A 144179-nucleotide genomic window follows, 5' to 3' on the forward strand; every position below is an offset into this window, starting at 1 on the left:
TTTAAACTAGACACCAAGAGCAATGGGAGGTTTAAATTGAGAATCAGAGGACAGAATGCCAATTTTAGACATGAAATGAGGTTGACGTTCTAAAATATAAAACTGGTGTTTTAAAAGTTTTTTTAAAAATCAAACATTTAAGTATAATTTACAGGTATTAAAATTCACGGGTGGGGAGGGAGGTGGGAAGGAGGTTTAAGAGGGAGGGGACATAGGTATACTTGTGGCTGATTTATGTTGATGTATGGCAGAAACCACCCACTCCAGTGTTCTTGCCTGAAGAATCCCAGGGACGGGGGAGCCTGGTGGGCTGCCGTCTATGGGGTCGCACAGAGTCGGACACGACTGAAGCGACTTAGCAGCAGCAGCAGCAGCATGGCAGAAACCATCACAATATTATAAAGCAATTATCCGACAATTAAAAATAAAATAAAATTTAAAAACTTTTATTATTTTACTGAAGTATAGTTGATTCACAATGTTTTGGGTGTTCAGTTCAGTTCAGTTCAGTCGCTCAGTTGTGTCTGACTCTTTGCGACCCCATGAATTACAGCACTCCAGGCCTCCCTGTCCATCACTAACTCCCAGGGTCTACCCAAACCCACGTCCATTGAGTCGATGATGCCATCCAACCATCTCATCCTCTGTTGTCCCTTTCTTCTCCTGCCCCCAATCCTTCCCAACATTAGGGTCTTTTCCAATGAGTCAACTCTTCGCATGAGGTGGCCATAGTACTGGAGTTTCAGCTTCAACATCAGTCCTTCCAATGAACACCCAGGACTGATCTCCTTTAGGATGGACTGGTTGGATCTCCTTGCAGTCCAAGGGACTCTCAAGAGTCTTCTCCAACACCACAGTTCAAAAGCATCAATTCTTTGGCGCTCAGCTTTCTTCACAGTCCAACTCTCACATCCATACATGACTACAGGAAAAACCATAGTCTTGACTAGACGGACCTTTGTTGGCAAAGTAATGTCTCTCCTTTTAAATATGCTATCCAGGTTGGTTATAACTTTCCTTCCAAGGAGTAAGCGTCTTTTAATTTCATGGCTGCGATCACCATCTGCAGTGATTTCTGAGCCCCCCAAAATAAAGTCTGACACTGTTTCCACTGTTTCCCCGTCTCTTTCCCATGAAGTGATGGGACCAGATGCCATGATCTTCGTTTTCTGAATGTTGAGCTTTAAGCCAACTTTTTCACTCTCCTCTTTCACTTTCCTCAAGAGGCTTTTTAGTTCCTCTTCACTTTCTGCCATAAGGGTGGTGTCATCTGCATATCTGAGGTTATTGATATAAAAATATAATTTGGGTGTTCAGCAAAGTGATTTGAATATGTATAGATTCATATATTCTTTTCCATTATAGATTATTATAAGATAACATAGTTCCCTATGGTATACAGTAGGTCCTTGTTATATGTGTGTATGTGTATATATATACATATATTTAATGGAATATTACCCAGCCATAAAAAGAATCAAATAATGCCATTTGCAGTAACATGGATGGGCCTAAATTTTACCAGTTTTAAGTGTACAAGTCAATCTTTTGAACAAGGATATGCAATTTTACGGGCTTCCCTGGTAGCTCAGCTGGTAAAGAATCCACCTGCAATGCAAGAGACCCCAGTTTGATTCCTGGGTTGGGAAGATTCCCTAGAAAATGAACAGGCTACCCACTTCAGTATTCTTGGGCTTCCCTGGTGGCTCAGATGGTAAAAAATCCGCCTGCAATGTGGGAGACCTGGGCTTAATTCCTGGATTGGGAAGATCTCCTGGAGGAGAGCATGGCAACCCACCCCAGTGTTCTTGCCTGGAGAATCCCCATGGACAGAGGAGCCTGGCGGGCTGCAGTCCATGGGGTTGCAAAAAGTCAAACATGACTGAGTGACTAAGCACAGCACAGCACATATAGTTGTATAATTAGCACCACAATCAAGACAGAATATTTCATCAGCCCCCAACATTCCCCTCCTGACCCTCTGCAATTGATCCCCTCCCCTGTATGCCACCAGCCCAGGCAAACATGAAATGAACTAATTTCAAATCTATAGGTTTACCTTACTTACAGTTTCTTATGAATGAAGTCACACAATACATAACCTTCTGTGTCTGGCCTCTCTCACTTAGTGCAATGCTTTTGAGCTTTCCATTTGTGTCTCAGGGGAAATCTCTTTCACTGCTGAGTAATATTCCATAGTATGTCTGTACCACAATCTGGTTATCCTTTCACAAGTTGATGGACAGTTAAACTGCGAGAAGGTTGCTTTTAATTCTCCCCTCCTCCCACCCTAAAGCATGTTGCTCTGGAGCCTTTCATGAAGAGAAGTCCAGGAGGCTTCCCAGGAGAAGAGAAATCTAGTATTCTTTAGAACAAAGAGGCCAGACTGGCTTTCTGAAGTCTGCAGTGAGATAATGATTTTGAAAGCCAGCCCTATGGAGAGAAAAAAATTTTTTTTAAAAGATACCCCAAACTCCTTGTATTCACAAGGCAGGCCTGATCAGTTTGGACCAGAGACTTTTGCTGAGATTCTTATGTAGGAGGAATGCAGATAGGATGAAAGAGAAGCACTCACCTGGAGACAGGAGCAGAGAGTCCTTCCTATGGGGGCAGGGGTGGGGAACCAGTCTGGGGTAGAAACTCTGCCCAGGATGTTGGGGGAGGGGAGGAGATAGAAGGTCTCTTGGGCACTTCATGAGAGTGATGGGGGAACTGAGAACACTGGGCTAATGCCCAGTTCTGGCCAGCCCTCCTGGCTCAGGCAGATACCAAGAGAGTCAGACTAGCAAGCCTGAAGGAGCCCTTCTGGTTCCCTGGCTCGTGGGTGATGGACACGAGTCCTGGAGGTGCCTGTGTGCCTCCCACAGCAGAGGGGTTTAGAGGGGCCGAGAAGAGCAGGACAAGAGGCCACAGAGAGGAGACTGGCGGTGGCAGGACCCACTAGCAGCAGCAGTGGCTTGGGCACACAGCTGCAGGCGGGAGGGACCAAGGACAGCACCAGCAGGTCAGAGGAGACAGAGGCCAAAGCTCAGCGGTAAGGGAGCCAGTGAGGCTGGTGAGGCAGGCCAGAGGCCACGCAAGGACAGCACCAGCAGGTCAGAGGAGACAGAGGCCAAAGCTCAGCGGTAAGGGAGTCAGTGAGGCTGGTGAGGCAGGCCAGAGGCCACGCCTGGGCCAGCAGCAACACCTCCTGCCGCCCTCAGAACACACATGATGACGTGTGCACCTCTTGAATGCACACATCATCTTAGGAAGGAAAGATAGAGTGGGAATTGGAAAGAACCCCAGAAAGACAGAAAGTGTTAGTCGCTCAGTCGTGTCTGACTCTCTGCAATCCCATGGACTATAGCCCACCAGGCTCCTCTGCCCATGGACTTCTCCTGGCAAGAATACTGGGGTGGGCAGCCATTCCCTTCTCCAGGGAATCTTCCCAACCCAGATATCGAACCCAGGTCTCCTGCACTGCAGCCAGATTCTGAGCCACCAGGAAAACAGAGCATATTCCACAAAAAAAGGACCAAGGTAACCCAAAAGAGACAGCATCACCTTGAATTGGTAAAATTAAGATCGTGTATTTATTTATTTCTTTTTCGTATTTATTCGTCAGCAGAATAAGGACACTCATGAGGAAGCTGGGGTCAGTTAGAGAAAGTAAGTTTGATTTCTATGCATTTGGGTCATCTCTGTTAGAGTGGGTAGACTTTTTTCCTGCTATGAAAGGCCACTCTGGCTGATGTGTGTAGGATGGACCGGAACAGGGCTACTCTGGAGACTGAGCAGCAGACTGCCTCGATTGTCCTTGAAGGAGGCCCGGCAGAGGGTGGGGACCACGGGGAGGCTGAGAGGGACAGTGGCGAGGGCAGCAGGTCTCAACCCCAGCTGCACAATAGCACTGCAACATCCAGATGCTCAGACCACATCGAGACCAATTCAACCAGGATCTCTGGAGAAGGGACCCAGGCAATAGTATTTCTAAAGACCCTCGGATGCTGTCAATATACAGCCAATGTTGAGAAAAATGAAATGTTGGAGAGCAGCGCATCTCAAACTTTAATATTCATAGCAATCATCTGCAATGCTGTTAAAGTGCAGATTTTAGTCTGTAGGTCTGAGCTGGGGTGAGAGTTTGATGCTGCTTGCGGCGGGTCCATGCAGCACACTCTGAGCAGCAAGTATCTGGGGATAGTATTGGAAGAGGTAGAATCAACCAGACTTGGTGATGCCTGGTTGTAGAGAAAGCCAGGGGATTCCAGGAAGATTTCCCGGTTTCTGGCATGAGCAACTAAGGGGATGTGGGGCCTTTAACTGAGTGTTGGAGACACATGCTGAGTGGGAGTAGAACTGAGGGTTGGGAGCATGGCAATGCAGCCTGGGGTCATTGATCAGAGCTGTCTATCGGCCTAGAGCTCAGAAGACAGTATGCATTTGAGATGTGGATTCGGTGATTCTCGCCCGTAGCTGACTTGCTGTCACATCTTTCTGTGGCTCTTCCCCTCCCTCCTTCATTCTTCTTTCCCTACGCTTCTGTTTCCTGGGTGTATCAGTCAGGGCTCTCCAGAGGAACAGAACCAGCGGGAGATTACATCTATCCCAACACTGATCAAGTGAAGTCGCTCAGTCGTGTCCGACTCTTTGTGACCCCACGGACTGTAGCTTACCAGGCTCCTCCACCCATGGAATTTTCCAGGCAAGAACACTGGAGTGCGTTGCCATTTCCTTCTCCAGGGTATCTCCCTGACCCAGGGATTGAACCTGGGTCTCCCGCATTGCAGGCAGACAGATGCTTTACCGTCTGAGCCACCAGGGAAGCTCAAATACTGATCAAGAGATTTAATAATGAGATGTATTATGAGGAATTGGCTCTCACCATTATGGAGGCTGAGAAAACTATCTTCCATCTGCAAGCCAGAAGCCCAAGAAAGCTGGTGGTGTAATTCCAGCCCGAGTCCAAAGGCCTGAGAACCGGGGTGTCCGTAGTATAAGTCCAAATCCAGGGACAGAAGAAGCCCGATGTCTGAGCTCAAGCAGTCAGGTAGAGAGAGAGAAAATTCAATTTTCTTCTCCTTTTTGTTCAAGTCAGGCCCTCAACAGATTGGATGATGCCCACCCACTTTGGGGAGGGTGATCTGCCCTAATCACTCCACTGACTCAAACACTGATCTCTTCCAGAAACCCCCTCACAGACACACCCAGAGATGTTCAACCAGATATCTGAGCTCCCCACAACCCTGTCAGGTTGGCACATAAAATGAGCCATCATGCTGGGATTCCATCTCCTAATAAAGTAATAACACGTGAGCCCTGTGCCTCAGGCTCGGCTTTAGAGGAGCCTGGGCTGGTAGAGAATTCGCCTCTCCTCAGTACTCCCATAACTCCTGGGTTTTACTTCTCCTGTGGTTCAAGCTAGGTTCATAGTCGTTTTATACTTGGTGCTGCCTTAGACTCACCAGGCTGTTTTACTTCTCCTGTGGTTCAAGCTAGGTTCATAGTTCTTTATCCTTGGTGCTCTTCATCTGCTGCCTTAGACTCACCAGGCTGTAGAACACGACGGGTCCAAGGAACTGGGCTCTTTGCAGTACTTAGGGAGATGCTTCCTAGCGAGAGGCCTGGGTTAATGCATGGGATGCCTCGGGTGCTATTGAATGGGTATTTAATATCAGTATAGCAAGAAAACTATTCCTTTTTCTCCCCAGTTTTATTTGAAGTGGCTCAGACGGTAAAGAATCCGCCTGCAATGCAGGAGACCCTGGGCCGGGAAGATAGATCCCTTGGAGAAGGAACAGCTACCCGTTCCAGTATTCTTGCCTGGAGAGTTTCATGGATAGAGAATTCCAAGGACTGGCAGACTACGGTCCATGGGGTTGCCAGGAGTCGGACACGACTGAGCGACAATCACTTTCATTTTCAACCTATTCATATTTCAGTTGTACAATTTTAGTCGGTTTTGACATACATTTTGGAGAAGGCAATGGCACCCCACTCCAGTACTCTTGCCTGGAAAATCCCATGGATGGAGGAGCCTGGTAGGCTGCAGTCCATGGGGTCGAGAAGAGTCAGACACGACTGAGCAACTTCACTTTCACTTTTCACTTTCATGCCTTGGAGAAGGAAATGGCAACCCACTCCAGTGTTCTTGCCTGGAGAATCCCAGGGATGGGGGAGCTTGGTGGGCTGCCGTCTATGGGGTCGCACAGAGTCGGACACGACTAAAGCGACTTAGCAGCAGCAGCAGCAGACATACATTTACAATTATCACTAAAATTGGGATGAGAAACCTTTTCCCTGATCCCAGAGTCACAGATGGGCATCTGTCACTATAAATTATTTACATTTTCTAGAATTTTATATATACAGAGTCACACAGTATGTGCTCTTTCTCTGTCGGGCTTCTCTCGCTCAGCTTAATTACTGTGATTTATCCACATTGTTGCATGTACCAGTACACTCTGTTCCCTTGGATTCCTGAGTAGTGGTCTTTACACAGTTTGTTTGTCCATCCGTCCGTTGAACATTTGGTTTGGTCCTGGTTTTTAGCTATTATGAATAAAGCTGCTATGAACATTCACCCTGAAGTTTTTGTGAACACCTGTATTTCCTTTTCTCTTGGGTAAGTACCTCAGAATGAAATGGCTAGATCATAGGGCAGGTATATGTTTAACTACTTGAAAACTGCTATTTTTCAAAGCGGTTAGGCTATTTTCTGTTCCTACTGGAAGTATATGAGTTTCCTTCTCCCCAATACTTGATACGGTCAGCCTGTTAAATTTTAGCTCTTCTAGTAGGCGTGAATGGTATTACATTGCAGGTTTAATTATCTGTTCTCACGTGATTAGTTATTTTGAGCATCTTTCATGTGCTTTTTCTCTCTCCCTAAGTCTTCCTTGGTGAAGTGTCTGTTCAAATCTTTTGCCCATTTTGGGGTGATTGGGCTGTTTGCTTTCTTATTATTTTTCAGAGTTCTTTATAGATTGCAGATGCAAGTCTCAGCAGATATGTGGTTTGCAAATGGTTTTTCTCAGTCCGTGCCTTATCTTTTCATTTCCTTAATAGAGTCTTTCAAAGAGCATAAACTCAATTTTGATGATTCACCCATCTCTTCCTTTATGGGGAGTGTTAACTGGTGCTGAATCCAAGAAATCTTTGCCTGACCTGAGATCCCAAAGATTTCCTCCTATGTTTTCTTCTAAAATTTTTGTGTTTTTATGATTTATATGTAGGTGATATAGGTGTATGATCCATTTTTATTTCATTGTTATACACAGCTCATGATATATCTCATAGGAGGAAGCATTCAATCTTTCACCATTAAGTATGTTGTTAGTTCTAGACTTTTCATAGATGTCTATGAAAGTTCTAGACTTTTATGCGGTTAAGGGCCTTCATATCTTCATGAGTCTTTCTATGCTGATAATTTGGGATTGCACCCTGGATGTTGTGAATGTCATGTCATGTAGATTCTGGGTTGTTATTGTCTTAAGAGAATCTTGAGATTTTGCTTGGAGCAGCCAAGCAACCTGGCTGGATGCAGGCTCTACGTTCTGTATGATCCCTGTGGGCGGTGGTTTGAAGTCTCAGTTCAGTCCTCTGAGCCTTTGCCTTGTAGGCTTGGGTCTGACCAGGGTTCATGTAGTTCCAGATTAGGCCGGGACTTGTCTGGGTCGTTCGAGTCTTGGTTATGTTCTCTGAGCCCTGTCCTGATTTGAGCTGTATAACAAACTTTTGTGACGCACAAGGCAAAAATCAACCTTCTCTTCTGGGAGAGGAGGCACCAGGGGCCCATAACCACACAAGTGCACGGGGAAAAGGCTATGGGTAGGGCACACCTTCCTTGCCAGCTCTGAGGGCTGAGGGTGCCCTAGATCAGTGACCTTGAGGTACGAGGCTGCCACACAGCCAAGATGGGAGCCGAGGACTGGCCTCTCCAGCCACACCCTGCCTGCTCTCCCCCCGCGACTCCCCCCACCCCGATGACGAGCACTCTGACTCAGATGGCCTGCCCTCATCCTTCCATCCCCAGCCCCAGAGCATGCGGTGGGAGTGGGAGGAGGGAAGGAGATGTGCAGGCAAGGGGTGATCCCATTTCTCTGGGCGTCTCTGGGGCTCACCATGAAGTCAGCAGAGTCCTAGCTGGTGATGTCAGAAAATCACCATAAGAGCCCAGGCTTACTGAGTGTGTGCAGTGCACCAGGCAGGCTGCAAAGTGCATTGCAAACCTGCTCTCCTCGATTCCTGGTAACAACCCTGTGATTCGGGAGCTGAGACAACACCCATTTCACAGATGGGGAAACCGAGGCTCAGAAAGGTGAACTCCCTTGCCCCAGGTCACACAGCGGGTAAAGCCGCCAAGAGGTGGACCTCAGGGTTGGATCTTTCTCTCTGTAACCTGGCCGGCTCCAGCAACTGAACCAGCTCCCCAAATGCCCTGTCATGCTCCCCAGAAACCTCCTACCCACCTAATGCCACCCACAGGTGCAACAGCCCTTCCACGGGATGCCCCAACCCCAACCCCCAAAAAGAAGAGGCAGATTCCCAGGGGCTCGCAGGCTGAGCAGGGCCCTGCCTCCAACCGGAAATTAACTCAAAGGGAGAAGGGAGCCGGCTCTGGACTCAGCAGTCGGGCTGATTGTTTTCTGTTCTTCATTAAGTAACAAAGAAGAAAACCAACTGGGCACGAGCTCCCCCACCAGCACCACCCCGGACTCCTGGGGAACATCTTTATCCACTTACCCGGGATTCAGGAAATTCTCCTCCAAGTCAGTTTTATTGGAGATTTTGGAAGCAAAGCTCATAGCCTCTCAATCAATAACAGATGAACAATGCTCACATCACATTTTTTCGGGAGGACGTTTGGCCCAGGCTTGTCCCATTTGAAGGGCCTGGGCTCGGACATTCCCGTTCGATTGGACACTGCCGGGAAATGAGGTTCAGGACAATTCTAGAAACCAGAGTCATTGGCATGGGGGTGCAGCGGGAAGGGGTGTCCTTGTCTGGGCCGGGGCGGGGAGCCCTGTGTCTTGAGGGGTTGGGGTCTGGCCCACACAGCTCCCCCTTGCTTCTCCTCTCCCTCTCCCCCTGCCCCTGGTTTGTCTTCCACATGTACTCAGCGCAGGCATTGAATCCTCAGGCTATAAAGAATCAATCAAATCCAGTCCTGGCTGAGCCAGGGCACAAGGCGCCAAGGCACTGATGGAGAAAAGGGCAGGTCGGGCAGGGGAGGGGGTGTGACGGCACGCCCAGCTGCCCACAGGCAACTGAAGCCGACCCTTCTCCCCACCCACCCTCCATCCCATGGATACATGATGCTGGAGAAGATGGTCCAAGATGGGCACCCGGAGCATCCGGTGGGCCTCCACGCCCCCAACCCCATAGGTGGAAGGGTGGGACAGGGGACAGAGGTGGTGATGTTACAGGGATGGTACGTTCTTGTTGCGATCAGAACATCACTAGTACAAGAAATTAACTAAGAATGGGAAGCAGGGTCGAGGCTTCCATTTTCCTCTCTCACCACTTGAACACCTACAGTACCTCAAGCAGGGAGAATGTAAAATACAGGTGAGCACGGCAGATTCGGGCTGCAGCGCCGGAGTTGACAGTCTGGCAGGTTCACAGCAGCTCCATCAACATCCCAACTCTCGGGACGTCCCTGGTGGTTCAGTGGTTAAGACTTTGCCTTCCAATTCAGGGGATGCACGTTCGATCCCTGGTCAAGGAGTTAAGATCCCGCATGCCTCGCTGCCAAAAAACAAAACAGAACAAAACCTAGAAACAACAGAATATCATCCATCTCCTTTGCTGAAGAAACTGCTAAGCGTGGCAGGGATAAATGAGGGGCTTGGGATGAACACTTACACACTGCAGGACATCAAATAGACAACCAACAAGGACCTACCGTAGAGCACAGGGAACGATGCTCCATCATTTTGTAATAACCTATAAGGGGAAAGAAATAGATACTTATATTCCTGGGGATAACTGAATCACTTTGCTGTGCACAACATTGTAAACCAACTACACTTCCATTTTTTAACTATACTTCCACTTTATTTTAAAAAAAGAAAAAAAATTCCTTTTAACACAAGGTTAAAATCTGAACTCCTTAAAAAAATTACATTATGGAATTTGCACTCCAAAGTTTTATGTGTTATGTAAATGCAATAATCACATATCTTTATGTCTTACCTCTAAAACATTTGGTATACCCTCAGGTTTCCTGAGAAACCTGTATGCAGGTCAAGAAGCAACAGTTAGAACTGGACATGGAACAACAGACTGGTTCCAAATAGGAAAAGGAGTACGTCAAGGCTGTACATTGTCACCCTGCTTATTTAACTTATATGCAGAGTACATCATGAGAAACGCTGGGCTGGAAGAAGCACAAGCTGGAATCAAGATTACTAGAAATATCAATAACCTCAGATATGCAGATGACACCACCCTTATGGCAGAAAGTGAAGAGGAACTAAAAAGCCACTTGATGAAAGTGAAAGAGGAGAGTGAAAAAGCTGGCTTAAAACACAACATCCAAAAAATGAAGATCATGGTATCCGATTCCATCACTTCACAGCAAATAGATGGAGAAACAATGGATACAGTGACTGACTATTTTCTTGGGCTCCAAAATCACTGCAGATGGTGACAGCCATGAAATTAAAAGATGCTTGTCCTTGGAAGAAAAGCTGTGACAAACCTAGACACCATATTAAAAAGCAGACATTATGTTGCTGACAAAGGTCCATCTAGTCACAACTATGGTTTTCCCAGTAGTCATGTATAGATGTGAGAGTCGGACCATAAGGAAGGCTGAGCACCGAAGCATTTATGCTTTTGAGTTGTGGCGTTGGAGAATACTGTTGAGAGTCCCTTGGACTGCAAGAAGATCAAGCCATTCTGTTCTAAAGGAAATCGGTCCTTAATATTCATTGGAAGGACTGATGCTGAAGCTGAAACTCCAATACTTTGGACACCTGATGTGAAGAACTGACTTATTTGAAAAGACCCTGATGCTGGGAAAGATTGAAGGCAGGAAGAGAAGAGGAACACAGAGGATGAGGTGGTTGGATAGCATCACCCACTCAAAGGACATGAGTTTGAGCAAGATCCAGGAGATGGTGAAGGACAGGGAGACCTGGTGTGCTGCAGTCCATGGGGTCACAAAGAGTCGGACATGACTGAGTGACTGAACAGCAACAATAGGTGGGGGGAAAGGGCGTCCCAGCTGCTGCCAGTGATCAAAAACCCACCTGCCAATGCAGAAGACGTAAGAGACAAGGGTTCAATCCCTGGGTCGGGAAGATCTGCAGGAGGGTATGGCAACGCACTCCAGTATTCCTGCCTGGAGAAGCCCATGGACAGAGGAGCCTGGTGGGCTACAGTCCACAGGATCGCAGAGAGTCAGACACGGCTAAAGTGACAGCACACACACATGCAGGTGAAAAGAAAGGGTGATAAGCTATTTAAAAAGAAAAAGAAACTGCCAAATATTTTGGTCCTGCTACAATTCCAAATATCCCCTCGTCGGTCAGGTGTTCTTTCCGAACCAGCAGGTTCAGGGCCCTGAGTGGACATATTCTCTGGAGGCAGGAGCCAGCTCAGTGATGGGAGAAACCGAGGCCGGGAAACAGACGTGAAAGGTGAGAAATTCAGTCCTCAGAGCGGAGCCCCAGGCAGCAGGGGGAAGCGAGCCCAGGCCTACAGGGCACAGTTCCGGTTCAGTCTGGCTGTGCCGGGGAATTCCTGTGTGGCTTTCGGACAATCTCCGACCCCCAGGGACCTTAGCTTTCACACCCGTATTAATCAAATGGGATAGTGGGGAGGTGGGTGTTTTCCTGAGCATAGTCTATGGACCACCTGCTTCAGAATCATCTCAGGGGTAGGAACTTGGTGAAAGTGCAAATTCCTGGGCCCCACCGTAGCCTTCTGGCAAGGATCCTCAGCAGGCAGGGCTGGGAACATGCATTCGTAATCCACCTACCTTGAGGATTCTGATACGCCAAGGTTTCAGCAAAACAGCATCTGAGTGTGTGGCAAGCTTGCCCACTTGAATTCTGCCCTAGGGGAAGTAAGCTGACGGGGGCTCAGTTGCTCAGAGGGGACTTCGTGGACATGGCTATGAGCCGAGCCTGAAAGCATCAGGACAATAATGGTCATCGCTGCTGAGTATCCAGTGCCATTGCTTCACCAGGCCCCCCTGCCAGTGTTTTAAATGCATTATCACGTTTAACCACTGTGACAGCTCTGTGAGATAAGACACAGTGGGGAAATTCAGGCTCATCCAGAAGTTAAGGCAGGTTTGCCTAAGAAGGATGTTTGGACGTGCTCTGAGAGGGAACGTAAAATCCTGCCTGAGAAAGTATTAATATCGCGGGCTGAGTCCTCCTGATACCTGGAACCACAGAGGAGCCTATTCAGGAACAGAAAGTGTTAGCATCTGAGAACAAAAATGGATTGTTTCCTGGAATATTTCACTCACTCATTTGTTTCCTTGCTCCTTCATCCATTAACTCATGTACTTATCTCTCTCTGTCTGTTTGTTCAGTTCAGTTCAGTTCAGTTGCTCAGTCATGTCTGACTCTTTGTGACCCCATGGACTGCAGCACACCAGGCTTCCCTGTTCATCACCAACTCCCAGAGCTTGCTCAAACTCATGTCCGTAGAGTCGGTGATGCCATCTAACTATCTTGTCCTTTGTCGTCCCCTTCTCCTCCCGCCTTCAATCTTTCCCAGTATCAGGGTCTTTTCAAATGAGTCATTTCTTCACATCAGATGGCCAAAATATTGGAGCTTCAGCTTCAGCATCAGTCCTTCCAATGAATATTCAAGACCGATTTCCTTTAGGATGGACTGGTTGGATCTCGTTGCAGTCCAAGGAACTCTCAAGAGTCTTCTCCAACACCACAGTTCAAAAGCATCAATTCCTTGGTGCTCAGCTTTGTAGCAGACTTTATTTCTGGACTGTGTTAGGACACTTGCATTGCAAGTTATAGGAACGTGACTCAAATTGGCTCAAGTCGAAAAAGGAGTGTACTGACTCACGTCTCTGAAACGTGCAAAGGTGAGGACGCACACAGCTCCAGTCATGACTTGACCCAGGTTCTGGAGCTGTTGTCAGGAATTCTTCTTATGCGCTTCGGTTCTGCTTTCCTCTGTTGGCCTCTCTCTCAGGCAGGTTGGTTTCTTTTCTCTCTGTTTGTAATGCCCACCAGCAGTTGCAGGCTGATGTCTTATCAGCTTAACCACTCCAGCTGAAAGAAGATGCCTCTTTTTCCAAAGAGTTTAGCAAAAATCCCAGAGAGGCCTCTCATTGGCCTAGCCTGAGGTCTCTGAACCAATCACTGCAGTTGGAGGAGTCAGGGCTCTGATTGGCCAGGCCTGGTTCTGGGGAGATGGTATCAACCTCAAAAATCCCATAGACTGAGCATGGAGGAGGGGTCATTTCCCCAAGGAAAGGTGGGTTGCTAGAAGAGAAATATGGATGCTAGGTGGGAAAGAACTATGAGGGATCCTCTATTGGGGTTGTCCCCGCCCAATTCCAGTTTGACTTCAGGCACATTCACTAATTTCTTCTTGATTCCATGATGGAGTTGTGGACATAGCCCCTTCTGGTTTGGGAATGACAAGCCATGATATCCCTCTGTGACCTAGACCATGATGCCAATAGCTGCCAGTCCCTGGGCATTCATTACCTGGCTGGCTAAGTTCTTTAAGGACAGATCCCTCTAATCCTATCAAACCCTCCCTCTAGGTTGGGTAGGGGAGGTGCCATTTCCATTTCACACTGGAGGAACCTGAACATCAGAGAAGTTAAGGACTTTGGCCACCGTGCTGTGCTTTAGTTGCTCAGTCGTGTCTGACTCTTTGTGACCCCATGGACTGTAGCCCACCAGGCTCCTCTGTCCATGGGAATTCTCCAGGCAAGTGTACTGGAGTGGGTTGCCACACCCTCCTCCAAGGGAATCTTCCCAACCCAGGGATCAAACCCAGGTTTCCCACATTGCAGACAGATTCTTTACCATCTGAGCCACCACAGAAGCCCAAGAATACTGGAGTAGGTACAGGTAGCCTATCCCTTCTCCAGCAGATCTTTCTGACCCAGGAATTGAACTGGGGTCTCCTGCATTGAAGGTGGATTCTTTACCAGCTGAGCTATCAGGGAAGCCTGGGCTAAGAGACGCCCAGATAACTGGTAAAACATTATTCCTGGAGGTTTCTAGAAAAGATGAGCATTTGCATCAGTAGACTGAATAAGGCAGTGGGCACCATCCAATTCTTTGGGGGCCTGGAGAGAACAGAGAGTCAGAGGAAGGGTGAATTCTCTCCCTCTTCTTAATCTGGAACATCCGTCTTCTCCTGCTCTTGGACATCAGCGCTCCTGGTCCTTGGCCCTTTCCAACTCAGCCTTGGGTTTACACCATTGGTCCCCTAGATGGCCAGGCCTTCAGACTCAGACAAATGACATCACCAGCTTTCCCTCTCCTGGGTCTCCAGCCAGCAGAGGGCAGGTTGTAGAGCTTCTCAGCCTCCATGTCACATGAATCAACAATAAATCTCCTCTTCTATATCTCTGCCCTGGAGAAGGACATGGCAACTGCTCCAGTATTCTTGCCTGGAAAATCCCATGGACAGAGGAGCCCGGCGGGCTACAGTCCAAGGGGGTCACAAAGAGCTGGACACGACTGAGCACATCTCTCTATATACCCTAGTGATGCTGTTTGTGTGAAAAACCCAGGCTGATATGACTGCAGTCACAGCTGCCAAGTGACGGAGCTTGGGTTTCAAACACGTCTGTAACGGAAGGGTCCATGTCCTCCGTCTCTCTGTGTCGTGAGCAAATGCCTGCCCACAGGTGAAGTTCAATTCTGTCTAGGGTGAGACTGCAGGAGAGGGCAGAGTTGCCAATTTGGAACCAGTCGGATAGATGCTTCTGCAGTTCCCCGGGGGGTTTCTGAGACTCACTGCAGCTCAACAAGGTCCTGATTTCAGTTGCCCTGGCTGCGTGGATGCAGGCTCAGGAGGGGCGTGCCCTGCAGGATGCATCTCAAACCTCCTGGGTTGGAGGGTAACTGAGGTCACCAGGCAGCCGGGGAGGGGTGGGAACCAAATGTTTGCCGGGCATCCATTGTGTTCCCAGAACTGTGCCGGCTGACCAAGATACCAGGAAGCAGAACTGTCATAATAATCGCAGGCAGGGATTCTTAGGAAGTTAGCACAACAAGTGGCCCCCAGAGGCTATCTCGTGTGGGGCTGGCAAGCTCCGGTGGCTCTCAGGGCTGCGCCAGCGACATTCCTGGAGAACAGCAGGAGGGTCGAGAGGCCTGGAGTGGGCGGGGAGGCATGAGGAATAGAAGAGCAGAAGCCCCCTCAAAGGGGACGCCACCCCTCAGCATCCACCAGGTGGACGTGTGGCCCTGTGTTCTGATTTTTCAGAGAGAACCTAGAAATCTTTTTTTTTCCCCTGACTTTTCAACTTTAAATTTTTACTATATATATTTTTTTAAATTATTTATTTTAATTGGAGGCTAATTACATCAGTTTTTATGTGAACGCCTCCAAGTCTTTAACAAATAGGTTTGAATTTTTAGAGGTTACTATGTGGGTGAAACCTACCTGTCTGTAGGTATTTTTGTGACTTTATCTCACTTTACCTTGGGGAACAGTGAGGCCCAGAGAGGGGAGGCAACGTGCCCAAGGTCACACAGCCAGAACAGGAACCAGCTCTTTCCTACTGCCTTCCAGGCCCGTGGTCTGACCCTGGGCCAGTGTGTCCCTGACCTGTACGTGTCATGCACAAGCCAGTTTACACAGCACTTCTACACCCAGTATCTCGTTTATCTTCACCTTGCCCCAGGAGAAGGCCGAGCCCCGGGGGCAATCACCATCTCAGAAGAGCTGAGCAGGGTGCCCAGACCCCACAGCCCGTGGAAGGAATGCAGACATCTGGCTCCCAGTGCAGTGTCTGCTCTCCTTGTTGGTGCTAAATCTTGTGGTCTGTGTTTCAGCCTGAGTCAGTCCTTCCAGAAGCCTGAAGCCTATCAGGAGAGAGAGTTTAAACTCAAATTAAATATGCTCAATGGAGCACAAGTGTGTGAGACAGGAAATGAGGGCAATTAAGAGCAGCGGCTGACGTGGGTCAGGCCCAGGATTGTTTATCTGAGTTGTCTCATTAAGTCTGAACAACCACCCCCATGAGAGATGTACTCTTACTTAACTGACAGGAAACCGAGGCAAACAGAGGTGAAGAGATCCATCCAGGGTCACACCTAGGAGGTGACAGAGCCAGAATTGGCACAGGTGGGGTGGGTCCAGGAAGCCTGCGCTCTGGAAACGTTACTGAGAAATGCACAGGTGGTTGGCACCATCAGGGAGGGTGCATGAGGACCCCCCTGGCATGCTGCAATGGATCGCCCAGTGGGGGGTGGTCAGCATGAGGTGATGTTTAAAGGCAGGAATATGTAGGTGATTAAAGATCAGCCAAGAACCCAGTCAGCCACGGATGGCAGAGCTAGAAGAGTGCTCTGAGACCAAGGGACTTGAGGTCTTCTATGTCACACTGATATCTAGAGAGAAGTATAGGTGTAAGTATAGGTGGCTCAGTCAGTAAAGAATCTGCCTGCAACGAGGAAGACCCAGGTTTGATTCCTGGGTCGGGAAGATCCCCTGGAGAAGGAAATGGCAACCCACTCCAGTATTCTTGCCTGGAAAATCCCATGGACAGAGGAGCCTGGCGGGCTACAGTCCATGGGGTCCAAGTGGGGTCGCAAGGGTCGGACACAACTGAGCGACTAAACCACCCCTACCACAGGTCCCCAGCCACACAGCAGCCTTGTGGAAGAAGCCAGAACCCACATAGCTCATCTCCCAGTTGCTCTTCCAGCTGTCCTAAGCTTTTCTCATATATCGGTGTGTTTGAATTCCTATTTATGGGACTTTCCTAAGACAAGACCCACAAGTGTCTGAATCCTGCCTGTCTCACCTCTCTGTTGCTTCATGACACACCCTCCCGAAACGTGGTGGCTGAAAACAACAGTTTTATGACCTCTCTCCTGTGCCTGTGGATTGGCTGGGCTCAGCTGGAGGCTCTTCTGCTCCATGTGATGCTGACTGAGGCTGCAGCCATCCCTGGGCTGGAATATCGAAGATGGTGCCCTCACACAGACAGTGGCTAATGCTGGTGGCAAGCAGGGCTGAGCTGGAGCTGTGAAACACAGAGCCTGCCTGCCTCTCCCCTCGCCCTCTGAGACATGGGCTTCTCACAGCATAGCAGCTGGATTCTGTGATATGATAAAACTATATATATTGATCTTCATCCTTAGCTCCTGGCCAGAGTTCCTAAAAACCTCTGTGGTTTGCTAAGAAATAAAAAGGGGGACTTCCCTGGTGGCCCAGAGACTAAGATTCTGCACTCTGAATGCAGGGGACGCTGTCACAGAACTAGAACCCACGCACGGCAACTAAAAAACCCTCATGCCTCAGTGAAGATTGAAGATCCTGTGTGCTGCAACTAAGATCTGGTATGGCCAAATAAAATCAATAAATATTTTTTTAAGAGCATAAAAAATAAATACTTTTTATAAAGCATCTTTTGTTGTAATATTTGAGTTTTTTCCCCAGCTTCCCTTTAAATCACGCATGTTCTTATGTTAATGAGGTGACTTTTGTTGTTGTTATTGAGTCTCTAAGTCGTGTCCAACTCTTTGCAAACCCGTGGATATAGCACACCAGGCTCTTCTGTCCTCCACTGTCTCCTGGAGTTTGCTCCAGTTCATGTTCCCTGAGTTAGGGATGCCATCTAACCATCCCATCCTCTGCCACCCCCCTTCCTTTTGCCTTCAATCTTTCTCAGCATCAGGATCTTTTCCAATGAGGCAGCTCTTCATTCGAGCTTTAGCTTCAGCAACAGTCCTTCCAAAGAATATTTAGGGCTGATTTCCTTTAGGATGGACTTTTGCAAAGCCCCTAAGGTCTGGGGATGTTTTCTGAAGAAACCAAGGTATAATCAGAGGGTTGGAACCTTCAGCCTCACCCCCCTGACCTCCCAGCAAGAGAGAGGGGCTGAAGGTTGAGTCAATCACTCATGGCCGATGAGTTAATCATCCACGCCGCTGATGTAATGGAACCTCCACAAAAACCCTAACGGAGAGGTTTGGAGAGCTTCTGGGTTAGAGAATGTATATGGAGGCCGTGGGGCGGGGGAGCGCACCCACCTGGAGAGAATGCGGGAATGCTGCACCCCTTCCCTGTACCTTGTACCTCATCATCTGGCTGCTTGTCTGTGTCCTTGTGATATCCTTTAACATAAACCAGTGACTACAAATTAACATTCCCTGAGTTTTGTGAGCCACTGTAGCAAGTTATCCAGACTGAGGAGGAGGTTATGGGAACCCCTGGTGGATAGCCAGTTGATCAGAAGTACAGGGCACCACCTGAGACTTGAGGTTGGCATCTGAAATGGGAGGGGGCAGTCTATGGGGATTGAGTTGTTAACCTGTGAGGTCTGTGCTCCCTCTGGGCAGTGAATGTCTGAACTGAGTTAGACTGTAAGACACCTGTTGGTTTTCTCCAAGAACTGGAGCATGGCTTGGTGTGGAAAAACCCCACACGTCCGGTGTCAGAAGTGCTGTGCCTAGAAGAAACAGGAGGAGTTTGCCCCTTTAGGTCCCAAGAGAGGGTGTCCCAGGAGTGAGCCTTCTAAGAGGTGAGAACCACAGGCTTCTGACTCAGCCTGAATGTTGCCGGCATCACTTCCACAGCACTCTGCCGGCCAAAGCCAAGTCACAGGCCAGCGCGAGGCTGGGGTCGGGCCAGGCGCTGCACAGGGTGTGAGTACTGGGAGGGGTAGCTCATCTCTGGAGACCAGGTCCTGCCCTTCCATTCTCACACCCACTCTGTCTCTCCTGTCCCAGTTTCAAGGACTCTCTGCCCTTCAGCTTCCCCTCTGTTGACCAGTGAGTCAGTCCAGCTCATCTGGGTGCTTTGCAAGGGACCAATATCTACTACAGGGCATGGCAACAAGTAGGTACTTACTAAGTACTTGCTGAAGGAAGGGAGAGAGGAAGAAAAAGGGAGAGAAGATGGGAAGAAAGGGGGGATAGAGGAAAGCTTCTTAAAACCAGGGTCATAATCTCGCCCTCACAAAACCTCCAACATATCAAGTTTCTGCCCACGTGAGATCTTTGCACTGGCTGTTCCCTTTACCTGGAATCTTCTTCTCCCCATGCATTCCATGATCAGGTAGGTCCCTCTTACCATCCAGGTCTTAGCTCAAAAGTCACCTCCTCAGAGGGACTTCCCTGTTGGCCCAGTGTCTAAGACTCTGGACTCCCAATGCAGGGGGCACAGGTTTGATCCCTCGGTCAGGGAACTAAGATCCTGCATACCACACAGTGTGGCAAATAATCCTAATAAAAAGATTTTTTAAAAGTCACTTCCTTAGAGAGACCCCCCCTCTGGTCACCCAGTGTCACCATCCTTACCAGCGACTCTCTTACTACCTTAAATCAGTTGCTTCAAGAGCACTTACCGTCTGAAACAATCCTGTTTATTCATTTATGTAAGTGTGCGTTGTCTGTCTCCCTCCCTCTAGACCAAGGTTTGCTGATGTTGGTGCTATTGACAGTTTGGGTCGGATAAGTCTTTGGGGTGGAGTTACCCTGTGCATACTAGAATGTCTAGCAGCATCTCTAGTCTCCATCCACTCCCTTGCAAACTGTGACTACTAACAGTAACTCGAGACATTGCCAAATATCTTGAGGTAAGTGTGCGTGTGTGTGCATGCATGCATGAAAAATTATGCCTGGTTGAGTACTACTATTCTAGACCATTGCATCTCACATTTTAACATGAGTTATTATCAACTGGAAAACGTAACACAGATTGCCAGGCCCTACTGCAAAATTTCTGATTCGATAGGTCTGGGGTGGGACTGAGGGTTTGCGTTCCTCGCAAGTTCCCGGGTGGTGCTGGTTCTGCACGTCTGAGGAACACACTTTGAGAACCAGTGGTCTCAATGCTCCCTGAGAGGAGGGAGATTGTTCTGTACTCCGAGTGCCTGCACAATTGGCCGCACATGGTCAGTACTCATAAATACTTCTCGAATAAACCACCTTAACATCTCAGCAGGAAGGAGACAGCTCCTGAAGCTTTACAATGAAAACTTACCTGCTGGGGGAAGGAGGGAGATTTATGTGTTTGAAGGGAGGGTGTGAGAGTACTTGAAATTCCTAACGGTGCCGTGTCTTAGCAGGCGGATCGCCACCGCCTGGAGTGGGGTAGGAAAGGCTAACAGACAGAGGACACTCAGCAAGTCCACGCTGGCTTCGACCTGGAGGGGCTTGGCCATTCTTCTTGCATTTCTCCTGCATTCTCCCTGATTCACTTCTCCTCATCCAGAGGCCAGCAGCAGGATTCCCGGGAGGCATGCTCCCTTCCTCTGGGTCCCTGGCCTCTACGGGAACCAAGGTTCACCTCCAGCCCTTGCTGCCTCACACCTGGAGGATTCAGAAGGGGACTGAGAATATGATGGATCCACCAGGGGTGAGACGACTCCTCCTGTAGCCAATAATAATAATCACAGCAACGAGAGCCGACATTTACAGGGACTGGGCCCTAGGGCTTCCCTTGTGGCTCAACTGGCAAAGAATCTGCCTGCAGTGTGGGAGACCTGGGTTCGATCCCTGGGTTGGGAAGATCCCCTGGATGAAAGGAAAGGCTATCCACTCTGGTATTCTGGCCTGGAGAGTTCCAAGGACCGTATAGTCCATGGGGTTGAAAAGAGTCGGACACGACTGAGCGCCTTTCACTTTCACTTCCTACGGGCCAGGTGGAGTGAAGTCGTGGGCACATGTACTTTCACTGGTACCTCCCAGGGGCTCTGTGGAGTAGGTCTATGTTGTTACCCCTCTTTGCCACGTGAGGAAGCTGAGACTCTAACAGGTGTCCTCATTTGCCTAAAGATTCATAGACTAGTAGAAGAGAGGGGCTTCCCTGGCGCTAGTGGTAAAGAACCCGCCTGCCGATGCAGGAGACATAAGAGACGCAGGTTCAATCCCCGAGTTGGGACGATCCCCTGGAGGAGGGCATGGTGACCCACTCCAGTGTTCTTGCCTGCAGAATCCCATGGACAGAGGAGCCTGACAGGTTATAGTCCACAGGGTCACAAAGAGTGGGACATGACTATTGGGACATAACACAGATGATGCGATAGAAGAGATGACGTGGGATAAATGCATGGGTCTTGCTGACCAAAGCCTTGTTCTTAAGCTTTCTACCTGTTTCTCTAACTGCTCTGGTAGATGCTAAGGTATGTCCTGGATGGTGGAGGGGAGGCAAATGTTGGTGACCTCCCTCTGCCCCAGGACCTTCTCACTTGCAGGTCCTTCTGCCTGAAATGCTCTCCACCCCCTACCTCCCGCCCCTCAGCCTGGGCTTCCTCACCCCCTGTAGGTCTTAGATCAATATCACCTTCTCGACTAGGGCTTCCCCACCAACATACCTGCAAAGTGCTCCCCGTCCTCCTCGCCCACCGCCTCCTGCTCCATCGCACCCGCCTCCAGGGCACCGAACGTTCCCTGTTTTACTTGTTTATGTTCACTGTCTCCCTCAACTGGAATGTCAGCCCCGCAGCGACGAGACTTTTTTTTTTGCCCACTGCTGTATCCCAGCACACGGGACGGTCCTTGCTGGATATTAGGAACTTAATCTCTGTTGAACAAAGGAGAGAGAGGGAAGGAGGAAGGAAGGATGGAAGGGAGGGAGGGAGAAAAGGAAGACAAAAACATGGAAATTCTCAGCTAAAAGCCAACAAAACTTCCTTCCTGCAGGACTTCTCGGGGCCTTCATCGCACTAATGTATTAACATATACTATAAATTTAAAGAAAGAGATAAAACTTTTGGCATTTCTCAAGCTCCTTTGACGCACTTTTTGGAGGAGCTGGAGGCAAACTTGGCTGTCTCGAAGCACAGACTCTGACCTGCGTCCCCCCGGCCCCCGCTGTCTCTTCTCCTGCTTTAAGGGCACACGTAGCGTCCAGGGCGCACGGACAGCCACCTGCACATCCACTTGCCGGCTGTGATGGAGATCTGCCTGTGAGACGACACTGCCCCCCGTGTGGACATGCAGGCCCACCTTTGAGTGGGTTGATTGTCAAAGGTGGAGAAAAGCCAGCTCATCTTCAAAGGAGGCCACTCACCAGGCAGAAGTAGGGTGGCCTGAGCCTGGGACGACAAGACGGGGCGGACGATGAACCCATTAGAAGAAGCTGGGGGCTGTGAGAGCTTGGCCTTCCTGGGCCAGGAGAACCACAAGGAGTCTGGGCACACGGGGACAGCAGTTTTCACGCCTTCGTCTGCAGGCAGAACCAACAGCTCCAGGGGCTGAAAGACTCTGGAAATCAACGACGCCTCACCCAACTAACTGACCTCACCTCCTGCACCCAGGGGAACCCTCAAGGCAGTCAGAAGCCACCTTGGAGCCCTGGCACTTTTCTGCACCTGTAAAACCACTCTTCTGTGTGACTCCATCAGCTAAAGAGAAACGGACTTAATATTATACACTGTGAAATCGACAGGCTTTGGTTTAAATCCTGGCTCAGGCAATGACTGCCAGGGGACCTCAGGCAAGTCACTCCACCACCCTGAGCCTCAGTTTCCTCCTCTGTAAAATGGGGCGATCATATCTGACTTATTTCCTCCCTCTTTGTTCTCCCTACAATCTGATTCCTTCATCCACACTATACATGCCATTCTGGGCTCTTCTGATCTGCCGTGATCGTCTTTGGACTCCAACATTCCTCAGCATCCACCCTCCCATGTGTGGTCCAGAGGATGAATCAGTGGGCTCAGCGTGTGGGGGCTATCAGCTAGCAGCTTTCAGCCCTGGTTCTCCTGTCCTGCCGGGGTGCCCACTGTGTCACACACAGTCGAATTAGGGGTGACATTTTTCTTTCCTTTTCCATAACTTTCTGTTTCCCCTGATTTCCAAAGTAATAAGAAGTAAAAGTGAAAGTGTTAGTTGCTCAGCCGTGTCTGACTCTTTGTGACCCCATGGTCTGTGGCCTACCAGGCTCTGCCCTCCATGGAATTCTCCAGGCAAGAGTACTGGAGTGGTTTACCATTTCTTTTTCCAGGGGATTTTCCCAACCCAGGAATCAAACCTAAGTCTCTGGCATTATAAGCAGATTCTCTACTGTCTGAGCCACCAGGGAAGTTGCAATAAGAAATGAGAAACCAAAAATCTTAAGAGACGCACTTTTAATATTTTATGTATATCCCACCAGTTTACATATATATATCTCTGTGTGTCTGTATAAGTGTGTGTGTGTGTGTGTGTGCATGTACATTGCTGTTGTTTAGTCGCTACGTTGCGCTTGGTTTTTTGCAATCCCATGGACTACAGCACACCAGGCTCCTCTGTCCTCACTGTCTCCCAGAGTTTGCTCAAATTCACGTCCACTGAGTCTGGGGTGCTATGTACGCAAACATGTATATACAGATATATGATATGCTTTTCCAAATTCTTGCAACATGCTGGGCTTTGCGCTGAGCAAATTACATACATCATATTCTTTAATTCCTCTGTTGACCTTATGATGTATGTACTATGACCATGCTCCTTTTCTGGATGGGGAAGCTATGGCTCAGAGAGATTACACAGCTGCTAAGCGGTAGAAGCGCCCACAGGCAGGCAGAGGCAGGGTGGCAGAACGACCTGGGTGGGCAGGGAGCGCAGAACAAGTTGCCTAGACCAGGTGACGCAGCCTGGAGTCTATTTAAAGCGTGGAGCACGGTGAGTGGGTCGCGCTGTCTTATATAAGTGATGTATGCTCTCTGTGCAAAATAAAGAAAAGCAGATAAACACAAAGAAAGGAATCAAAACGAATGCCAAACCCACCCACCATCCCGAAATAACCAGAGTTAAAATGCTGGTGAGTTTTTTTCACTCCACCTAATTTTTTTCACTCCCATTTAATTCTAGAATCTGTGCCTTTCACCTCCATGCTGTGGCACCTCTTGGAGCTGCTTTATAATAAGCTCTTAAAAACCTTTTTTTCATCGGAGTGTAATTGATTTCCCATGTTGCGTTAGTTTCGGGTGTGCGGCAAAGGGAATCAGTTCTACATACGGCCGTTCTTTTTCAGATTTTTCCCCCATATAGGCCATTAGAGAGTACTGAGTAGAGTTCTGTGTGCTATGTGGATTCTTATTACTTATCTATTTTATATAAAGTATGTGTGTATGTCAATCCCAATCTCCCAACTTATCCCCTGCCTCCTGTGTCCCCTGGTAACCACAAATCTGTTTTCTACACCTTTGACTCTGCTTAACAAAGCAGGTTCTTTTTACTTCATAAGACACCATAGTCATTTCCACATGTAATTAAACATTCTTCAGGAAATAAATGATTGTGAAAGTTTCATGGTATTCTGACCGTGGGATAATTAATCCCCAATAGGTGGATTTATCTCAAATTTTACTTAATTACACTGAATCTAGATTTTAGCAGTTATATCGCTGATACTAGGATGAACATTCTTGTAGCTAAACCTTTCCACATATCCTCAATTATTTCCCAAAAATTTCCTAAGAGAGAAATTTGCCCAAAGGGAGAGCAAAATAGAGCTCAATGCCCACTGCCAGGACAGGAGGCACCTCTGGTTCAGGAGACCTCTCACCTGCCCACTTCAGTCGGAGAGGCGGCCCATCATCTGGAGTGACCACTGAGCTCACAGCAGCATGTGACATGTGCAACACTCCTGAGGTCTTTTTCTCCACAACTCCAGCAGACTGTAGAGATTTTGTCTATAGTGTTGAATTCATTCTAAAACAAAAGGGAAAGTAAGATATCATTAATAATACATCTAAAGGGGCTTCCCTGGTGGCTCAGTTGGTAAAGAATCTGCCTGCCAAGGAGGAGACGTGAGTTCGATCCCTGGGTTGGGGAGATCCCCTGGAGAAGGAAATGGAAACCCACTGCAGCATTCTTGCCTGAGAAATCCCATGGATAGAGGAGCCTGGCGGGCTACAGTCCATGACCCAGGGATCGAACCCACATTTCCTGCATCTCCTGCGTTGCAGGCGGATTCTTCACCACCTGAGCCATCAGATAAAATCCAGCTCAGGTTGGGAGATCTGCGCTCTAGTGCTGATCTGCACGGTCTCTCTACGGGACCTTGAAAAAGTCACTCCACCGCAGTGTCCCCCCCTTTCATAGGGAGGGCAGTGGTCTAGACCACCCAGGAAGCTTCCAGGTCTAAAGTCCTTCAGTTTACCCAGCCCCTTGCTCTGCAGATGCTTACTTATTAAATATATTGGAAAGACTACATTTTAAAACTTTGAAACTAGAGGTCTAGCTTGGAAAGTATCTTGATAAAGGTCACACCACACACTGGCAGGCAGACCCAGGGGCCAGAACCCAAGTGCCCAAGGTTCTCTAGGTCCTGTGGTTTCTTCTCTGCCACCCAGCTTCCGACCAACCCATGCCTGTGACTCTCGGGAGGGGTGTGTCTGTGTGCATGTGTGCATGTGTCTGTGGGCACGCATAGCTGTGAGGGTCTGCAGTTCTGTGCACATCCTTGTGTCTTCATGTCCAGGTATGCGTGTTATTATTTCACTATCCTGGAAGACAGAGTGAGAGGAGCCATCATAGAATGACCTCGCTGTCCCCAGGGGGATCACACATGGGTTCAGGTGGACTGAGTCCCCCGAGGGATCGAGGTTTGGCAGCTGCCTCTCCACTCGCCTCTTCATCCCCAGGCTCCGATCACAGCAACGGCATCTGGTCCTGGAGAACGAGCCTCCCGGGCTCTCTCCCTCCTGCCTTCTCTCCCCACAGGCCCTTTCAACTCCTCCCCTTCCTGACACTAACACTCCCATCCCTTCATCTCTATTTACCTACCCCTTCACTCTTCTCTGTGGATTCCGATCCTGAGCGTGTAGGGTAGGGTGACCTTCAAGGCTTGGTCTGGGGTCTCACTGGGGAATTTAAAATGGGCAGAGACACAGTACGGTCTTCTGCCCTAGACAGAGTAGCTTCCCTCATGATGCCTCCTCTGCCGGGCCACGCAAAGAACACATCTTCTTCCCTAGGTGGAGCTACGTTGAAAAGTCTCCATCTATTGCCTTAGCCTGGGAGACACCAGGCTTCTGGAAGGGACTAACATTGACACTTCTGGGTGACCACGTGCTTTCTGCCCACTCTGCACTGATTTCTCTCTGCAGCCCTGTAAAGGGAGAGCTGCCGTCCCCACTCACAGAGCAGGGAGGTGACCCACTCAAGGCATCCTCCAGCTAGCGACAACTCAGCTGCCTGGGCTGCAGACAGAAGGGCCTGGCCTCCCCTCCAGCCCGCCCAGCCCCACCCAGGCCCTGCTGGGTGTGGGGAGCTGAGATAGAGGGAGAGATGCCGGCCAGGGCTCAGCCGATAGGGCCCGAGGTGAGGTCAGCGCTGGGAGGCCCCATGGAAGAAGTGAGTAGTCAGGATGCATTGACGAGAGGGGAGGGGAGTTCGCCGCTGGTGCGGGAAGCCGGGGCTGGTGATATGAATGTCCTGAGTGCTAGGGAGAGACTACCTTGAATGTGGGAGGCAGGAGAGGGCTGTGTTCTCAGGACCAGATGGCCACGTACGTGCCGTGACCATAGCATCGGTGACCATGACAACTTGCTAAGAGCCTGCTCATACCAAGCACTGTACCTCGTCCTCGTTCAACTTCCTCCTCTTTCGTACGGGCAGGTATTCTTGTCTGTATCTTTTCAGATGAGAAAACAGGCTCAGAGGGGTGAAGAGACTTGCCCAAGGCCACACAGCTAGCGCCTGGCAGAACCGGACTCACTCCCAGGACTGCACAACTCCAAACAGACTTCTCACTGCAGAATTATTTCAGGATCCAGGAGAAAGAGGGTGCACATTATTAATGGTTTGCAGACCTGCCTGGCTGTAGATTCATCTTTAAAATACGGAAGCCCAGATCCATCCCAGAACTACTGACTCAGCCTGCACTCCTGGTGAGAGTCCCATCACAGAAAGGGCACACCCAGAAGCAAACCTTTCCACCTGCAGGGGGCGTGAGAGAGCCTCGAGACTGAATCAAGGGCCGTGAGGCAGAGGAGAGCACTCACACTGGCAACCTGGACAACCCTGGTTGCAATGTCACTCCCCTCCTCCCTTCCGTCCTTCCCTGCAAACAGGGAGAAAAAACTATCTGTCTTGTAATATGAAGGGCCAAAGAGACTATCTAGGGAGCCCCTGGAAGACGGGGAAGCTCCAGGCGGCTCAATGAGATCTCTTTTGCTTGGGTTCCAGTCCCAAGGGCAGGGCTTGACCTTCCTTCTCTCGGAATCTTTCATAATAGCACCCGGCATAAGTCTTAGCACATTTATTGCTGCTCAGTATAGAGTTACTAAACAAGTTTTAAGTGCATGTTTAAATATGTGCTGTGCTTAGTCAGTCGTGTCTGCTCTTCATGACCCCATGGACGGTATCCTGCCAGGCTCCTCTATCCATGGGGATTCTCCAAGCAAGAAGACTGGAGTGGGCTGCCATGCCTTCCTCCAGGGTATCTTCCCAATGCAGGGATCGAGCCCAAGTCTCCCGCATTGCAGGCAAATCTTTACCTTCTGAGCCACGAGGGAAGCCCATATTTAAATATAAGCCCACGTTTTATTGGGCTTCCCAATTGGTGCTAGTGGTAAAGAACCCACTTGCCAATGCAGGAGATGTAAGAGATGTGGGTTTGATCCTTGGGTCAGGAAGATCCCCTGAAGGAGATCTTTATTAGTCATTAACACTTTAGTGTGAATTAGTATATAGACCGCCCCCCTAACTCAGGGAGTTGGGAGAAAGCCCAAGCCAAACTGTGTGGGAACCGGCTCAGAAGGTGAGGGAAAGGGATCCTCAAGGAGAAGGCAGGGCTTGGGGGGAGGTGTCAGAACTAGAAGAATCACTCCAGTTCTCACAGGTAGAGGAACTGAGGACTAGAAGCAGAAATGAAATTGTCCATAGTGGCCATCCGTTTGTGCCAAAGGCAGAATTTTCTCCCACAATCAGGAAGCACTTGCTCTGTTCCATTGTCCACCTAAGCGCCCCCCCTATTCAAGCTCCCCACCTCCATTCACCCACCGCCTGCTTTATACCTTCCTTCCAATGATACCACAGAATCAGAGCTTATATTTAATGGAGCCTTCCCACTTTCCCATTCCAAATAGCTTCTTGACATCTTTTAGCAAGCATCTAAAACTTAACGTGTCCAAAATCAAACTCTTCATCTTCTAGACAGACCTCTTCTAGTCTCCCCATCTCAAACAGCATCTGTGTTCACCCAGGTGATCAAGCTGAGAGCATGGATGCAGTCTTAGATCGGCTTTCCTGGGAGCAGAGCCTGAGGCAGGGCTCCTTGGGCAAGGGTTTCTTGGGGAAGAGCTCTCAGGAGGAAGGGAGCGAGGGGAGCAGGTTAGGGCAGATCAGTCAGGGCTGGGGTCTCAGCTGGAGACAGCATTAGCCACATCCCACAGGGAGCTCTGTGTCCTCTGCATTGCAGGCAGACTCTTTAACCATCTGAGCCACCAGGGAAGCCCGACGAACCCACAGGGAGCTCTGGAGGGCGAATTGCGACTCAGTTAGTCTCACCTTGAAATGGAGAGGAAGCCTGCCTTTCATAACCCTCTATCCGTTACTGCTGGGGCTGTCACCGGTGGCCTCCTAGTGCATCAGGTCCTTTTGGCTGAGAACGATCGCCCACACAAGGGAGTGACCTATACTCACAGGAGTGGGGGCCCCAGAGAGGCTGAGTGCTGGGTGGAGACCAACAGAACCCACTGCACAGTCTCCCTTTGCTCCCCCCCGCCATCTCTTCTCACACCCAGCCCATCAGCAGACATGCGCAGACCCGCCTCCCCAGGGTACCCCGGTCATAACGGGGGCATCTCACCACAGCAGCCCCGTATCTTAGTCCAGGCGCACCACTACCGTTGCCTAAACTAGCCTCCTTCCAAGCTGGTCTCCTGGTTTCCACGTTTGCCTCCACCAGCCATTCTGCATCTCACCACCAGAACAGGACTTTCCTGGTGGCCCAGTGGTTAAGACTCCACACTTCCAATGCAGAGGGCAGGGGTTTGCTCCCTGATTGGGAAGCTGAGATCCCACTCGCTGTGCAGCATGGCCAAAAAATATAAAAACAAACAAACAAAAAAACCCTGCCGGGGTGATCTTTTAAAACCATAAACCACATTAGGTCACTGTCTTACTTTTGAAACTCCCCAGAAGCTGTCCATTGCACTTGGAATAATACCCCAAACACTGAACTTGGTCTACAAGCTTCAAACAGATCTGACATCTCCCTGCTTCATTGACTTAATTTCTTACCATCTTCTTCCTTATTTATTACACTCCTACCTACCACCCCCTTCAATCCAGCTAATTCCGCCTTTATAATACTCCACTTTAGGTACCAATTTCTGAATACATTGATATTTTCTTAGATGTTGCTAATGACCAAAAACACAGCCCAGTGAGCTTAAGCATAAAGGGAACACTGGCTCCCATAATTAAGAATACTGGGGGTGGGACAGTGTCAGGCATGCCTAGACCCAGGGATACAAGTGATGTCACCAAGACTCTGGCTGTCCTTGTCTATCCCTCTCTCTACAGTTTCAGCTCTGTTTCCTTCAGCTCTGAGAAATGAGTGTTAGCTTATATCTCAGAGAAGCTTTTCTCCACAGGGTGAGGAAGATGGCTCCAAAAAGTTTATGATATACTAGGCTGCTCTTAACAGAGTCCATAGATCTGACCTCTCAGTAGGAATCTGATTGGCTGTGTTTGGAACAACTACCCACCCCTTGGGCCCATTGCTATGTCCGGGGAAGGTGGCAGGGGGGCGGGGTCGATCCCAAAGTTGGCAAGGTGGCAGGCACAGAAGTCACTATGATTGATGTTTCCACAGGAACCACGTGGTCTGGAAATCTGGGAGACAAAGCAAAAACTGTCTCTTGCACCTTTCCCCCCAAAGTTATCCTTGGTTCCAAATGAAAAGGAAATAGCAATTACTATAAAAATAGCAGTTCATAAGGACTGTAATTGTTTTCACACAGGTCATGATGCCAATAATATGTCCTTGCTAAGGCACAAAGAGGTCATGAGTCATGGGTGATTTCCAGGGCTAACATGATAACTCCATACCTTCGTCTCTCACTCCAGAAACTGCCCAAGAGTGAATGAGAGCCACAACCTTGAATCCCTTTTGAATCTCAGTGACTTTGATGTTTACACCATTGAAAGTATAAAGTTAGTTGAGACACCTCCCACAGATCATCAAACGCCAGTGCAAGGACCAGGAAGCTGTTGTTATAATGAATGGACACAGTAGTTTGGGGGCATAATACAGCAGTTCCCAGAGTGTGTTGCATAAGACATAGTTATCTTGGAGAGGAAGAAGAGTTACATGGTCAATAAATTCAGGCAAAAACTGGATTCAACAAAATCAATCCAGTTTCTTTCATGTAGTGCTTCTCAAAGGCTTTAACATGCCAAGGACTACTATGACTTTCCAAGAGGGAGAAATAGTTTGCAACATTTCCCCAACTGGTGGTTCTTACATCCCTTGGGAAACACTTGGGCATGGAAAGATTGTAAGATTTAGAGTTAGAACACCTGGGTTTAGAGCCCAACTCTGCCATTTGGCATCTGTGTGACCTCTCTATTTTGAGCCTCAGTTTCCTCATCTGTAAAATGGGATCATTATAATTATTGCCTTATGTGCTTTATTTTTGCCTTATTGTAAGTGTTGTGCATATGAAGTCATCCATCAGAGTCCCTGTAACAATTAGCTCTTCTCTGACTTAAATTCAGCTCTTGCAGCGGAATTATCAAAGGATACAAATATTGCCAACCTACTGAATTCCCCAGGTACAGAAATCTGATTGCCTGGGGAACTCAATGGCTTACTTATGTCAGACCTGTGGCTGTCATCCAGGTAGCTGATCCCTCCCGCCTCTGTCACTGGGAGCTTCAGGAACGGTAAACGTCAATGTCAAACAGTTCTGGCCAGCAGGTTGGGGTAGAACAGAAACCTTCGGGGAATTTCTTTGTCCAGTAGCCATTGCTGTCTAATTATCCTGGGGACCACCTGACCTTTCACTTTAGAAATTCTTAAGTTACTGAAACGTCTGTTCCAAGCTTTACAAATCCTATCCTATGAAAAGAGGGTGTGCAAAAAAAAAAAAAAATTTTTTTTTAAGATGCTGGATTTGGCAGAGTTGAAGTTTTGCATAATACTGGGCCTACCCAGGAGCTGTCCTTTGAGAAACAAGTGGGGCTAGGAGGAAGTGGTTCAGGAGCTGTCAGTGGCCATCTTCATGCTGAAACTGGGCAAGCCAAGTGCGGATCGGAGGCAGACGCTTTGACCCTGCTCCCCAAAACTGTTCCTTCAAAACCAGGAGTCTCACCTGTCAATAAAACGCATTTCCTTTTTCCCTTAAACTGAGTTATGCTTTTGTCTCTTCAGCCAAAAGAATTTTGATTAATAAAAGGAGTGCTTGAACTAATTATTCATAAGCAGTTTTTCAACAAATGTTTGTTGAACACCTTCTACTCGCCAGGCCCTGCTGTGAGCGCTAGGAATGTAACAGGGAATGAACCGGGCATATTCCCTGTTCTTCTACACCTTCTAAAGTATAGGTTTATAAGACGAATTTACTTAAAATATTATTTTATATGTTAATTACATCTCAATCAAAAATAGAAAAGAAATCTAATTCCTAATACAAATCTAATTCATTGGAATTAAAATAGAATGAAAGTAGAAAGTAGATATATGCAAAAAAAGTAAAAGGAAGAAAAAAGTCCACTCATATTTCCATCATCCAGGGACAATCATCATTAGCATTTTCCGGTGTTACAGTTTTTTCAAAACAAATCTGTTTTTGAAAAATGAAATGGCGTGGGATATACAGCTTTCATTGTGGGTTTCCACAAAAGGCATCTTGAATATTTTCCCATGTCATTAAATATTCTTCAAAAACATCGTTTTGAAAAAAACATGATTCAAAACAGCTGCATGACATTTTTCCACATGGATAAACAGAGTTTTTAAACAAATCGCCTATGGTTGGGCAACCAGGTTATTTCCAACTTTACACTATTATAAATAACAAGGAGATGAACATCTTGGTCCAAAAGACTTTGTATCTCTTGAATTCTTGAGATTAATCTCCAGAGATGGAATTAGGATTGGCCAACGGAAAGGAACCTTTAAATGTTTTCTTGATGCGTATCAGTTTCCCCTGCAGGTAAGCTGTATCTGCTTCCCTGGTGGCTCAGAGAGTAAAGAATCTGCCTGCAATACAGGAGACCCAGTTTCAATCCCTGGGTTGGGAAGATCCTCTGAAGAAGGGAATGGCTACCCACTCCAGTATTCTTGCCTGGAGAATTCCATGGGCAGAGGAGCCTGGTGGGCTATGGCCTATAGGGTCACAAAGAGTCACTGGGTGTGCATAAATTGTAAGGGAACACCAAGAAAAACTCAGTAATCGAGGTAAATAGTATTTTAATATATGATGTCAAAATTCAAAATTAATGCAAAAAAAATCCATGATGAACAAAATATCATTTTAAATAAAAACACACTGCTGTGAGCTTATAGAAAAATGTGTGCCCCATTCGAGTAGTTCTGCTTTTAGAAAACATCTTTCCCAAAATGTTAAAGTAGTTGAAACATGAAAAAAACTGAAAAGCAGATATCTTTAAATTCTCAATATTAAGTTTAAATATTTGAGAAGCATATTCATATCTTCTGATATGGCTTTATATTCATCAAACACACTTTCAAAAAGTATTCTCTTATTTGTTGTAACTTATGATCCTTCAATGGAAAGTAAAACAAGTGAAGTAGATTTTGAATTTTGATTTGTATTGATGAGTTTGCTTCCATTCAAGCTGAGAAGGCAATAGCATAATAAATTCAGGTTTGGGTATAAGTAAAAATATCTAAACTTAAATAACATGAGTTTTAGTAACCTGTTTTTCGTTTTTCAATATTCTTTAATAATCGAGAAAAATTAACTAATAAATTTATGTAACTGGATACATAGAGAGAAAAAGAGAGAGTATGTATATACTTTCCTCTTTTTGTTTCAGGTTCTTCTGTGCCATGGCAAACCACTGGAATTTAGCTCACTGGTTGTTGACTTAAAAAACAAAGCAAATGTCATTTTGTCAACGAATGTCATTCAGATTTCATTCACTGCCATTCTGTTCTGTGCACCTATTATGCTGGGCCCTGAGGACACGTCCAGAGGTGAATACAACATAGTACCTGCCCCAGAAGAGACTATAATTTAGAAAAGAGAACTGATACAGCTGTAATAGGTCACTAGGTGGACCTGGGTCCAAATGTTTACCAGCTCTTTGATCTTGAACTAACCTTCAGACTTCCCAGGCTCAATCTTTTCCTCTTGTGAAACGGTCCTCTCAGGGTTATGCTAGGTGAGGCATTAAGCCCTCAGTGAGTGTTCAACACTCTTTATCTGTAACTGGGATGATCAAGGCTGTTTGTACACCCAATTAATTTGAGCCATTCATTCTGCAGATGATTATGGAGCATTGTTTAAGCCATGTGCCAGCCATGGGGCTTGCCTCTAAGAATCGTACCAACAAAATTTAACTTTGCCTTCAAGGAGCTTATAATCCAGTTGCGGGGCGGGGGGGGGGGGGGGGGCAGCAGACACACAAATGGCTAAATCCCAACATAATGCAGTAAGTCCTTGACAGAAGTTGGATCTTGCAGGATGAATAGGAGTTTGCTAGGCAGAGTTCAGGGGAGGGGGCCTTATGGCAAAGGGGACAGCAGGAGACAAGACATGGGGTCAAAAAGAGCCTGGGAAAGAGTGTAAAGTCCATGTGTCTCCAAGTGATGGGTGGAGGGGCTCCAGCAGGCTCTTCTCACCCTTGGAAGAGATTCCTCAGTGATTCCAGCAGCCAGGGCATGAGCTCATCCCTTCCTGTCTGCCTGTGGTCAATGGCGCTTGAGGTGCTGAGTGGCTGAGGGATTTGATCCAGGTCACAGAGCAAAGGACTCTGGGACAATTGGTTCAAAGAAGGCCAAACTTCGTATTTGTTCTTTGGGAAAAGCTCGGAAAACCATAACACTTGTATTTGTTTTTCCTTTTCAAAAATTCCATCTATTGATTCACCCTTCCTTCCGCCACCGCGCACGTGGACTGTCCCTGACATCTGGCGATAGATGTGCTCAGGAGTCCTTGCCTGTAAACCGCATTGAGTCGATCTGGAAGCAGGGTGAATCTGATCGATGTTAATTTTCTCACCCACCCGTACCCTGGAAACTCGATGAGGACCCAGGCGGTTCCTGTCTGGTTGCCACCCCTGTGTTGGGACTGTACCTGGCGCAGAATAGGTGCTGGGCAAGCATGCGTCACATCAACACAACCCAGATGACTCTGATGCCCTTTCAGGGATTTTTTCCCGCCCCCCCTCCACCCCGCCAGGCTGGTTAAGAAGGGGCGCGCTCTCTTCTTCTCTGCATCTTCCCAGTTTCCCTTGCCCTTCGTGGGGCCTCCCAGCCTCTCAGTCTGGAAGTTACTGAGCTATAAACAGACACTTAAATGAAGGAGCGCAGCCTTTAAAGAGTCCTTTGAAGAAAGGCTGCAACGTGACTAATCATCCTGTAATTTATTGGCCTGTAAATTTGCATTTTCCTATAATACATTTTTCTTAATGGAGGGCCCTCCCACACTGTGGACAAAGGCGGTTTTAGCTGGGGTTGAGCTTCTCCATTTAGAAGAGTCATCATTGTTTTCACGTCTGTAAGACCATACGCAGGCTGGGACCACAAGAGGGTGGGCGAAGGAAGGGGATGGCAGAGAACGGAGCTGGGCAGACCGCTTGGACCCTGTCTTTGTCCCACCCTTCATCAAGAGCCCCTAGTCAGCTCCAAGTCATTCAGTACCTGGAACGGCTTCCCCTCCTCCTTCTCCCCTCCCCCATCCCTTGGCCAGGGGACAGGCTCGGGCAGGATTTATGGGGCTGGCCCCTGCGGAGAGGATCCGGGGATAAATCTCAGCTTATTTAGGAGCGTGATCTACATTTATTGCACTTAATGTGATCTTTAACGTGTCCAAGAGGGGCCCATAAATCCCAGCCTGGCCAGTTCAGCCAGCAGGGCCCCTGGGCCAGGCCCCTCCCCTCGCTGGGGTGAGCTAGTGGGAGTCCCTGGGTCTGTTGATTCCCTCTGCTTGAGCCTCCTGCTCTGGCTCCACAGCTAAGAGCCAGTGACCTTCCCAGGCTGTCTGAAGCCACAGGGTTGAAGCTACATGCTCCTCAGTGGGTAGGGCTGGTGTGCACCCTGCTGTTGAGGCTGGGCCCTTCTCTGGGATACAAATCCTTCATGCCTCTTTGACCAGGTGACTTCTAGGAGCCTTTCCTGAACTAGATTTGAAAGATGCTAAGATTTTCCAATGAGCCTGACACGGGTGCAGAGGAGGGAAGTGGCAGAGCAGAGGTGTCCAGTCACAGCATCCTTCCAGGCAGGGGGAGAGGAGAAGCAGACTCCCTGACTGTTAGTATTTACCATCATTCTAATAAATACCAGCATGTGCATACATAGGAATCACAAGCCTTTCAACGTGGATAGCATTTTGCAATTTATAAATCACGTCCACACCCATCCCTCCCACATCCCAGAAGAAATCAATGGCTTGTAGAGGCCGCGACTCGCCCAAATTCACAAGGTTGGTGGACAGCAATGCAGGACCTGGGAGCTGAACGTCTGGCTCTTTTCGCGGCTCCACGCTGCCCACATGTATGGGCACATGGACCGCCGAGCACGCATGCGTACTAAGAACACAGATGCCGCGTACTGGGACGCACACCTTTCAGATGAGCAGATGTTGGACTGCTCCCAGGGGTGATTCTGCAGACATACGAGGTCATCACAGATATCTTTTAATCCTTCTGCCTCTGGTTTTCTGCCAGCAAAGAGAAGCCCTGCCTTGCTGTTAGGAGTACGTGCTGGCGTGCGTGTCTCTTGGATGCGCGAGCATGCATCTGGGGTGGGGTGGGGAAGGGGTGGGGAGGTAGGCCGAGTGAGCCCAAGCTCCTGGAAATGATGAGAGCAAGTCTAAGAGCTGACGCCAATAGTCAGAGATCATTCTCGGGCTTCCCTGGTGGGTCCAGTGATTAAGAAGCCGCCTGCCAATGCAGGGGACGCAGGTTTGATCCCACATGGTCCGGGAAGATCCCACATGCCTCAGAGCAACTAAGCCTGCGTGTCAGAACTAAAGAGCCCCTGTGCTGCAACTACTGAAACCCGAGTGCCTAGAACCCACGCTCCGAAGCAAGAAAGGCCACTGCCATGAGAAACACCACAACACAGAGTAGCCCCTACTCGCTACAACTAGAAAAAGCCCTCGAGCAGAATCGAAGACCCAGTGCAGCCAAAAATAAATAATCTTTTTTAAAAAAATTAAAAAGATGATTCTCGCCTCTGGGTTTGAGAAGACCGTCCCAGGCCCTATTTTGCTACCCACTGGCCCCATGCCCGGCCCCAAGAAACACATCTGTGTGTAGATTCGTCTGCACAGCCATACGCAGGTACACATAACACACAGGAGTATGAAGCCCCCGACCCAGCAGGGCAGATGTGGTCATCAGGACCACCTCTTGGGGTTGAGGGTCATATGTTTTCCTTGGGCGAGTGTCTGGAAATGGTGTCACATCTGTACTAAAGGTTTGCAGCTGAGCACAGGGGAAGGCTTAACAGTGACTGTTCCACGGAATTTAATGGAGAAATTATATTTCTGTGCATTATTTTCTAACTATACGACTAATGCGTGTTCAGTACAGAAAATGTAGAAAACCAGGAGCACATAATTAACAAAAAATTTTTTTTAATTATTTGTAATGCTGCATACAGAGATGATTCATTTTTATTTTCTCCAAAGTACATCCTATCAGACATTTTTCTGTGTGTGTGTGTGTGTATGTATATATGTATAAATAATTTTGTTTTAAACTTGGTTTGTCCCATGAATCCTACGTTGACAACTTTTTTCCTTAATATCTTGGGAGATGTCTTGCCTGCCATTTCACATCTTCTCGCCCACTCTTGTCACAGGATGCCTCGCTTTGTCAGGCCTAAGATGGGCCATGATTTTCCTCCCCAAGCAGACTTTTATGATCTTCGCTCTTTTATGGTGAAGGACAGGGAAGCCTGGCGTGCTGCATCCCATGGGGTTGCAAAGAGTCGGACTCGACTGAGCGACTGAACAACAACAAACAATCCTTAAGGCTAAACCTCGGAGCATCCCATGATGGGTTCCTTAGATTAAATTCCTAGAAGTGGAATTGCTGGCTCGAGGTTTCGCTCATCAGAGAGATTTTCAGTAACTCTTGCTAGGCTGCCCTCTAGAAAGCAGGGTATGCTCATGTTGGCCAGGAACCAGCAGGTCCACTCAGTTTTGTGCAGTTGTTTTCTTTTTTTATGTATTTATTTATTTATTTGGCTGTGCTGAGTCTTAGTTGCAGCATGAGGGCTCTTCAGTCTTCACTGGGGCATGTGGGACCTTCAGCTGCAGCACACAGGATCTAGTTCCCGGACCAGGGATCGAACCCCAACTCCCTGCAGTGAGAACACGGAGGCTTAGCCACTGGACAACCAGGGAAGTCCCTGGAGGATTTCCTGTATAAAGGAGGAGTTTGGGAGCGAGCTCTTGGGAGCAGGGGGCTGGGGTGGTCCCGTCCCTTCTGCTGTGGTACAGGGCAGCAGAGGCAGGGACAGAGAGGTGGGAGGAGAGAGTCTGCCACTCTGAGTCCTTTGCGGGGGGCTGGCCTGGCCCCCTGGTGCTTGGTGTCCCTGTTGCTAATGCCAGATCCCCGCCCTCGGTAGGCACAGGGCAGGAATTGAGTCAACATGCACAAGTGAACAAATATTTGTCAAACGGACCAATGTTTGTTGAATGTTCAAAAGTTTACGGATAGAACAAATGTTTGTTAAAAGAACACTATTGTTCTTGGAAAAGCTCCGGCCGGTTCACAGGCTGCCTTCCCTCCTCTGAGGTCCCCAGACCAGGATGGAGGCTCAGAACCCACCTCAATAGAACTGCACGGGGGACGTGCCAGCTGGGCAGCTTCTCGAAGACGAGCCTGGCATCTATCATCTCTGTGACTCTGGGGTGCAGCACAGCCCCCTCCCACTGCTGTGTTCCAGAAACGTCGGTTAAATGAGTAATTGGTTTCAGATCCCTGCTTGACTGCCCGCTAAATCCCACTGTGGCCCAGAGCAGCCGGCTTACCCCCTCTAAAGCTCCTGCTCTCGAATATAAGATGAAAAGACGGGCCTCTCCGTGGTTTTCCACCTTTTTTCTTTAAAGTAGAATTTTCTCTTCAAACAAACCCCACTCCAAAGAGTTGCCTTCCCTTCGTCAGCGGAACCCCTAGGGCACATGATTTGAGAAGCGCCAGCATCGGTCGTGTCTGAAGTCCAGACGAACCGAGGGGAGCCGTGCCTGGGACACGCATTGCTCAGCACCAGGAATTTACCCCCAAATGCAGCCGAACTGTCCAAGAAACTGGGGAGGAAAGTGACTTTCAAACCCCCAGGGAGTGCTATGGATTAGATGAAAGCTTTGTATCAATGTTAAATTTCCTGGATTGTGTAACTGTGTGTTCTGTGGTTATGTAACAGGAGATCTTTATTCTTAGAAAATATACACAGGAATATGAAGGCGAAGAGCAGCATCACACAGCCTACTTTCAAATGGTTCAGAAAAAAAAGTATGAATACGGATATATATGTATGAGAGAGTGATAAAGCAAATCTGGCAAAATGTGATAAATGATGAATATGGATGATGGGTACCCAGGAGCTTGTGGTGCTATCTTTGAAACTTTTCTGTAGGCTTCAATGATCTCAGAATAAGAGAAAAAAAAAAACTGTTAGTCTTTTTCAAAATGCTGGGCAAAAAATACCATTAAACATTTTTAAATGCTTCACCAAAAATAATAATAATAGTAGAAAAGAAAGGACTGCAAGGGAAGGAGAGGGTAGATGTGTATACAGGCCTCGTTAGATTCGTCTCTTCCTAAGGGGGACAGAAGGCAAGGAAGCCTTGCGTGTTAAGGAAACTCACTGGCCAGAACTGCATATACATTGAAGCTGGGGCTTGGCTCCTTCTATTAAAACCGGAAGTGGCTGAAGTTCACAGAATGCCAGCAGTTTCCACTGAGGAAATTTGCTGATGAATAAGAGCTTTGGGTTGGTACCACTCTGAGCCTCTCAAGAATGAGGTGGAAGAGTGAGAGGGAGAAGCGGGAGGAAGAGGAAGGTTGTGGGAAGGTGATGCTGGGATAGAAGGAGGGGGTGGCGGGAAAGAAGGGGGTCAGGGAGGACTCAGCAGCTGGGTACCCACTTGGTGGGCATGTTGTCAGGAGGATTCAAGAGATGCCTCTGAGGCCCCTTCCAGCACCCAGAGAGAGAGAGAGAGACACAAGGACTCAGAGGGTCAAGACATGCACACCCCTGGTGTATGTACCTGCCTGCACACACGCACACATGCACACCCATCCCACCTGAGCCCACGAGGAGACCAGCGCTCCCGACATCCGTCACAAATGAGCACAGTGTGGGTCCCCATGTGTGAGGGCAGACCCGCCCACCCTGCTGGGGGCCTTCCAAGGGGTCCCCTGCCGCTCACCCGTAGTCCTGAAATCCAAGAAGCTCCAAAAGCCAAGTTTTCACTTAAGTTCTGAGTCTGTAAAACACAACTTGAACTGTCAGGAGGCTATTTATGGCCTTTATTTTTCCCACTTACTGCGAATATTCATACATTCACTGCAGAAATATTAATGTGTTTACATACAGAGTGCTGCTCAGGCCCCTCGGGGGTTATTACATCTGTGGTATGTGCACCGAATTACCCTTCCAGAATGTGAAATGTTCCGAAGTCTGAAACTCATGTGGTCCCCAGGGTTTCAGAGAAGGGACTGGGGACTCGTACTATAGTGAAGTCGTAGTTTCCAGAAGAGGGTAGGGGTGTGTGTGTGTGTGTGTGTGTGTGTATAAAGGCTTGATGTGGGTGCCAATGTCCAGCCAAGAGCAAAGTTGACCTCTGCAACAGGCATCCAGATGTTGGCTTTAGGTTTGACTCCTAAATAGCAGAAGAGGATTCATTCATTTATTTTGGAGCTTCAACATGATTAGTTGCAAACAGCAAAGCTCACTCTACACATTCGGCAAATTATAAGTAACGCACAGAGGAAGTAGGCTGCTGTGGGGGCCGGGGTAGCCCACCCACCACCTGGCCGGTCCTCCTGCCTGACCCCTCCTGACTGCCTGCCTTTACCTGCTCGTTTCCTGTCGGACTGTGCTCCACAGCGCCCACCTGACACCCTCCAAGTCCCAGAGCTAGTGTACCAGGAGTGGACAGGGCTGTTGTACCAGGAGGGGTCAGCTTTGGTGCACCAGGGTAGACAGGGCTGGTACGCCAGGGTTGAGAGCTTTTAGTGTTTTGTGTTCCCAGCCCTGCCCTTGCTGGCTTGCCATCTGGAATTCCCAGAACACACCAGCTACAATGGAGAAACAGAGTCACAGCTCTGGTTCTGAAGTCAAGCCCCGTGAGGCTCCACCTCTGACACTGCCTGGCCTCAGGGAAGTCTTTGCTCCTTTCTGAGCCCCTCTCCTCCGCCACTCCACATGCCCCAGGGGCTGTTTTTCTCTTGGGGGATGGGGTTCCAAAATGAGATTATAAGTGGAGGCGGTCGTAAGCAGGGAGCATCATTTACCCTCGAGGGGCCATGCTTGTTTCTGTCCTCCAGCCCCCAGGGGCAGCCAGATCAGTGTGACCCCTTGTGTCCTTTGTTCCTGTTAGCAGATCACTTCAATGACCATCACACCTCACCCACCTGCTTCACCAGTCCCCTCCCCTCTGCTGGGCCCTTCCCATTAGCTCTCACACAGGCAGGATGCCCCCACGTTTTACAAAAGAAAAAGGCAAAAAGACCCTCTCTACCAAATGCAACTTGGTATCCTGGGGATCGGACTGGATCCTAGAACAGAAAAAGAACGTTCATGGAAAGCCTGGTGAAATCTGAGTAACGCCTGTAGTCTGGTTACTAGTCTGGTACAAGATCAGTGTCTTTGTCTTGACAAATGAAGTGTGACTTTTTTTTTTTGGCCCCACCCCATGGCATTCGGGATCTTACTTCCCCGACCAGAGATCGAACTCACGCCTCCTGCAATAGAAGCAAGGAATGCAAGCCACTGGGCTGCCGGAGTTGGGTGCACAGGTGTCTCTGAAGTGTGCTTATGGGGAACCTTAGCACTAAAGGGAGCTGTATAAAGGGGATATGGGGACCCTCTGTAGTATCTTTGCAACTTCCCTATGAATTTAAGACTATTCCAAAATCAAAAGGTTATTGAAAAAGAAACCTCTCTCGATTCCACACTCCATCCCATTTTTCTGCTATTTTATCGAAACTCCCCATAACAGTCTCACCGTCTACGGTTCCACTCCCCTCATTCTTTCGTGAACTCATGTGCCAGTCAGGTCTCTCCGCCACCCACACCCCCTACAGCCCCTAAACTGCTTGGTCAAGGTGTCCAGGGGCCTCCCTGGGGACGAACCCAGTCTCTGATTCTCCTCCAGCCTCACCTTTCCTGGCCTCTTGGCAGGACCTCCAATCAGGCCTCTCTTCTTGGGTGGCTTCCCCAACGGCGGGGCTGGGAGATGCACTGCTTCTTTTTTCTCTGCTCACCTCGCGGGCTCTTCCTGCCCCATCACCTTCACCGCACTCCCCTCTACTCTCAAACCTCTAAGGGTGGCCTGAGGCCCCAGACCCAGCCTTTGGACTGTTTTCACTCTCTCCCCAGGCAGCCTCCTCCAGCTTCACAGCTTTAAACACCACCTGCCTGCTGACAGCTCCCAAGTCCACGTCCTCAGCTGGGATGGCGCCCCACCCCCCAGTGCCCACTCAACACCTCTCCTCTGACTGCAACAGGCCCTCACCCTGAATGCTCCCTAAACCCACCCCACCCATGCCTACTCCCACTCATCTCTGCCATCGGCCTAACTAGCAGCTCCATCGTTCCTGTTGTTTTGGCCCCACACCTGGAATCTGCCCTTGATTTCCCTTTCTCGCACATCCCGTCTATCAGCAAATCCCCTCTCTCTGTCTTCACGACACGTCCGCTGCTGCTCACCATCCAAGCCGCATCATCTCTCATGTGGATGAATTCAAGAACCTGCCCCCGCTCCCAGGTCTCCCCACCTTGCCCCACTTTAGCCTGTCCTCAAAACAACAGCCAGAGGACATTTTGAGAATGGGTCTGATCAGATCAACCTCAACTCCAAACTCTTCCATTTCCCGCACAGTAAGAGTCCTGAATGTTCACTGGAAGGACGGATGCCGAAGCTGAAACTCCAATACTTTGTCCACCTGACGCGAAGAGCTAACTCATTGGGAAAGACCCTGATGCTGGGAAAGATTGAAGGCAGGAGGAGAAGGGAACGACAGAGGATGAGATGGTTGGATGGCATCATCAACTCAATGGGCATGAGTTTGAGTAAACTCCAGGAGTTGGTGATGGACAGGGAGGCCTGGAATGCTGCAGTACATGGTGTTGCAAAGAGTCAGACACGACTGAGCGACTGGACTGAGCTGAACTGAAGAGTCCTTTCAATGGCCATCACGATCCTACTCCACCTGATGGCCCATTTCTCGTCCCTCACCTCCCAGCGCCCTTCCCCTTGCCCACTCTGCTGCAGCCGCACTGGCCTTCTTCCTGACCTTCAAATACAGTGGGTATGTTCCTGCCTCGGGCTTCCCAGGTGGCTCAGAGGGTAAAGAATCCACCTGCAATGCAAGAGACTTGGGTTTGATCCCTGGGTCGGGACGATGCCCTGGAGAAGGAAATGGCAACCCACTCCAGTATTCTTGCCTGGGAAATTCCATGGACAGAAGAGCCTGGCGGGCTACAGCCCATGAGATTGCAAAGAGTCAGACTTCACTTTCTGCAGGGGAAGCTGGGGGACCCTGCTGAGCCGCGATGGGGCAGCCCCCAGTTAATGGTCTGGACCGGCTGCCCCGTGCTTGGACCCTTGCCCTGGTTCCTAGCTGAGCGCTCTGTCTGACATGTGCCGCTCCGTCTGCCTCTCCTTCCTGCACCCTTTGTCTCTCTGTTCTGCTCTCTGCTTTTTCTTCTTTCCTCCGCTCTTTTCCCTGCTGTTTCCTGCCTCTTCTCACAGCCTCACTCCCAGCCTTTCCCTCTGTCTCCATCTCCTTCTCCCTCTGTGCGTCCCATCGCATGAGCCTCCCTTTGTTTCTGTCTTCCTGCCTCCTTTCTAGCCCCCATCACCCTGCCTCTCCCCCTCCCCTCCCTCTCTTCCCCCAGCCTTTCTGCCTGCTGTGTCTGTCTGTCCCTGGCCGCAGGTCCCTCCGTGGTGCCTAGCCCCACTGCCTCCCTCTCTCTCCGCGGGCCTGTCCGCGTCGTCTCTTCCTCGCCCAGCCTCGTCTGTCTCCCCGTCACCCTGTCTGTCTCTCGCCCTGTTTTCCGGGAAGGCAGCCGTGATTTACGAGCTGCGGACAGGGCCAGCTGCGGGTGCGGGAGGCCCTGATTACAGTTTCCCGGAGGAAGCTGCCTGCTCGGGGATGGCAGGGTGACAGCGTTTACACAGAGCAGCCCCGGGCTCGGAGCACGGCTGTCAGTCCTAGACGGATGGCGTGCCGGAGAAGGCCCATTACTTCATTCACACCTCTTCGGGCAAACAATAAAACACTTACACACGGCCTTGACGCGGGCGGGCCGGCGGGCTGCCCCCCACCCCGCCCCCCAGAAACGTTCCCAGCCTGGCCCAGGGTCTGGGCCTTTCTGATGGGAAGGATTGCGGCAGGGAGACAGGGGTGGTCCCTGAGGAGGCCCACCAGGCCCAGGCCCCAGAGAAGGCCCCACACCTGGCTCCCAAGCCTGGGCTTTGGCAATGCCCCAGGCCAACTGGTCTCTCTGAGCCTCAGTTTCCTCATCTGTGAAAGGGGTTGTAATGCTCACGCAGGATAATGGAACTAAAAGCATGAATAAACTGGAGAGTGCTGCCCAATGTCAGCAAGATTATTAATATTCACTTAAAATAATATTCGTATTATCCCGGGTAGAAAGCAAAGTACCCAGGATCCTAAATTTGGCCCTGCAGAGGAAAGTTTCCAAATGGGGCTTGATGTGTAATCCAAGGCTGACCCTTGATGGGCAGGAAACGAAAAGGTTGGCAATTGCCCCCTTTGTGACTGTTTCTTGAGGAACCCCTTTACCCAGGCACCCAGTTCTGGATTCTTCATTTATGTGGAAGTGAAAGTGATTACCAGCAGCTACTGTGTAGCCCTCTCCCTGCCCCTAACCCCTGCCCCAAACCCCTGCCCATGGGAAGCTGCATTTTCTGAGAGCAAAGCTTTCCATTTGAAGGAAAGCTGCCCCAGTGAACTTCAGGCACCAACCATGATGTGGAGAAAGGACTGGAGCCTGACATGGGATGGTGGCTGGATTTGTGACTGACTCCATATTTCTAGACAATGAAGAAAGTGAAAGAAAGTGAAGTCGCTCCGTCGTGTCCGACTTTTTGCGACCCCATGGACTGTAGCCCACCAGGCTCCTCCGTCCATGGAATTTTTCAGGCAAGAGTACTGGAGTGGGTTGCCATTTCCTTTTCAGGGGATCTTCCTGACCCAGGGATCAAACCTGGGTCTCCCAGATTGCAGGCAGACGCTTTACCATCTGAGCCACCAAATATCAATTATAGTACCCTCACTGTGAGCCAGGCATGTGAAGCCCAACAGCCATGCCATTTGTGACACCCCTACGTTGTGCCAGGCACAAGCCACCTTCTCTCCTCCTTGAGTGCCTCCAGAAACGCTGCCAGGTGGGAACCGTAGCCCACATCTCCGAGCAGAGGAAGCTGAGGCTCAGAGAGACGGAGCAGGTGGCCCAAGCGGAACCGCGGGACTGGAATCCAGCTCCAAATTCCATCTTGTCCTCTGGGTGTGCAAGAGCTGTCGGTGGGTGGGGTCCGGGGCTTGGGGCCCACTGCTGGCTCACCACTTCCAAGCTGTGTGCCTTTGGACAGGTGGCTCAGCCTCTCCTGGGCTCGGCTTCCTCATCCACACAGTGGGGGAGAGGGGCAGGAACATCCCCTGGGATGGCCTGAGGATTCACCAGGATGATGCTGGGCCAGGGCTGAGAGCAGGGCCAGGCGCACACAAGCCGCATCCAAAAAGTGCTAGGCCAAGATTAGGACACAAAGGGCCCATGAGCCTCAGGCTAGCCCCTGTGTCCTGCCCTTCCCCGCTCCCGGGATCCCACTGCTGGCCTCAAAAAAGGTCTCCATTTAACACCTGGCCCTGTAAAGGGTGAGGCAGGAGCCCCACGCTGGAACATAAGGGGTTTCCCACAAATAGACTTAATTCATGAAATAAAGTCCTCACCAACCCTCTCCCCAGTCTCGTCCTGTGCTCCACCCCCACCCCCCACCACCACCAAAAAAAACCCAAAACCCTGCACAGACCTGCCTGGGGAAGGAGGGGGTAGCAGAAGCCCACAAACCGAAGTGTTAATCTGTTTCTTTCCTTATATTAAAGTGATCACTGGACATCATCACGCCCAGCCAGGCCTGCAGTCAAGAGCGGAGAGAAGTGGGCTGGAATCAGGGTCCACACTGGGCTTGTAAATTAACCAACTCCTTTCACTTCTTGGAGCCTCAGTTTCCCACTTCCAAAATGAGACTGATTCTAGCTACTGGGAAAGTGGTTTAAAGATTAAATGAGATGACGCAGTCCCGGGGCCACTAATCAGTGATATTTATGGAGCGCTTACCGCTTGCCAGGCAGTGCCCTGGGTCCTGAGGATAGAGTGATGAGTCCATGATGAAGTGTCTGTCTTCCAGGAACTCCCATTCTGGTGGGAGAAATTGCAGATCAAGGAGTAGGGGGAGGGTGGAAGTTGTGGAGAAGATAAAATGAAGAAGCAGGACATGGGGGTAGGAGAGGGTCTATGCCCGGAGTGGTCAGGGAAGGCTCCTAGGTTACTCAACAAAAGCCTTAAAGAAGCTTCTAGTCTCTTCCTGTTCATAGACACCCTGGCTACTCTAACTGCATGTCCCTTGTGGGGCGCTTGCGTGCCAGTGCTCATGGTCACAGGTCTGCCTGGATGCTTTCGTCTACCTGGGAACACCTACCTCTCCTGCAAGGGTATCAGAGATGCATCCTCTTCCATAGCTTCCACATCCTCCCTGACTTCCTTTGGCAGAATCTGTGGCTCCACCATCTGAGGTCTAATGATCACAGCTTATGTAAATTCCCCCTCTCTCTTACATGGCAGATATCATGTCAGTTGCGTGCGTACTAAGTCACTTCACTCATGTCCGACTCTTTGTGACCCCACGGACTGCAGACTTCCAGACTCCTCTGTCCATGGGATTCTCCAGGCAAGAATACTGGAGCGGGTTGCCATGCCCTCCTCCAAGGGATCTTCCCGACCCAGGGATCGAACCCACATCTCTCATGTCTCCTGCACTGGCAGGCGGGTTCTTCACCATGTACGTTAGGAGTCAGTAAACAGTGGACGTGAAGTGCTTACTCGGCACAGGGCCTGGCGCACAGCAGGACTGCAGTAACTGCTTTGCTGCCAATGCTGTCGATGGGCACTCGGACCATCTTTCAGTTAAGTGGAACTCGAACAGGAAGAAGCGTGTACCTCGGGGCAGGGGAGAGAGTCTGGGTGAGTGGGGCGAGGGCTGGAAGCCTGCCCAAGGGCCGCCAGGACGGAGCAGGGAGGCGGCAGTCAGGGGGGCCTGGAGTGGTGTGAAGATCTGTGGACGTGGAGGCCTGATGGGGGAACCGAGTGGGCGGAGGGCGGAGGGAGGCTGTGTGATCCTTCATCCAGATGGATGGTTCCAGCAACAGTCCAGACAGGTAAACACTGGGGCTGGGGCCAGACAGCCCCCCGCCACCCCCCACTCGCTGACTCTGCTGGTGACAACTCCTGTCAAGCCTTGACGAGAGGCTGCTGGCTGCTTCTGCCCCCTTGGCCCAGCTTTTGGGAGCTTTTCCCAAAGTTGGGGGGCCAGGGGCTATTCCAGTGACTCAGCTTCGTAAGAAAGCTCAAACAGAGAGAGAAGGACGCTTGCTTTCTCTCCACCTCCATGGAAACTCAGGAGGACACTACCCGGCCAGGTCCTTGGGGTTGGTTAATGCCTCCCTCCTTCTGGAAGCCCCCCTGACCGGTCTCTTTCATCTCCCCCTCAAATCACTCCCACCACCCCCAAAGGAATGGATCCATCCATCGAAGCCCCCAGCATCCACGGTCCATCTTATTTACTTGCCACTTGCCGTACCCAGCTCTACCCTCGCTGGCTGCGTGGCCTGGGCTGCTCTGAACGGCAGTTTCTTCATCTGCTTCATGGGGACCTGAGACAGACGCTCTGAAAAGCAGATTCTGATTTTTGGATCTGCCGATTTCTGGATTTGAGCCTCGGTTTCTGCGTCTGGGAACTGAGAGTCAGCATAACGCCTCCCTCATGGTGTGTGTGTGCGTGTGTGAGGACACAGTGAAGTGCTGGTGGGCAGGGCTCAGCCCAGGGCACAGACAGGAGAGGGCTACAGTCACCTCTTCATGGACAGATGAGCTCAGGGGCTCACAGAGGACTCCCCGGCACAGCCCGCTGGGCAGGGGCTCAGGACTCAGGGTCTTGTTCCCACCTCTCAGAGTCAGGGAAGGGACTCAGAAGGGAGGGATTCAGGGGTCTGGCACAGCTCCCTAAAGTCCTATTGACCCAAAGACCTGTTCCCCCTCGTCCCTACTCTCTTCACTGTATTTCATGTTGCTTGCTCCATTTTATTCTTCAAGTGTTGAGGATTGTGTAGCTAATTCGTCTAAAGACATTCTGGCTGAATTAGGGGCTAATTAACAAGCACGGTATTTCTTAACTATCTAGTGTTTTGGTTTGGGGGGGAGTTCCTTTGAAAATTTATTTTAATTACTTTGAAGCTCTTTAAGACAACACGTCTAGTTCTTTTACAAAGATCTAGTCATCAAAATTTTGGGGTAGAATTGAATGTAAGTCACATTGTTGAGATACATCTTCTGTTTTGTTTTATTTCAAGACAACTGAAGACATAAAAAGCACCCCTCCATCCCCAAAGCTGGAGCCACTGTCAGAGTTCCAGAGGGGCTGGGACTGTCTGGGCATTTTACACAGAGGACATAGCTGACTCCCACCCTCCGGAGGTTGATCTGTTTCATTCCTAAAGGGAGCTGTCAGGACATCCCTGAGGAGAAGGGAGACTGGGACCAAAGGGAAGGGTTGCTGCAGGCTTCCACTGTCCCCCTGCATCCTCGTGGGGCTGGGAGTGAAAATTAGACATCCAGGTCACATAGGTGGTACGGGGAGGATGGAGTCTCAGCAGAACTGAAGCAGCATCCCTCCATCTCATCCCTCCAAACACCCATCCGTCCATCCACCTGCCTACCCATCAGGGTCCTTTGTCCACTTGCTCACCTTGCCATCTGTCCACCTATACGACACCGCCTGCCTTCCCGATCACCTCTTCACTCGCCCACCCACTGAGCATCTATCCACCTATACGACACCGCCTGCCTTCCCGATCACCTCTTCACTCGCCCACCCACTGAGCATCTATCCACCTATACGACACTGCCTGCCTTCCCGATCACCTCTTCACTCACCCACCCACTGAGCATCTATCCATGTACCCACCTGACCTAGTCACCCATTAGTCATCTCTCCATCCAGCCATCTATCCCTCTACCCACTCATCCACCCTTCCAACCACCCACTCACCCATCTATCCAGTGAATAAACATTTTAAAAGAGGAAAATAGGAGTAGCAGCAAGATCCCTCGGGTGGGAAAGAAGAGGGAGTCTGCGGATACAAAAGAAGAAACACGGGGCTGAAGGGCGTGGAGAAAAAGGTAAGAAGAGAGATGCCTGAGGAAGCAGGCGGGCTATGCTGGTCCCTATGGGCACCATTGGTGTGAGCTTGGGGCCCGAGACTGAGCCGGTCGTGGAGCAGAGGTGGCAGGAAGGCAAAGGCCAACAGGAACCCCCGATTCTGGGGGTCTCTCTGCCATAGCCCTGGTACTGTCACCCCTGGTGACAGCAGCCTCAGCAGAAGCAGGAGCTGGGGCCAGAAGAAAAGAGTCGGACTTGGAAGAAAGCAGCAAACCTGAGTCTAGATTGGGGTCTGCTTCCCATGGCTCCCATGACCTCCCTGGGCCTCTGGCTCCTCGCTGGCAAAATGAGTTTTTCTATCTCCTGGGTCACTAGAGGAACAAATGAAATAATGCTAGTAAAGAGCCGCGCACAGGTGAGGTTGCTGGAAGCGGAAGAAATCCAGGTGGGCCGGAAGCGGCTAGAGCCAGTGGGGGTGGGGGTCCAGCTCTGGGGCTAGAGGTTTACAACAGCAAGAGGTGAGCTGTCAGTCACACTCAGAAGGGATATAGTCAACTGATCGAATGGCAGATCACAGGATGCTTTTATAAAGGCTTTCATCTGTCCTTCTGGAAGGAAAGTTATGACCAACCTAGACAGCATATTAAAAAGCAGAGACATTACTTTGTCAACAAAGGTCCGTCTAGTCAAGGGTATGGTTTTTCCAGTGGTCATGTATGGATGTGAGAGTTGGACTATAAAGAAAGCTGAGCACTGAAGAACTGATGCTTTTGAACTGTGGTGCTGGAGAAGACTCTTGAGAGTCCCTTGGACAGCAAGGAGATCCAACCAGTCCATCCTAAAGGAGATCAGTCCTGGGGGTTCATTAGAAGACTGATGTTGAAGCCAAAACTCCAATACTTTGGCCACCTGATGCAAAGAGCTGACTCATTTGAAAAGACACTGATGCTGGGAAAGATTGAGGGCAGGAGAAAAAGGGGACGACAGAGGATGAGATGGTTGGATGGCATCACTGACTCAATGGACATGGGTTTGGGTGGACTCTGGGAGTTGGTGATGGACAGGGAGGCCTGGCGTGCTGCAGTTCACGGGGTCCCAAAGAGTTGGACACGACTGAGCGACTGAACTGAACTGAATCTGTCCTCCTGGCCCGCAGGCGGGGGCCAGCGCCCAGGCACCCTCTTCTCTTGGATCCACTTGTCAGGGAACGTGAAGGTTGGATGAAGAGCCAGGATTCAGATCACACCCAGCTGCCTCTGAGCGTGTGGCGCTGAACCAACAACTGCTAACCTCACAGCAAACCAAGGACGGCTGGGCGGTTGAGAGCGAGTAAAAAGACGTCCCTTCTCTCCCCGCGCCGTCCTCACTTGGTTCCAAAAAAAGACTCGAGTCTGGTGTAGAACACCCGGCACACCGCGAGGACTCATTTAATCTAAATCACGTTTGCAGCGGCCCCTCCATGGCCAGACCTGTGCCCTGCCCTGCAGGGTCCAGCCAGAGAAGCCACCCCACTCTCCCCTGGGACCCCGTGGGCTTCGGGGCGAGCAGGAGCAGCAGTCTGGGAGGAGAACCAGGGGCGCGGGGGCAGTGCCGGGGATGGCCTGTAGGGCACGGGCTGGGCCATGGAGGTGCACTGGCTCAGGGCACCCTGGCATTTACACTGTTTCTTTCTGGGCATTCAGTCCCTCATCCATGCTGCTGATCACAGAGTCTGGCTTCCAGAGGGCTGGGGGGGCCTCCAACAGGCTTGGACCCAGGGTCCCCTGAGCCCAGGGAGGGGAAGACGAGGTGGAGCTGGGTGGGGGTGCGGGTGGGTGGGAGGTGTTGTCACAAATAGACGGACAGACAGACAGACCAAGCCCCTAGAGTGTAGTCACCGTTTCAACTTTTGACGTTTGAACCCAAGACAGCCGATGTCAAACTCAGGCCTGGGCCCAGACTCCCACACTCTCCCTCCCGCTTCCAGAGGGGCCCCTACTCCCCCGCCCCCACCCCCACCCAGCGTTTACGGATGGCTCCCAACCTCGCCCTGACACTGCGGGCTCCTCACTTCCTGTGTTTATCTTGCAGATGGATGGGGCTCTCTCCTCTCACCCCCTGGGCGGCTCACAGGCCGCCCCAGCCCCACGCAGGTTACAGGGTGTGTGTGTGTGTGTGTGTGTGTGTGTGTGTGTGTGTGCGCGCGCGTGCACAGGTCTGTGTGAATGCACACACATGGGCACCTGGGTGCTGGTGTCTGGGGCAGTGTGTGCCTGGCTGTCCTGCCGGGACCTGATGTCCCCTGAGCAGGTCTGCGGGTGTGCAAGGGCTTAGTGCGTCATCTCAGGGGACTTGAGTGTGTTTGGGGGGCAGGCAGGCCCCCAAGCGACCCCAGGCACAGCTCTCTCTGGCCTCACCTCATCCTGTGTCTCCCCCCAGGTAGCCAGGAGAGGTGAGGCTCAGTGAGGGACGTGGGGGAACAGTCACAGGGTGGCCGAGTGGGTGGAGGGGAGTTAGAACTCAAGCATCCCATTTTTTTTCTTTCCTTAATAGCCCTGGGGTTTTTCACCCCAGTTGGAAACATAAAAAGTATAATGGAGAAAAAGAAAATAATCCGTAATTTGATGGGAGAGAACCGTTGTTAACATTTTGTATGTAGGCTCCTAGACTCTCTTTATGTGTACACATATGTATGAAAGTGAAAGTGAAGTCGCTTAGTCGTGTCCGACTCTTTGCAACCCCATGGACTGTAGTCTACCAGGCTCTCCGTCTGTGGGATTTTCCAGGCAAGAGTGTGCTAGTGTGGGTTGCCATTTCCTTCTCCAGGGGATCTTCCCGACCCAGGGATCGAACCCAGGTCTCCGGGACTGTAGGTAGACGCTTTACCATCTAAGCCACCAGTGAAGTCCACACGCACATGTATAGAACTTGCTTAATTTAAAAATGGGATTGTGTGAAGCATACGGCTTCCTTCCCTCCTTCACTCCCACCTTCCTTGTTTCCTTTTTCCTTTTTCTTATTAAAAATTCAGTGTATACTAAAGTAGAGAGAACAGCACAAACACCCCCATGGTGCAGGTACAGGGCTTAGGTAGTAAGTGTGGATGAGCCGCTTGTCCAGACACCGCTGTGGTTGGCCCGGATCATTTTCTCAGAGAATTGTCTGGACCAAGGGAGCCCGAAGGGTGTGGAAGATCCGGCTCCTAACGCCCAGCAGCATCCCCCCAGAGCAAGGTTAACCATCCACCACCCTCCGCCTACCTGCACCCCTAGGGAGGGTCTGGTTCCTTCCTCCTGGGGACACCAGAGGTCCTGCCCCACAGCCCAGGAAGGGGTCCTCGGGTCCCTGAGGGGGGGACCTGCACAGGGAGAACCCAGACCTCCCCCACCTCCCCTTATACATCCCTTTCCCCATAGTTGCTCCAGCCTCCCTAACGCTTGGGCTCCCTCTCCTCCCATCCAGAGGGAAATGCCAGTGCACAGACCTCTGAAGACCAGTTTGATTTCCTGCACTGTGGTGCTCACACACGGAGCGCCCAAGGGTCCCATAGGTGAGCAAGGCCCACCGGGGACAGAGTAGCCAAGGAGGGCTTGTGTGCATAGAGGATGGTGTTAGCCAAGGCACAGCATTCACCTTGCCCAGCCTCAGTCTCCTCATCTGTGAGCTGGGGACGATACTCATCCCAGCCTGGTTCAATTGCTATGAGCACTAAATGGGTTCACGTGTGGCAAGCACTTTTACAAGCGACAAGAGCCAAATCTTGTTTGCTGTTACTGTCAAGGGAGCTGATGCCTACTGCCAAGGCAGCGAGTTGATGCCAGAGTGGGCCTCCTTACCTAGAGGAGTAACTCATAGGAGGGGAGCATCCTCAAGGAGCTTACAGCTAAATCATTAAATAAATAAGTAAATAAATTCTGCCAAGTACCATTAGGAAGACAGGGGACTGGACTGGGCCGGAGAACAGATTAGGTTACCAGTTGGAGGCCGCACAGAGGAGGTGACATTTAATCAAAGACCCGAAAGATAAGAGGCCTTGGGAGCAGTGGGGAGAAGAGTGTTCCACGCAGAGGGAGTTGCACGTGCAAAGGCCCTGAGGTGGAGGGTGGGGGGTGAGCTCATGAGTTTCAAGAAATGGAAAGGAAGCCAGAGTGGCTGGAGCAGAGTAAGCAGCAGAGACCGGCCAGACAGGGCTGGGGCGGGGGAGGGCAAGGCGCCTAGGGTCATGCATCCCCATCCTGGGTGATGCTGTGCTGGTGTCTGACTCTGTGTGTTGGTCACCTGCTCGAGTCCACCAGGCTCCTCTGTCCATGAGATCCTCCAGGCAAGAAAGCTGGAGTGGGTTGCCATTGCCTTCTCCAGGGAATTTTCCCAACCCAGGGATCAAACCTGTGTCTGCTGCCTTGCAGGCAGATTTTGTACCATCCAAGCCACCAGGGTTGTCTGATTAGGGCCCCCCCCACAAATCCAACTTTCCAGCATGCGAGTCCACTTGCCCCTGGACAGGCCTTAGGTCTCTGTTTTCTTTTGCCTTCCCCCAGTACTTCTTCCGAGGCTTAGTGTCCAGGGCCCCTCAAGGCCGCAGACCCCTGGATGGGCGGGGCCTCCTCCAGGCCTCTCCAGACTGCGCAGCTCTGACGTGGCCTTGACCAGAGTGTGTGGCGGGCCCAGGGCCAGGCCAGGGCTGTGGGACGGCCGGTCTCCCTCCTGCTTTCATCTGCGGGTGAGATCTTTTTCTTCCGATCTGTTGTTTTTAGACCATGTGCTGGACTGTGGACAGAGAGTGAAAGTTCAGGATCACACGCCTATAAATCTGCACAGAATAGGAGAAGGGTCCAAGCATCGGGGCGTGCAATGCTCCCCGGGCCCTCTCCTACCCCGGTTCCACCAAGGACTCTTTGGGGCCTGCCGTCTGGGGAAAAACTAAGAAAATCGAGGAACTGGGTAGGTAGCAGACAGATTGGAACTAGAGGGGAATCAACACATGGAACCGGTACACGGGACCGGAGCTGGACTAGAACCCAGGACCTGCCTGAGCACCTAGCGGGGGCCAGACACCGCAAGAGAGATGAACAACTGCTGCCAGAAGTGCCAGGTGTGGGATGGCACGCCAGGCCAGGGTCGGAGCCTCTGGACCAGCTGGGTGACCTCGGGTGACCTTGACCAAGTTCGTAGCCCTCTGAGTCTGTTTTCCTCCTCTATAAAGGGTTTCTGCCTATAATGTTTGGGAGGCACAGGAAATCACATCAAACCAGACTAACGGATTCTGCGAGCTGTGAACTGCTCTATCTATGTAGGGCTGTTTATCTTTGTTTTATAGTTGCTTGTTATTTTTTTAACCAATCAGGACCTCACTCCATCCTGGCTGGTACGTTCTCTTACTGTCCAGCTTGGATTAAAGGTGGACATCGAGGGCTGGAAATCAGACTCACACACGCTATTATTTAGCAAACAGCGCAGTGGTGACCCAGCATCTGGCACCAACTCGCATATCTCCACTGACAGGCAGCTCACTACTGAACAAAGCTGCCGTGTTTCTTGGTGGAACAGCTCTACTTGGTGCTTCTTACACTGAGTTGAAATCTGCTCCCCACGCTGATGTCCCTGGCTCTGGAATAATCCCATTTACTCACCCTTTTCCGTGGAGATCTTTTCAGAATCCCATGGCCCTGGGTAGGCTTCCCTGCCAGCTCCAAGAGGCCAGTCTGACTCTGATTTCTGGGGTCTTTCTCTTCTCTTTCCTGACTTCGCTACAATGAGGATGTGCTGCTTTTTCTATTTTCAAAATTAATTTTAAATTATATTATTGTGGGAACCAAATAATACAGGATATAAGAAGAGGAAATAGAAGTCTTCCCATTCCTCTCCCTCCAAACCCACATTCTACTTAAGGTCTAGAGGAGCATCCTCCCCAGCTTTCCTGTGCCTTGGGCCATGTGCGTACATAAACCTGGAACTGCGCAGAGAACACAGAGCAGGCTGCATGGGGGAGGCTGCCCTCACCCACAGCCTGCGCTTGAATCCCACTTCTTAACCTCAGTTTGCCCATCTGTAAAATGGGGCAACGGCGGTACCTATAGAGTGGGATCATTAAGAAAACTGAATGAGTTAATGCATACATAGCTCTTAGACCAGCCTGGGAGCTGGTGGAGGTGTTTATTTTTCCAAGTGGGATCATATGTGCATTTCTTCCCACAACTTGCCTTTCCATGGTGGACAGCTTTCCATACAGGCACAGATAACACTGCTTCATCTTGTTAACAGCTGCACGGTGGCGTGTGTGTGACTATACCCATGATCTGTTCATTTTTAATATCAGAAAAGGTCACTTTTTAGCAGAAGCCCCAGGGTGAGGCCCTTAGGCAGCCAGTTGCCACCGTGGGTGTCATTTTCCCCCCTTGGAAACCCTTTAGTTCTCTCCTGTGGGGAGTGGGAACCAGGCTCTGAACGAGAAGGCAGCTAGGCACACCCAGGATTTGGCCCTAGTGGTGACAGTGGTCTGGAAAGGGTGGGTGCAAAAGAGAAGTGACCCCACGATGCTTGTGATGTGGCCAGGGCCCCTCAGAGAGCAGCAGGTCTAGTCACGGAAGGCTTCCTGGAGGAGGCAGAATCTCAGTTGGGCCTTGAGAAGTAAGAGGGAGTTGGATAGAGATATCTAGCAGATATAGATGAGGTTGAAGGAGGTTTCCTTGTGGCCGAGATGAGCCCATCTGGGACAGTGAGGATTTGGGGTATCTAGAACTAAAGGGTCACACATAGGAAGAGGAAGACCGTGAAGGCCAGGCTACATGTGGGCATCCCCTGCCAGCAGTGGGGAGCCACTGAAGGTTCTGGAGAGGGAGAGTCTCCACTCTGAGTGCCTGAGAAAAGCTCTAAGCCTGTCTAGGCCCCAGCGTCCTGTGGGTCTGGAATAGACTTGGGGAAAGTATAAGGAGCTCCTTAGGGGCTGAAATTTGGGATATGGCCTTGCTTGCTCTAATCGAGGGGACCCAGAGAAGTGGGGGCCATGCCAGAGGTCAATCCCTGCCTTCTGATCCCTGCTTCAGAGAATTCAAACCGTTTCCTATCCTTTCAACCTGCCGGCTTTGCAGAGAAATCTGATTTTGCAAACATGTTTTCTTAGCCGAGGGGAAACGAGCGCTATGCAAACAATGAAGATAGCTGTGTGTGATAAGGGCCTCCGGGCTGTTCTGGCGGCCTGGCCAGAATGGAAAAGAGGGACCGGTCGTGTGGCCCTGGCGCCACTGGCTGCCAGAGGCTTGGAGAAGGCCCCGGGCTTCAGACTCTCCAAGCTGGAGGGGACCTTGGGCACTATCCTCCAGGGGAGGTGGGGACTGGCCCAGGGCACGCAGCAGGCGGGCCGGACCCTCAGCCGTGCTGCTCCCCACACTCGGCGGGAGGGCTGGCCAGACTCCCTTTGTCTGGAGCAGACTGTGCTGCTTGACCCGTGCTTGGATCCAGGGTCTGGCTGATGGTGGCCCTGGAAGGTCTGCTCCAGGCAGGGACTCATAAAGGGGCATGGGTACTTGGGATTAAGGCAGGGGCGTTGGGATAAAGGTGTGGCTTCTGCCTGAGCAGTGGGTTTAAGCCTTGGTAGAAAAATGGCAAGAGAAACTGCTCAAGCTATTGTCATGGAGACCACAAAAGACCAGGGCCCCGTTCTTGTATGACACAGTGACAAATCCTGAGCTAGATTTGGCCTCAACCCATCCCGTGGCCACCTCACTGTGAGCTTCCCAGCAGCTCTGGCACCTGAACACTCAGGGTGCCCAGGATGGGCAGTGGGCACACCTGGAGAGGCTTTTTCGCAGGAGCACCTGTAGCTGTGGCAAGAAAGAGTCTGAGCAGACCCGTTACAGAACGCGATGCTCAGAGCACCTTGTTGGAAAGTGCTGGAAGTAAGTGGCCTTCCAGGTGGAGGTGGGGAGGGGGTGGATGGGGAGATGAGGTCTAAGAACCTTCTTCATCTGGGTATTGATGTCACGGTGATCTCATGGGTACCTGCAGGCCTGAGAGGCCCGGAGACAGTTGGCTCCCATGAATGGTCACCCTCCTTTGCTCTCCACCGAGCCAAGGTGCTTGGGGTCTATTGGGTTGACCGTCCGTTCAGAATGAACAAGTCTCTTTTGCCCCCTGGGATGCCAGGCACTGTGCTGAGAGCTTTCACACCCAGTGGGGGTGGTATTTGTTCCATTTCCCAGAAAAGGAAAGTGAAGTTCCTCAACTGTCCTGCAAGTCCCCCACCTCCCACCCCACCGCAGCATGTGCTTTTCCTAGGAGAAGCCGTAAACGGTGGAATTTCCGGCACTGCAATAGACTATAGGTGGGGGACATCTCTGGGCTATTTGCTCCTCTGGGGGCACCCGCAGCTTCAGCTAGCACTGGGAGAGAGAACCAACTTCTGCAACCATCCTACCTCTGCATCAGCACCTCCTGGTTCCGCTTGGGGAACCTGGCATGTGAGATGCATCATTTCATCTTCCCGAGGACCCCTCCACTCAGAACCTGCTGCCCCGCAGTGAGGCACAGCCGCGTCCACTGTCTTTGTTGGCCCGTTAGACGCCAAATTCAGTTCAGCCTCTGTCTCACACACGTGACCAACTTTGGACAACAACACAAGCAGAGGGGCGGATGGTCCCCAAATCTCCTGTCCTTTCCTGCAGCCAGTATCTTTTGTGCACAATCTCTCTGGGCCTCAGTTTTCCCACCTGTAAAATGGGGAGAAACCTTGCTTCATAGACCTGCCGTCTCTCTCCGATGCCTAACAAGGACACTGAACAAACTCAGAGGCCAAACTCCACCCACTCTCTATCCCACCCAGGGCTAGGCTCCCTGTTGGCTTTCCATCAAGCCAGGGCCCCCAGCAGCCCACAGGAGGTCACGCTGGCTCCATATCTGGGCACCTCTACTTCTCAGCCTTCTCTCCAGAGTCTTTAGGCAAGTCCCCAAGCCTCTCTGAGCCTCTGTTTCCTCCTGTCTAGAATGGGGACTACAGCAGCACCTCATTCACTGAGTTGTTTTGAAGATTAAACAAAACTTATCCCAGGGCTTAGGATGTAGTTTATACTCAGAAAGCATGAGAAGCGCAGTAAACAGGGGACTAGAAAGTGTTTCATCCCTAGAGAGGCCACATCCATCTCGCTTTATTAGATCATGAGCGCTTTTAACAAGGCAAACAGCAGACGGCAGGCAGCCCGCCAGCAAGGGCCAAGAACCCAAGTCTAGTCCTTCAAGCCCCGGGACATCAAAAACAACAACAGAAAAAGGCCAAACATCAAAGAATGAACAAGCAAGTCCAAACATTTCACCGCACTCTTATCTTAATTAAAGCAAGTCATACGCAGGGATTTTGATGACACAAGTCAAAAAGCCAGGGTCTGGTTTTATTGGCTCTTGCTGATACCCACAGAGAAGTCTGTGACTTGCCCAAGTTCACCCAGCACCCTGGGGTCAGAGTCGGGGCCCAAACCCAGGCCTCAGATGCTAAAGCCAGGGCCCCTTCCATGACCCCTGTCCCCCGACTCCAGCTTGAGCAACCGGGATACAGGGTTGGAGTGTCAGGGGAGGTGCATTAGTTCATTCATTCATCAATATATTTAATAATATTAAATATATTTATTAACTTTAATAAATCTTCTATCTTGCAGGCACTGTTCTAGGCCCTGAGAAAACAGCAATGAACAAGATAATGTGCTGGAGGAAGGAGAAGGGTCAGTAACAAATAACTATTTCATTGCAATTGTGTAAATGCTATTCCCTACGTCCCTTCTCTGGGCTCTGGGATTGCTTGCTCAAAGGAATACAATAGAAGTGTTACTGCAACTCTTTCCAGGCCCAAGCCAACTTCCCAGTTCTTGGAACCAGGCCGGTCTGGGGAAGCCCAGGCTGCCCCATGGAGAGGTCCCCATGAGGAGAAACCGACTATCGATCATGTGAGGGCCCCGTCTTGGAAGCAGATCCCCCAGACCCAGTCAACCAGCTCCAGCGGCCCCTGCCCAGCCCTGCTCATATTGTGCGTTCACAAGCAAAACAAAAGCCTGCCGTTGCGTTTCAAGCCATGAAGTTGCAGGGTGGTTTGCTACATGGCTACAGGCAACTAGAACATTACATCTCACCTTCATGGGGTGGGGTAGATTCAGTGGTGATGCTGCTTTATAGATGAAGAAACTGAGGCTCACAGGTAAAATGGCTTGCTCAACATCGCACAGGCAATGAGTGGCAAACCCAGATTCAGTGACTTCAAATCCTGTATTTTTCCATCTAATCCCATTACTGTCAGTTCAGCAGCATGGACACCAGAACCACCTCCATTAATGCCTTCCTGACCCCAAAGCAGTAAATTACAAAGGTGGGCTTTAGGCATGATAGAAAATGAATGAGGAAGACCGTTTTCTGAGCAAGGAGGTTTCCAGCAATCTTAGAGGCCTTCTAAATGTGCCATGTAGATGGCTGTCTGCTGGCTGTTTTGTAAAGAGACTGTAGGGCGGCGTTTGAGACAGCAGAGGCTCATTTCCCTGTTCTGGACCTTTCTTTCGCCATCTCCTGAAAGGGAATGAGAAAACCATCCCTTTTCTGTTCAAGCTGGAGCCGGAGATGAGCTTACAGATAACATACGCCGTCTTCCCCAGAGGCTCCTTGTCAGATGCGAGCATTCCATCTGGATAGAAATGAATAATAGCTAAGACTCCCACGATGAGAATTTTAATGCAAGGAAGTCCACGGTAGAGAGGGCAAAACCCACCCCTGAAAGCTTTGTAAGTAAAGCCCCCTGCAACATGTGTTGCTTCTGAGGCTGGAAGGAGCCTAGAAAGCTACAGGCTGGGAAACAGGAGCCCTGGGTTCTGATCCGGCGTTGCCCCTGCTGTGCTGTGCGGCGTGACCTTGGCCAAGTCACTGCCCCTCTCTGGATCCTCATATGTACAATGAGAGGACGAGCCAGCTGCTTTGGAAGGTCCTGATGTGTCCAACAAACAAGCAGGCTGACCAATCCCTCAAAGCCGTGAGAAGCTTCCCAACTGCCCTCCCCCAACCCCAGAAGCTCACTGAATTTAGCAACTGGCAAAGAACAAATCCCTTGAGCTGTCTCTAGAAGCAGTGAGGTAGGTGAGCTCCACTAGGCAAATCCTCCTCCTCCTCCTCCTCCTTCTCCTCCATTGTCATAGTTATTATTTATTTGACTTTTAGATGGGCCACCCAGAGTTCTTTTTAAAGATAAAAATATCATAACTCAAAGCTCCCACCAGCAACCCAGTCCCATCTGAATGATGGAGGGTTGCACTCAGTGGATTTATTCCGTCCAGCTCTGACCCTTTTAAGGTCTCATAAAATGAGAGCATGCACTTTGAATGTCAGAGGGAAGATAGCGATGCCAACGTTGATGCTGATGGTAGTGACTCTCTGGTGCCAGCATTCACTGTGTGCCAGGCACCATGCCCGGTTTATGTACGCCATCTCATTAACGCTTCACGGTAGATCTGCAGAGTAGTCACTGTCATCTTGCTCTCACACCCATGAAGAAACCGAGGCCTGGTGAGGGAAAGGAACCATCCGCGTGAAAGGAGTCAGCAGTCAGGATCCAGACCCAGGCCATCTGCCTCCAGAACCTAGTTCTGAAGAGTTAGGCTATTTTGCTCTTTGCCAACAACAAGGACAGTTGCTAAGACCAAGACTGCTTCAGTGACCGCTTCCTTCGCTGAGCACTGGCTGCGTGCTTGTTATTATGCATGAGGGCAGGACTTTATATCTTGTTCTCCAAACTCCATGCTGCAAAACCAATGGACCCAAAACTTGATGTGTTAAAACAAGAGCTGTTATTTCTTTTGTTTATGACTCTGCAATTTGGGTAGGGCTGGGTGGGGACAGCTCATCTCCGTCTCAGCTGGGATGCCAGCAACACCTGGGGCAGGAAGGGCTGGGGGCAGGCCAGGAGTCTCACTTTCTCTTTGTGGAGGCTCAGGACCATGAGGTCTCTCTAGCTCAGCTCACCCAGAGTGGTCAGATTTCTTTCAGAATGATGGGGCTTTACTGAGACCTAAGCACAGCAGCAAGGCTCCTTCCGACCCGCTTGGGAAGGCTGTCCATGTTACTCCTGCTACGAGTGAGCACCAAGTCCGGTCCAGATTCTGGGTAGGAGAGCTGAACTCCCACATCTCAGTGGGAGGAGGGTCGGAGGGTGTGTGACCATCTTTAATCCACCATACTTATGCTCTTGAGCAAGGGTGTGGACGAGCTTCCCTGATGCTTCAGCAGCAAAGAATCCGCCTGCCAATTCAGGAGACACGGGTTCACTCCCTGGGTCGAGAAGATCCTCTGGAGAAGGGAATGGCAACCCACTCTAGTATTCTTGCCTGGGAAATACCATGGACAGAGGAGTCTGGTGGGCTACAGTCCATGGGGTCACAAAAGATTTGGACACGACTTTGCGACTAAAAACAGAAGCAACAAGGATGTGTACAACCCAAGAGATTCATTTATTCACTCACATTTATGCAGCACATCCATTCAGACACTGTTGCAGACCCTGGGAGAGAGCAGTGTGTGGAGATGTTATACCCATTTTACAGATGAGGCAATGGAGACTCACAGAGGTTTAAGTGCCAATGAAAGGGCCCAGCACTGCACTTTCCCTCCTGACTCTTGCTGATTCTTTTTCCTTTGATAACTTGGCTGCTCCGGGTCTTAATTGTGGCATAGGGAACTAGTTCCCTCTCCAGGGATTGAACCCAAGTCCCTCGCATCAGGAGTGCGGAGTCTTAGCCAATGGACCATCAGGGAAGCCCCATCTTGCTGATTCTTGGCAAGAGCATGAGGTAGGCATTGGGATCGCTGGCCTCGAAGTGGAGTTGCTGGATTCCAAACCTTGTCAATGGGATTCGAAGCCCGGGCAGTAACCTAGCAGCCTGAGCTGCCTTGTCTTAGCAGGTTCTACATCTGAGCTTCAAAGAGATGCCAACGCGGGGGGCCCACTGGGCATGCGGGCACCGTTTGAGAAGAGCCTGGCTAATGGAGGAGAAGACCGGTTGGTGGTGTTAAAAAGCCAACCCGGATGAGAGCTTGAGGGAGGGAAGGGCCAGATCGTGGATAATGGCCCAGCCTGAACCGGTCGTCACGGCAACCACAGGGGCTGTCTGGAGCCAGCAGCCTGCCAGGCCTTGGCCCCACAAAGCCCGGGAGGGAGGCGGAGGGGGAGGGCCTGGCGGGGCATAAATCAGGGAGTTCTATGCCCCTGACTCCGGGCAGACGATTTATGGGGCTGCTCACAACCCAGTGGATGCACTGGGGAGAGCGGAGAGGATCTCCCTGTTCCCACCACCCCGGGGGCCCCGCTTGGTGCAGGCTGGGCAGGAAGAGGCCCCCGAGCCTGGGAGCCCCTCCAGGCCACCCTCGCGCCGTGGGAGAGCCCTGCCCCCTCTCGGCGTGCCCCGGCCCCCGTGTGCCCACCTCACCAGCGTGCTGCCCCTGTGCTGATCCTAGCTGCTCGAGATGCAAGTCGATATTGTCCATCCTACTCTCTTCCATCCCTTTTGTGAAGTGCTGGGACAGCGTGCTGAACTGAGTCAGCATGTACTCGCAGTTTGCAGCCTACAATTAGATAGACAGGAGCCAAAGGAAGCCAGAAGGGAGACTGAGGCTCCCTCAGCCCTCCTCCCGCATACAGCTGGAACAGGTTTTGTCATCATAGTCTCTTTTTCTACCTTCCCCGGAAGCACCTAGATCTGCCTCCAGGCCCCAAAACTCATTCCACTGTCCAACCAACCCAGATAATGATCCAAGATGGAACCAGCTTCCTTATGAGGTCATGAGCCGCCCCAAACCCTGGAGTCATCCAAGCCGAAGTTGAACAAATCCTGGCTGCAGTAATTCATGGGATCCCAGCCTCCTTCAGGGAGGGGGCAGGCCTGAGGTCTCTGTGTTGACATGAGATGGCAGGCAGGCAGACTCTGACCACTGAGCCATAGATGGGATGGGAGAGATGCTATGCACCAGGCTGAGCAGCTGGGGAGGTCTCAGAGCTTCAGGCAGGCCCCGAGAGACAGGAAAGCAAGCAGCGTGTCATTAGGAAGGTGATGGGGAGGGAGGTGGGAGAGGGGTTCAGGATGGGGGACACATGTACGCTGATTCATGTCAATGTATGGCAAAAACCACTACAAGATTGTAAAGTAATTAGCCTCCAATTAAAATAAATAAGTTAATTTAAAAAAAAAAGGTAGTGTGTCGGTAGGGGCCTGGCAGAGACAGCCAGGGCAGCTGGGCCCATTAGGCTAGGGCCCTGGGCACCCAGCCCCTTCCTGCCTGGCACCCCTGCACCTGCCTGTCAGAGCCGAAGGCGGCTTGTGCCACCCCGGCTGGTGCCCTCCTGCTGAACCATCCCTATACCAGCTTACCTGCCACCCCGAGAACCGTCTGCTCCTCTCAGCCCTCTGCCTTCTGAAGGCTGTTCCTCTTTCCAGGTCCTGCTGAGATGCTAAGACTGGCTAATGACAGACAGTATTTCAGCACAACGGAAAGGCCCACTCCTCCAGATTCAGATGGGCCTGGGTCCCAGTCCCTGCTCGCTCACACACCCGTTTGAGACCTTGAGCAAAACACTCCACCTGTCCAAGCTGAGTTCTTTTGCCCGTAATTTGCCCATAATTCCTACCTCAGGCTGATTAATAGCACAAAATGGCAAGATACCCACTGTACCTTAACTCCAAAGGGCAAATATGTTCCTGTATTTGTTAAAAACAAAAACTTGCATTTTATGTTTGCTGTGCACAGAAAAGTTTGGAAGGAAGCACCCAAACACGTACCAGAGAGGCATTGGAGGGGGAGAGGTGGACACTTTTTATCTCGTACTCTATACAGTCCTAAATTTTTTAAAAAATTGAAACCAATAAGCCTGTATTAATTGTGCAATGAATAAATCAAAAATTTTAAAATCTGCTGCCCCCCTCTCCACTTCATTCTTGCTGTGAGGATTAAGAGGGCAAATATACAGAGACGGCTCAATCCAGCATCCACCCATCCCTCACTCCCTGTTCATTCTTTCTTACAGAGTCTGTGCATTTTTAGGGGTTTTTTTTTGTTTTACTTTTTATTTTATATTTGAGCAGAGCCACTCAGCCATACATATACATGTATCCATTCTCCCCCAAACTCCCCTCCAGGGTTTTTTTTTTTTTCAAATTGATGAATTGAAGATATATAAGGATATATAACTGAGAAGGCAATGGCACCCCACTCCAGTACTCTTGCCTGGAAAATCCCATGGACGGAGGAGCCTGGTGGGCTGCAGTCCATGGGGTCTCGAAGAGTCGGAAACGACTGAGCGACTTCACTTTCACTTTTCACTTTCATGCACTGGAGAAGGAAACAGCAACCCACTCCAGTGTTCTTGCCTGGAGAATCCCAGGGACGGGGGAGCCTGGTGGGCTGCCGTCTATGGGGTCGCACAGAGTCAGACACGGCTGAAGCGACTTAGCAGCAAGGATATATAAAAATGCTCTTCCAATTAACTGGACAACCAATGACTCCTTCACCACAGAGAATGCTTGCTGGCTGAGATCTGGCCCCAAAGGACTGAGATGGAATTTTATGAGTATCAGGGTCCCCTTTTTCCCTGCCTGGGAAAAACAGCCTTCAAACTTCACACCAACCCTGTGAGGTGAACACTGTTATTGTCATTTTACAGAGAAGGAAAATGAGGTTCAGAGCTGAAGGTCTCATCCAAGGTTAAAGAGCTTGTGAAGGGTGGGGTTTGGGGAGCCTGGGTCCTTCCACCTGACTCTGTGTCTGGAGCCTCCTGAGGGGTTTCCCCTGGAACAGGAGTGGAATTTCCGCTCTGGTGACCAGAGGGCAGAACTAGGCAAAAAACATGAACTGCGGGAAGTGAGGCTCGTTACTACCAGCCTCCTCTGCTCCAGGCCTGGGCCAAGTCCTTTTGCTGCTTTAATCCTCACAGCAGGCCGCCGCCTCCTCAGGGCCTCCACACCGGCTGTTCCCTCTGCCTAGAATGCTGTTCCACCACATGTCTGAACTTTAGATTTTCTCAACATTCAGGTCTCCTCAGAGAGGCCTGCTCTGACCATTCGGGTTCAACGAGGGTTACCCCATGACCCTGGCCAATCCCCATCACTGTGCAACCCTTCCCGCTTTATCGGGTATAAGGACATACTGATTTACTGCTGTTCGATGGGACATACTATTGTCTGGGTCCATCCAAGAGGGCCGGATCTGGCCCATTGACTAGGGCACTCCTTTCCAGGTACTTGGAATGGTACTTTGCACACACAGCTGGCACTCAACAGAGATCTGGCTGGCAGTGTGGGTGCCCCACCCACATCCCCCAGTATCCCCCTCCCTGTGAGTCCTAACCCCAACACTTCCAACTCCCACCAGCTGCAGTTCTCATCCAGGAGCTTTTCTGGCTGTCTGAACCTTCCCTGCCCACACACTGGCCAGGCCCGAGCATCCAGCGTAGGGAGGGGTGTCAGTGTCCCGGGGAAGCGTCCTTCTGGCAAGGACAGATGACGCTGGTGGACGAGCACCCCGCCCCCCCCTTCCCTTGGCTGGCTGGGGTTCCTCACGTACATGTTACCTACTGCTTCCCTGAGCTCCGCAGAGGACCCCGCCTCAGTTTCCCCACAGCAGCATTCTGCTGAACAGCATGCTGCTTTTTATTATTTCCTCCCCTTCCTATTTGTATTATTAATAGTTTCTAAGGCCGTCATAGCAAAATACCACAAACTGGGTGTCTGAAAGCAACAGCGGTATATCGTCTCACAGCTCAGGAGGCCAGAGATCAAAATCAGGATGTCAGCAGGGCTGGTTCCTCCTTGGGGGCTCAGAGGGGGAGTCGGCTCCAGGCCCCTCTCCTAGCTTCTGGTGGCTGCTGCCGATCCTTGGAGTGTGGCAGCCTAACTGATTCCTGCCTCTGTCAGCGCCTGGCTCTCCCTGTGTGTGTCTGTGTCTTCACAGAGCTATTTTCCCTCGGTGTGTGTCCACGTGCCCACATTTCTCTCACCTCATAAGGACACCAATCACTGAATCAGAGGTTGCATTAGATCACTAATCTAGTACAACTTCGTCTACACTTCATTACAGCTGCAAAGACCCTATTCCTAAAGATGGTCACGCTCACAGGTACCTGGACTTAAGACTTCAACATTGCTTTTGGCGGGGACACAATGCAATCCACAGCACTTTCTCTGTCTCAATCACCCCGACCCCCTCCTTGAGGTTTTCCCCGGGATCATTTCTCAACTGCTGGCATTCAAACCCTTGTCTTGAGTTTGCTTCTGGGGAAGCACAGGCTAAGATGAAATACTTGTTGAATGAATGAACGAATGACTTTTGACAGAAGAGGAAACTCTCAGAGATAAGAGCCCTTGATCAGGGACTGATGCTGATGCTGGCGAGCACGGGGCTTTCCCCCGCGTCTGTCTGTTTCTTCAGCTCCCCCAGCAGAAGGCTCTGTGGAGCTGCCTGTCAACAAGCTGTTTGCTTTTAAGGTAGTGAGCTCCCCATCCCTGGAAGGCTGCAAACACGCCAGCAAGGATCACTGCACAGGCTGAGAGTTGGTTTGGGTGACCTCAAAGGCCCGACTAGCCCTGACATCTGAGTCTGTACATTTTAAAAGCATGTGGTAAGAAATCCAGGCCTCTGGGTCAGAGAGCAGAGTAACCTTCCCCTGACCTCCCCAGAGCCTGGCAACAAAGCCAAGTTTCTCCAGAATCAGCTTTAATTTTATGTCTCTTCTTCTCGTTTATTAAAGGGACACAAAAGAGAGAAAACCACTTGAATGGTCCCCCAGCCGGGCTAGCTATAAATGTCTCCATAAAAGAGCCCAGCCCGGGTTCTGGTGCCCAGCAATTACAGTTGCCGTGAGACCCGCCCAGACGACCAGCCCAAGGCACCTCTTTGGTTTCCTCCCTGCCCAGGCAGGTCACTGCCAGGAAGAGTACCTCTCGGGGGCAAGCTATGGACCCCCAAGGTTCCCCCAGGAACTCTATAAACACTCCCAGCTCCTGTCTGAGCACAGAGGCGACCTAGATCTGGAGGGCACGGGATCCCCAACTTCCTTCAAGCTTATAGAAAGCCCAGCTGGGACGGCACAGAGAAAGACAGCCAGTCATGGGCTCCTCGAGGAAACAGATCTTCCTGCTCTTCCCCCAGAGCTGTGAGGGCTGCGCCTCGCCCAGTGAACAAAGCCCCAGGCCTCATTCTGATTAGAGGCAGAAGGATGTGTGTATGTGTGTGTGTGTGTTAGTCACTCAGTCGTGTCCGACTCTGCAACCCCATGGACTGTAGCCCACCAGGATCCTCGTCCATGGGATTCTCCAGGCAAGAATACTGGACTGGGTTACCATTCCCTTCTCCAGGGGATCTTCTCAATCCAGGGATCAAACCTGGATCTCCCGCATTGCAGGCGGATTCTTTACCATCTGAGCCACCAGGGAAGCCCAGAGGCAGAGGGGTAGAGATGCTTAACAGAACAGCAGCTATGGGACTTCCCCGGCAGTCTAGTGGTCAAGACTCCCAGCTTCTGCTGCAGAGGGCGAGGGTTCTATCCCTGGTTGCAGGATAGCCAACTCAGCTCAAGTCCCCGCTGCCCCACGCACTAGCTGGGTAACTTCAGGCAAGTTGCTGAAGCTCTCTGAGCTTCTATGTCCTCATACGTTAGATGGGTTGAGAATAAAGACTCCTATTTCACAGGGTTGTTTTAATGCTTACATTTGGAGTTAACACATGAAAAGCCCTCAGCATAGAGCCTGCCACCTGGGAGCACTCAATAAAAGCCATCTTTATTACCTGTTGAGTACTCTCGATGTGGCCTGTGTTACGTTGATTATCTCATTTGATCATCACAAGCATCTTGTGAAGTCGACGTGCTCTTTGCCCTCATTTTACTGAAGGCACAACAGATTTCGAGCAGTCAAGTGGCCCGACCTCCAACAGTGTCACAGGAAAAGGGGTAGAGATAGTATTTGAATACTAGCTTCTCGGACTCCAGGACCTGGGGTCTTACAAGGCTCTGGGCAGTCCTTAGATAGAAAAGGAAGGTCAGTGTCTGGCTCGCCCCAGATCTGCCATGGATTCCTTCTCCCTTTTCCCCTGCCTTTATTTATGTAACAAACGTGCTGAGGTCCTGCTGCAAACAAGTTTCACACCCTCAGGGGACTCATAACCTGCAGGCTTTCTCCAAAAACTATGGTTTTCAACTGTAGAGTTTTAGATTCTATTAATCCTTCCAGCCCAGCTCAGAGCCTCTCTCCAGGAAGCCTGTCCGACCCACTCTCTCAGCTCAGTCATTATAGTTTATGTTTCCTGACGTCAGCTGTATGCCGGGCACGGTGCTGGGTGCCGTCCTGACGTCAGCTGTATGCCAGGCTCGGTGCTGGGTGCCGTCCTGGTTTGAGCCCATCCAAAGCAGCAGGATGCTCTGGCCTTTCTGACTGCTGAAGAAGGGGGCACACGGAGGTCCAGAGAAAATGCTGGCCCATAGCCTGTCCCTTCTCCTAGGGGCAGCCCCCCATCCCCTGCCTGTTTGTAAAAGCCAAAGTGCTTCCAGTGGCTGAGCCTGACCTGCCCCAACCATGACTTCATCTCCTACTGCTTGCTTCCTTGCTCACTCTGCTCCAGACACCCTGCGGTCTGAGAGAGCTATTCTTTTCAGTTCAGTTCAGTTCAGTCGCTCAGTCGTGTCCAACTCTTTGCGACCCCATGGACTGTAGCACGCCAGGCCTCCCTGTTCATCACCAACTCCCGGAGCTAACTCAAACCCATGTCCATTGAGTCGGTGATGCCATCCAACCATCTCATCCTCTGTCATCCCCTTCTCCTCCTGCCTTCAATCTTTCCCAGCATTAGGGTCTTTTCAAATGAGTAAGTTCTTTGCATCAGGTGGCCAAAGTATTGGAGTTTCAGCTTCAACATCAGGTCTTCCAATGAATATTCAGGACTGATTTCCTTTAGGACTGAATTTTCTTATTCTTGCTGCTGCTGCTGCTAAGTCGCTTCAGTTGTGTCCAACTCTGTGTGACCCCATAGACGACAGCCCACCAGGCTCCCCCGTCCCTGGGATTCTCCAGGCGAGAACACCAGAGTGGGTTGCCATTTCCCTCTCCAATGCATGAAAGTGAAAAGTGAAAGGAAGTCGCTCAGTTGTGTCTGACCCTCAGTGACCCCATGGACTGCAGCCTACCAGGCTCCTCCGCCCACGGGATTTTCCAGGCAAGAGTACTGGAGTGGGTTGTCACTGCCCTCTCCATCTCTTATTCTTAGGTAGGTTGATAAGGATACCAGGACCCTTGAGGAGGAAACAGGGACAGATGGGTTGTTTTTTTTTTTTTTTCCCACATTCCTTTGTCTTAGTCAAGATGTTTTTGCCTTAAGCTCTGAGTTGTTATGGCAACAATCTATTTCTTCTAAGACTAACTTTCTTTAAGCCCAGAGCTAATGATTACACAACAAAACAACTCATCTTGCTTAAGGGTATGTTTTTCCTTAAACTCTGCACTAATGATTATATAACAACAATATATCTTGCTCAAGGACATGTTTCTCCTTAAGATGTATATTGTGGGAGTGGATCCGGTAAGACCCTTCTATTGTTAGTAACCAATTGAAAAAGTATATAAGGCCTTGGTAAGACTAGAGAGTGAGGCACTCTGCCCACTTCTGATGTCTATGTCAGAAGCTTTATCCCTTTCCACTTTTAATAAAACTTTTGCTGCACAAAACTCTGAGTGACTAATGCCACGTCTTTCGGCCCCAAAGCACAATTTTCTCCTTCCGAGATCACAAATCCAACACTATTCACTGTAAGCTATCAGATCTTTGCTACTTCGTGATCTGCCAACCATATTCCACCTCAAGACCTTTGCATATACCCTTCCTACTGTCTAGAAGTCCTTCTCCCAGACAGTGACATGCTTCACTTCTTCATCTCCTTCAGATTTCTCCTCAAATGTCGCTGAGGCCTTCCCTGACCTCTGCATTTAAAACTGCAACCCCACCCCCACCCCCGCTCCCTGCCCTCTCACCTTGCTTCTCTCCCCTGCATAGTACTTGTCATCACCTAACATATTAAATATTAAATTACTTGGTGGCATTTGCCTCCCCACCCATTGCTCCGCCCACCAAGAACGTGATCTCTAAGACATCAGAACTTTTCTTGGACTGTTTCGTGAACTGACGTATTCCCAGACCTTTGCATATAGGCTGCTGGTTGACAGGGAACTCTACTCGATGATCTCTAATGACCTAAATGGACAGGACACCTAAAAGAAGAGTGGATATATGTACATGTATCACTGGCTCAATTTGCTGTACAGCAGCAACTAAGCATTGTAAAGCAATTATACTCCAATAAAAATTAATTTTTAAAAAATGCTTGTTGCATGAACGAGTTAGTGTACCTCTACTTCCAAAAGTGCTTTGTAAATGGTAGGTAACTGCTCATAAACAGTAGCTGGACAATAAGTGAATATGGCTTTTTAAATCAATTATGATGGACTTCTCTGGTGGTCCAATGGTTAAGAGGAGACACAGGTTCAATTCCTGGTCCGGGAAGATCCCACATGCCAAGGGACAGCGAAGCCCTCATGCCACAACTCCTGCAGCCCACACTCCTAGGGCCCCTGCTCTGCAGCAAGAGCAGCGACTGCAACGGGAAGCCTGTGCACCCTAAAGAGAGAGCAGCCCTCACTCACCACAGCTAGAGAAAACCCGCATGCAGCAACAAAGACCCAGGGCAGCCAAAAATAATACAGAAATGATTTTTAAAAATTAAAACAAAATAGAGCAGCTGTATTGAGCTATGATAAGCTGCAGTTATTCAAAGTGTACAGTTTGATCAGCTTTTTGATCAGCACTTGTGAAACCCACTCTACAAATGAGGTCATCGCCTTGTGATTCCTCCTTCTCTTAACAACCAGGAAACCACAGATCTGTTTTCTGTCTCTAAAGATTAGTCCGAATTTTCTAGAATTTTATATAAATGGAATCATAGAGTATGCATCTCTGGCTTTTGCACTCAGCACAATTATATTGAGATTGATTCATGCTGTCTCATATATCAGAGTTTGTAACTTTTTATTGTTGAGTAATATTCCATTGAATGCATAGATCATAATTTGCTTATCAGTTCATCTGTTAATGGACATTTGGCTATTCCCAGTTTGGGACTATTATACATAAGGTTGCTATGAATGTTTCTGTACAGGTTTTGTATGGGAATATGAGACTTTTGCCTTCTTTTCTTTATTTGCCTTCCTTACGTCTACCAGCATGCTGATATTCAATTGCTCCAGCACTATTTGAAACAAAGACTTTCTCTCTGCATTGAATTGCCTTTGCAAAGTCAGTCGTCCATATATGTGTGTGTGTCTGAATTTTCTTTTCTATCCCACTGATCCATTTATCTGTCTTTATGCCAATGCCACTCAGTGTTGGCTACTGCAGCTTTATAAAAGGCTTGAAATCTGGCAGTGTAAGTCCTCTTGCTTTTCAAAATTGTGTTAATTGCTTTTAGGTCCTTTGCATTTCCCTGTGAATCCCAGAATCAGCTTATCAATTTCTACACAAAAGCCTGCTGAGAATTTGACAGAGGTTGCGCTGACTCTGTACATCAACTGGGGGAGAATTGATATTGTAACAATGCTGAGTTTTCTAACCATGAACATAATACATTTTTCCATTTGGTTGGGTTTTCTTTAACTTTTAGCATTCTCTCGGCAATGTTTCATAGTTTTCAGAGTATAGGTCCTGCACATCATTTTCCAGTATTTTTAATTTTTCAATGCTACTGTAAATGCTATTTTAAATTTTCAATTTCAGATTGTTCTTGGCTAATATGTAGATATAATTTTTGTATATTGGCTTTGTACCCTTCAAAATTCAGTTACTCGTTCTAGTGCATGGTTGGATTTTCTACATACAGGATCATGTTTTCTGAAACAGTTTTACTTCTTCCATTCCAACCAAGTTGTCATTATTTTTTTAATCTTCCCTTATTTCACTAACTAGAACTTCCAGTACAATGTTGAACAGAAGTGATATAAGGAAGTTCCCTTCTATTCCTACTTTGGTGAGAGTTTTTCTGAAGAATGGGTGTTGATTTTTGTCGAATGCTTTTTCTGCATCTTGTTGGGATGATTACAGAGTTCTTTTTTAGTTTGTTACTATTGTGAATTAAATTACTAATTTTCAAATCTTAAACCAACTTTGTATTCCAGGGATAAGCCCCACTTAATTATGATATATTATCCTTTTTATATATTGTTGCTGTTATTCAGTCCCTCAGTTTTGTCTGAGTCTTTGCAACCCCATGGACTCGGCACGCCAGGCTTCCCTGTCCTTCCCCATCTCCTGGAGTTTACTCAAACTCATGTCCATAGAATCAGTGATGCCATCCAACCATCTCATCCTCTGTCGTCCCCTTCTCCTCCTGCCTTCAATCTTTCCCCGCATCAGGGTCTTTTCTAGTAAGTCAGCTCTTCACATCAAGTGGTCAAAGTACTGGAGCTTCAGCTTCAGCATCAGTCCTTCCAATGAATATCCAAGGTTGATTTCCTTTAGAATTGACTGGTTGGGTCTCCTTGCAGTCCAAGGGACTCTCAAGAGTCTTCTCCAGCACCACAGTTCAAAAGCATCAATTATTCAACGCTCAGCCTTCTTTATGGTTCAACTCTCACATCTATACATGATTACTGGAAAGACCATTGCTTTGACTATACAGACCTTTGTTGGCAAAGTAATGTTTCTGCTTTTTAATACGCTGTCTGGGTTTGTCATAGCTTTCCAGGAAGTAAGCATCTTTTCATTTCATGGCTGAAGTCATCATCTGCAGTGATTTTGGAGCCCAAGAAAATAAAGTCTGTCACTATTTCCATTGTTTCCCCATCTATTTGCCATGAAGTGATGAGATCAGATTGGAGAAGGAAATGGCAACCCATTCTAGTATTCTTGCCTGGAAAATCCCAGGGACAGAGGAGCCTGGTGGGCTGCCATTTATGGGGTCGCACAGAGTCAGACACGACTGAAGCAACTTAGCAGCAGCAGCAGCAGATGGGACCAGATGCCATCATCTTAATTTTTTGAATGTTGAGTTTTAAGCCAGCTTTCTCACTCTCCTCTTTAGTTCCTCTTTGCTTTCTCCCATAAGGGTGGTATCATCTGTGTATCTGAGGTTATTGACATTTTTCCTGGATATCTTGATTCCAGCTTGTGCTTTATCCAGCCCAATAGTTGGATCCAATTTGATAAACTTTTGTTAAGAATTTTTACATCTTTGTTCATGAAGGATATTAGCTGTAGTTTTCTTTTAATATCATTTTCTGGTTTTAGCATCAGAATAATGCTGGCTTCATAGTGTGTGTAGAGGAGTATTCCTTCTTGTTCAATTTTCTCAAAGAGTTTGTATAGAATTGATGTTATTCTTCCTTAAATGTTTGGTAGAATTCACCCGTGAAAGCTGAGATTTTCTTCATGTGAAAGTTTCTAACTATACTGCAATTTTTAAAATAAATTTAGGGCTACATTTGTTTCTTATCTATTTCTTTTGGAGACATCTTTGGTAGCATGTGTCTTTCAAGGAACTTGTCCATTTCATAAGTCATTGATTTTATTGGCACAAAGTTACTAATAACATTCTCTTATTATTCTTTAAATATCTGTAGACTTTAGGTGTCATCTTTCTCATTCTTGTTGTTGATAATTTGTGTCTTTCTTTCCTGATGGATGTGACTAGAAGCTTATTAAATGTAATGATCTTCTCAATAACCAGCTTTTGGTTTTATTAATATTTCTCTTCTTTTCTGTTTTCTATTTCATTTATTTCCTCTCTTGTTTTTATTATTTTCTTTTTTTCTACTTCAGTTCAGTTCAGTTCAGTTGCTCAGTCGTGTCTGACTCTTTGCAATCCCATGAATCGCAGCACGCCAGGCCTCCCTGTCCATCACCAACTCCCAGAGTTCACTGAGACTCATGTCCATCGAGTCGGTGATGCCATCCAGCCATCTCATCCTGTCGTCCCCTTCTCCTCCTGCTCCCAATCCCTCCCAGCATCAGAGTCTTTTCCAATGAGTCAACTCTTCGCATGAGGTGGCCAAAGTACTGGAGTTTCAGCTTTAGCATCATTCCTTCCAAAGAAATCCCAGGGCTGATCTCCTTCAGAATGGACTGGTTGGATCTCCTTGTAGTCCAAGGGACTCTCAAGAGTCTTCTCCAACACCACAGTTCAAAAGCATCAATTCTTCGGCGCTCAGCCTTCTTCACAGTCCAACTCTCACATCCATACGTGACCACTGGAAAAACCATAGCCTTCACTAGATGGACCTTAGTTGGCAAAGTAATGTCTCTGCTTTTGAATATGCTATCTAGGTTGGTCATAACTTTTCTTCAAAGGAGTACGCGTCTTTTAATTTCATGACTGTAGTCACCATCTGCAGTGATTTTGGAGCCCAAAAAAATAAAGTCTGACACTGTTTCCACTGTTTCCCCATCTATTTCCCATTTTCTACTTACTTTGACTTTAATTTGTTCTTCCTTTTTTAGCTTCTTTAGATGAAAGCTGAGGTCATGGATTTCAGACCTTTTTCCTTTTCTGATACAGATTATCAGTGCTACAAATTTTGATCCAAGGACTGCTTTAGCAATATCACATGAATTTTTATATGTTATGTCTTCACTTTCATTCTGTTAAAAAATAGTTTATAATTTCCTTTTTAATTTCTTCCTTGAGCTTTGGGTTCTTTAAAAGTGTGTTATTTAGTTTCAGATGTTGGAGGGATTTTCCAGAGATCTCTCATTGATTTCCAGTTTAATTCCATTGTGGTCAGTGAGCATATTTTGTATGACTTAAATCATTTAAAAATTTTGAATTTGTTTTATGGCCCAGAATATACTCTATCTTATAACCTTCCTTGGAAAGAAGATATATTCTGCTGTTTTGGGTGAAACATTCTATCAAAGTCACCAAAGTCAAGTTGACTGAAAAAGTCCAAGCCTTCTATGTCCCGACTAACTTTTGTCCATCTGTTCTATCAATTATCAAAAGAGAGGTATTAAAATATCTGATTATAATTGTAGATTTTTGTCTATTTCTCCTTGCAGCTCTATTAATTTTTGTTTCTTATTTCTCGAACATCTTTTACTAGGTGACATAAAATTATGTCTTCTTGGTGAATTGACCTTTTTAAATTATGAGATGAACTTCCTTATCCCTGGTCAAATTCTTTGTGTAGAAATCTACTTTGATAATAATATAGCCACTCCAGCTTTCTTTGATTAATGTTACATGCTGTATCTTTTTATATAACTTTAAGTCAGTTCAGTTGCTCAGTTGTGTCCAACTTTTTGCGATCCCATCAACTGCAGCACACCAGGCCTCCCTGTCCATCACCAACTCCTGGAGTTTTCTCAAACTCATGCCCATTGAGTTGATGATGCCATCCAACCATCTCATCCTCTGTCATCCCCTTCTCCTCCGGCCTTCAATCTTTCCCAGCACCAGAGTCTTTTCAAATGAATCAGTTCTTTGCATCAGGTGGCCAAAGTATTGGAGTTTCAGCTTCAGCATCAGTCCTTCCAATGAATATTCAGGACTGATTTCCTTTAGGATGGACTAGTTGGATCTCCTTGCAGTCCAAGAAACTCTCAAGAGTCTTCTCCAACACCACAGTTCAAAAGCATCAGTTCTTCAGTGCTCAGCTTTTTTTATAGTCCAACTCTCACATCCATACATGACCACTGGAAAAACCATAGCCTTGACTAGACGGACCTTTGTTGACAAAGTAACATCTCTGCTTTTGAATATGCTATCTAGGTTGGTCATAACTTTCCTTCCAAGGAGTAAGCGTCTTTTAATTTCATGGCTGCAGTCACCATCTGCAGTGATTTTGGAGCCCCCAAAAATAAAGTCTGACACTGTTTCCACTGTTTCCCCATCTATTTCCCATGAAGTGATGGGACCAGATGCCATGATCTTTGTTTTCTGAATGTTGAGCTTTAAGTCAACTTTTTCACTCTCCTCTTTCATTTCATCAAGAGGCTTTTTAGTTCCTCTTCACTTTCTGCCATAAGGGTGGTGTCATCTGCATATCTGAGGTTATTGATATTTCTCCCGGCAATCTTAATTACAGCTTGTGCTTCCTCCAGCCCAGCGTTTCTCATGATGTACTCTGTATATAAGTTAAATAAGCAGGGTGACAATATACAGCCTTGACATACTCCTTTCCCAATTTGGAACCAGTCTGTTGTTCCATGTCCAGCTGTAACTGTTGCTTCCTGACGTGCACACATATTTCTCAGTAGGCAGGTCAGGTGGTCTGGTATTGCCATCTCTTGAAGAATTTTCCAGTTTGTTGTGATCCATGCAGTCAAATGCTTTGGCATAGTCAATAAAGCAGAAGTAGATGTTTTTCTGGAACTCTCCTGTTTTTTCTATGATCCAACTGATGTTGGCAATTTGATCTCTGGTTCCTCTGCCTTTTCTATAATTTTACTCTTAATCTATTTGTGTCCTCATATTTAAAGTAGGTTTCTTGTAGGCAGCACATGGTTGGGTCCTGCTTTTTTGTTCAGTTTAACAAGTCTGTCTTTTAATTGAGAGATTCAGATCATTTATATTTAACGTAATTGTTGATATGGTTTAAACCTACCATAATAGATTGTTTTCAATTGCTCCATCTGTTATTTGTTGTCTTTCTCCTCTCTTTGTGCCTTCTTCTTTGATTAATTGATTTCATTTTATCTTCTTTGCTTATTAGCTAGAACTTTTGTTATTTTCATGGTTGTTTTAGGGTTTATAGTATACATATTAATATTTAACTTATCATTCTATCTTCAAGCAATAGTATACATTTCATGAACAGTATAGGAACCTGAAACAGTATACCTGTATTTCTCTTCCTTTCCTGTTTTTATTATTTTCTTCTTTTTTTTTTTTTACTTACTTTGGTTTTAATTTGATCTTCTTTTTCTAGTTTCTTTGGGTGAAAGTTGAGGTCATGGATTTCAGACCTTTTTCCTTTGCTAATACACATACTTATTGATACAAATTTCTATCTAAGTACTACATTAGCAGCATCCCACATGTTTATATAGATGTAAAATGTATTGTTCTTCAGACATTTTACATCTATATATGCTATAAATTCTCCATTGCCTTTCTATAATTTCTTACATGGTCAGTTAACTTTTAAAGAGTTGAATAATAAACTGTATTGGTGTTTTTCTTTCTGGCTTACTTCACTCTGTATAGTAGGCTCCAGTTTCATCCACCTCATTAGAACTGATTCAAATGTATTCTTTTTAATGGCTGAGTAATACTCCCTTGTGTATATGTACCATAGCTTTACTAACGCATATATATGGAATTTAGAAAGATGGTAACAATAACCCTGTATACGAGACAGCAAAAGAGACACTGATATATAGAACAGTCTTATGGACTCTGTGGGAGAGGGAGAGGGTGGGAAGATTTGGGAGAATGACATTGAAACATGTATAATATCATGTATGAAATGAGTTGCTAGTCCAGGTTCGATGCATGATACTGGATGCTTGGGGCTGGTGCACTGGGACGACCCAGAGGGATGGTATGGGGAGGGGGGAGGGAGGAGGGTTCAGGATGGGGAACACATGTGTACCTGTGGCGGATTCATTTCAATATTTGGCAAAACCAATACAATATTGTAAAGTTTAAAAATAAAATAAAATTGAAAAAAAAAAAAAGCCTTGCGGCAATGAAGGCTCAGCCCAGCCAAAATAAACTACATAAAATAAACACAATTGTTTACCAATGAAAAAAAATTAAAAAAAAAAATAAAGAGTTGAATAATAAGAAAAATACCTTGAATTTCAATCTTCAGAATTACCATATCCAGGGTTCTTATTTCCTTTGTTTAAGTCCGTATTCCATCTGGTATCATTTTCTTCTACCTAAAGGACGCTTTGAGACATTTTGTAGTGTGGATCTGCTGGTAAGGAATTATTTTGATTTTGTATATCTTAAAAAGTCTTTTATTTCACCTTCATGTTTGAAAAGTATTTCTTTTCTTAGAAGTCTAGACAGACAATTTGGGGGCTCGATTATTTTTCAGTACTTTAAACGTGTAGTTCCACTGACTCCTCATTTTCATCGTTTCTAACAAGAAATCTGCTGTCATCGTTATCTTTGCTTCTTTGTACAGTACGGGTCTATTTTTCTGGCTACTTTTAAGATTTTCTCCTTACCATTAATTTTGAGCAATCTGATTTTGAGGATGGTGAAGCTTTCTTCCCGCTTTTTGTGCTTGGGGTTCTTTGGAAGTCCTGAAATTACACACAGAAAGACCCTGCGTGTGTGCTTGTCACCCAGCACTTGCATCCTATTTTCCACAGTTGTTCGTACTTCAGACGCTGCATAACAAAGGCCAAGAGCCCACTCTCCAACCTGACATCTGCTCTGAATTTTAAAAGCAAATCCAGTGACAATGATACGAATCAGGAACACTGTATAACGTAAGTGTACTTGTAATTTTATAATAAGGTACTGTCCTTAGTTACTCAGCTCATTCTTACATTTCTCACTAACTGTTCTATTAATACCATTATCAGACTTAAAAAGGTGTGGAGTCTATCAAGTAGTGTAACAAAAATTTGTCCTTGGCAACCAGAAATAGAGTATGAACCTCTGCTGAAATGTCAGAAAAGAATCAATTAGCTCCAGCATCAATGCCCCTAGCTGAAATTCTTTTTAAACAAACAAAATTTTATACACGTAATGTGCTCTATTGGTATGGATAGCATTTAATTCTATTTAATGTTTTCATATACATAATGCTTTAATCATTGCTGCATTAAAATGTACTAACTGTAAACAGATTCTCGAAGGAACCAGCTACCAGAAAGCAAGTTAAGAGTAATCATCAGAGGTAAGAATTGTTAACACTCAAAGCTTTCCCACTCCACCTTTCTTCTGCCCCTACTTCTCCTCTCTCCCTACACTCCAGTCTCCTTCTGTGCCTCTCCTTGCCCTCTCACCCTGCCTCTCCCACCCCCCGCCTCAAGTAGAAGTCTGTGGCCTGGGCTCACATCCCAGCCTCACACTGTCTTGTCGAGTGACCTTGGTTAAGGTGGTTTCTTAACCTCTCAGAGCCTCAGTTTCTTCACACATAAAAGAGGGACAATGACATTTACCTAAGACAGTGGTCCTGTGACTCAAATGAGATGATGGGTATAAAACACCAGGCACATAGTAGGTGCTTGGTCACAGGAGACATGATGTCTTCATTTGATGAACATTTACTGAGCACCTACTGTGTGCCAGGCCCTGTGGTAGGTGCTGGAGAAACAGAAAGAAAGGAATTTGATAAGGGAGAGAGGTGAAGAAACAAATTACATTAAACTAGAGTAAGAGATATTTTAGAAGGCTAGTTATCAAAGGACAGGGCTGCCTCCACGCTGGTGAACTCTTTATCACTGAAGGGGTATAGATGGAGAATGTGGGCACCATTTTATTGGGATGAGAACACGTTTATGGTCTACATCCGGGTGTTTGGGATAAGGGTTGTATAGACGTTGTACCTCTAAACTGCAGGCAGAGTTGACTCTACTCCCAGCTTGGACCAGAAGTGGGGGTCCATGTGACTAAGCCTGGCCAACTGGAAGATCACATCTTAAGATCTTATGTGGGACTTGAAGATGAGGGTCTGGAGCTGCTGACAACCATCTTGCCACCTTACAATGTTGAGAATGTGGCCACAGTAGAGGGAGCAGAGCCAAGGGATGTTCTGACACCAGGCCTTGGCAGCATGGTGGGAATGGCTGGATCCAGCCATATCTGAAGCCAACTCTCCTTAAGCTTCACGTCAGCTGAGTCATAGAACGTCCCTTGATTTTTCTATCTAGATCAGTTTAGGTATGTTTTATATTTCTTGTGGCTAAAAGAGTCCTATAATTGATAAACGAAGATGCTGAGATATTTAGTAAATGTTTGGTAGGGAAGAAAGAGAAAGGAGGAAAGGGATGACCTTTAAGAGCCCTTCCGGCCAGAGAGACTCTGCCTTGGGCACTGAAAGGGCTGAATTGGTGGTTGTTTGAGGGACAGAGCACCAGAACAGGCGATGCAGTGCCCCTGCATTCCTCTGACTCCAGTTTCCATTCCGGGGCACTTCCTGGTGCATTTAAATGCGCTCCTGTGTGTGGGAGTGCCTTCAGGGTGTTTCAAAATAGCCTGAAATATAAACAGACTGGAAACCCACTCCTTCTCTTCCTCTGACTGCATTTCCTCTCTCCCTAGGGCAGGGGTGGGGGGCAGGGGCTGCAGAACCTCTACATGGAGGATTCAGAGAGCATTTCAAGTTAGCTCTCCCTCTTTCTGGGCTAGGCAAACATCCCCTGCCTGGGGGAGGGGGGCTTTTCCCCCTGAGTGCCAGGGCCCAGGTGTGTGGGCAGGAAAATTGGTCAGGTATGCTCCAGCTTCAAGTCCTTTTGGTCCCAGGACCTGATCCCCCCTCTACCCTCATACCCTTACCAGCCTCCAATTCCCAAGGAAAAGGGGCCTGCAGGGAACAAGGAGCCATGGAAGAGGCTGATCCCTGTCATTTTCCAGCTGATAGAGCAGAGCCTCCCCACCCCCATCACAATACAATTCAGCATAACAACAATTTATTAAACAACTGGAACTTCCCTAGTGGTCCAGTGGCTAAGTCTCCACACACCCAATGCAGAGGGCCTGGGTTTTATCCCTGTCAGGGAACTAGATCCCATGTGCAGCCACTAAGCGTTCTCATGTCGCAACCAAAGACCCCACCCACCGCAACTAAAACAGTCTGCATGCCGCAGTCAAGACCCGGTGCAGCCAAATAAAGGACTTCCCTGATAACTCCGTTGGTGAAGAATCTGCCTGCAATGTAGGAGGCCCTGGTTCGATTCCTGGGTCAGGAAGATCTGCTGGAGAAGGCATAGGCTTAAAACATGTATTAAGCCACTACCTCTGTGCCAAGCCCCATGAGTTGCCAGGTTGGACAAAAACAGATACGAGAAGGCACTTTCATCTGGGGTGCGGGAGATGCATATGCTTGCCATGGGACTGGGATGGCTTATTTCCAAATGTCGTTCCTACCTCGCGGTATGCATGCCCTGGCGTGGTCCCCTCCTCTGAATCGGTGCTGGCCTGTGACTCGCTTCTGACCCACAGAATACAGCAGAAGGGACACTATGATTTCGGAGAGTAGGCCAGAGAAGCCTTGCAGCTTCCACCTGTGTCTCTCTGAACACTTGCTCTGGGGCTGCTCCCTCTTGGAATTCAGCCACCATGCTGTGAGAAACCCCAGCCACAGGGAAAGCCTGCAGAGAGTGTTGTGATTTGAATTGTATCTCTCCCCACAATTCCTCTGGTAAAATCCTAACTCTCAGAGTTTCCTTATTTGGAAATAGGGTCAGTGTAGATGTAACTGGTTAAGATGTGTGTGTGCTCAGTCGCTCCATCGTGTCTAGCTCTTTGCAACCCTATGGACTGTAGCCCGCCAGGCTCCTCTGTCCATGGAATTTTCCAGGCAAGAATACTCGAGCAGTATCTCCTCCTCCAGGGGATCTTCCCCTCCTCTCGGGGATCTTCCTAACCCGGGGAATTAATCCGCGTCTCTTGCATCTGCTGCATTGACCGGCAGATTCCAAGTGGTTCAGAGGAGGTCCTACTAAAGTGGGCCGGGCCCTAATCCAATACGATGGCTGTCCTTATAAAAAGGAGAAATCTGGATGCAGACACACACACAGTGAGAACACGGTGTAAAGATGAAGGCGGCGATCAGGGTGATGCTCGGTAAGCCAAGGACGCCAAAGACGGGCAGCAAACCACCCGAAGCCAGGAGAGACACACGGAACATCTCCCTCTCACATCACAGAAGGAACAGACCCTGCCAACAGCTTAAGCGTGGACTTCAGCCTCCAGAACTGACACAATAAATTAGTGTGTTTAAACCATGCGTGTGTGTGTGTGTGGCAGGGAATCAAATAGGTTTGGAGAAATGAAGGGAATTGGGGAGATGGGGGTGGTTTCTACTTGAAACCCCCCTGAAGGCCTGACCTGTGGGTCTCTGCTTCTGCACTGCTTTAGGGTAAGACTCAAACAATTCAGGAGAAACTGGCTAAAACTGCCCCTGAGCAGAACGTGAATCTAATTTGGGGATGTGGGTCTCGCTCTAAGAGAACCCCCATTTCCTACCCTCGGAGGTGGCAAGAGGAGGGTCACAGGACGCAGGGCAGCAGCCTCTGTTTACTTACGAAGGACTTTGCATTTGTCGTCTGTAAGAGTCTGGGCACAGGTTCTGCCACAGAAACAAAAAGGCCCTGACGTCCAGTGGGCCAGCAGGAAGGGGGCTTGCTTCTCTCTCACGTCCAAAGGTAGATAAAAGGCGCAAGGGGTATGGGCCAGCTCCCCAGGATTATCTCGGTTCCCAGACACCTTCTGTCTTGTTGCTCCTCCGCTTCCCAGGGAGTCACCCTCATCAACATGGTAGAAGCTGCCCACCGTCATGAGCCTCCCTCCAGCTTCCAGCCTCCAGGAAGGGGACGGGGAGCATGGCAGGAGGGCAGACGGCATCCTGAGGTTTCCTGCCTCACTTCCGCGCATATTTCAATGGTCTGACCTCACTGCAAAGACCAAGAAATGTAGTCTTAGATGTGCATATGTGCATTTGGCCAAATAGGGAAGTCTATTAATAAAGAGAAAAGAGTTGGGAGTGGTGAGGAACAGCTAGTGGTCTCCTGCACAAATCTAACCATCAAGATGATATCATTAATTTCACCTTCTGGAAGAAAAGGTCTCAGAGAAGGGTAGTGGCTTGCCCAAACTTACCTAGCTAAGAAGCTACAGAGCCACACAAAGCCAGGTCTGGCAGGATGCCGCAGCCACAGCCCTCTACACAGAATTCAGACCCTGTTACAGTGTCGGGGGTGGGCCCAGGGAGCTTTCTATGTCTCAGTCATCCATCCTAGGTCAGCCAGTCTCTGAGACTTTTACCCTTGGTCTTGGGCAAGCGGCTGAACTGCTCTAAACCTCAGTTTTGCCATCTGTTTAATGGGGTCATAGTCGTTGCTCATAAGGTTGTGGTAAAGACAAGATGAAACAGCACCTGTAAAAGTTTCGGCACAGAGCAAGGAACAGGGAAAACAGTCAGTCCTTGATAATTATCGTTGTCAGCGGAGCCACCTTGTGAACCCCCGCTGCCACACCAGCTGTTTTAACGAATTTGTAATCCGGCCAGCCCACTGTGGTTTTGCCCTAATGCACCTTCAGAAGTTGTGTGAGTTGTCCATTGTTGCATTAACAAGAGTACCACAAATGTAGTGCCCTTAAAATCATACGCAATTATTATCTCAGTGTTTCTGTGGGTCAGAGTCTGGGCATGGCTTAGCTGGGTACCCTGGAGGGCTGCGATCATCATGTGGGCCAGGCAAGGAGCTCATCACAGAGGAAGGATCCACTTGCAAGTTCATGGGGTTGTTGGGCAGGATTCAGCTCCATCTGGACTGTCTTGCCAGCCGTGGAGCCCACCCTCAGCTCTCACCACACAGGCCTCTCTTTAGACAGCTCACAACATGGCAGCTGGCTCCGTCCAAGCTAGCAAGCCAGAGAGTCTAGCAAGAAGCAAGCGAGGATCTCATGTAACATAATTATGGAGGTGACTTCCCATCACCTCTGCTGTAGTCGGTTGACTTGAAGCAAGTACATTTGAGGGGAGAGGAGGACCTAAGGCCTTGAGAGCAGGAGGCCAGAATCACCCAGGCCATCTCGGTGTTTCCCCACCCTGAAGTCAAGGGCACAATCGACGAGTGGACAGCTGCCAGGAACCACGGTGTTTGAGGAGACTGAAACAATCCTGAGGTGTCCAGAGACACAGAAAAATTTCACCAGAATTAACTGAGCACCTACTGGGCATCAGGCACTGTCCTGGAGCTTTAGAAATATTTAATCTTTTAAAAAATGTATTTGTTTATTCTTTGGCTGCACTGGGTCTTCAGTTATGTGCAGGCTTTCTCCAGTTGCAGCAAGGGGAACTACTCTCCAGTTTCAGTGCACGGGCTGCCCATTGCAGCTCTTCTCTCGATGCAGACAGGCTCTAGAGCATGGACTCAGTGGCTGTGGCTCACGGGCTTAGATGCTCCTTGGCACGTGGGATCTTCCCAGACCCGGGATCAAACTTGGTGTCCCCTGCATCGGCAGGTGGGTTTGTAATCACTGGACCACCAGGGCAATCCCTCATTTAATCTTTATAACAGCCCTTTGAGAAAAGGGTTCTGAGGATCTCTTAGACTCAGAGAGATTCCGCAACTTGCCCGAGGTCACGCAAGAGAGAGGCGGCCAAACTGAGATTCAAGCTCAGGCCACCTCACATCAAAGTCCTGGCTCTCAACTCTGATGATGCTTCGTCTGTGTCAGCCAGTTTAAAAAAAAAAAAAAGGTTGGAATAGATGACTGCTGAATCTGGACTTTTCTCTAAAAATAAAAATAAAGGTCAGTCGTCGTCACACGAGGAAAGATGAAAGAATTGGGGTGGGGGAGGGTGTGATGAGTGAAGAAGAGGAGGAAAGGGGTCACGGTCACTGACTTCAGACCTCAGAGGGCTTGGCCGGGGGAGGAAGCACATGCTTTCTGATTGGCTCCAAGGCTTGATGGGGGAGGGGCACACCCTGGAGATCGAGGGCAGGACGTGATGGACCCCCTACCCCAGGCCAGTGTCTTCCCCCTTTGTGTGGAAGGATGGACCTTGTGAGCTTGTCTTTGCAGCTGAGCAAATATTTCTGCTTCCCCTTCACAGGCTGGAGCCAGCCTCTTTTCCAGCCAGCTCCACGGGCCTTCAGAGCGGCGGCCTCGAGCTGTGAGGCAGAGGTCATCCTGGCCACCCTGACCAGATGGGACCACGGCGGAGGCTGCCTGGTGCAGGTCAGAGGGTGCCACCGACACCCCATCTCCCTCTTCCGGGCCTCATCACCCAGATGACAGCTATGGGCTCCCGGGTCTCCCCTTGTGCCCATTCTCCCTGGAACAGCTGAGTGCTCTTTCTACCTCTTAAAGCCAACCAGGTCACTCCCCTGCTCAAACCATTCCACGGGCCCCGGCTGTCCTCAAGATAAATTTAACTCTTCAAGGTGCTACATGACCAGGCCCTGCAATGCTCCCAGGTCTAAGCCCCAGACGCTTCCCCCATCAGCTCCCATCTGACCTTCCAGGCCTCCTGAATGATATGTGGGTCCCCACACCCCACACACGACCCCAAACTTCCATGCTCACTCTGCCTGAACTGCCCTTCCACCTAGAGCACTCTTATACATCCTTCAAGAACCGATTCAAACCCCACCTCCTCTGAGAAGCCTCCCCAGGTTCCCTCCATAGGGAACCCCAGGCTCTGTGCCTCGTGGAAGCAGACGTTTCTCGAGGACTCGCTGGCGGCCAGACGCTGTGCTCAGTGATTTGCATCCAGGAGTTTCCTAAGATTTTTCCACTTTTATCAGCTTTTTATTTTCATCCCCATTTCCCAAAGGAAGAAACAGGCAGAGAGGCCAAGTAGTTTATTTCAAGACACACAACCAGGAAACAGCAAAGCCAGGACAGAAACTGTCACTGTCTGACTTCAGAATTAGCATTCTTCGCGCTTCCTTGTTTACTTGTGTATGTGTTGAAACAAAGTAATTCATGCAAATGGTAACAAATATGTTAGTAGCAAAGAGGAAAGAAGGAAAACAAAGTCTCTCCCTCTCAGCCCACCCCACTTACATTATCCAGAACATTTTTTTTGGAAGTTTTGAGAGTCCAGATTTTGGATGGTTGAGAGTTGGTTACAGCCTCTGGGGGTCAGACATCCTAGGATTTAGAGTCAATATCCACCCTTTACAGTCACTTAACATTTCTGTGCCTCAGTCTCCTCCTCCATGAAATGAGGGTGATGATAATGGTGTCTGCCTCATAAGACTGTTTAAGGATTCAGTGAATCCCTGCACATTTAGAACAACACCTGGTATGTGGAGAACACTCGGTGGGACTGATTATCAGTATTTCTTGTCTTGGTTCTTCTGGTCATTCAGTTCAGTTCAGTTCAGTAAAGTCGCTCAGTCGTGTCTGACTCTCTGCGACCCCATGAATCGCAGCACGCCAGGCCTCCCTCCCTGTCCATCACCAACTCCCGGAGTTCACTCAGACTCACGTCCATCAAGTCGGTGATGCCATCCAGCCATCTCATCCTCTGTCGTCCCCTTCTCCTCCTGCCCCCAATCCCCCCCACCATCAGAGTCTTTTCCAATGAGTCAACTCTTTGCATGAGGTGGCCAAAGTACTGGAGTTTCAGCTTTAGCATTATTCCTTCCAAAGAAATCCCATGGCTGATCTCCTTCAGAATGGACTGGTTGGATCTCCTGCAGTCCAAGAAACTCTCAAGAGTCTTCTCCAACACCACAGTTCAAAAGCATCAATTCTTCGGCGCTCAGCTTTCTTCACAGTCCAACTCTCACATCCCTACATGACCACTGGAAAAACCATAGCCTTGACTAGACGGACCTTTGTTGGCAAAGTAATGTCTCTGCTTTTGAATATGCTATCTAGGTTGGTCATAACTTTCCTTCCAAGGAGTAAGCGTCTTTTAATTTCATGGCTGCAGTCACCATCTGCAGTGATTTTGGAGCCCAGAAAAATAAAGTCTGACACTGTTTCCACTGTTTCCCCATCTCTTTCCCATGAAGTGATGGGACCAGATGCCATGATCTTTGTTTTCTGTATGTTGAGCTTTAAGCCAACTTTTTCACTCTCCTCTTTCACTTTCATCAAGAGGCTTTTTAGTTCCTCTTCACTTTCTGCCATAAGGGTGGTGTCATCTGAATATCTGAGGTTATTGATATTTCTCTCAGCAATCTTGATTCCAGCTTGTGTTTCTTCCAGTCCAGCGTTTCTCATGATGTCTTCTGCATAGAAGTTAAATAAGCAGGGTGACAATATACAGCCTTGACGTACTCCTTTTCCTATTTGGAACCAGTCTGTTGTTCCATGTCCAGTTGTAACTGTTGCTTCCTGACCTGCATATACATTTCTCAAGAGGCAGGTCAGGTGGTCTGGGATTCCCATCTCTTTCAGAATTTTCCCCAGTTTATTGTGATCCACCCAGTCAAAGGCTTTGGCATAGTCAATAAAGCAGAAATACCCATATATAATACTTCTATTTCTTCGTGTGTCAACTTTAGAGATTATCTCTTGACTCCTCAGCATTAAAGGTGAGACTTTCTCGAGAAAAACAAATATTGTATATTAATGCACATGTATGGAATCTAGAAAAAAAACTATTCTGATGAGCCTATCTGCAAGGCAAGAATAGAAATGCAGATGTAGAGAGCGGACTTGTGGCTGCAGAGAGGGAAGGAGAGAGTGGGATGAATTGAGAGAGTAGCACTGACGTATATACGCTACTGTGTATAAAGCAGATGCTAGTGGGAGGCTGCATCACACAGGGAGCTCAGCTTGGTGCTCTATGGTGACATAAAGGGGTGGGATGGGGGTGGGAGGGAGGCTTTAGAGGGAAGAGATGTACATATACGTATAGCTGATTCAAGTTGTTGTAACAGCAGAAGCTAACACCACATCGTAAAGCAATTATAACCCAATTGAAAATTAATAAATGGGTTTCCCTGGTGGTCCAGTGGTTAAGAATCCACCTTGAAATTCAGGGGACGTGGGTTTGATCTCTGGATGGGGAACTAAGATCCCTCTTGCCACAGAGCACCTCCGCCCACCTGCTGCCACTATGAAGCCTGCATGCCACAACTAGAGAATCCGTGTGCCCCAAAGAAGGATCCCACATGATGCAATGAAGATCCATGTGCCACAGCTAAGACCCAACACAGTCAAGTAAGTTAATAATATTAAATACATAAGTCATTAAAAATAAAAATATGTTGTCATTATTTTTCGGAGAAGGCAATGGCACCCCACTCCAGTACTTTGCCTGGAAAATCCCATGGATGGAGGAGCCTGGTAGGTTACAGTCCATGGGGTCGCTAAGAGTTGGACACGACTTCACTTTCACTTTCACTTTTCACTTTCATGCATTGGAGAGGGAAATGGCAACCCACTCCAGTGTTCTTGCCTGGAGAATCCCAGGGATGGGGGAGCCTGGTGGGTGCCATCTATGGGGTCACACAGAGTCGGACACAACTGAAGTGACTTAGCAGCAGTGATTATTTTTAGATCCTAAAAAAAAAAAAGTGAGACCTTCTCTTAGAAAGTCCCATCTTCCCACCCTTCTTCAGGATGCTTGACAGCTACATTGGATTCTTTCTCCTTTTCAGGTCCACATTTGCACTCCATGCCACCGTCCTTGGCAGAGATGCATTTGCATGTCAGATTTCTGCTCCACGTGCCCCAAGTGGGGCATCTTTATATCCCAGCCCCTCACACCGAACTCAGAACAAGCTGAGAGGTCACCTCTGCTTCCCAAAGGCATAACGAATTCAGACAGGAGAACAGAAGTCCAGCAAGAGACAGCAGTTGGGATAAGGACAAGATGCTCAGATTTCCAGACCTTTCCACTCAATTCGTGGAACAAATTAGGTTGTGGCCTAAAATTTCAGTGATGCCCTAAAGTTTCAGTGAAGTCAGTACAAGTTTCAGCGATGTCCACCTCAACTCAGTAGGACATAGGCAGGAGTTTTTTTAACCCACCACCAGGAACCCCTCCCTGGCCACGATTTCTGGCCAGAGAGAGGGAAAAGGTGAGTTTTGAGGAAAACAGAGGCTCTATTGCTCTCTATCAGCGAGGAGCTGCTGTCCAAACCTGCCTCCCCAAGACCAAACTGGGGAGAGGGGATCTCACCAGGCAGGGGTCAGTGAGAGTCCTTCTCTCCTCCAAGGTTTAGGGGGAGGTTCCTGATATGGGGGCAGGGAGCAGAGCACTGAGGGCCGAGAAGCTGGATCCAAGGAAGCTGCCCAAACACCTGCACCAAAGGGCCTTCTTGCAGAAAAAAGCCCAGAACCCGGCTGCCCAGAGCGCTCAACCCCACCGCAGGGCAGCTGCCACCTGCTACTGCGCGTGGTCAGATGGCTGGACGCCCCGAAGTGGCTCAGAACACGAGCATCAGCGAGGAAGGGCTCCTCACACAATCCAGAGCAGATTGTGAGGTCGGGAAAGTTCCAAGGAGGAGAACCGTGCTGCAGAGAGACTCTAGATCAACTGTAGGGGATCATACCCAGGTGAGTACAGGGCGCAGATATTTTCAACCATTCCTTGAGCATCAAAAAGGGCCTCTGTTTTCCTTATGGAATATTGCATTGGCATATGTAAAGTAGGCAGCAGCAGTAACTAGTGTTTTATGAAAGATACTATTCACCACAGGCTAGTGCCTCACCAAGCATTTTGCGGCACACGCTCCTTCAGTCCTCACAGCAACTCTCTGAAGTATCATCACTTCTACTTCACAGATGGGGAAACTGAGGCTCAGAAGAATTAAATGACTTGTTCAAGGTTACCCAGCTCACAAGTCCTAGGGATAAGACTCAAACCCAGGCAGCATTGTTCCGGAGCCCATGCTTCTTAAATATTACCCCCAAATAAAGCACCAAGAGTCAGACACAACTGAGCAACTGAACAACAACCATAAAATAAACCCACTCTGGCTAAAATAGGCAAGGTAGCAGAGAGGGAAGGTGAGCCTACGCACCCCGCTGCCCTCCAGCCATTCCCTTGAGGTACCTCTACCAAGCGTCAAACACTCTCAGATACAGCTTGAAAACCATTGATGTCGGGCAGTTTGGTAGCATTCTCAAAGGCCTGGTCATAACCTGTTATTCTCAGATGAATCTTGTGGCCTGGTCGGTCCTTCCCAAGGCACTCTGAAGGCTGCCAGGGCTCAGGCACCGAGGTCACCAGGGCCTCCAGGAAGCAGAAGGGTGCCAGGTGCCAGGAAAAGCCCCCAGACTCTGGGGACAGGCTGGAAGGGCAGTCCCACCAGTGCCCAGAATTAGCCAGGCTCTGGCACGTCAGCTCAGGCTGACAGAGGGGAAACAGGAAGGAGGACAGGTCGCTCTGAGCCAACGGGAGGCTGGAGATGTGGGCTCAGGGGTGGCAGGCCCCTGGGCGGCTCAGGAAGGCTGAGGACTCACTGGCCACGAGCATCACTGTTCCCAGGGCCCCCAGCTCAGCGTCCGGTGCAGGACGGTGCTTCCAGGATAGCCACAGGCGAAATAAATGAGTGCCTGCTCTCAGGCAACGGCAGCTCAGGACGTGGCTACAACCGTGATACAAAAGAAAGGAAAGGCCCCACCTGCGGCTGACTGGCTTGGAACCATTGCTCAAGGCTCACAGACTCAGAGGAACACTGTCACGTGGTCAACTCTGGTTGTGTGGCGCACCGGGGAAGGGACAGGATGGCGGTGGCCCCCTCTATTCTGGGAGAGGGACTATCTCCCACTGCCCCCTTCACCACCAGGATGACACACGGAGGGCCAGGGCCATTCGCCCCAAGGAATGCAGAGGTCGGACTCTGGCAACCAACCCAACAAACGCCTGCTATAGCTGCCTAGTCACACAGGCAGTGACCATCAAACTGATGTAGGAATGTATATTGAATATAAGACATCCCAAGATGCTGCTAAGGACCTTCCATGTGCTATCCTACCGATTCTTCCTAACAGCTTTATAGTTATTACCCACATTGTACAGATGAGGAAACTGAGGCTCAGAAGGGACGGGTCACTTGACTAAGGTCACGGGGCCAGTGGGTGATGCTAACAAAACTCAGAATGTTGGATTCCGAGGCCATGTTCTCAACTACTATGGCATATTGCTTCCTCTTTCACCATGGGGCTGCATAACTCTCAACCCGTGACTCAGTCTCTGTTCTGTCCTCACAGGACATCTGTGACGCGTTGAAGAAAGAGCCTGGCACTTCGCGGGCTGCTGGTGTGTGGAGCCAAGCCACGCAGCCCCTGATATTGCTCCTCTTCTCAGCCCTCTGATGGGATGACCAGAGACCTCAGCACATACTCCCTGCCTGCCTGGTTGGCGCCCGGGCTCTCTCCCACAGTAAGGGTTTGGGCAAGTCACCCTCTGGCCAGGACTTCAGTCTCCTCATCTGTCAAAGGAGGGGGTGGCGGAGGCACTCTCCAAAGGCACCCGGGTGCTGACATCCGATTAGAAGCAGTGAAATAGCAGCGCTCAGCTCCGGAAGGCAGTCCATGTGGGTTTCACCATGTCTTCAGAACTGGCCAAATGAACGCTGTAAATTTCCCCTCCTCCGAGGACGTCTCTCCTTCCACACCCTCCTTCTCGAAGGCTCACACTTTCTCTGCTTTCAGAAAGATGTTTTTCAAGCTTCCCGTGCGGGGGCCTCCGCGACAGCAGTGTGCAGAAGCCCAACCCCAGCGGTAATCCCGGGCGGAAAATGAGCGGGAAGAAACGTGCAGGATGGAGGCGCCAAAGAGGAGGCTTCAGTTCTGATTTTCCAGCCGTGCACTGGGGGTGGAGGCCGAAGATGGGGTCTCTGGGGAGTCCAGCAGGTCCTCTGAGACGGCCTCACTGGGGCTATTCACAGCCCCAGATCCTTGCCGGAACCTGGCAGGCAGGGGGCTGGCACCAGAAGGGATCCTGCTTGTTTGTGGTCCAAACACTGGCTGAGTTGTTAAGGCTGTTCTTCCTTCCACCCCCTCACGCAGCCTCAGACCAAACACCATCTGTCCAGAAGCCTGAACGGGTGTCCAGGACCCAGAATGTGGTCTGTGAGCTGTGGGCCGTCAAACGAGAGCTAGATTTAGAGTTGGGGAGTGGGGTGTAACTGCGGGATTTGGCCAGATGCTGAACGGGACTGCTGTGTAGGGTGGTTCAGACTGTGTACCGAACAAGGGCATCTGGGGTGATAAGGTGAATCCATCGTGTGCTCTGCTTACCAAGCAGTCATCCCCCAGAGGGGCACATGCTTCTAATACACACACAAAGGTGCTCTACGAGCTCACAGAGGTCCTGACCCTGAACCTGAGTTTCTGCCTCTGTCATGACCCACCCATTTTCTCCCTGTATACAGGAATATGGTGAGGACTTAGTCATGTACCCTATGTGAATGCAGTTAATCATTATTTGCAATGAGTTATCATTATTTATTATATAAAGTCTTTTTTAATATTTGTTTTGCTACATCAGGTCTTGGTAACACGTGGAATCTTTGCTGTCATGGGGACCTTTCACCGCAGTGCACAGACTCTCTAGCCTTGGCACACCGGCTCAGTCGCTCCACAGCCACGTGGGATCTTAGTTCCCCAACCAGGAATCAAACACACGTCCCCTGCCTTGAAAGGCGGATTCTTAACCACCAGGGAAGTCCCTATACAAAGTCTTCTTCAACAAAGGCAAAATAGGAAATATCTTGTGGTTAAATAGGATACATAAAGTAAAGTAAATGTCGCTCAGTCGTGTCCGATTCTTTGCGACCCCATGGACTGTAGCCTACCAGGTTCCTCCGTCCATGGGATTTTCCAGGCAAGAATACTGGAGTGGAGTGCCATTTCCTTCTCCAGGAGATCTTCCCAACCCAGGGATCAAACCCATGTCTTCCGGGTTGTAGGCAGACGCTTTACCGTCTGAGCCACCGGGGAAGTCAAATAGGATACATACATACGTGCAATTTTATACACTGAACGAATGAGAAAGGCAGAGATGAGGCATCTGCACCAGTCCTTCCCTTCCTGGCCCAAAGCAGACATCATTCGTCAAGGCCATCCGTGATATGCATCGTCCATGTCCTGAGACTCAGGTTCTACCTCAGCAGAAATGAAAGGAGACCGTTGGTTAGTGGAGGGTTGTACCTTACCTGCAACACAATAGGCGCTCAATAGATAACTATTTAAATTTGGAGCCAGTGGAGGAGAGCAGGGGCATTAAGCAGGATCGGGGAGTCCTGCACTGTTTCGTGTTACCGTTTTAGCCCTGAGCTTCACGGTGGGCAAAACAAAGAAGTAAACATTCAGGCGTGCACACAGATGTACACACGCACAATCAGTGTCTATGATTCAAAATGATACCAGTTTCTCAGGCTTCATGCAAATCGCCTACACTGAATTCTAAGTGAATTCTACCTGTGGTTCCTCATACGGGGGGCCATGCAGTAAGTCAGACAACATCCTCTGCAACAGCCAGGCATAAGCACAATGGCAGGTTTTGACTGCACACAGAGCAAGCCCAGGACATAAAATCAAGCCCAGTCTCACGACCGCACACGGAAGCCTGGTCCCCACCCACCCCTGGCCCGTGGGAAGAGTGTGGGAGTGAGTGACAAGAGCCCACCCTCCTCCTCACTGCCTGGGGTTGGGGTGTAGACCTTCAAACGGCCCCCAAGCCCTTCTCTAGGTGAAGAGACCGTGGGAGGTCAGGAGGAGCCCCAGGTTCCCACCTTCCGGCCCGGGGGTATCCCAGATGCCCTCACTGCCTCCCAAGGGGCAAACCTGTGGGTCTCGCTGTTCACCACCAGGCTGGTGGTCCTCTCCAAAGTCCCGGGGCCCTGCCCCCCAGGCCACCGGAGGGCGAGGCTTTGGGCTCAATTGCCCCAGGGAACCCCTTTGCGGATACAAGTATCCACAGGAACTCAGATCCCAAATGTGCTCCTGAGGCTTGGTGGTGGAGCAGACCACCGAGAATGGGCCTTCCTGCCCCGGAGCTTGGAGGGACAGACAAAGCATAAATGGCTTCCCTGGTGGCTCAGCTGATAAAGAATCCGCCTGCAATGCGGGAGACCTGGGTTCGATACCTGCGTGGGGAAGATCCCCTGGAGTAGGGAACGGCTACCCACTCCAGTATTCTGGCCTGGAGAATTCCATGGCCTTTAGAGTCCATGGGGTCGCAAAGAGTTGGACACGACTCAGCGACTTTCACTTTCACTTTTTTGGAGATCAGGCAAACCGCAATTGAAAATCCCACCCTGCTGCTTGTGAGCTGTGTCCTTGCCAAAGTCATGTCACTTCCTCTGAGCGTTACTCCTCCCACCTGCAAAGCCAGGTGAGTGCCTGAGCCCCTCATGGCGTTGTCGGGAAGCCTGAAACCAAAAGCTTCACCCAGCCAGTGGTCTGTCATTCACACCACTGTCACTGCCAAGGGGAGCGGACTCCTGGGTGCTGGGCAGAGCTCTGGAGGTGGGCAGGTCTGAGTCTGGATCCTGGCTCCTAAGTGACTGGCTAGTAACTTTCTGAGCCTGCTTCTCCATCCTTTAAGTGGGAGGCGGGACGATGCTAAAGACCCACATCCCATGGGGGTACGGTCCTGGTTTGGCCCTGCAGACTCTGGGAAGCCCAGGGGAGCCTGAACCTCATCTGAAGGAAAGCTGGGGGCCTGAGAAGGCTGCAGGGCTCACCACCCTCTCTGCTCCAGGGCCTGAGCCCCGGGAATGTGGAGGAGGGAGGTCCGGGGAGGGGGCCCTGGAGCCGGGAGGAATAGCCTTGGCGGGCGGGCAGCAGCGGTGACCCAGGCGGGAGGCAGAGCTTGGCTCCAAGCTCATCACTCAGCAAGCTGTCTCCCCCAGGCCCAGAACCCCAGCGGCCTGTCCTCCCCACTTCCTGCGTGCTGGGTCAATATTGTGATTTCCTCCGTGCCGCCCGCCTGGGACGGCCTGGTCCTGCGCGCCGCCCGGGGTCACGGGGCTGGGGGGAGACAGGGCTACGGAGAGGTCACACGCTGCCTGGAAGATGACTCAGGACCTGAAGGCGGCAGGCGGCGCGGCTGAGAGCCAGGAGCCCCGGCGCAGCCTCACCACCGGCATCCATGGGGACGTCCGCCAGCGCCGCAGCCGCCGGAGACCCAGGAACCAGCCCAAGTGGGAACTGGGATGACACCTTATCCACACCCGTGCGTGGGCTCCTCCCGTGTAGACGGAGGAGTCCACTGAGGCCCGCAGAGAGGCGGGGCCGCACAGCCAAGGTCACGCGGTGTTTGGGGCCGAAGTAGGACCTGAAGATTGTCTCTGAACTTCAAATCCAGATTCAGTCACGTGTCCTGGACTCCCTTCCCAGGTCCGTCTACCTCCTGTCCTTCTCATCAGCATTCGGGGCATCTTTCCTCCCACACCTTTGAGGAGCAAAGAGGGAGAACAAGACCTATCCCGACACGAGGATGTTGGTGTGAGGCTTCCCCAGGGGTGAGAGGTCGTAAGAGGGTGCTGTTTGCAACCCCCACACGTGCTTAGGGCTTCCCTGGTGGCTCAGAAGGTAAAGAATCTGCCTGCAATGTGGGAGACCCACATTGGCTTCCCAACCCAGGTTCAGTTCCTGGGTTGGGAAGACGTCCCCCCTGCCGCCCCCACCAGAGAAGGGACTGGTGACCCACTCCAGTATTCTGGCCTGGAGAATCCCATGGACAGAGGAGCCTGGCAGGCTGCAGCCCAAGAGGTCTCAAGAGTCGGACACGACTGAGCAACGAACACTTCCACTTTGACTCACGGGTGGTTCTGGAGATGGCAGTTAGAGGCGCCCGCTCTGAGAACCGGGGCTCTGTGGTCTCGCTTCCACCTGTGACCTCGTCCCGTCAAGACTCAGCGTGGATAGCACCTCCTCCCCCAGCCCTCACCGTCCTCCCACCAAGCAAGCTGCTCCCTGACCGCCACCTCCCACAGCCCACACCTGCCACCCCAGCGAAATGGAAATTCCTGCGGGAAGGGGCCGTGGCTGTTCACCCAGCCTGGTGCCATGGCCATTCTTGGTGTTTAGTTGGGACCAGCTGAGTGAAGGAAGGGAGAGACAAATGGATGATTTCATGCCCTTATTCCCACACCACGTGACCTCCATGGGACAGACGCTCCACTCTTCCCAGTATCACCTCTCCTGGGACATCTTATTCTTCATCTGGCTACCTCCCACTCTTCCTTTAGCTCTCCACTTAGCTATCGCTTCCTCCTGGAAGCCCTCCCTGACCACCCAGCCAATACTGCATTAGCTGGCCCTTTCCTGAGTACCCGAGTCTCCCCTACAGATGCTCTGAACCCAGGGAAATATAAGGGCTCATTTAATGCTGTTCCCCTCTAGGCTGAACTAGGACTTGAGAAAAGAAACACTTGTCTCATCATTGTACCTCTAACTCAGGGCTTGGTGCAGAGTTGATACATGATAATGAATGAGTGAGTGAGTGAATGGATTCCTCACGGAACCTGACCCACACGTGCCCTCAGTAAATACTGCAGACGGTGATGGTGGTGATGGTGGTGGTGGCTGAGGTGGATATCGCTTGCTCTTTTCTGCCCGACAGCCCCCATATCACATCCTTTGTCCCATATCAGCCACCCCATCTCCCCTGGGAAGTTGCCCTTCCTCCAACATGACTTCATCAATTGCTAAAACCGCACGACTCCGACTTGATCAGTGACTGTACCCCGATTCCCTGACAGCACCGATTGGTCCAAGAGTGGACACGTGACCCAAACAAGGGCAGTCAAAGTCTTTCCTTGGGACTGACACAGATCCCGGAGAAGACAGCTCTCTTGCTTTGGGTCGGGGTTGCCAAATGTGGCAGCTGCTGGCCAAGTACATAGAAAGGAGAAAGAAGGAAAGTGAAGTCGCTCAGTCGTGTCTGACTCTTTGTGGCCCCATGGACTGTGGCCTACCAGGCTCCTCCGTCCATGGACTTTTCCAGGCAAGAATACTGGAGCGGGTTGCCATTTCCTTCTCCAGGGGATCTTCCCGATCCAGGGATCAAACCCGGGTCTCCCGCATTGCAGGCAGACACTTTACCATCTGAGCCACCAGGGAAGCCCCTTAGAAAGGAGAGGACGAGGCCAATTCTGAAGGGAAGCAGAGGCAAGCAGAGGTGAGTGACGGACACAGAGAACCCAGGCGCCCTGAGGCCTGGCTCCGGACCCCCGGGCCACTTCCCAGGCCATCAGGTTCCCTTTCCACTCAAGCTGGTGTGATGTGGGGCACTCTCATTTATAATGGAAAGAATTTCAAGTCACATTAAACCAAGGAGAAAATGGTGAGAGGAACAGGGTGGGTCCAAGTGGAGACACGCTGAGCAACGATTGGCCCGTTGACTCCGAGAGGTGAAGGGGTCTCCTGCTGGGGCAGGACACAGGGACCCACTGGTCCCACTGCAGGGAAGGACGAAGGGCAAGCAAAGAGAAGGACTTGGGGTGGGTTTGCTGCCCTTTCACTGCAAATGACAGAAATCCAATTTATGAGAAGGCAATGGCAACCCACTCCAGGACTCTTGCCTGGAAAACCCCATGGGCAGAGGAGCCTGGTGGGCTGCAATCCATGGGGTCACGAAGAGTCAAACACGACTGAGCGACTTCACTTTCACTTTTCACTTTCATGCATTGGAGAAGGAAATGGCAACCCACTCGTGTTCTTGCCTGGAGAATCCCAGGGATGGGGGAGCCTGGTGGGCTGCCGTCTGCGGGGTCGCACAGAGTCGAACACGACTGAAGTGGCTTAGCAGCAGTAGCAGCAATAAGCAGGAAGGAGAATTCATTAGTCCATGTAACTAAAATGTCCATGGGTCTCTGGCTTCAGGTGTGGCTGGATCCAGGTGCCCAGATGCTCCTGGCAGGAATCCATCTCTCTTCAAACAATGGCGTCTGTAGGCTTCCATCCTTACAGCAATCTCAGCTGAAAGAGAGCACCTCTCTCCTCAGCATTGCAGCAGAAATCCCAGAACTTAATCAGATCGGCCTTGTTTCAGTCTCGTGTCCCACACCCCTAAGAAAATCCTCAGACAAGGCGAATGTGGAGTTCTCAGCAGCCAGGCGTCCACCGCAGGTAAACCCCTCCCAAACCAGTGACCCTAGAGAGCAGGGGGAGAGGCTCCCGGAGGTGCTGGTGGGGAGGGGTGGGAGTCTATGCTGGGCAGGCAGATCTTCGGCTGGAAACCGTTCCTCACAGGAAGAAAGGCCTGAGGGAGAGGAGAGGAACACTGTGGGGGAAAGCCAGCGCTCCCCTTGGCTGGGTTGGCCTTTGGAGGAGGTGGGGGGGACACCCCCCCGAAGGGGAGAGGATGGATGGGAGGACCCCTCGGTTACTCCCAGCCCTGGAAGTCTCCATCCGCTTTGCAGCCGTGACGCCAATTGTCTGCAGCCAGACACATTCCTGGACTTGGCTGGAAGGGCGGAGATGAGAGTCAGGCATCTATGAGCACCTCCGATTCCCACATCTGTCTGTGACTCCTCACGCAAGAGGGGGCCATGCTGTGCGTGCTTGGAGACGATCACAGCCCAAACTGCCCAGGACTCCTGGGTTTGGCAGTTTTTGAGAGAGAGAAAGAGAGAGAGCCAGTGGCTCCCAGGTGGTCAGAAGAAGGCAACATCCCAGAGCCAGGACTCTGGAGGTGGTTCCTAGTGCCCCCTTGGAGATGGGGGAGTGAAAATGGGAGGCTCAGAAACCCCCTGCCCTCTGCTCAGGGAACGGCTCAGCTGTCCCTTTAAAGCTGCCAGTGTCCCCTTACATCACTGTAACGACCCTGCCTCCCCCTCACATCATGCAGTACCCCAGCCTGGCTTCCTGTGGCCAGGGACACCTCTGTAACCCTCTGATGGCCCTTCTCTTCTGTCTGCACAGCCAAGAATGGACGCATCATCAAGAGAGCTACGCATTCCTCATGGCAGAGACTCGGTGTTTCCTCAGCTGTACAAGGAGGGCAGACCTTCCCTGCCAACCTCTTGGGGATGCTAAGTTCATCAAATGGACTAGAGCCATGACAAGTCTTTAGAAACAATAAAGCATCGAACAAGGGTGCAGGTACTGATCCGACCCCCCTCAGCGAGTGGACACCTGGGGGAGGTTTGGGACTCCCCGATGCGTCCTCTCCTAGAGATGGGGTTTGGGGAAAAGGATGAATCTGTGCCTGGTCTGGAGGCAGGAAGATGGACAAGAAGATGTTTCAAAACCCTTCCATGCCTTCAGTTGTCTGTGATCAGACTAACTTCCCAGAGGACTGGTCCCCCAGCCCTTGTCATCTCCCCAGCATGTGCTGAGCATATAAAAAAAGCTCAGAAAGCGCCTGCCCAGGGAGCTGACAGTCACGAGGAACGTGTCCTCTTACAGCCCCATCTAGTTCCCCAGCTGGTCCCATGGACTCTCCTTCATGACAGCTCTTGGATCTAGGCACTTCTCACCACGTCCATGGCTGCTGGCTGGACCAAGCCACCCTTCCTCCTTGGATGACCGTCCAGCCTCCTCTGTCTGCCTGCATTTATCCCCGCTGCTCTAGCATCCTTACTCCTCAGAGCAGCCAGAATGATTCAACAAAGCAAATTATATATACATATATATATATATATATATATATATATATATGTAGGTATAATTATATATATAATCATTATAGTAATCCCTTTCAGGGGCTTCTCATTACTCCTAGAAAAATATCCAAATTCTTGACCAAAGAGAAAATATGATCTTACATTTTGGATTTTTTTCAATTGTGGTAAAATACACGTAACATAATCTCAGACAGTAAAGAATCTGCCTGCAATGCAGGAAACCCAGGTTCAACCCTTGGGTCAGGAAGCTCCCCTGGAGAAGGGAATGGCTACCCATTTCTTATTCTTGCCTGGAGAATTCCAGGGACAGAGGAGCCTGGTGGGCTACAGTCCATGGGGTCTCAAAGAGTCGGACACCACTTAGTGACTAAACACCAACAGTGCTGATAAGTATGAGGTGGGAGTCTGGCTAGTCTTGGTGGAGGACATATCAGTGTTATGTGGGACTCCTGTGTTCAGTTCAGTTCAGTTGCTCAGTCGTGTCCGACTCTTTGCAACCCCATGAATCGCAGCACGCCAGGCCTCCCTGTCCATCACCAACCCCCGGAGTTCACTCAGACTCACGTCCATTGAGTCAGTGATGCCATCCAGACATCTCATCCTCTGTCGTCCCCTTCTCCTCCTGCCCCCAATCCCTCCCAGCATCAGAGTCTTTTCCAGTGAGTCAACTCTTCGCATGAGGTGGCTACTGTACTGGAGTTTCAGAAGAGCATCATTCCTTCCAAAGAAATCCCAGGACTGATCTCCTTCAGAATGGACTGGTTGGATCTCCTTGCAGTCCAAGGGACTCTCAAGAGTCTTCTCCAACACCACAGTTCAAAAGCATCAATTCTTCAGCACTCAGCTTTTTTCACAGTCCAAATTTCACATCCATACATGACCACAGGAAAAACCATAGCCTTGACTAGACGGACCTTTGTTGGCAAAGTAATGTCTCTGCTTTTGAATATGCTATCTAGGTTGGTCATAACTTTTCTTCCAAGGAGTAAGCGTCTTTTAATTTCATGGCTGCAGTCACCATCTTCGGACAGTTATTATACCTCCTGGTACTAAATGCCAGTGGCCCCCAATCCTGTGACAACCAAAAATACACTCCCTGGGGCAGGATGTAGCCCCCATCTGAGAATCCTCAGCCCTGCTCAACCTCCCAGCCTCATCTCACACAGCATGCCCCCTTGCCCACCACCCCAGTCACTCTGGCCTTCCTTCTGCCTCCCAGTCCTGCCAACCTCGGGCTCACCCCAGGGTCTTTGCACCTGTCACCCTTATGCTTCACACACTCTTCTTACCAATCCTCACATGACGAACCTCTTCCTCCAGGCCTCAATCAACATCCACTGAATGAATGCATTGCTGGTTTTCGTGCGGCGTCAGAACTGGAAGCGAGATCACTCGCTCTTGTCACCATCCCATCCCCAAAGGGGGAAATGCGAGGCCCCAGAAATGGGCCAAATGGAAGGGTCTTGACCGAGGTCACAGGAGGCCCGAGCAGGGGTCAGTCTCTGGTTTGGTGATCTCAGCCTGGTGTTCTCTCCCCTCACTGCCTCACCTGGAGGACTTCTGTGCTGAGGTCGGGGCCCATGCAGTGATGATCACGGATGCTCGGTCTGCCTCGGGGCCAGCACGTCATCTCCAGCCAATGAGTTTTGTCTTCTGTGTGGTTTGTTCTTTCTTTGGCCACCAGACGACAAGTTGGCTTGTTCGGAGGCTGGGTAGTGTGAAAATCCCATGTCTTTACACGGCAGGACCACTGTTCGAGGGCCTTGGGGTAATGAGGCTGCCTGCAGACTTGCAGATGCTTTCAGGCCCAACTCACACAGTTGAAGGCAAGACAGCTGCAGACGGGCCTCCGTGCGGATTTACCCCGTCTCTCTCTTTATCACCTATCGCCTTATCAGTCCTAAAGGAGTAAACCTGAACTTAGGGACACGAGCTGTCCAAAGGCTGTGCCTCCTTCTCTCGAGAAAGGCCAGGGCTGCCCACACACGCTCTCCCTTAGCTCTGCTCCAACTCCAATCCGCTGAATAAGCCTTTGGCCTCCTTGGCGGATGGAGCCCTCAGTCAGCATAACACTGACGTGGGCTGGAAGGTATTTCTCCAGCTTAGTGTAGAGTCAGGCTGACCTGGGTTCAAATCCCAGCTCAGTCCCTTGGGAGTCAGATCCAGGTTACCATCCCCCGAGTCAGGGGTTTCTTTATCTGCAGGGTGGGGCTCTTTCAGGGGTGTTGGGAGGATTGTATGAGATGATAAGGCTCATAAAAGACTTAGCACCGTTCTGGCATGCAGCTGACGGTTTGCTTAGTCACCACTCCCGGTCAGCAGCTGGAAAGACTGCAGAGCCCTCTCCTCACTCCCAAGTCTTGCCCAAGCTTCCCTGGGAAGTTCCTCCCACTTCCATTTCCGGAAGACTGGACAAGACTCAGTGGCCAGTGAGTCAGGAGGGACAAAGAAATAAGAATAAAATAAATGTGATAATTTATTATCATATATTGTTAAAAAGACCCTGATGCTGGGAAAGATTGAAGGCAAAAGGAGAAGAGGGTGGCAGAGGATGAGACGGTTGGATGGCGTCACCAACTCAATGGACATGAACTTGGGCAAACTCCAAGAGAGAGTGAGGGAAGGGAGGCCTGGTGTACTGCAGCCCATGGGGTCACAAAGGGTAGGACGTGATTTAGAGACTGAAAAACAACAAAATGTGATCATGCTGATCATGATTGCAGACCCATTTCTGGCACACCAAGGACTCGCCGGGTGCTGTCCTGAGCCCATACAGGCGAGAACAGAGGGAATACCCACAGCCACCCTGGAAGCTGGTACCATTTTATTCCCATTTTACAGATGAAGAAACCGAGGCAAAGAAAGGCTAATCAAATTGTCCAAGTTCTCATGGTTAAAAGGTGGCTGGGCCAGGCAGCCTGGAGACAAGGAGAATGGGTGGTCAAAGGCCATGAGATGTGGCTTGGAGGAGGCAGGGGCGAGGGGGACTGCCCCACCCAGGCTGCAGGGTCAGACTGGCTTTGCTCCCAGAGTCCGAAGCAGTGGTTGATGAAGGAGAAGCTCTCTGCTCCAGTGTCACTTTCTCAGAAAGGACCCCAACTGACCACCCCGCTAAAACAGCAGCCTCTGCCTCCAGCCCCCCTTTGCCCAGCTTTATTGTCATAGTGGAGGACCAGTGGTAAAGAATCAGCCTGCCAGTACAGGAGACACGGGTTCGGTCCCTGGATCGGGAAGATCCCCTGCAGGAGGAAATGGCAACCCACTTCAGAATACTTGCCCGGAAGAATCTCAAGAACAGAGGAGCCTGGTGGGCTACAGTCCATGGGGTTGAGAAAGAGTCAGACACGACTGAGTGACTAAACAACAACTCTTCTCGTAGCACAGAGCCATAATCTGGCAAAGATTTATGGGACCAGAGAAATGGATCGAGGCCAACTGGGAAGGGCCCAGTAAGGTGGGATGAAATGTTGGGACTTAACCTTGGGTCCCTAGAAGAGAGGAGAAGACAATTGGGCAAGCAGCCTCCACAGCACATACACACCGCTTACCTCCCAAATGAGGACTTTGAAAGTTATCTAAAAGGCAGCCTTCGGTCCAGCTGGGCATGGAGTCCAGGGTCCAGTCCTCTGGGCCAGGCCGTGGCTGAGCCATAGGGACAGTAAGACAAAAGCAACAGGAGCCTGCCCTTGGGGTGCCCACAGTCCTCCGGGGGCACAGGTAGGTGAACTCACACATGCCATGGCTTTTCATAGACAACATGGCTTGTCCACCAGTGACCCCAGACTTGGGCCTGCCTGCATGCCTCTGCTTATGCTGTCGCTGCTTCCTGGAAGGCTGTTCACCCATCCAGACATATTTATTGATCTCCTACTGTACACCAGGCATTGGGGAAACAAGGGAAATCCAAAGCAGACATGGGTCCTATCTTCCCAGAGCCCTGGTATGCCCAGGAAACTTCTATTCATTCCTCAAAACCCTACTCTGATACCCTCTGCTCAACATGAAGTCTTCCCCAATTCCCCCAAGCAGGAGCCCTGCTTGTTTTCCAGGGCCCTCCCAGCATCCTGTGACTTCACTTGTAGAGAAAAGAAAAAGGAAAGAAAAATCAACCCACCACTGAAAAAAAAACTCAGCATGCACCAGACCCTGGGCTGGGTAACTCACAAGGCGATGTCCTGCTGCAGGCTCCCAGTCACCCTTTTCACAGAGGAGAAATCGGGCCCAGAGAGGTTACGTCTCCCACCCAAGGTCACACAGTCAGCTGACAAGTGAGAAAGCAGGGATGGGAAACCAAGCTCCACTCCAAGGTTGGCCGCCGTGCATGCTATGAGCACCCTGAAGACTGGGGTGGTGGGTCAGTGGACATCGCACTCTGTCCTCAGGCCCCAGCACAGGCCAGGCACACAGTGGGGCCCTGGGCAGGTGGGCGGCACCCAGAGGAAGCCCGGCTGGGCCTGCACCACCCTCCTCGGGGCCTAGGTGGCGATCTGAACACTCCATCCCTCTGGCCCTTGCAGGCGTCCACCTTCGCCTGGAAAGGCTTTTCTCTCCCTCTCCCAGCCTCCTCTGCCTGCCAGTCTCTTGGCCCAGGTCAGCCTCTGTCCCCCTGAATGGGCTCTCCCCACGCTGATACTTGTCACCACTACGGGACCTCAGGAAGGGCCAGTTCTTCGCCAAAGTGTTTGTAGAGGGGAAGGAAGGACCCACTCACTCACGTCCACAGTCAGAACCTGGAAGCACTGACTTAGGCACCGGGGGGGCTGTTGGGACCCATTTCTGCTGGGTTTTCCTTCCCCGTGGCTCTGGTTCGGTTGGGGGGGGGGGGGTGGCCTCCCCACACCCCGCCAGGCTGAGTCACCATCTACAAAGCTCCAGAAACCAAGACAGAATAGGTCAGCAGAGATGAAGACTGAGAGGATCAGGAGCAGGATGCTGTCCAAAGCACCCCGCAAGCCATGCGGGAGCTGGGTGGGATCTCCTCGACTCCAGCAATCGCCAGCACAGTTTGAAGCTGTTTCTCCAGGGCTCCGGCTTGGTTGGAGGATGGGGGGGTGGTGTGGTGCTCGGGGGCTGGCAACGGAGGAAAAATGCAGTCCAACCAGTTATCTGATGGAGTAATAATAAAAATAACAACAACTCCCATTTCTGTCGAGCTTTCAGCCTTTTACCTGCATTACCTCATCTGTCCTCACGCCTCCAGGGGGAGGAGGGTCCACTGTCCTGAGAGGAGAGAGGGGTTGACCCCAGTCCCGAGGGTACTGGGACCAGGTCCCCGCTCCCAGGCCCACAGAACTTCCTGTTGGGGAGGAGGGACAGGCAGGGGGGTGAGGGGAAGCCTGAGATTTCTGGATGGGGGGGCGGCAGCCAAGATGGGAAGGGCGTCTCCTCCTCCCTGGCTGGTCTCCCCCACTCCCCCTAACCTTCTTTGCGAAGCCATAGCCCTGCCCTGGGCCAGGCCACCTCTTGTCCCAGCTCTACCCCCGTCTGGGCCTCTACCGACCGTCAGATCAGGTTCTCTCCACCTGCCCTTAGGCATGTTCCTCCCCCATCTTAGACTCAGTTTCTCCATCTATCCAACAAGTGAGTTGAGCGTTGAGTTCGGGCTTCCAGCACTCATGGACTGATCTCTTAGGGGAAAAGGCAAGATCAACACAGGAATGACTCTGTCTGTGGCCTTGACTAAGGGCCAGACGCTAAGCGCCAGCTTCTCTGCTGGCGACATGGAGCAGCCAAAGGCAGACGATGCCCCAGAGGCTCAGGGTCAATGGATGCTGCTTCCCCCACTTTCTGTGCCTTGGTTTCCTGATCTGTCTGTTGCTGCTAATGCTGTTAAGTCACTTCAGTTGTGTCTGACTCTGTGCGACTCCATAGACGGCAGCCCACAAGGCTCCCCCGTCCCTGGGATTCTCCAGGCAAGAACACTTAGGGACGATAAACCTCCCTGGCAGGGTTTTGGGAAAGCCCACGGCAATACCGTACATAATGCGCTTCACAGCATCCATCACACAAAAGTATCGTCATCGTCATCATCATCATCTAACCCCTCCTCCTGGCCTGGTCCAGCCCCTCACAGGGTTCAGCCTTCGAAGAAATCTCCTGACCTGGCATCAGAAAAGCCTGGGTTCTACCTTCAGCTCTGTCATTAGCCTGCCAAGTCACCCAAGCCTCAGTTTCTTCATCTGCAAAATGGGACCAGTAAGCTTTGTGTGGAAATGTATCACGGGCCTGAAGCAAGATTCCTCATGGAAAAGGGCCTGGGACAGTCGTGGTCGATGGAAACTGCTGGTGAGCATTGTCTCCTTCTCTGTGGATCCAAAATGACATTTTATGACAGCAGAGCGGACACACAACACTGCTACAGCGAGTAGTTAATGAGCACTCACTATGTGCCCAACACTGGGCTAAGGATTTTCTTATCTAACTCACTGAAGCCTCATAAACTATGCTCTGTGGTGGACAAGAGACATGATGCCCATTTTACAGAGAGGGAAACTGAGGCACAAAGACCGAAACCCAGCTGTGGGGAACATCTCTACCTGGACCAGACCCCATCTGGAGTCTGGCACTCCCATGAGGTCTCAGCAGCACCCAGGGATGCAGGCCAGACCTCCATAGCTCCAAGAGGTTGTGAGGTGGTGAGTGTTCATATCTGGGGCCCTCAAGGAGCTGAGGGGGGGCAGGTCTCAGGTGAGGCCAGGCGACCCTCTCTCAGGAGGGCACACATGCTTCCCTGGCCCCGCCACCTTGCCAGAGGGGTAGGGAACAGGTGCGCAGCCGCCTAGCCCTGGGCTCGGTAAGGGAGAGGCACACTTGGCAGCCGGAGCCCCACGTGAACCAGAAGAAACCCAGCCTGCAGCCCCCTGGCCTCGGCAGGAGATTAACAAAACAAATACCCGCGCAATCTCAATTTCAACACTTGGGGAGGGGGCCAAGTGTCAGGGCGCAGGGGGCGGGTGGGAAACGCCAAGACATTTTACCACCTAAATAACTTTCCCTCTGTTTAGTTTCACACGAATGTATACCCTCAAGTACTCTGTCTCTCTCTTTTTTTCACGTTTTTATTTTATTTTTACAAATGCTCAAACTTTCCTGCCACAAATTATTCTTGGCCAGGTTACAAGTAGAAAGGCTGTGTGGATCCTTGACTTGACAAAAAGGGGGTGGAGTGGGGGGGGCAGCGTTCCTGTGAAATATTTTGGTTGTGCGTCTGAGGGGGGATTTCTTGCTTCGTTTTCCCGGCTGCGCCTTCGCCCACAAGCTGTCTCCAGGTGGCCTCAGGCCTGCAGCTGTCCTTCCCTCCGGCGGTCTCTGGCTCTGCTTCCACCAAGCAGACCCGGAAGGGCATTTGCCAAGGGCAAGTTGGAGCTGGCACGGTATGGCTCCCCTCACCCTGGCCCTGCGGGTCCTGTCTGGAAGCCTGGGGTCCCGGGGACAGGTTCCTGGATTCCCAGATGGACTTGCCTGGCTCTAGCCAGGAGCCAGTGAACAGGCTGGCTCTGGGGCCTTCCCGCTGGTGCAGAAGGAGGCAACACGTCCCATTCACCTCAATGCTGCTCCATCCTCTGCCCGCCCCCCAACCCATCTCTCTGCTCTGCCTCACCCCACTCCAGCTGCATCATTTCGCAAATACACCAGGCTCTTCCCACCTCAGGGCCTTGGCCACTGCTTTTCCTCTTCCTGGAATCCCCGCCCCTCCACTCTTCCCGTGGCACCCTCCTGGTTATCGTCCAGGTCTCAGCTGGATTGTCACCTCTCCAGAAAGACTTTCCGGATGACCTCATCCCAAGGAGGGACCCCGTTATTTGCCATCTCAGCCCCTTTGTGGGTTTTTTTTCCGTAATATTTAGGTAATTTATTCTAGTTTTGTTTGTCTGTGTTCTTGCCTTTTTTTTTTTCCTGGTCTTACCCAACTAGAGTAAATAAGTAAATGAGAGTGTGAATAAATAAATGAATGAATGAGTAAATGAACGAGTGAATAAGTCAATGAATGAATGAGTGAATGAATAAATAACCAAATGAGTGGACACATGAATGAGTGAACGAATGATTGAGGGGAGTCCTGAAGGCTGGACTAATTTTCGATTCCTCACGCTGACAGCATCTCCGGGCATCCATGACTGTCTTGCTGAGGGCCGCATCTCCCAAGCTGGTTAGCAGGGAACACAGCGGTGCCGTACTGAAGGTACCTGGTGTCCGTCAGTCCAGTGGGGGTTGCTGTCCCCAGCAGGGAGGATCCAGGCCCTCTTGGGGCCTGACGACATCCCCAAGAAGGTTTCATCGCATTTCTTAGAAAAGCGAGATCACGCGGTCACAGCCACGTGGCCCAGGGCCCACCCTGAGCCCAGCACACCTGGGGCAGGCCACGTTCATTTAACGTGGGTCACACAGAACTGACCCGACCATGCGTTTTTTGTTGACGGGCTCACTTTTCAACGTGAGCTCACACTCTCAGAGGTGCCATCGAGGCGGAGGTTCGGAATCCCATTCAACAGATGAGGAAATGGAGGCTGGGGGGGGAGGGGGAGGCGCACAAGGCCACTGGCAGGCCTCATCTTTGCCTCTGGGCACCCCTGCTGGGCCCATCTTGCTCTGATCCGTGTTGGCTGTGGTGGTCCGTCTTTGTCCAGATGGAGCAGACCCCCAGAACTATCCCTGATGCCTCCCTCCCCACCAAACCGCCGTCCAAACGGCCCCGAGGCTGTTTGGGTCCTCCCCACTGTCTCGCGGCTCCTGGGGCACAACAAACACGCTCTGGGGTGACTGTTATCAGCCTCGACTTGCGCAACCGCAGAACAACGGGCAAAACCATGCCCCTGCTGCTGCCTGAGGAATTGTGTCATTTTATTAGCATGATGAGTGAGTTTATGGAGCTCTGTGGTGTATAATTACACACTCATTTTATTGATTAGCAGCTTGAGGCTGGAACTTTCTTATCCCTTAATAGAAACCCTGCCGCTCCCCTCCAGCAATTATAATGGAAATTAATGGCTACTGACACAGGATTGAGCTCCTGAGTCGTCATTTGCGAGCCAATTACATGTGAGTCATGAGGACTGAACTGTATCTCTCAGACGGGCTGTCTATTGCCCTTGTTAGGTCTTAGTGGGCTGCATGGTGGTTCTGGGGGGCGGGGAGAACAGAGGGTATTGTCCTTCTAGCCCCCCCATTCCTACACCCCAACTCTGAGCCCCGCAGGCGCCCGACATGTCTTTGCTGAGCAGATTCCGTCATCATTTTTTTTTTTTTCAGCCATCCCTGGTTAAGAAGGAGAGAGGTTGGTGGAGCGCTAAGAAGCGATGCCAGGAAGAAGGTATGGGGTGAGGAGAGATGAGGTGAGCGCTTTCTCTGCTAAGCGTCGTCTCAGTCCTGAGTCCGGGAGCACCGGGTACGCACCCTGGGGCCGCGTCCAGTGTATGTGTGGCGCACACCTTCCGGGCACCACATCCACCGCCAGGGTCACGGCGTGGCACAGCACAGACAGGAACCCTGGTGGCAAAGAGCTTCTGCTTTGGAGGGAGAGGGCAGACGACTGGTCAACCTCGGAGTGTTGGCTCAGGAACAGACCAGAAAAAGATCAGTGGACAGAGCGAAGAGTAGCCAAGCCTCGAGAAGAGACTTGTGAGCACTAAGAAGCCGCAGCGTTATGATCTTGGGTAGGGAAGCCCTGCCTCAGCAGGTGACCAAATCTTAAAGGAGAAAACTGAATTTAAATATGTTAACGTTCAGCCTTGAGGGCTTCCCTGAGAGCTCAGTTGGTAAAGAATCCACCTGCAATGCATGAGACCCCGGTTCGATTCCTGGGTCGGGAAGATCCCCTGAAGAAGGGACAGGCTACCCACTCCAGTATTCTTGGGCTTCCCTGGTGGCTCAGCTGGCAAAGAATCTGCCTGCAATTCGGGAGACTTGGGTTCGATCCCTGGCTTGGGACGATCCCCTGGAGAAGGGAAAGGCTACCCACTTCAGTATTCTGGCCTGGGGAATTCCATGGACTGTATAGTCCATGGGATCACAAAGAGTTGGACATGACTGACTTTCACTTTCACTTTTCAGCCTCGAGGAGCCTGGAGCAGGAGAGGGGGCAAAGGGTGTGGAGGGGTGAAGCAATGGCCACCAGGAGCACAGCCAGTGGTGCCCCGGGGCCCGTGAGGCCCCTGGACACGGATGAACAGACGGGGCCCTGCCACACGTTGCTCAGTCCGTCCCTGCCCTGGCCACTCCTGTCTCCTCTGTATAACCTGTCCTGTTCCACGGCCAGGCCCTACAGACACCCCAGGGGCAGTGATCGAGCCCTCCCAGCCCCTTTCTCGGTCCCGCTGGCCCAGTCAGAGGCCTGACCTGGCCAGGGCAGCCCCGCAGCTCCCCCGCTCAGTCTCCTGATGGCACAGAAGGTGAACCTGGTGCCTGGGGAAGGCGCCTGTCCCTCCCGGCCCTGACCCGAAGCCGCCCGGGGCCTTGCTCACTGTCCTGTCCTCACCCAGACATCCTGAGGGCAGTCCTTCCCCTGTCCCCGAGCTGCGGCCCCCTCACAGGCAAGCCTGACACTTGCTGTTCTTCCAGAACCCGCTGGGAGGCCTTCCAGCACCTCAGGGCCCCCTCACACGGGGCCACAGCTGGGAGGTGGCAGAGCCAGGTTTCGAGCCCAGTTCTGGCTGGCCTGACCCGCCTCTTGCCTCTGGGCCTGTGCAGCGTGACCAGCCATGCCCAGCGCCTGCCTGAAAGCCAGGCTTCTTCACCCCACGACACCAGAGGAAAAGGTGAACTTGTTGGGGTTCCCGGGTCCTTAACACACCTGGAACGGGTCTAGGCGTGTCAGGCAGGGGGAAGAGAGAAGGAGCCTGTAGGTCAAGGCATGAAGAGGATGGAGAAACGGGAGAGCTGGTCCAGAATCATGGAGGCAGAGCTGGGCCAGGAGGCCACAGGGTGCCCTGGAGCCTGCCCAGCACCTTCGGGCAGGGGAGCCAGGCCAGTTAGACATGGACTAGGAAACAAGTCCAGAAAGGCCACGCAAGAGAGAAAGAAGCTTCCTACGCATCCCAGCGTTAGCAAACCCCACAGCCCTAGGCCAGCTGGAAACCCCCCTCGCGAGGCCTCCGGCTACAGCCCCCAGGTGTGGAGGAGGGAGTCTCTCCAGGGAAGCAAGGAGATCAAAAGGAGGAGGAGCTGATAAATCACTAGCGTGAGCCTCCCTCTCTGCCCGCCACGCACCAGGGAGCCTTCCCATAGCCACTCCGATGTGGTTCAAGGACCCCCAGGAGGTCCCATCCCAGCCTGGCTCCCTGAAGCCGCCCCCACCACCAGGATTAGGCTTTCATCCACACAAGTCTGAACGACCCCTCTCAACCCAACAGCGCACACGTGGACACAGGCGATCATACACAGGAGACGCACATGCAAAGGGCTGAGGGGCCGCACACACCCTCTTCGGGGTGAGAGTGTAGCTTTGCCCACCTCCAGCATCCCTGCCCAAACTAAGGCATCTCAGAGGCCCTGTGCCTGGGGTCTTGTGCTCCACAGGACGGTCTCTCCACATCCTCTCCCTGGGAGCCAGCACGTGTTCTATGGAAATCATAGTGAAATGAGCTCCAGGGCCCTGTGGAAGAGGGCTGGAGAGAGACCACAAGGCCACACGGGCCGCAGGCGTCACACCTCTGGGCAGAGCTTCCTGGGCACGTGGCAGCCTGAAGACAAGGGTGGGGGGAGCATGGCAGAGTCAGGTCCAGTGCAAGCCTCCCCATTGCTGTGCACCCTTGAGCAAGTCCCTTAACCTCTCTGAGCCTCAATTGCCCCACTCATCAATTGTAGATGGATCCAGGCACCTAGGAAACATCGCTTTTTCAGCCCCAACCAGAGGAAGAAGCTGAGTCATCCAGAAGGACTCTGGTCACATCTCGGGCTTAGCCAGCATGGCAACGGCGGGGACGGCGTCTAGTCCAGACTCGTACGTGCACCGACTCATTCGCAGCTCCCCCTCCAAGGAGGTACTGTTACGATTTCCACTTTGCCGACAAGAGGATGCAGCTCGGAGTTTGAAGCTGACCTTGGTTGTCCAAGGTCGCACCAAGATCCAAACCCAGCTGTCTGACACCAATATCCATATGCCCTTAATCACTCCCCAGAACTGGCCCCTTGGCTCCGCTCTGCCTGTGTTCATCCCATCCTTGATGCCTCCCCTGGGGCCCGGGCTGTCCCTGGACGCTTTGCTTCAGTCCTTCAGCTACATGGGGCATGTGCACACATGAGCACACCCGAGCAAATATCCAGTGTGGCTCCGGGTGCGCTTGGCTCTAAGTGCTCTCCGAATAATAAATCTGCATCTCTGATCCCGGGGTTCAGTGATCACATCCCTGTGGTCCAATAATTATACCAAACTCAACGTCTCTACTGATCTCCAACAGCATATTGGGCACCTACTGACTTGGGGAGTTCATCTTTCAGAGTCATATCTTTTTGCCTTTTCATACTGTTCATGGGGTTCTCGGGGCAAGAATGCTGAAGTGGTTTGCCATTCCCTTCTCCAGTGGACCACGTTTTGTCAGAACTCTCCACCATGACTGGTCTGTCTTGGGTGGCCCTACACGGCATGGCTCATAGTTTCCTTGAGTTAGACAAGGCTGTGGTCTGTGTGATCAGTTTCATTAGTTTTCTGTGAGTGTGGTTTTCAGTCTGTCTGCCTTCTGATGGAGAAGGGTAAGAGGCTTATGGAAGCTTCCTGATGGGAGAGACTGACTGAGGGGGAAACTGGTCTTATTCTGATAGGCAGGGCCATGCTCAGTAAATCTTTAATTCTCAGTAAATATTCATTGGAAGGACTGATGCTGAAACTGAAACTCCAATACTTTGGCCACCTGATGCAAAGAACTGACTCACTAGAAAAGACCTTGATGCTGGGAAAGATTGAATGCGGGAGGAGAAGGGGCCAAGAGAGGATGAGATGGTTGGATGGCATCACCCACTCAATAGACATGAGTTTGAGCATGCTCCGGGAGTTGGTGATGGACAGGGAAGCCTGGCGTGCTGCAGTCCATGGGGTTGCAGAGTCGGACATGACTTAGCGACTGAACTGAACTGAAAAACATCTCTAAAAGTGGGGCTTCTCCCACCTCTCCTGCTCCCAGTGGGTTCTTGCCGCAGTCTCCTCACTGGGCCCCCTGCCTCCCTCCCCCTGACTCCTGAGTGAGCCTGCTCAAAGTCCTGCAGGGGTCCCCTGTCCCCCAGAGCAGGAGTCAGAGCCCCCGCTGCACGTCCCTGTGGCTTCACTGACTCCCCTCCCCCCTCCTCTGGCCACACTGGCCTCTGCTGGCCCGAGCATGCCCCGAGCTCGCTCCCACCTCAAGGCCTTTGCACGTGCTGTGCCCCCAGCCTGGACAGTCACACGTCTCCTGCCTCTCGTCCCCCAAGTCTCTCTCAAATATCCTATCCCCGGGGCCCTCCCTGAACCAACCATCTGAAACAACCCTCCCAGCCTCACAGCACCTTGCCCCTCACCCTGTTTAATTTTTCCCTTGCACCGGTCACCACCTGACACGGTACAGATTTCCTTATTTGTTTAACGTCCGTCTCGTCACAGGAGGGTATGCACTCCCGTGAGATCCGGAATCTCTTCTGTTTTGTTCATCTGCTGTCCACCCTCGGGGCCTAGAACAGTGCCTGGCTCGTGGTGGACCCTCAATAAATATTTTGGAAGGCAGAAGGCAGGCTGGTTAACATAGAGGTGGTGCTGAGGATAAGGGGAGAGGAAGGGAAAGAGGAGGAAAGGGACAAGCAGAGGAACAGACGTGAAATAGACCGAGATGGACGCGTCACCGAGACGGACACGTCAGACCACACAGACATGTGCACACATACACGCGGGTGCTGAGACCCAAGGCCACACACACACATACACACACACAGATACGCTCACCTACAGAACACGCACCCACACCCTTGCATACGTGCCCACCTACACAGAGCCCCTCACCAGCACTCCACTCTGCCCTGCACCCCCGCTCCACACCCCTCCCTGGGCAGGGAGAGGAGCTTTTCCAGGTGACCTCACTGAGCGGGGAGGGAGACTCCACCAGCTCTTTTTCAAAGCTGATTTGGCTCCAGTCTCCCTTGTAATCTGCTCCCGGATCAGTGCTCACAGGGGCGCTGGCCCCGGCCTGAGGTCAGGACCTCTCGCCTTCTCCCAGGAAGTCCCACTCAGTGGCCCCCTGCCCAGCTCCCCACTCAGCTGCAGCTCTTCCCCTGACCAGTATAACCTGCTGAGCTGAATTCTTGCTGAGCATTTTCAAACAATTCCGGTTATCTTGGGGGAAGGGTGGTACTGTGACTCTCAGGAGGGGCAGAAGGGACCCCCTTCAGGGTGGGGCAGTCTCTGATTATTTTGCAACCGAGAGTCCCTGCCCTTCCTCCTCCACACGTACACACGCACACACCTGCCACCTCAGTTCTCTAAAAACACTGCACATTCCCAAACCTCCAGGCCTTTGAACCTGCAGTGCCTTCTGCCTCCGGGGCCCTCTCCTCACTTCCTCAACTAGCTACACGCTCCTGTGAGATCAGGAATCATGTAGGTTTCATTCAAGGCCCACAGCGAACTCCTCCACATCCCTCAAGGCCTCAGTCAGAAATCCCCAACACATCTTGGCAGGGGCTCCCACCACCTTCTGCCTGAACTCATCTCCCTGTTATGCTTGTTGGTTTCAGAGTCTGCCTCCCCAACTGGACAGGGGTCTTGGAGGACAGAAAGTGTGATGATGCGTGTGTACCCGCCTCAGACCCTCACCGCAGCACCCGTCACAGAGCACAGCCCCAGAAAACATGCTTGTGGGTGTGAGAAAGGGAAGGGAGGGCACGCAGAGGCCGGGCCAGGTGCCAGAAGTCCTGGGTCCCCCTTGTGGCCTCCAGCCGGTCCCCCACCCTCTCTGGTTGGCCATTCCTGAGAGCCTGGACTCATGCAGCCCGAGATGGTCTGCCAGGTGATCCTGGCCCAGGCAGAAGCAGTGTTGCCGTGAGGGAGCTGTCGTGGTCAGGGGTGAGCCAGGTGCTGCCCGCAAGGCCGAGGCAGAGGCCAGAGAGAAACCAAAGGGAGCCAGGGAGGGCGGGCGTGTCACACCGCTTCACTCGGCCATCAGTGCCACTGTCACCAGCAGCATCTGAGACCAGCATCACTGCCTCCCAGACCACCATCCTCACAAACACCGCTGTCCTTCCCCGTTACTGCTCCAGCTCCATCAGCACCGTCGCAGTCATCAACTCTTCTGTCCGCTCATCACCCACACGACTCTGACATACTCTCTGCACCCCTGCGTGTGCATGCATGTGTGTACACACACACACACACACGAGGATCTGTTCTCCTCCCATGCAGAACCCTATCTTCTTCCTCTCTGGACCCTACTCTCTAAGCAGAGAGCCTGGCACATTCTAGAAGCTCCACGTTGAAGGAAGAAATTGGCTTAGTAATGATGGTGTGGCCCCGTGGTTTGCTCCCACTTCAGATGGTCTAAGAGGGCTTCCCTGGTGGCTCAGATGATAAAGAATCCGCCTGCCAATGCAGGAGACACGGGTTCGATCTCTGGGTCGGGCAGATCCCCTGGAGAAGGGATAGGCTACCCAGTCCAGTATTCTTTTCTGGAGAATGCCATGGACAGAGGAGCCTGGTGGGCTATGGTCCAACGGGTTGAAAAGAGTTGGACACAACTGAGCCACTAAGCACAGCACATGTCAAGATGGTGTGGCCAATAGAGAAAGCTGGAACAGAACTGACTCGAGGTCGCGGATGGTCCCAGGGACCTTCCTCCTGCCCTGGCTGCTCCGGGCCAACGGGGCCACCACATGACTGATGTGATCTCACTGAGTCCCCACATGTTCCATGGCAGCTGTGCTGAACCTCCATCCTGGACTCTGAGGACTCACGGAGCAGTCATGTCAAGGCGAGAACTCAGAGGGCAAAGCCCCCTCACTCTTTGGAACTGAAGCCTCAGTTTCCCGGTCTGTAAAATGGGCATCATGTCCCTGACTTTCAGGACTGCTGGAAGGATGAAGTGAGCAACAGCAGGGGAGGTGGCCAGCCCAGGGCCTGGCCCCTGGCAGGGGGGGCAGTCCCTCAAGCCTGCCAGCCCCCCATCCCCAGCATGGCTACTGGAGGTAGGACGGGAGGAAGGTAGTGTTTCCAGGACTGGGGCTCCAGAGGGCCGGACACTAACCCTAATAGTGTCTTTCTCTGGACCTACACATGTTCCCTGGACTATCTCATTGGCCCCTCATGCCAGCCCTGTGAAGAAGCGTCTGTATTCCCCATTTTGTGCTAAGTCACTTCAGTCATGCCTGACTCTTTGCGACCTATGGACTGTAACCCTCCCACCTTCAGGCTCCTCTGTCCATGGGATTCTCCAGGCAAGAATACTGGAGCGGGTTGCCATGCCCTCCCATTTTACCGATAAGCAAATGGGAACTCACCCGAGGTTACCCAGCCAAGAGCGAAGACCCCACTGCAATTTGCCCTCATGGCCCCCTCAGCAGGGTGTCGTGAAGCCCTCAGCACCTGGTCCGACTGGCTGCCTGGACCCAGTGCCACCACCCTCCTGTTCAGCAGGAGACCAAAGCCCCAGAGCAGCCAGGTTGAAAGCCTGCTACGAAAGACGTCTGCTCGGTTCCTTTGATCTGTGGGCCTGAGTTTTTTTTTCACTATCCATCCTCAGTAAGGACTCAGGCAACTGCATTTTTGGGGGGATCATTCCTGTGCCCCACCCCCTACACTCATTGGGAAGACTGGCGGCTGGTGACCCAAACCAGGCCCCATCCCCTAGACCACTTCCTCTGGAAGATGAAAGGAGCTGGGTCTCCGGAAGGCCTGCCCATCCCACTATCCATGCGGGAGCAGCTTCCTGTTTGCAGGGATGGGCGCTTGTTGCTATGGTGTCAGCGGGGGGTGGCCCCTCAGGTGACTGATACCAGGCCTCCCCCCGTTCCTCCCTGGGCCTGCCCCCTATTGCTGCAGCCGCTTCTCCCACCGCTGGGCCGGCAGAAGCATCTGGTCTGTGATCAAAACGGCTGGGCAGTGCACCCCTTATCTCTCCCAGGCCCGGGAAATTTCCAGACTCAGGGCACCAGGAGCCCAGTGAGGTAGGAGGGGCAGGCCAGAGAGCGTGGGAACAGATACTCCCCGGAGTGGCGGAAGGGACGTGAAACTTGCCAGGAATGAGGGTTGAGACAGGAGACAGGCAGGAGTGGCGGGGGCGGGGGGCGGTCAGTGTTTCATCCTTAGGCGTCTCTAACCCACGCATCCCTCCTCTTGCCTGGGCCCAGGCAGCTGTATGAACCAGACCTCAGCACCCCTCTTCTCTGAGCCTTGGTCAGCTCTGCTGCCAAATGGGCACCATCGCACTGGTGGTAATGATCCAGCTGTGCAAGACCCACAGCACCCTGGGAGATAGTTTTAATTCTCAAACAGTTAGTGACAGTTTATTAATTCAAGCCCTCAGCGTGCATTCTCACTTAATTCACATGGCAACCTGAGAGGTGGGCCCACTGTTACCCACAGTTCATAGAAGAAAACCCTGATGTTCACAGAGGGGAGGACACGGCTCCAAACAGCACAGCTCATAAGTGGCCAGCAGGTGCTAGCCGCTAACCCTACCATTTTCCTCCTCTTATATTTTGGCTGAGTTTATAACAGCCCCAACTGGTCCCTGACTCCAACCTCTCCCCGCAGTCCATCCTGCCAGGCCACCAGCATTATCTTCATCTATTGGTTCACTTTTGTATTCACCTGACATTCAGTTCAGTTCAGTTCAGTTCAGTCTCTCAGTCGTGTCCAACTCTTTGCGACCCCATGAATCGCAGCACACCAGTCCTCCCTGTCCATCACCAACTCCCAGAGTTCACTCAGACTCACATCCATCAAGTCAGTGATGCCGTCCAGCCATTTCATCCTCTGTCATCCCCTTCTCCTCCTGCCCTCAATCCCTCCCAGCATCAGAGTCTTTTCCAATGAGTCAACTCTTCACATGAGGTGGCCAAAGTACTGCAGTTTCAGCTTTAGCATCATTCCTTCCAAAGAAATCCCAGGGCTGATCTCCTTCAGAATGGACTGGTTGGACCTCCTTGCAGTCCAAGGGACTCTCAAGAGTCTTCTCCAACACAATTATTACAAATAGCAATTATTAATGAATGGGCTTCCCAAACGACTCAGTGGTAAAGAATCCTCCTGCCAATGCGGGAGACACAGGTTCAGTCCCTGGGTGGGGAAGATCCCCTGGAGAAGGAAATGGCAACCCACTTCAGAATTCTTGCCTGGGAAATCCCATGGACAGGGGAACCTGAAGGGCTACAGTCTATGGGGTCACAAAGAGCCGGATGTGACTGAGCACGCACGCACACAATATTTATTAGCCCTTGATTGTAACCAGCAAGTGCTGAGCCCAAGCACTGAATCAAGTGTTCTGTCATCTTTGTGACAGCCCTGTGAGGCCAGAACCATAACAGGAATGAGGAAACGGAGGCCCAGAGAGGGGCACACACGAGCACACACACACACACACACACAGAGCAAACACACACACGTTATGCTCCAACCCAGATGGACTGAACTTGCATCTCCGGAAACGTGCTTGTTTCTATCTCACCTCTTGGTCTTTGCCGTGTTGTCCTCCCCACCTGAAATAACCCATCCATTTGAAGTTGGTGTCTAGGCTGGAACGCGGGATCCTGGAGGACAAGGATGATGTCTTTCCAAGTACAGAACCCAAATAAAGGAGGCTTTGTGTTCAGAAACAATTCAGGACTTAATTAATAAAGGAATAATTACTCAGAATCTTATTCATACAACTTCAGTTCAGTTCAGTCGCTCAGTCGTGTCCAACTCTTTGCAACCCCATGCACTGCAGTACACGAGGCCTCACTGTCCATCACCAACTCCCGGAGCTTACTCAAGCTCATGTCCATTGAGTCGCTGATGCCATCCAACCATCTCATCCTCTGTCGATCCCTTCTCCTCCCACCTTCACTCTTTCCCAGCATCAGGGTCTTTTCCAATGAGTCAGTTCTTCACATGGTGGCCGAAGTATCGGAGTTTCAGCTTCAGCATAAGTCCTTCCAATGAATATTCAGGACTGATCTCCTTTAGGATGGACTGGTTGGATTTCCCTATAGTTCAAGAGTCTTCACCAACACCACAGTTCAAAAGCATCAATTCTTTGGCGCTCAGCTTTCTTTATAGTCCAACTCTCACATCCATACATGACTACTAGAAAAACCATAGCTTTAACTAGATAGACCTTTGTTGGCAAAGTAATGTCTCTGCTTTTTAATATGCTGTCTGCTGCTGCTGCTCCTGCTGCTAAGTCGCTTCAGTCGTGTCCAACTCTGTGCGACCCCATAGATGGCAGCCCACCAGGCTCCCCTGTCCCTGGGATTCTCCAGGCAAGAACACTGGAGTGGGTTGCCATTTCCTTCTCCAGTGCATGAAAATGAAAGGTGAAAGTGAAGTTGCTCAGTCGTGTCGGACTCCTAGTGACCCCATGAACTACAGCCTACCAGGCTCCTCCGTCCATGGGATTTTCCAGGCAAGAGTACTGGAGTGGGGTGCCATTGCCTTCTTCAATATGCTGTCTAGGTTGGTCATAGCTTCTCTTCCAAAGGCAAATGTCTTTCAATTTCATGGCTGCAGTCAGCATCTGCAATGATTTTGGAGCCCAAAAAATAAAGTCTGTCACTGTTTCCCCATCTATTTGCCATGAAGTGATGGGACCCGAAGCCATATCAACTTGACAGAGCCTAAAAGATAATAACCAGTCTCTAACATTTTTCCAGACTCTCTCCTGGAAGAACAATCTCCACTCCTGTAGCATGTCCATGTTAGAATTCTTCGAACCCTGAATTTCCAATAGAAGAATAGATAAATTGGTGAAAAAGTGACTGGATGAATTCTTAAGTGAGCCAGTTAGTGAGCAAATAAGTCAGTGAGCTAGAACATGAATCAGAGATTCATTGAAACAATGAAGTCAGTGGTCAAATAGAGGAGTGAGTGAATAGATGGGAAGGGAGAAGGAGAGGAAATGACAGAACAGACCAGCCAGCTGGAGGGGCACCTCCCGAGGGTCAAGTGCATGTGAGCAAGTCAGAGGCCTCCAATCCACAAGCCCAACCCCCACCCACAGGCCCCAAAACCATAGGCTCCAAGAGGTTGACCCACGGCTTGTCTTTGTAAATCAAGTTTTCTGGGACTTCCCTGGTGGTCCAGTGGTTAGGACTCCATGCTCCCAATGTGGGGGACCTGGGTTATCCCTGGTCAAGGAACTAGGTCTCCCATGCTGCAACTAAGAAAAAAGATGGCTCGTGTCATGAAAGTGTTACTTGCTCAGTCGTATCCAACTCTTTGCGACCCCATGGACTATAGCCCACCAGGCTCCTCTCTCTGTGGGGATTCGCCAGACAAGAATACTGAAGTGGGTTGCCATTCCCTTCTCCAGGGGATCTTCCCGACCCAGGGATCGAACCCAGGTCTCCTGCATTACAAGCAGATTCTTTACCATCTGAGTCACCAGGGAAGCCCCTCATGCCATGAGGTTTAGCCAAAAATAAATAAACGATTAAATGTTTAAAAAATAAAGCTTCATTGGCAGAGCTGCATGCTAAGTCACTTCAGTTGTGTCTGCCTCTTTGTGGCCCGATGGACTGCAGCCTGCCGGGCTCCTCTGTCCATGGGATTCTCCGGGCAGGAACACTGGAGTGGTTGGCCATGCCTTCCTCCAGGGGGTCTTCCCAACCCAGGGATCAATCCAGCGTCTCCTCTGTCTTCTGCCTTGGCAGGCGGGTTCCGTGCCCCTAGCACCAACTGGGAAGCCTTTGCGAGCTGTTTGTGGCCGCTTTTACGCCACAGGGGCAGAGCTGAGTAGTGGGAACCAGGACCACATGGCCTGGAAAGTCTAAAATATTTTCTCTGTGGTCCTTTACAGGGGATGTTTGCCCATCTCTCCAGACGGGCCCTTTGCTGAGGGACCTGAACTGGCATCCTCCCTGGGATCCTCCTGATGCTAGCTGGAGTTCTCCAGCCTTCAGGGGGTCCTCGGGGTCTCACTTGCACCTCAGGGCCCAGACCCGCCCCGTCTTTTCAGAAGTTCCTCTGGCCCTTGGGCCTTTGAGAACTCTTCCTTCTGCCTAAGGGAAATATTCTGTCCGCCTTCCCATCCTTACCCCTCCTCTCGACCTCCTGCCTTGACTGCGAGTGTTTACGCCGACCTCTGCCCCACGTCTCATTGTCCATCAGCCAGGATGCCTCAGGCCCGGCTGGATCCCTTCTCCACCAGGGAGGCAAGTGAGTCACCGAGTCCGGAGAGGGGACATCTGCTGGGCTCTAGCCCTCAGCTAACTCTGAGAGAGGCCCCAGCCACCCTGCTGCCTCTTGTTTGCACTTGGGGCTGGCGTGGAAGCTGGCGGCTGGAGAGGAGAGTCGCTCGCCCAGAACTGTAGGGTGTTTGGACCCCAAGTGTTTATTTCATATTTGCTTCTGGAATGATTTCCCAGAAGAGCTGGGGAAGTCTGGCCTCGACTGGGCCTGCACACTCGAAGGCAGAGCTGTTCTTATTTGACCCCCATGCAGACTCCTGGACCCACTTTACAGAATACACACGGGTTATCCAGTTACCCATCCAGCATGCCTGCCTTCTTGTTGCCATTCTCATTCTAGAAGCTTCTGGAATGACTGGAAGATCACATAAGCTTCAGTGGGTTGCTATCCCTGGTTGGGGAGCTAAGATTCTCACATGCCCCAAACCCAAAATATAAAACAGTGGCAACATTGTCACAAATTCAATAAAGACTGGATTTCCTCGTAGCTCAGTCAGGTTAAGAATCTGCATCTAATGCAGGAGACCTGGGTTCAATCCCTGGGTCAGGAAGATCCCCTGGAGAAGGAAATGGCAACCCACTCCAGTATTCTTGGGCTTCCATGGTGGCTCAGACGGTAAAGAATCTGCCTGCAATGCAGGAGACCTGGGTTCAATCCCTGGGTCGGGAAGATCCCCTGGAGAAGGAAATGGCAACCCACTCCAGTATCCTTGCCTGGGAAATCCTAGACAGTGGAGCCTGTCCATGGGATAGCAAGAGTCAGACATGACTTAGTGACTAAACCACCACTTCCCTCTGTGCTCCATGGGCTCCTTAGCCCCATTTCACAGATGGAAAGGCTGACACACCTCTGACAAGCTGGGGCCAGGGATTCACATTTCATGTTGGTCAATGGACAGAGGATGGGAGGAGAGAAAGGCGAGCTGGGGGTTCGGAAGCTGGAGGCCTGAATTCCTGAGCCCAGTGGTAGGGAGGGAACGGCAGGCCAGCCCGGAAACAACATGGGCACAGATGTGGCATCAGATTCTAAGGTTCTTTTATTCTCTGTGGGACAGGAGAGGAGACGAAAGGGAGAGAAATATTGGGTCGGCCAAAAGGTTTGTTTGGGTTTTCCATAATACAGTACAGAAGACTTGAACGAACTTCTTGGCCAACCCCCAAAATGAGGAACGCACAGCACTGAACACGGGCTCTAGGGTCAGACTGCTTGGGCGCAGGCCTGGCACTGTCCCCCTTTCAGCAGAGCCCCACTTTCCTCGCCTGCCCAGGAAGGCCCGTAACACTGAGCTCACGGCTCATGGAGGGTGAAATGAGGTAATGCGTGTCCAACGCCGGGCCAGGGGTCTGGCACGAGCCGTGTGCTTGGCTCCAGGTTTTCCTTCCACACGGACTCAGCGTGCCCCTCATCACTCACTTCGGGAATCCAGAGCTGATCTTGAGCCCCTAGAGTGAGGTTACATCTAATCGTCGTCAGAGTGAGCCCTCCGGCGTTGCCAGTCCGGCCCAGCCAGGGCCAAGCGAGGGCTGTGCTGCCACGGGAGCATACCTGGCCTGCCTATGCCCCCATGGCGTCACCTGTGCACATTAATGAGAACTTCACGGCGCACAGCATCGCCGGGCCAGTCCAGGAAATTGCAAAGTCTCGGACGCCTTACCTCAGCCCCACTGCACACTCTCTGCTTTTATAGCTCCACGTGTAATAACATAAAAGCATAATTTATTAAAGTATCACTTTAAGTGGGGATGGCAGGAGGCGGTCCGTGCCCAGGGGGCCGTGAGTGCCATGTTGACCTGAGATGCCGAAGGAGGGACAGGGCCATCCCCACGAGCACCGGCCTCGGGTCATAGGCCAGGGTGCAGCGGCTGGAGCACCAGGGAAGTGCCCAGGAGTGGTGCCAAGCTACCGCTCAGAGACGGCAGAGCCCAGACAACAGAGCTGAGCTGTGCAGGTTGGAATCCTGGCTGTGTGACCTTGGACAGGTCAGATCCCCTCTCTGAGCAGCCGCTTCCTTGTCGGTCAATGGGAGGAACTCCTGAGAGATCCCTAGTCCCCTGTTAGCGGCTTTCACTCTAAGCCCATTCCTCCCAGAGTGAAAGAGACTTCCAGGCACTGAGCTGTGTCAGGAAATGGGCCTGGGGTTGCCTCATTAAACACGGAGGGGTATTTACACTAGGAGAAACAAATATTTATCTCTGGACTGAGAAGGAGGAAAGTCTTTGGAACCCCAGTCTGAATCTGGCTCAGCCCAGCTTGGAGGGAGGGGGGCCAGGCAGGAAGGGGAAGGAGGAAGAGTTGGGGAGAGAGAGGGCAGGGGCAGGGCTGGGAGTCAGGCAAGCCTGGGTTCAGATGCCAGCTCTGCCACCTCCCAGCACGGTGACTCTGAGCACAGGTCCTCACGCCTCTGTGTCCTCTTGGGTACACGGGGCTAAGAACACTTCGAGCTCTTGGGGTGGATGGGCATTTCAATGAGATAATGTGTGCCTGAGATGGGACAGGTGTTCATTTATTACTGACTCTGTGCCAGGCACCTGTCCCAGCTCTCAAGATCCTGCAGGGAAGAAGGCAAACAAGGAGCAAGTTTTTTTTTTTTTTTGGTGGGGGCAGAATGGGGTAGGAGGAGAAACCTCTCACACAGTGACCTGCGACACTCTAAGGGGCTAGAAGCACCAGGACGGGACCATTGAGCACGTGACCTGCACAGAGTTTTTAGAAATCAGAAAATACACACCAAACGGCATAGCCCTCTCCTGGCTTTCGTTGGCCCACCCATCCCAAGGGAATAATGGGGAGGGGGGCCTCCTCGCAGGGGCCAGATGCAAATTTTCAGAACCTAAATTCAAGATCAGTGACTCAACAGACATGAATGTGGGCAAACTCCAGGAGATAGTGGAGGACAGGGAAGGCTGGTGTGCCGCAGTCCACGGAGTTGCTAAGGGTCAGACATGACGGAGTGACTGACCAACAACAAATTCAAGAGCTTTAGTTTGGCTGAAGCATTGTATGATGTTCACCGTAGGGGGTCTGGTGGCTGAAATTCCTGGTTCTCACCATCTGCCCTGCTGCCTCCCTGGTCCGGGCCCCCATCCTCGCCTGCCTGGACTATCCTGGCCGGTCCCCCTGCCTCTGCCCTGAATCTCTGCAATCGTTTCATAGCAGCCAGCGTGTTCCTTCCCCTTGCAAGTGGTTGGAGGTGGCTGGGGTTCACTAAGAGGAAAGTTGCAAATGGACCAAACGAGGAGAAATGGATGCAAAGCGGGAGAGGATATGGCAGGATGTGAGAACCTCCCGACGACAGGAAGGAACATCTCGGAAGCGGCCCTGGGAGAAGCTACACAGTCTCCCATGCTTCCAGTCCCGCTGCAGTGGGTGGGCAGAGGGAGGCTGGGAATCAGCCTCTCAGCGGAGCCAAAGCACAGGATGGGGCCAGAAGATCCCAGGGAGTTGTGAACACCAGAACCGGGGCAAGCTGACCATGTGACTAGACCAGACTTGGGGGGACAGGAGCAAGGGTCTCCCCAAAGCTCCCGGGGCGAGCAGCTGCCCTCCAGTCAGATCTTATTTATTTAAAGTTGAGGCTGTTGAGTTTGGTGTTTGTTGAAATGACTCTGAGGCTCCCCTCCTGCGAGCCCCAGGCCCCCACTGTGGACTTGAAAGTGACATTCCTCAACCCAGCTAAGCAGAGGGCAGGAGCCCAAGTCAGAAGAGAGAGGGAAGGGCAGGACAGCTGGGGAGACATGCAGCAGGACCCCAGCAGGAGAGAGACGCCCAGAAAAGGGACTTTGGGAGGAGAGGGTGTGGTTCGAGGAAGCTGACCAAGGGATGCTGCCGCACCCAGGGACTGGCAACAGTGGGGAGCCATCAGCACTGCCCCCCAAAGGGCAAAGAGATGGGAGGGAGTGGGCTTTAGACAGTGGGCTTCAGACAGAGCTGCAGAGGATGGTGGCCAGCCCAGAGCACTCGGCAGAGTGGAGCCAGCTTTTGCCCCTACCCTGCCATTGGCAGGACCCAACCAGGAAAGGAGGAGGACACAGACAGAGTCGGTGGCAGGGGGGAGGCTCTCAGACCCAGGGTTTCTCCTTCTGCAGGGTAGAGCTCAACCACGGCCTACTATGGCTATGAAATTCCTCCTTAACCTTGGCTCAAAGTTCAGGGGTCTCCCCAAGACCCCTGGTCACATGTAGTGGGGGATAGGGAAGGGCTCCAAGCCCTTCCCTTGCAGCAGATAAAAAGTCCTGGATCCCTATTATGCAGAGTGAAGTAAGTCAGAAGGAAAAACACCAATACAGTATATTAACGCATACATATGGAATTTAGAAAGATGGTAACGATGACCCTATATGCGAGACCGCGAAAGAGGCACAGATATAAAGAACAGACTTATTGGATTCTGTGGGAGAAGGCGAGGGTGGGATGATTTGAGAGAATAGCATTGAAACATATATATTACCATTTGTGAAACAGATGACCAGTCCAAGTTCGATGCATGAGACAGGGCACTCAAAGCCAGTGCACTGGGACTACGCTGAGGGATGGGATGGGGAGGGAGGTAGGAGGAGGGTTCAGGATGGGGGACACATGTACACCCATGGCTGATTCATGTCAATGTATGGCAGAAACCACTACAATACTGTGATTCATCTCCAATTAAAATAAATAATTTTTTAAGTGCAGGCGGAAAGAAGACCCTTCCCTCTCCCTGCTTTTGCTCAGCCCTGCCTGCCCTGTCCAGGTTTCCCTTCTCCCCTCTGCTCCCTGGGGAACCCTGTTCCTCTGGGAAGACCCATCTGATATCATCACTGTTCGTGGACAATGACAGCTATTTACTCATACCAAGTATGTGTGGGATGAGATGGTTGGATGGCATTGCCGACTCGATGGACACGAGTTTGAGCAAGCTCAGGGAGATGGTGAAGGACAGGGAGGCCTGGCGTGCCTCAGTCGACGTAGAGAGTCAGACACGACAGCAACTGAATAACTATGAACGGGACCACGCCTGATGGTGAAGATCATCTGAGTCAGCCCTGGATCTGCCTTCCACACTGTGTGAGTTCAGGCAAGAACTTGCAGGGAGGCCTCCTGAATCTCCATTTCTTTATGTGAAGTCGCCCCCAACTTCTTCGGGGTGGCTGTGAGGATGGAAGAAGGCCTGATGCACTGGGCTCTGGCTAGAAGGATAGGAAAGTCTCAGGACCGGTTGACTGTGACTCTCCTTCCTCACAGGAAAGGAACCAAGACTCGGAAAGAGTCCATGACTCGCCCAGGACACACAGGCCAAGGGACAAAAGAGGGATCCAAGCCCCAGTCTCGCCCCATGGCTAGCCTTCTGCGTGAAGCCCTCCTAGGCTGCACAGGTGAGAAGAAATTGCTCTGTCTTGGATGTGACTTCTCCTTCCTTTTTTTTTTTCTTTTTATATTTATTTATGTATTTGGCTGTGCCGGGTCTTAGTTGCGGCACGTAGGAGCTTTAGTTTCGGTGTGCGACCTCTTAGCTGTGACAGGTGGGATCTAATTCCCTGACCAGGGATCGAGCCTGCTTTGGAAGTGCGGAATCTTAGCCACTGCACCACCAGGGAGGTCCCGGTGGATGTGATTTCTATAATTAGAAGAACAGCCAAGACGCGTGGAGTCTCACTATGCTGGGCACCTGAGCTCGAGTTCACTTTGTCTTCCATTCAGGAGGAATCTGGGGCCCTAAAAGGTTAAGCATCAAATCCACATGGATCAGCATTTGAACTTAGGCATCAGCCTGGCTCTCCAGAATCTTCCTGCTTGACCTCAGCCCAGATCTGCTCCCCTTTCAGGTCTGCTCTGAGGCACTCATCTCCCGACCATACGGAAGGAAGCTATCTGAGGTCACCCCAGCCGACCATCACCTCTCCTCCTCCAAGCTCAAGCGGAGGGCCTTTCTTGGATATGGTCGGGCTAAGACCTGTTTGTTAGCAGAAAGGTGATGGGGAACAGGGGTGAATGGTGAGAAAGGCCAGAGTTGGGGTCACCTCTGCCTGGCAACCCTGTCTCCCCACCCCCATCAGACCCAGTCCTCCTGCCCAGCTGGGGCACAAGCCTCCGTGGTGGTCACTACCACCAGCCCCAGAAGCCAGGTTCTCCTTCTGAAACACAAATCCGCACCTGCCCCACCTGACCAGGCCCAAGCCCTCTAACTTGCTCCCTCAGGAGCACAGCACCCTCCCCAGCCTGGCACCATGGACCCCTACGATGTGGCTCCATCTGTTTCTCATTGCTGTTCCCCCCACTCACCATACACGCAAATCCCTGCCCCTTCCCAGGATGCCCTCAGGTATTCTACTGCTTTTCTAGAAGCATCTCCAGGTCAGAGATGGTTCTATCCATCCAACCACCCTCCACCCCTTCACCTGACCCAATACCTGACCAACAGCAAGCACTTAACAATTGTTAGCGGAATTGGAATCAGAAAAGCAGAGACATCACTTTGCCAACAAAGGTCCATCTAGTCAAGGCTATGGTTTTTCCAGTGGTCATGTACGGATGTGAGAGTTGGACCACAAAGAAGGCTGAGCACCGAAGAATTGATCCTTTCGAACTGTGGTGCTGGAGAAGACTCTTGAGAGTCCCTTGGACTGCAAAGAGATCAAACCAGTCAATCTAAAGAAAATCGCATCTGAATAACATGGGAAGGACTGATGTTGGAGCTGAAGCTCCAATACTTTGGCCACCTGATGCAAAGAACTGACTCATTGGAAAAGACCCTGATGCCAGGAAAGATTGAAGGCAGGAGGAGAAGGGGACAACAGAGGATGAGATGGTTGGATGACACCACTGACTCAATGGACATGAATTTGAGCAAGTTCTTGGAGATAGGGAAGGACAGGGAAGCCTGGCGTGCTACAGTCCATGGGTTGCAAACAGTCGGACACAACTTAGTGACTTAACAACAACAACAAACCTGAGAGATCTGAGTTCTGGCCCCAACCTGCTCTCATAATTTAATCAGACACATCCCTTCTCTACCTCCAAGCCTCAGTTTCTCCATTTATACAAGAAAGGGTATAAATGGCAAGCTCTTTGGGGGGCTTGGACACTGTTGAACTCACTTTTGCACACACGCACACAGTCTGGAAGGCTTGTGCCAGCCTCTCCCTGGGACACTGAACTTCTCCCTGGATTGAATTACCAACATTTCATCGGTGGGAGGAAGGGAGGCGGGGCAGAGAAGGAGTTGTGAATTCCGAACACCAAGTCTGTCCCCGCAAGGCCTGGACTGAATGCCACGGCGTGTCTGTGCCCATCTGCCTCTGGGTAGGGGATGGGAGGGGTTGAAGGTTCAGACAGGGATAGGCTCCCCAAAACTGGAGTGCCAGAGAAAAGACACCCAAGGAAACTCACACAGACTCACACACCATTCTGTCCTCTCAGACACGACTGCACACCCATGCATTCACATGTGTGTGCACACACGCTTAAACACATGCACGCGTCCTGCACACACTTTTACACACACGTGTGACACTCTCTTTTATTTCAGCCAACAAACATTCATGGAGCCAGTCTGCTATGAAAGCCTTACTCTCCATCTCTCACTCTGTTGGTCACATCCTTACACAAACACACACACCCCCCCTAGTCACCCACACAAACTCACACAGCCCCAGGCTTACACTGCAGGCTTCTTCCCAGGCTCTGAAAGGGCCTAGCAACGTGTTCACTCACATGATGTTGAAGCCAAGAACTACCGGTAGGAAAATCAGCACTACAGAAGTGAGCCAGGAAGTTAATGATACAAATACTGTAACATTTTTCTGGATCTGGTCCTATTCCTGGTGTTGTCAGCTTCAAAACTTGTGTCCTTTGTTGTGGTTTCCTTCTCATTTTGAAGACCCTTTGGTATTAGTCCGTTTGCATTCTGTGTCATAAAGGAGGTCCCCAAAATTGCATTCATTTTTCACCTCTCCATGCCCGAACCTGCCCCTACAAACACCCAGAGGTTCCACCCAACAGTCACTCCCGCTTTCTCTCCCATTCACGCTGTTGCACACACATCCACACCCCCACTTGGTCATGAGTCAAAGGCAGCATCACACTCGGGGACAGATGACCTCTCCTCCTGCCCACTCGTGCTCACTTCAGGTGGGCAGCAAGCTGGGCACCACCCACCCCTGGCCTCAGGGCAACCGCCTCCCTCCTTCGCTCCCAGGCTCCTGCCCCACAGCGAGCTCCAGGATGCTCTACACCCCAGGACCAGCTCAGCAAGGAACCGCCTGCTGGACGTGCCGTGAAGATCTTCCCATTGGCCCAGAGCAGCTGGCTTTGACTAGAGGACATGAGAATTGGAATTACATACAGTTCTTTCTGGGTTCAAATCCTGTCTCTAACAAAAACCTGTTCCGTGCTCACGGAAACATCCTGGGTCCTCAGTTTCCCCATCTGTAAAATGGGGGTGATCATCCTACCTCATAGATGTGTGGTGAGGATTAACTGAGCAGACTCCAGCACGGCACAGGGACAACCCAGAGCCTGCTCGTGACATTCTATCTTCCCCCCTCCATGACTGCAGGAAGGCGGGCCAGGAACCCTGTCCGCTCAGGACTGGCCCCTCCTCCAGCCCTCGGCCCCCTCGAGCCCCCGCCCCCTCCTGCTGCCTCAGCCACATCACCCTCTCGGCCACCCGAGCGTTGGGATCACCAGCGCACCTGCTTCCAAGGGCTCTAATTTCCTGTAAGTGTAAGAATTCAGGTCAGACACGGCCTGCGGCCCGCGGCCCCCCTCTGGGCGGAAACCCATAAATAACCCGGCTCGGGCTGCCTGGCCTGGGCACGAGACTCTCTCCTCTCACTGCGCGGACGCTGGGCCCCTGCACCGCCCTGCGAGGCAGGCACTGCGACTTCCGTGTCCGCACGGGGGCGGGGGACGGAGGCTGCAGGGCGAAATCTGGGTTCCAGAGCCGGACCTGGGCTCTGGAAAGAACCTCCTTTAAGATTGGCCTTTCCCACCCCTCCCCCTCCCCAAAATGAGGGGGTCCTTCCACCACTTCCCACCTCCCGTCCTCTCACCCCCCCCACCATCCTCACCCCCGCCGACCACTCCCCAGCCCCAGCCAATGGGTTAGGCCTGAAATCCATCCCTTAGCGCAAACTCTTTCTGTAAAGGGCCAGATAGAAAATATTTTAGGGGTTGACGTCTAGACAGCGTCGCAGCTCCTCAAGCCTGTTGATGCAGCCACAGACAAGCTGTAAACAGACGGACGTGAGTGTGTGCCAGTGACACGTTCTAACAAACACAGGCGACAGGCTGGCTTGGCCTCAGTTCGCCTACCCCTGCCTGGGTGCACCGGGTCCCACCACCACGCGGCGCAGGAATTGAGTCTAGAATCCTGGCTTATGAGAACTCAACAGACCTGGGGAGTTAAGACAGTTCAGGTCAGCACTGGCCAGAGGATGAAACCGAGGCCCAAAGCGGGGACCCAGCCTTCCCCAGTTTTCCCTGCCACCCCAAGCCGGCAGGCCCGGCGCTTTGCTCAGCATCACGGGTCCAACCTCCAAGCTCCAGACTCAGCCCCCCTGATCCGGGGACCAAGATGGCACTGGGTCCTTGTCTGTCTCCCGTACTAAACTTGGGACTTCTGAGCACAAGGGCTGGGCCCCAGATCGTCTCCAGTGTCTGGTCCTAAGGGTCCCCTATGTGAGACGATGGCTGCCCTCCAACCCTGCCCTGGCCGCAGCTGGGAGACCAGTGCTGGGCCCTCGGCAGCCTCAGTCTCCACAGCCCAGGATGGGTCTGTGCCATCAGCTGCAGCTCGGGCTGCTGGGGGTGGGGGTGGGGACGGAGAAGGGGGCTCCAGCAGGAGGAATGCGACCACAGCTGCAGGGTCCATAAGTGCTGAGGAGACACGAAGACGTCTCCCTGTGAGTCAGGAGCCAGGAATGCGTCGCCCAGAGTGGCCACGAGCCAGAGCCCCCCACACGCCAACCCCCCTCGCCCCGTTCACCCCCCAGAGGACCCGCCTTTTATTAGAACAGAAGAGGCAGCAGGTGCCAGGTCTCTGCAAGCCCATTAAGGACCCAGTAAACTCCAGGAGGGCCGGGGAGGCGGCCACTGGGCAGGGGCGCCCTACTCCGCCTGGGAGAAGGAGCACAGGTCGCCCTGAGATGCAAACCAGGGTACCACCTCCAGCATCGCTCCGTCCTGGTCCTGGGCCTGCCTCCTCAGCTGGCCGTTTCAGCTCTCTGAGTTGCAGTTCCTTCTTTGTAAAATGATTGGGTTTTTTTTTAATCTGTAAGTGTTAGTCACTTCAGTAGTGTTCGATTCTCTGTGACCCCATGGGCTGTAGTCCCCCAGCCTCCTCTGTCCATGGGATTTCCCAGGCAAGAATACTGGAGTGGGTTGCCATTTCCTTTCTCCAGAGGATCTTCCTGACCCAGGGATCAAACCCGGGTTTCTTGCATGGCAGACAAATTCTTTACCGTCTGAGCCACCAGGGAAGCCCCTGGTGGCTTTTTAGTGATTGATTTTCTTTATTGCTGTATTGTCTTTTAATTCATTTATTTTTTATTGGAGGAAAACTGCTTTACAATGTTGTGTTGGCTTCTGCCACACATCAGCCTGGGTCAGTCATAGGCATATGTTGATCCCCTCTCTCCTGAACCTCCCACCCACCTCCCATCCCTCTAGGTTGTCACAGAGCACGACTGAGCTCTCTGTGCCATAGAGCAAGTTCCCACCGGCTATCTGCTTTACACGTGGTCATGAATATGTTTCAATGCTGCTCTCTCAGCTGGTCCCACCCTCTCCTTCCCCTGCTGTGCCCACAAGTCTGTTGTCTGTGTCTGCCTCTCTACTGCTGCCCTTTAAACAGCTTCATCAGTACCATTTTCCTAGATTCCATATATATGTCTTCATCAGATCAGATCAGATCAGTCGCTCAGTTGTGTCCGACTCTTTGTGACCCCACGAATCGCAGCACGCCAGGCCTCCCTGTCCATCACCAACTCCCGAAGTTCACTCAGACTCACGTCCATCGAGTCAGTGATGCCATCCAGCCATCTCATCCTCTGTCGTCCCCTTCTCCTCCTGCCCCCAATCCCTCCCAGCATCAGAGTCTTTTCCAATGAATCAACTCTTTGCATGAGGTGGCCAAAGTACTGGAGTTTCAGCTTTAGCATCATTCCTTCCAAAGAAATCCCAGGGCTGATCTCCTTTAGAATGGACTGGTTGGATCTCCTTGCAGTCCAAGGGACTCTCAAGAGTCTTCTCCAACACCACAGTTCAAAAGCATCAATTCTTCGGCACTCAGCCTTCTTCACAGTCCAACTCTCACATCCATACACGACCACAGGAAAAACCATAGCCTTGACTAGACGGACCTTTGTTGGCAAAGTAATGTCTCTGCTTTTGAATATGCTATCTAGGTTGGTCATAACTTTCCTTCCAAGGAGTAAGCGTCTTTTAATTTCATGGCTGCAGTCACCATCTGCAGTGATTTTGGAGCCCAGAAAAATAAAGTCTGACACTGTTTCCACTGTTTCCCCATCTATTTTCCATGAAGTGATGGGACCGGATGCCATGATTTTCGTTTTCTGAATGTTGAGCTTTAAGCCAACTTTTTCACTCTCCTCTTTCACTTTCCTCAAGAGGCTTTTTAGTTTCTCTTCACTTTCTGCCATAAGGGTGGTGTCATCTGCATATCTCAGGTTATTGATATTTCTCCAAGCAATCTTGATTCCAGCTTGTGTTTCTTCCAGTCCAGTGCCTGCATATCTCAGGTTATTGATATTTCTCCAAGCAATCTTGATTCTAGCTTGTGTTTCTTCCAGTCCAGTGTTTCTCATGATGTACTCTGCATATAAGTTAAATAAGCAGGGTGACAATATACAGCCTTGACGTACTCCTTTTCCTATTTGGAACCACTCTGTTGTTCCATGTCCAGTTCTAACTGTTGCTTCCTGACCTGCATACAAATTTCTTAAGAGGCAGATCAGGTGGTCTGGTATTCCCATCTCTTTCAGAATTTTCCACAGTTGATTGTGATCCACACAGTCAAAGGCTTTGGCATAGTCAATAAAGCAGAAATAGATGTTTTTCTGGAACTCTCTTGCTTTTTCCATGATCCAGCGGTTGTTGGCAATTTGATCTCTGGTTCCTCTGCCTTTTCTAAAACCAGCTTGAACCTCAGGAAGTTCACGGTTCACATATTGCTGAAGCCTGGCTTGGAGAATTTTAAGCATTACTTTACTAGCGTGTGAGATAAGTGCAATTGTGCGGTAGTTTGAGCATTCTTTGGCATTGCCTTTCTTTGGGATTGGAATGAAAACTGACATTTTCCAGTCCTGTGGCCACTGCTGAGTTTTCCAAATTTGCTGGCATATTGAGTGCAGCACCTTCATAGCATCGTCTTTCAGTATTTGAAATAGCTCAACTGGAATTCTGTCACCTCCACTAGCTTTGTTCGTAGTGATGCTTTCTAAGGCCCACTTGGCTTCACATTCCAGGATGTCTGGCTCTAGGTCAGTGATCACACCATCATGATTATCTGGGTCGTGAAGATCTTTTTTGTACAGTTCTTCTGTGTATTCTTGCTGTCTCTTCTTAATATCTTCTGCTTCTGTTAGGTCCATACCATTTCTGTCCTTTATCGAGCCCATCTTTGCATGAAATATTCCTTTGGTATCTCTGATTTTCTTGAAGAGATCTCTAGTCTTTCCCATTCTGTTGTTTTCCTCTATTTCTTTGCATTGATCGCTGAAGAAGGCTTTCTTATCTCTTCTTGCTATTCTTTGGAACTCTGCATTCAGATGTTTATATCTTTCCTTTCCGCCTTTGCTTTTCGCTTCTCTTCTTTTCACAGCTATTTGTAAGGCCTCCCCAGACAGCCATTTTGCTTTTTTGCATTTCTTTTCCATGGGGATGGTCTTGATCCCTGTCTCCTGTACAGTGTCACGAACTTCATTCCATAGTTCATCAGGCACTCTATCAGATCTAGGCCCTTAAATCTATTTCTCACTTCCACTGTATAATCATAAGGGATTTGATTTAGGTCATACCTGAATGGTCTAGTGGTTTTCCCTACTTTCTTCAATTTAAGTCTGCATTTGGCAATAAGGAGTTCATGGTCTGAGCCACAGTCGGCTCCTGGTCTTGTTTTTGCTGACTGTATAGAGCTTCTCCATCTTTGGCTGCAAAGAATATAATCAATGTGATTTCGGTGTTAACCATCTGGTGACGTCCATGTATAGAGTCTTCTCTTGTGTTGTTGGAAGAGGGTGTTTGTTATGACCAGTGCAGTTTCTTGGCAAAACTCTATCAGTCTTTGCCCTGCTTCATTCCATATTCCGAGGCCAAATTTTCCTGTTACTCCAGGTGTTTCTTGACTTCCTACTTTTGCATTCCAGTCCCCTATAATGAAAAGGACATCTTTTTTGGGTGTTAGTTCTAAAAGGTCTTGTAGGTCTTCATAGAACCATTCAACTTCAGCTTCTTCAGCGTTACTGGTTGGGGCATAGACTTGGATTACTGTGATATTAAATTGTTTGCCTTGGAAATGAACAGAGATCATTCTGTCGTTTTTGAGATTGCATCCAAGTACTGCATTTCGGACTCTTTTGTTGACCATGATGGCTACTCCATTTCTTCTGAGGGATTCCTGCCCACAGTAGTAGATATAATGGTCATCTGAGTTAAATTCACCCATTCCAGTCCATTTCAGTTCGCTGATTCCTAGAATGTCGACATATGACATTCGCTTTTTTTCTTTCTGACTTACTCCAATCTGTATAACGAGCTCTAGGTTCATCCAGCTCACTAGAACAGATCTGAATTCGTTCCTTTTAATGACTGAGTAATGATCGGTTTTTTAAATTTCAGTTTGTTCTTGTGGGCTTCCCTGGTGGCTCAGCTGGTAAAGAATCTGCCCGCAATGCGGGAGACCTGGGTTCAATCTCTGGGTTGGGAAGATCCCCTGGAGAAGGGAAAGGCTACCCACTGCAGTATTCTGGCCTGGAGAAGTCCATGGACTGTATAGTCCATGGATTCGGAAAGAGCCGGACACGACTGAACGACTTTGACTCTCACTCTGTGCTTGCAGGAAAGCCCAACTCCCCACAAGCTACACCCCTCGGGGCAGTGTGACCATCTCTGTGCTCTCCTTCATTACGTGTAACCAGGGCAAAGGGCTGCCCCAGAGCCCTCTGTGGGCCTCCGTCTTCCCATCTGTGGAAGTGGGTCACCCATGTGTCTTGCTGTAAGATCATAGGCTCCCTTCCTCTCCTCTCCCCTCCATCCAGCTCCCTGGTTTTGGACAATCCCAGGAAGTCCATCCTCCTATACCCACATCACCTCCCTCTGTCTCATCCTCAGGGCTCTCTCAGCAACTCCTTGAGCTCCCCAGAGGACCCACCTCCAGGAATCTACTGCCCCTGGTACCTCCTCTTGATCCTGCTACCACTGCTTCCCACCTGGACTCTATCTTAGAACACCATGGAAAGCCACACCTCCTCCAGGAAGCCTGTCTGGATGGCTCATTTCCAGCACAACTCAAGCAGGAACTGCAAAAACCTTCTCCGTGGACCCTTGCCCTCAGCTGGGGCATCGTCCACATGCCTGGTGCCAGGCCAGGTTCTTTGCAAACTCTACATCCTTTAATCCCCAGATCACAACCATCAGGCAGGAACTATTCTCCCACGTTCCAGATGTGGACACTGAGGCTCGGGATGGTGCGGTGACTTGCTCACAATTCCTGCATTTCCCAAAGTGTCAGAAGGCCTGATTTAAATATTTCAAAAGTTCATGTGTACTGTAGAAACTTATACATTTTTCTTTATTCTTTTGAATTAGAAATGTTTCTTAGTGCTGCATCAAACTCTTTGTGAAGTAAAGTAGATTAGAGATAAAGAAACTATACATTGACGATAGATAGGATTGATATGGATTCAGCTAAAATAAGAACCTTGTACACACAAGAGCGCGCGCACACACACACACACACACACACCTGAGATAATGTGGTCCAGAGACAACCTGGGGAGGCACCAATCCCCAGCATCGCTTTCTACTTCCTGGGGTCTCCGAACTTGAATTAAGTCAGGTTCCTCTCCTGAGACTGTCCTCCCCCTAACCTCTGGACCTTGAGTTGTATCTTCAGCCTCCTTCCTGCACCAAGCCCCAGAGCTAACACTTCATTGACTAATCATTGGGGAACTTTTATTTTTAAAACCTCTGGGGGAGAGGAAAGGCCATTGTGGGGCCTTTGGACTGACTCCAGGGCCACAGGGCAGGAGACCTGAGCCCCAGCACTGCCTCTGCGGGAGGCCCTGGGGTCTCAGTTCTAAGAGAACTGGGAAGCCCCTGCCTCCCACAGAACATGTGGCCCTCTCCGTTTGAGCTGCTCCCATCTCAATGTTTCCTGAACATTAGGTCCTCAAGGCACTGCCCACTGTTTATTTCATTTAATGCAGGAGCCTCATCCCTGTGCTTTCACGGATGAAGCAGGGGTTCCGGAAGTGTTATGCCGTACGTCTGGGGCATGGCGCCTGGGTGGAGTGGACAGCCTGGGAGCTTCTCCCATCTGCCCCCACTCCAGGTCTTGCCCAGGGTAGATCCTGTCTCGCCTTCTTCCCAGAAGCCTTGGCTCAGCAGCGCTGAGTGCTAGAGTGTGCCCAAGGAAGCTTTTCCCAGGGTGTGGACCCTGCCAGAAGAGGCAGCGAGCACCTGCCCAGCAGGCTGCCAGGGAGAGGCAGGAGCCCAGCTGACCTCACAGGCTCCCATGCCCACGCTCGCACTCTCACTCTGTGCCCCAAGCAGGCACTGCCCACAGACAGCAGCCTCACGGCAGCAGGGTGCATCCCAGCAGAAAAACCAGGGCAGACGGGGTATCGCTGTTTCCATGGCTTCAGATCAAGGCCAGCCCTTAGGCCCGCCTGTGATAGTCGTGACCTCCAGGGACCTGTGCTGACCCCCTAGTCTCCCTCCCCCTCCATGCCCCTCCTTGGGGCTGTGCTCTAGGGTCAAATATGCCTTCTGGATCACTCTAGTGATAGCGATAACCCCAGCACTGCTATTGCCGGGGACCCAAGGAGCTTCCTTTTCGAATATTAGTTTTCTCATCATCCCTTCCTATAATCCAGAACATTTGAATGTTTCTTTTTATTTTAGATCCCTAGAAAGCTAGAATCCTCCCTTTAATCTGAGAATATTGGAACCATCCCCCCTCTTCCCTAGAAGTTTAAAACATGAGACTTTTCTTCTGTCTCCAAAAGGATAGAAGCCCAGAACTGGATAGGACCTGAGGTCTCCAAGGGACGCAGCTGAGGAAACCGAGGCCCAGAGAGGGTGAGCGACTCTCCCGGACGTCACACAGTGAGGTGGTGGCCGAGCTGGGACCAGGACCCAGCCGTGCGGTTCCTCTCTCCACGCCTGTGGCATGGAGCCTCCAGTCCCCTGAGCAAAAAAATATCCGTCTGGGTCACAGGCCCTGCTGCTAGAGCTTCCAACAGAGTGCCACCAGGAGGGTCCCTGCTCCCGTGGCCTCGCGCCAGTCCTCGGGAATGGCCAGTGGGCCAGGACCTGCATGCCAAGCCTGCAGCAGGGGCAGGAGACACCTCCTCCCCCAGTCAGCGTGCTTGGGCCTCCAGTGCCACCCCCGAAATAGCCCAGCTCTCCGGCCCACAGCGCAGATCGGGTTGCAGCCTCCCTGTCCAGATGGGGCGCCTGGCAGGGTGGCAGGCGCTTCACCCTCTGCACTGCCTCCACCAGCCCCTCCCCTCCTCACCCCCACCCCGTCTCAAGGCCAGAGGTAACAACGAGCTCCGAGATTTTGTGCAGTCATGGATCTGCTGTGTGGTCTTGGGAGAGTCACTTGCCCTCTCTGGACTGCAGTTGTCCCATGTGGAAAACGCAGAAAGTGCTTGGGGCTGTCCAGGCAGGTTGTGATACGGCAGTGAACAGAAAAAGTCCTCATCTTCAAGGAGTCTGCGGCCCACGGTCAGCAAACCCTGGTCCAGGCAGTCAGGTTCCAGAGCCCGTGTCTGTAGCCCATGTGCTATATGTCAGTGGGTTCTGGGGAGCCAGGAAGAAGGGGCTGTGCTGTTTTATTGAGGGTGATCCAAGGAAGACCTCTGAGGATTTCAGCAGGGATCCCCACCCTGGACCAGAGAGGTGGAGGTCATGGGTGGGGCCAGGGAAACCACACCCCCTCCCCAAACCAGAGCTCTAGGAGTAGGACTGAGTTTTCTGTTGCCAGCCCCTAACTGAACTCAGCCTAATAGCAACTCCGTCATTCCCCTCAGCAGTTCCCAGACCCAGCTATTCAGAGAGATGCACCTAGAAGGTTCTGGAGAGACCAAGGTCCAAGGGCCCGAACTGCCCAGGAGTCCTAACTCCAGCCCTCAGATAACATAAAGCAGTTGGAGCCCCAGGGAACTTCTCACCTGGGCCTGGGGAGTGAGGAGGGGGTCATGACATGAAGACCGCCAGCCTCGAACCTGCGTTACAGGGTTGGGACCCTGGAGCTTCTGGGGTTCAGGCGTCTGTGGTGGGTGGCCCCAAGGTGAAGGGCTCCTTCCTCCTGGGGGCCGTGCCCCCAGTACTTCAGGGACCCCACTACTGCACTAACACTCAGGGGGAATTCCCTGGTGGTCCAGTGGCTAGGACTCTGTGCTTCCACTGCAGGGGCATGGGTTTGACTCCTGACTGGGCAAACCAAGAGCCCACATCATGCAGTGTGGTCAAAATAAATAAATAATAAAAATTAACAGGGACTTCCCTGGCAGTCCATTGGCTAAGACTTCACCTTCCAAAGTAGGGGGCTTGGGCTCAATCCTTATTCGGGGAGCTAGGATCCCACATGCCTGGCGGCCAAAAAATCGAAACATTAAACAGAAATAATATTGTAACAAACTCAACAAAGACTAAAAATGATCCATATCAAAAAAAAAAAAATCTTAAAAAAAAAAGAATGAAATAACACTCAGAACTGCATGGGCATTTGCCAAATTCAACCCTCTCTTCAGTCCTGTGACTTGACGGATGGGGGGCTGGCTCAGTCAGGCTAAGTGACTTCCACAAGGTCACACATCTGGGAAACAGTAGAGGCGGCTGTCTGAGTCCACAACATACCGCTTTGTTTTTTTCGGGGGGGAAGAAAAGATGAATGCAATTTTTAAAATCTTATCCTTGGGATTGGTTGTCTTTGTTGTTAAAGCAGTTGCTTATTTAACCTCTTTGTTATCTGAAGTTTCTCTCATTTGCTTTTTCAAAACACAGAGCAACTGTGGCATCTTGAAACAAGTGACCCAGGGTGATGCGAGATGTATGAAGACCAGTTAGTCATCTCCCACCTCTACCCGCCTCCCCACCATGCTAGCGGGCTGTGCATCTCCTTCCACACCTTTCTCCAGGCCCCTGCACCCTTCTAAGCCTCAGGCACCATTGCTTTCCAGATGGTTCTTTCCGTCTTCCGTTAAGGGAAACTTTCCTAAGAGCCTACTGTGTGCCAAGCTTTGTCTGGAGTGCTGGGTGGGCTCGGAGCAAACCCCACCTTTTTGGAGACCATGAGGAGAAACCACGAAGAGACGAGCACTGTCTGGTCAGCGCAGGGCAGGACAGGAAACGTGGGTCTGCTTGTTCCCTGTTGTAGCCCAGGCACCTGGTGCAGGACATGCCACACAGTAGCTGCTCAGTAAATATTTGTTGAGTGAATGAGCTCACTGAGATGGAGAACCCAGGGTGTGGTGCCAATTTAGGGGGACTTGATGTTGAACTTGAGGTCCCCAAGAGCCACCCGAGGGAAGGGGGCTGGTCAGGTGTCCGCAGGGTTATGCTTCAGAATCTGGAGCTTGGCACGGATGTGGAGCAGGGAGAAGGGTCTGTCTGCCTCAAACTCTGCCGCCCTCCCTCCGCCCGGGGGAGCTGCCCTCTGCCTCCTGCCCCCACACCTCCCATCCCAAGGAGTTGGTTATGGGGGGGTGGTCTGAATGCGGCCCCTCCCTGGGGAGCCCCCTTCCCGGTCCCAGACTGGCCAGCCCTGCTTCCCTTCCCTCTGCTAAGCTGCCCCAACAAAAGCTGCCCTTGTAGGAGCCAGGACCGTCGTAATTAAAAGGAAACATAATAAAGCCTCACTCTGAAGCCAAATCCCCATCTCTAAAGCGGCTGCCCAGCCCACCCCCACGCTGCCCAGGGAGGACACATGGCCCTTTTGTGAGCCCTGGACGGACGGGAGAGGGCAGCCACTCCCGCACCGCACCCCCCGGGCCCGGCCCGGCCACGGCCCTCCCTTGCCGCCCTTCCCACGCACCTCGACTCCTGGCGGGCCTCGACTCCTGGCGGCCCTAGCCCCCTGGCTAAGAGAGCCCAGCCTCTTCTTTTCACAGGCAGGAAACAGAGGCTCCAAGAGGCAGAGCCTCATCCCCAGCCTCCCGATTGCCGCCCAGCATGTGGGCTCCATGGTCCAGAGCAGGGGGCTCAGGTGGACAATAGGCAACTGGAGTCAAGGAGCCCTCCTCACAAGCGAAGCCCAGGGGACTCTGGCACTTAAGTGCCCCCTACCCATGAAGCAATGGGATGCTGAAGCCCAGAGAGGGGTGACCTGCCTGAGGTCACACACAGCGGGGACCAAACTCCAGGGCTCCTGGGCCAGCCTGAGGGCGTCTGAAGGGCGCGGCCGGCTCAACCTGAGCACTGACGCGGAGTAAGCCCGGCTCCAGGCCCCGACATCCGGTCTCTGCGGTTGAAGACAGTGAGAGACGAGGAGAGTCTTCTTCTGTGTCTGGAGTCCAGACTCCTGCAGGGCAATGAGCACTTCCAGGCCTTCCAGAGCGGTGGGACGAGCGTCTCTCCACCAATAGCAGTGAGCTTTCAGTGAGGACCACCCTGGCGTCATCCCTCTGAACTTCTGGAAGCGAAGAAATCCCCACCCGGCCCAGCCCAGCATCTTCTCCCAAAGCTGCCAACCCCAGCCACCCTGGCCAGAGGCAGAGGTCAGAGCCACCCCGACCTTTGGCCTTATCCCAAGGGGTCTCTCTCCCATCACCCCCGGGCCCCAGCTGGGACCAGCCCACAGCAGAATTGTGAGGCTGGTAAAGGTTGTCTGGGTCCTGCCTACCTCTTCCCTCGTCCTGCCCCCATCTGCTTCACCCTCCTAACGACCCCGCTCAGCACAGACTCACATCCTCCCCAGGCTCTCAGGGACCCCATGCCCAGGTGATCACGGCCGGCAAAGACCCAGAACGACCCCAGGGAGACACCGCAGCCTTCGGAAGACCAAGGAATAAGCCCCGTCCTCGATGGCTTGACATGAGGGGATCTTTGGACTCTGATGCACTGCCAGTGGGCACACATGGGGACACCCAGGAGGCACCTGCTTGGGCTGTGGGTGTCGGTGGGTGTGCAGAGAGGCAGGCTATGCCTGGCATAACTGTTTAATAAAAATAAACCACCACCCTTTATTGAGCGTTGACTCTAAGAACTCTGTCTTGCATGTAAAGCCTCCCTTCCCTTGGACTGGGGTGGGGGTGGGGGGTGGAATACTCTCTTTATTCCCATTTGAGAGCAAAGGAAAAGGACAAAGGTCAAGGGGCCATCAAGAGGTGGAAGTCTGTATTCAAAGCCAAATCTAACTGCCTGCCCGGCAAGGATACCCAGAGTTTGCCCACCAGTCCATCCACCTGCCCACCACCAGGCTGAGGTCACTGGTCCCGCCCTTTGCACGGCTGAGCCCTTCAGAGCTAGGTGTGAGTTCGGGTTACAGAGGAGCTAGTCACCCGCCCTGTTCTATTCCTGCCAGCCAACCCCAAGAACCCTGTGAAGTGTAAGAGTGAAGGTGAGTGTGTGGACATGTGTGTCCACGTGTGTATTCAGGGAGCTGCTGGCCAGGCGTGGTTCTTGAGGCCATCCGTGGTCATCCCTACCCTCCTCTCTGGTCCAGCCCCCCTCAGCCACCCCTGGGCACCCAGGGCAGAGAGTAGCCGAGAGTGGGGCTGCTTGGGCCCTGCCTGCTCCTGCCCACCCCCCCAGGAGCCAGCCGGGGCGGGCAGGGATTAGACAGATAATGCTTCTTGTAAGAACAAGGGATTGTTGCAAATGGGAAGCGAGACTGTGGGGCTGGGGGTCCAGTTCAGATTTCTCTTGGGATGAAAACTGAGCCCGCCGGGAGGAGGCACTCCGCCTGCCAGGCCCTAATCCCCGGCATTCTCACCAAAACCCCAAAGAAGAGGCTGTTCACCAGTGGCAGATTCCTGGGATTCATTAATTCAGGATTTGCAGGGGGCTGCCCGGGGTTCGTCCTGCAGGCGGCAGCCTGAGCAGGGCGTCAGGTGCGGGCGGCAGGGACAGGCTGGGCGCCCAGGGAAGGGCGGCCTGACCTCCAGACTTTTCGGTCAGAGCTGGGGCGTCCTGGGCTCCAGGGGGGCCAAGGATCTGCCCCAGGCTTCCCCTGGGGACCAGGATCCACCCCCCTCCTCAGACTCACCCTAGAGCTGTGTTGCTTTTTACCAGTTCCCAGCTACTGAAGCTTTTGCTCTTCTTTTCATGAACTATAATTTACCTGCAGTAAAATGCACAGTAAAATGCATCTTAAATGGACAGTTTGATGGGATTTGATGGGTATCTACACATGAGGAACCTCTGTCATGAAGACAGAGAACATTTTCCTCCCCTGGAAGCTTCCCTCCTCCCCTCTTCCCATGAGCCCATCACCCAGGCACCCAGCCTCCTGCCTCCACTTCAGAGCAGCTCTCCAAATGCACAAGGTGCTCTCCTTCTAGGCCCCTCAGGGTCTCCCCGTTGCCCGCAGGAGAAGGTCTGAGCTTCTTTGCTGGCATCGAGGCCTTCAAGGCCCAGGCCCTCAACATCGCTAAGGCTCATCCATTAGCATCTTCCACTGCATGCTGGGTTCCCATCCACAGAACCACTCCAGGTGACAAAGCTACTGTGCTCCCTCTGCCTCCTTCTCTTTCCAATGCCTCTGCTCATGCTGTGCCCTCACCCAGGAACACCCTTCCTCGGGAGCTGCTGCCCTGCAGTGCCAGGAAGCCTGCCTTGAACTCTCTCACCCTGGCTGGGTCAGGCTCCCGCTCCACCCCCGCCCCTCCCCCCAAGCCTCTCCCATCAGCCCCTCCCCAACCTTGATGTCCAGCTCCCAGGGACAGCGTTGTGTTCAGATCTGGGTCCTGGGGCCCACGTCAGGGTCGGCACGTAAATAAATCTCAGCCAGGTCTTCCAACTGCAGCTCCCCTTACCCTCCTCAGCTCCAGCCTGGCATGTACCTGGGCACAGAGAAACTGGATGGAATTGGGCTGAATCAGCAAATGTGGCCCTGGGGCAAAACTCAGACCCGAAGTGGCAAGAGAGGCGGGAAGGAGGAGGGCAGGTCCGTTTCCTCCAAGCCCCAGACAGATCTGGGTTCAAACCCTGCCCCAGCAGTTGCATGACCTGGCAAAATCACTTCAACTCCCTGAGCCTCAGTTTCCTCATCTGTAAACTGGGCACGCACGTAGGCTCCACTTCATTGTTTGCTTTTCTGTTTGAGGATCTGTTGACATTCTGTGTATGAAGGTCTTGGTATATCATTGCCAAGTGGACGGGTGGGAGGAGGACAAGAGGGGAGGTAAGTACAAATGGTAACAGGTGGGGAAGACAGAGGGGTCCCCACCCCGCTAAGGCCGACGACTTCTTCCCATCAGCTTCCAGAATCCCATTCAGATATTGAGTTTCCACTGTCTGATTATCCTCTAACACTGGCCTTCCTGCCTCGGATTTGGTGGAGATGTCAGAGGCTGCAATGATTCTGAGGAAGAATCAGGTAGAAGGTACGACATGAATGTTCACTGCAGCACCATCTACATACAACAGCCAAAGCATGGAAGCAGCACAAATATCCACCGATAGATGAACAGATAAACAAAACATGGAATATCCATATAATCACCATAAAAAGGAAGAAAACACTGAAATTTGCTATAACATGAATGAAGCTAGAACACATTATCCTCAATGAAATAAGCCAGTCACAGAAGATCACATATTATATAATATCACTTCCATAAAATGTCCAGAATAGGAAAGTCTATAGAGACAGAAAATAAATTAGTAGTTGCTTAGGAAATGTGGGGTGGGGAGAGAGGTGTATAATATCATGGAGGAGGGTAGTGAAAGGATCTGGAGTCTCTATGGGGATGAAAATGTTCTAAAGTTGGCCATAAGGATGATTGTGCTACCAGCGAACACACTAAAAGCCATTCAATTTTATACTTTAAACAAGTAATGTTATGGAATGTGAACCGCAGTTCAATAAAGCATTTTTTTAAAGAGCAGGTGAGGAAGTACAATTTCAGCTGAGAGAGAAAAAGACACAGTCAAGGTCTTAGTGGGAAAACCAAGCCCTAGATTTCACAATATCTTATTTTGTTCACTCTCCTCTTTCTCTACGGTTTTTCCAGTAGTCATGTACGGGCGTGAGAACTGGGCCGTAAAGAAGGCTGAGCGCCGATGAATTGATGCTTTTGAACTGTGGTGTTGGAGAAGACGCTTGAGAGTCCCTTGGACTGCAAGGAGATCAAAGCAGTCAATCCTACAGGAAATCAACTCTGAATATTCATTGGAAGGACTGACGTTGAAACTGAAGCTCCAATACTTTGGCCACCTGATGCAAAGAGCCAACTCATTAGAAAAGACCCTGATGCTGGGAAAGATTGAGGCCAGGAGGAGAGGAGGCGACAGAGG

The sequence above is a fragment of the Bos indicus x Bos taurus genome, chromosome 2 (genome assembly GCF_003369695.1).
Source record: "Bos indicus x Bos taurus breed Angus x Brahman F1 hybrid chromosome 2, Bos_hybrid_MaternalHap_v2.0, whole genome shotgun sequence".
In the NCBI taxonomy this organism is placed as follows: Eukaryota; Metazoa; Chordata; class Mammalia; order Artiodactyla; family Bovidae; genus Bos; species Bos indicus x Bos taurus.